Source organism: Diadema antillarum, unplaced genomic scaffold (assembly GCF_040938485.1).
Source record: "Diadema antillarum isolate AM-2024a unplaced genomic scaffold, OU_Dant_1.0 scf00000010, whole genome shotgun sequence".
Taxonomy (NCBI): domain Eukaryota; kingdom Metazoa; phylum Echinodermata; class Echinoidea; order Diadematoida; family Diadematidae; genus Diadema; species Diadema antillarum.
The window spans coordinates 2,382,820-2,526,998 of NW_027270899.1; the positions used below are offsets into that span (position 1 = coordinate 2,382,820).

Consider the following 144,179-nt stretch of genomic DNA (forward strand, 5'->3'; position numbering starts at 1 on the left):
TCCTTTCAAACATTCATCGAGATTATTAGGATATCTTATTAAGATGTGAAGCCATTTTAGATACATTTCTTGCTGATTTGACAAATTCACTCGACTGAAATGTACATGAAATACGAATTATTGTTTTATAATTCGAATCACTTTAGTGTACGATTTTTCACCAGGAAATACAGTTGTTCAGGCCTAAAGGAATTTCAGATTTTGGAAGCTATCTTGAATATCGATTACCCTAAAGGAATTCAAGAGTTGTATCATCCCTCGAAATGAAGTATAAGCCTCAATTTGTTTAAATTTTCACCAATTTTCACCAATTCAAGACATGTAGCCATTTTGGTTGCCAATCCGTTGGTCGTCTTGAGTATCTCAATTGAACATCTCAGTGAAAGAGCTGAATCGTCTAGATTCGGATTTAATACCCTGGAAACGTGGTTGAAAATCAAATTGTATTCAATAACACCATTTTCACCATGAGAAATATTCTGCGAATTTCAGTTTTTGGCAGTCATTTTGGATGCCATTTTGAGTATCTCTAAACTTAGAGATCTAAAACTATAACTCTAAGAGATGAAAACGTTGCGTTATCTAAAGTCAGATTCAGTACCGTCCAAATAGGGTAAGACCGTGCACTAGAAAATATTGAACGAAGAGTAGAAAACAAGATTCAGCCTTTGGCGTCCATTCACAGGGGATAATAATAGCCGTATCATATTACGCATGTGCACGCGTGGTTGTTGGCGATCCGGTGCTTACAGGGCACATAATCTCCCTGCTGGAACCCCACAGAGCTGCAACCCAGGAAAAGACTGCACAATCAAGGCAGAAGGGATTTGTGACATGAAAATGCGATATTCTGCTAATGTATGCCTACAGGGGCGTTGCAAGAAAATCGAGTTGTAATCAATTGCAAATTCGCATTCACTCGCAAGACCTATCGTTACGACTGATTTTAGGGATTTGCAGTTATTGCAACCTTCGTGCAACGCCTTCCTGAGTGGTATGTCAGCATGTTATAAAGTGTCCTTCTCGACTGACTTTCCCTACTGACTTTAGTATCTATCCAAAAAACAAGCCTCGGCTAACGTCTTCAACTTGACGAGTTTCCAACAACAATGTGCCTGAAAATTTCATAATCCTTGACCGTCAACATCATCACTTTTACCACCATAGTCACCATTTTTAATATCTTCATCACCATCACCACCCTCATCATTAATACAATCATTATTATGACCGTGCCATTACCATCATCACCTCCATCACCATTATCATCGCCATCGACTATCATCATCATCATCGTTGTCACCATGATCACGACCATAGTCATCACCATCATCATCACTTCCATCTGTATCACCGTCATCGAATATGATGTCTATAAACACACGCTTATTGTGAAATGTAGAAATGTCGTTGACATCGTTCGTTGACTAAATCAAAAAAAGTTTTTTTTTGAATTAATATGATGTCCACATCCAATCCTTTATTTCACAAATATATACAAATATACATATCTTGCATGTACTTCGCGGATGTAGATATGCTTGATATTACAATAAGTATGCTGGTACAGGCAAATACAGAATATGTTGCACATGTCTCGGTCGACCAATCAAACTGTGATGATAGGTCACGTAATAATGTGTATTTTTAGTGCTATGCGTGAGAACCATTTCCTAGAAGCACATTTCATAGAAGTAAATTGTATCTTCCATTCATAAAATTTTCATATCGTGTCAAGAGTAGTTAGGAGGAAAAGGGAGACGACTTTCACTGAATGAAATACGAGAAATTTTCCGCGAATATATTTTACCTTCTTGAACATTGAATGATGTAATTTACTACGCGTAACGTCGTTACAGCGCGAAGTGGTAGTTCCGTATGCGTGTCGCGCGTATTTGTCCAATTCTATTTCCTCTCGCGCGTTTGAATCGAATTGTTCCAGTGCACCCCAGGGGGGCGTTTCATCAACGAGTTCGTCGGAGTTTTCACCGACAAATTTGCTATCAGCCAATCAGACCAAGGATTTCATTAGCTTTTAACAGTTGTCAGTGTAAATCCTTGCGTCTGATTGGCTGATAGCAAATTCGTCGGTGAAAACCTCCGACGAACTCGTTGATGAAACGCCCCCCTGGTTGGCTGTTTATTGTCGTTTAATTAGATTCACACGGTTCGCCGAGTATGCACACTGAACGAGAGAATTTGATTAGTGGAGGTAGCGTTAAGATCAATAGTTTTAATTCATGGCTTGTACCTGCGTGCAAAGCTTCCTCCTGTCGAGTTTGACAATTGTGTGTACGTGCGTGTGTGTGTGTGTGTGCGTTTGTCTGTTTGTGAATGTATGTGTGTTTGAAAGATAGAGAAAGAAAGAGAGATAGAAAGGGTCTGAGTTGTGAATTGAAAATGAAGTAGAGCAGAATCGATCGCTGCAAAAATTTCCGCGGACCAAAATAACAGGCAAGTAGGCCTACAGAATATTTCTACTTTGACCCCATTGGATGTTTGGAAAATGTGGAGTAGAAAGAGGTCCAATGCAGGTGGTAACGATAGCTTACATGTAAACCAGGTTAAACCCCTCGGGACCGCTGTCTCTGAACGACATTGTAAGTGTATCATTAAGTCTCGCCTTCGGCTCTCGTGGGGTTGATAATGAAGGAAGCATTCTGGGGCAACATTTTCAGCATTTTCAAACTGTTACAACGTATAGGTTTTCAACGTGCTGTATTCATAGACGGTTATGAACGCCAATCATTTTCTTATTACAGGGAAAAGTAACACAAGACCAAAACAAATGTGGCAGTTTATAAAATACCAGCCAACGTATTGAATGTCACAATACATACATTATGTACTCGCAATGTTAAAACTCATCGTGTATAAGGTTGTTTAAGATTACGAAAGCGTGGGAGGAGACCCCGGGAGGACACGGAACAATTTGTGCGACCCAGAACAGAAGCCATATTGCGATGTCTGGGCTGAAATCGCCAAGTCAGTGTTTTCAATAATTCATGTGTTGCTATCTTCAGAAGAGTGTGGTAGCTTTTGAGAGCTGATAAAGCGAAACCTGCTCGCCAAGGGTATACACACTAAGAAAAAAAGGTTCAATAAGGGAGCTAGAAGGGTTCGAAGTCGCGAAAATGGGTGCAAACTACACGATTTGAGAAAATGGTGGAACTTTGCTTCTTATATGGTTCATTTTGGGTTCGATCTTGCCACGGTCATTGACGGTGCAATATTACGCCCCAAACTAGTCTCAAAACAAAGGCCATCCTATGGTGTTGCTCGGCACTAAAATGCAATAATACATATCCTTGTGCTGATATTATGAACATATATTTTTTGATATCAGGAAACTTAAGTTTCTTTCATATTCTATAATCATTCATCGAGAGTATATTTTCAAATTAAGTTGAGTCCATGATGAAAGGGGTCTACTAAAAAAATAAACGTAGAATACCTGATTGCTTGTCTGGTATTGACCAATCACATTGTACACATAACCTAGGAGGTTTAACAGATGAAATTCCAACTGGATGTAATTATTCAAATAGTCGTCAGATTTCTATTGCTGTACAAAACAATTCCACAGGTGCATTTGTGCCTTCGCTGATCGGGATTCGATGCCGCCGTCTCGCTGAGCAATCTGAAGATTCATTTTGGACGTTTACATAATTTTGGCTATATTTTGCTGCAAATGAAATCCTATACTTTAAGATAAAAACATATAAAACAAAAGTCAATTCTGAACAGAAATATTATTGTGCAAAAGTGTTAATCAGAGCTGTTTCATGTGAAAGTATTTAAACTGTACCCTGGATAGCCGGTTTATTTTATCACTTTTCCTCATGATTCTGACAAAGCAAACTGATATGAATCTTCAAATAGAATTCTTTATCAATAGAAACATCAGATTACTGCCCAGGCATGCCTATTAGAATAATGTTCGTTTTATTTCATTTTTTTTTTGAGCAATTTCTATTCGTGTATCCCCGTGTCTTTAACATTCACCTAACCTATCTCTTATTGGTTGGGATGTCGAAACGTAATTACCATTACAAAGACATATCTTCCTGTTTGTGGTTCATTCTTGCTAAGGTGCAATATTGAGCCCATAACAAGTCTCAAAGAAAGACCCATATGGTGTTGATCGACACTTGAATACAATATTGCATACCGTCGTGGTGCTACTATGTACATGTTTTTTTTTTAAAGACATCATAAAACTTGATGTTCTCTTATAATTTCATAATCATTCATCGGAGCATTTTTAAATGAAGTTGAGTCTTTGATGAAAGGGTCTGCGAACAAGCTAACGAAGAATACTTGACTGCCCGTCTGGTATTGACCAATCGAAATGGAATATGTCACAGCATTCCCTGCATGCTTACTGTGCGATGATGGAGTCAAACCCTACTACACGCTAAAGATTTTCGTTGCGACTCGATCTCGGGACAGAAAAAAAGTCAATATTTTTTCAAGGCCCTCAAATCTTGAATTCCATCCACTCTGATGTGAAATGTAAGAAAACGGTACAAAGTTTTAAGAAAGCTTTCAAACGTATTTTACTTGAAAGGTTTTCTGGAAGTTACCAATATCATTTTACGAATTTATAAGAGACTAGCAAGATAGGGTGTGTTTGTGAAAATGACATCTTGTGTATTGCTAATATGCGCTGGTCCATGTTTTTGTCTGTGTATGCATGTGGTGTATGTGTGAGTGTGTGTGTGTGTGTGTGTGTGTGTGTGCCAATGTTTTTCTCTGTATATACAATGTATTTACTTTTCCGGGATTAGTTTTAAATAAGGCCAATTGCCTTCTCACTCACCCCTTCACTTGATATCATTTGCTGTTTGTTTGCTTTGTTTGTTTGTTTGTCACATTGTCATTTTATTCATACCATTGTCACATTTTATGTATGCATATCTTATTAAGTGAAAGTAAAGGAAATGATAAACTAAAATCGTTAAGAGAGCAAACTCGCGGATATATAAGGGTGCAAACTACACGATTTATTTGTAAGGGTTGATTTTTCCCCCTTTTTTTCATGGATTCATGCACGGTAAAGCCTAAGGGTAAAATACATGCACATGAAAAATGTAAGCACATGTTTCCGTGTGCTTGCAAACACCACATTTTAGAATGAATAAAGACTAGCTGTGATAGTGGAATTTCTCATGAATAAATAATAAAGCATTCAAACCCTGGCCATTGTTCAACACCATTGTCAGGGTGTTAACCACATACTCCCATACACACCCATTGACCCCTGTGCAAAGTGAAAATTTTGTACAGAGGGTTGGAAATAGAGCAAAATCTGTAACCTAACTGTGAAATTGATCATGGATTTCATGAAACTGATTTGTGTTTTAAACCACCTCCAACGAAATTGTACACTATACAACTATCTCCCACATCAATGATAGTGTTATCTGATATATAGTTACTGAATTATTAAGAAACAAAAGTGGAAAATGTTTTTTTTTTTTTAAACGCCTATTAATCCATAGAATACATTCGATGCAAAATAATGACATGGATGTTTCCTAAAGCGTCAATTCACGGACCCAGTAGTTTGGTCACCTGGTGTGGGCATGTTCATTCTTTTCTTGAACATGATTTATGAATTCAGTGAATTGCTGAGTCGTGCAAACTTATGTGCACATAAGTTGACTCCCAGATGGCTCATTGTACAGCTCGTCCATGCGTGTTTGAGCTGAGCATCTAGCGCAAATTCCATTTCCACAGCAGATCAGCTCTTCTGAGGCTTTTCGTAGCGGCTTACTGCAACTCTGCCTTCAAAATTATTTTGTCCACTTCATAATATCAAGACCCCGCAGATTCCTACTACGTGGAAAATGGTGAGTTAAAACATCATCGTAAAGCATGATTTGAAATATCCACAATGTTCTCGACCAAGGCCTTACTCTCGATATTACCCTTCATCAAATTTCTTGTATCTGTTATGTTTTTGCCGGTTGTATAGCCATGTCTTATAATGTAGGCTTGCAGGCAGTAATATTAAAATGTTCATTTTAGAGTTCTGTTAAAACTGGCTAGTTTTATGCGTGCTGTTTTCTGTTCTATTTTGTTTTGTTTCGTAACCATTCTGTGGAATTATTTATTTATTTATTTATTTATTTATAAGTTTTATTTTCACAGGGTGGCTCCGTCAGTGGGTTAAACACTGTTGTTCTTGGAGGCCCTGCATGAACACATACATACAAATAAACACAAAAATGTATGATAATCATACAATACCAACAACAAAATCATATTTGCAGTATCAAATCTGTATATATCTTAATATACTGTATACTGATGTGTATTAAACTCAAAATTTAACAAATATTATGCAACACATTACATCCTCATATCCTTAAATTTCCCCTACCTCAGAAAGAAAAAAAAAACAAACAGAAGAAAAAACAAGAAGAAATGACAACAGAACTATACTTGGGCACAGTGGAGTGCCCTCCAAAATTGGGCTGAGAACGAATGTTTAGATGGAGCATGCCTTAAGTTTATTGGTAAACTGTTCCATTCGAGTGCGCCGGTGTATGAAAAAGACTGTTTCCCAGCATTCGTTCGAGCTCTAGTTACTATTAGCCCGTCAGAGACTGCTGATCTAGTCTGGTAGTTATGTGTATTACAAACTTTCTGAAACAAGAGTGACAGGTACTCTGGAGCGTCCCCATTTAGTGCCCTATAAACCAGTTTGCACCTTTGAAGCTTCCACCTATCCTCTATCGTGGTCCAGTTTAGTTGACTTAGTACGTAGTCAGTAGATGTACGTGTGTCTACCCCTAAGACTATTCTGGCCATTCGTTTGTGTTGTCTCACAATAATATCTTTCGTAGTAGAGGGACATTTTGACCAGGCGATGCTGCAGTAGTCAAACAATGGGAGAACTAAAGAGTTTGCAAGAAGTTTTAGTGAATTCAGAGGTAGGGATTTTTTCAGACGACTCATCAGACTTAATCTGGAACTTATTTTCTTACTTGTATGATATACGTGTTCCTTCCAGTTAAGAGCCGGGTCTAAGTGTACCCCGAGATATTTGTAAGACTTTACTTGGGAGAGTGTGTGGCTCTCCAGCTTTATGTTGACAGGATTTGGGATAGCAGCTAGTTTTTGAGGCGTTCCGAAAATCATAAATTGTGTCTTACTAGGGTTAAGTGTGAGGCCATTTTCTTGTACCCAGTTGTTAACAAGATCTAAATCCTTATTTAGATGAAATTCAAGTTCATCGACATGCTTAGCACTGTATATTAAAACAGAGCAGCTTTAGCGATAAAATATCTTGCTAAAGACGTTATGGCATTCCGATTTCAAATTTCAGATTCATTTATTGCTCATTTAGGAAATTCTTTTTGTTGGTACATGGGCGTGCACATAGGAATATCTACATACACATGCATAAACTCACATATATTCATGTACATGTACACATTATAAATGATACAATTTTCACTACATACACAATTATACAAGCATAATTTATACTCACAATACAGTGAACACATACATAATCACAAATTTCAAGTAATTCTTTATATTTACCGATCAACAACAAAACAAAATAGTTAAGAAAACGTGGAATCGGATATTCCTATAGGAAGTGTATCCTTAACATAACCTTTACGCCAGCTCCCCCCCCCCCACACACACATCCCCAAGGATAATTCATCGCGTCGTGCCATACCACATTTGATTAATAACGAATAAAAGGAACGGAAGTTGATGAATAATTGTTGATAAACTTATGGATAAATAGACCAGTGTACTAACTAAACTTATAATGGCAAACATTGCACGCTTATCTTTATGCTGGGATAATTCTCTGTAGTCAGGTAGTGTTAGTGGTGGACTTAAGTTCACCCTGTATGCAGCAAGGCAGTGCATAAGAATTGAACTATACATTAAGCTGCCATGGAGAGAGTTATGTAGTCATATTTACATAAGTTAGCTCTTCTGCAAAATTATTACACACGCATGAACAGTGGCCTTGAACTCATGACACTTGATTTTCCTTTTCAGGTATTCAAGCAAGATACAATATGATGAAGTTGCGCGCATTCTCCTGATCACGTTAACTTATATGCAATTCTGAAGGACGGAGTGATTCCTCAACAGAATATGTAAGTTTCATTAATGGATTAATCCGTAATACATGTATATGTATTTTCAGGTTATTGATTCATCTAGATTTTCAGCATGTGATATCCGTGAAGTATATTATATTAAAGGTTATTATTACACATGAACGCAGTTTTTTCAGTTACTAAACGTAGCCACCGTTTAGTGGGTTGCAGAAAATTTGATAAGACTATAGTGCAATTTTTGATACCATCTATAATCGAGAGATATGTTACTCAAGTGGACCATTGCGATCATTCATTCCTGCCTTTTCCGTTCTACGTCTTCTCAGTTTTTTTGGACTTTTTCCTGAAAACTCCATGATGGATTGTAACTCATACAGGCAGCATCTCTACCCCGCAAGTATCTTCATTTTTTTCTTTTTTATTTATTTATTTATTTATTAATTATTTGATTCTATTCTATTTTATTTATTTATTTATTTATTTATTTATCTATTTTTATTTATTTATTTATTTATTTATTTTTATTATTTTTTTTTTGGGGGGGGGGGGTAATCTTCTTTTCTGTAACCAGTATTATCAAAGTAAATCAAATCAATGTTATGAATAAGTAGAGGGGGCTATATTTTCACTTTTTTGTGTGTGTGGTAGCAGGATTAGAGGTGTCAACCATAATGGGCATCATTACACCCATTGCCATGGCCAGCACCCGGACCATCATCTGTGGCAAGCTCAGCAACGACTGAATGGCTGAGGTCTATAAGTCTTACTCCTTTCCTAACTGTGTAAAATATACAGCAAACTGATGTTAAATTGGCATGTAATTTGATGTTGTCTTACTTTGTTATTTTATGTTATGAAGACTTTGAGTTGGTCAGGAAAAATGTGGGAATATTTGAATATGCCCTATGTCATAAATGTATGCAGGCCTACATAAAAGGTGTGTATTTTCATCTCAGTCCAAATTCGCCACATTTTTCTTTTCAACATGACTTTACTCAGGCTATTCCACATCTATTCTTTTTTTTCAGCTCTAACTTAGTGATGTCGACATGCTGTCTCCTAATTCCCCGTCTGCCTGGAGAGGACATGCTGTATGTCTGTGACAAAGTAAGTGCTGCACTTTTATTTTTTTATGGGAGACGGGAATTCCATTCTGCTTTGTGACTAGAAATATAAGAGGAATATTTCTTTGCAACATTATCATGTTTTACTTTTATGACAAAGAGCTGAAATAAATCTATCCGACCGGATTTGTTTAGAAACCAATATCAAACCTTAAAGGGATGGTATAGTATTGGTGGAGGTGAGGATTTGGGCTTTTAACTTTTTGTGATATACCAAGAACCTACTTATGAAATAATAGCGAGTATGCCATTCTAAGAGGAATTCTAAAGATTATTTGATGAAAATTGGTTTTGAAATGGATGAGCCATCCAAAAACAAAATAAAACGCAGCGATCGTGATAAAAAGTGAGTCCTATATTATATTATTATTGCTCTGTTTTGGATATCGCAGCTATTTCAAAACCATTTCTCATTATTTCAGCAAAAGACGTTAGAAACCTGAAGTAGATCTATGTAATCAATTTAATTTTCCATTTTCTGGTCAATGGTCATAGTTGCAACCTGTTAGTTTATGTAAGCAACACAACTGCGTAGTGTAAACGACCTATTTCCTTCGAAATTTTATTCAGTCATTATTTATTCATGCCAAAATCTCTTTCAGAACCTGACAGGACTAAATCCCACAATCTTCACTGTGAATGCTGCGCACTAGTGACATCACTATTTGGCTGGATGGTTGTGAAATCTGCCCGAATTCCTGTATACAATCGTGTCTTCCTTCGCTACAATGTTTCCGGCCTTCTGTGCTCTGTGGCTTTCAGTATCCCAGACAAGGCAGAAACACCCGATGCAAACTTCAGCAGTACATTGCAAGCCTTGATGTGAACAGGCAACTATCACGAAGAAAAACCTACGGCATTTCATTAACAATATTGTTCAATAATTAGTTTACCAGCCTAAAGTTTTCATGGTGTATACTTTTACAAGGAATGTCACCAGAGAAATGATGTTGTTCAGCTTGTCCCTCCGTTCGTACATCAGTCTGTTATCGATTATGGCAACATTGTATCACGAAGGGAAATGAAACGAAAAGTACAAGTGGACAAGTTAATGCAGGGAGATTACTTTAGCAGTTGAACACATCGTCACAAATTGAGGAATATCGGAAAATCCGTTGAAGAGCTATATATACACATATATTTAGAGTTTCAGTGCCGCCATTACGAGATGAGAAAGCTACATCTTTGACGTCAACCATGGAAAATTATATAAAGAAATGTAAAGAAAATAGGCATAGTTTCACGTTTCTAGCATTACAAAAGGAGCACTTGATTTCCTTCATCCAGAAGGGGGGGGGGGGGTAATATTACCCTTAACATTATGGCAACGAAAAATAAGTGGAGGCAATTTGTGTTTGTTTGTTTGATAGATACTTTATTTTCTGCAAATCAATATACATAAGTTACATAATCATGAAAATGCAGGAAATATACAAAGTAAATTAAACGCAAAGTCGTTTGACTTGCATAAACCAAGATACATACTAAGTACATAATCATGAACACGTAGGACATATGTAAAGTAAATTTAACACAGTCTTTTGACTTGCATAAACAACGATATGAAAGAAATTTAATATACAGTATGCATGTCTATGCAGCAGTGATAAGAATAACATTTATAGTTAAGAAACGATTATGCAGAGGGCCGCCATTATAAGCATTGCTTGAAAAGATGGCCGGCCCGAGGAAAAGATAAGGACGTACTAAATTCGTAACAATATAAATTCTGCTGCGAAGGTAGCAGGGGAAAATAAACTCTGGTGTGTGATGGTGGTGGTGGTGAATGTGTGTGCAGGTGCTTGAGGGTGCACAATAGCAGATAGGCTGGAATTTAGAATAGTGAAATTGGTTTACTGAAAGAGGGGACGATATGCGCTGTTGCTATCAGGAGACCAACATTAGTTACAGGTTTATATAATTTATTTGTTTTTAGTTCATATTTGAAATATACTGTAATAAAATGTACTTCTTTAAGTTTGCTTTAAATGAAAACAAGGAATCACACTGTTTCAACTCCTCAGGAAGAGTGTTCCATGTATCCGGACCTTGATGTCTAATCGACTTTTGAGCAAGTAAAAGCTTCGGATTACTTAAGTGAAAATCATGGGAACGACGGGTAGGGTATGAGTGAATATGGTCATTGGTTACTAGGGTATTATGAAAAAATGGTAATGCATTTCGAGTGTGTTTATACATAAATATGGCAGTTAGGTATAAATGTATATCATGGGCCTTCAAAGTTTTCAGGCGATAGAATATGGGGTCAGTGTGAGCCAAAAAATGTGAATGTGTGCATATACGAAGAGCCTTTTTCTGGAGAAGAAAAATTGTGTTCAATTTTGTTTTGCTACTGTTGCCCCATACAATATTACAGTACATTACATATGGTAAAAATAAAGTGTTGTATAACATAATTAAAGTTTGATCATTAATTAAATATTTTATTCTTCTTAAAACACCAGTTACTTTAGATATTGCTGTTGTAATATTCTGAACATGAGTATTCCAAGTTAGATTGCTATCTAGGGTTACTCCTAGGAACTTGGTTGAATGTTTCTCAGCAATGTTTATATCATCAATAAAAATACTTAGAGGAAGGGTGGGTTGGGATTGCAACGTATGAAAGTGTATAAAACATGTCTTATCAATATTCAATGAAAGCTTATTACTTCTAAACCACTTCGAGATGTTGCTTAATTCCGTATTTAATGTGTCAACCAGTGTTACAATGTCCTTGTGGGAATAAAAAACATTGGTGTCGTCTGCAAATAAGATGAAATTTAAACGAGGAGAGGAGTTGATAATATCATTGATATAAATCAAAAAGAGTAGGGGCCCAAGGATAGATCCCTGAGGGACACCGCATGACACGTTTGAATATGTTGAGTGAGTGAATTTAAATACAACATATTGTTTTCGATGACTTAGATAACTTCTGAACCACGACAGAGTAATCCCTCTCACACCATAGTTATATAATTTTTCAAGTAAAATATCATGATCAATAGTGTCAAACGCTTTACTAAGGTCCATAAAAACTCCAATTATGTGCTCCTTTTTAGAAAGCGCATCAATAATATTATCAACAGATTTAATTATAGCATAATCGGTAGAAAATCCTTTCCGAAAACCAAACTGATTCGCATTTAATATTTCATTTTCAATCATGAACGAGTGGAGACGCTTGTAAACTACTTTTTCTAAAATTTTCGATATTGCAGGTAACAATGAAATGGGTCTATAATTTTTCACCATTAAGGGATCTTCTCTTTTATGAATGGGGATAACTTTGGCCGTTTTGAAGGAGTCTGGATAATTTCCGTTGAGTAGGGATAGATTGAATATATGGGTGAGAGGGGCTGCTAGGGGGTAAATTATTTTTTTCAACAAATTCACACTTAAATTATCAGACCCACAGGATTTACTACATTTCAAAAATCGAACAGTATCAATAATTTCCGATTCATTAATTGGAGTAAAAAACAAAGAATTTTGATTACTTTCAAATAAATAATCTTTATAATTCTTTGCATCATTTGCAGGAATAGATGCTGCTAAAGAAGGACCAACATTAACAAAAAAATTGTTACAAATATTTGCAATTTGGTCAGGATTGGTAATAACATTATCGTTATGAGTAATGCTGTCAGGACATTCCGTAGGTTTCTTTTTGAGTATTTCATTAACAGTCCGCCAAAGAGCACTTTTATCATCCTTATTAGATTCGAGTTTATTTGAAATATATGATTTACGTGAGACTCGAATCAAGGTAGTTAATTTATTTCTATATGTTTTATACCTTTTCACATTTTCAGGAGTAGGTTTTCTCAAAGATATTTTATAAAGACGGTTTCGAGTGAGAATGGAACGTATAAGGCCTTGAGTAATCCAGGGTTGCCGAGCTTTTTTCCTTCCTTTTCTTTTGGGAGTTAAAGGAATGTGCTTATCACAATAATCTAATAATTTTTGTAAGAAAATTTCATAAGAAGAATTAACATCTTGGAGTTCAAAGACGTCATTCCATTGTTCTTCAAATAAATCTTGATTCAATGAATCAATATTATGTGGCGTTACATTTGTACTTTTGTACTTTTGTACTTTTCATTTAGAATCAGATTTTATGGAATTCCCTTGATATTTTCTTCATATACGTTTCCATACATGAAAGTGTCACTGAAACTTTAAACAATGCATAACTTCCACTGGATCATACGATTTTCCATGTTCACTTATGTGTTCTTATGATATTGCTCCAATCCACGGGTACATTTGGGTTTCATTCCCCTTTAAGTACTGTTTGAGGTATCCAAATGAAACTTTGCATATGTATGTACGATTGGACGAAGTTACTTCTACCACCTTGTGGGTGCCAGCGTTCAAGGTCAAATATTGTAGGTCATTGTCAAATTCTACAATGTCATTTCGTGCTCTTTCTTTGCATCTCACCTTGTAAGCACTGTCGACATAGTATTGTGGCGTTCTTTTAATAACTTTCCACACTTTTGAGCTATATGACCACCAAATTCACTCCTCAGATCATCTAAAGATGGCTGTCAAGTGTTGATATTGGTGAAGTCCGACTCCGTCAACAGTCAAAAAGTCAATGAGCTTACATTTGAAAATCAGTGTAATCACAAATTCGATATGTGGGCAAGACATCACTTCGCTTTTACCTTGTTAGATGGTGAATATTTGTGAAGCTTCCGTTTCTAATTCATACAGCATCAGCATACCTTATGTCTGAGAATAGTGGTAAAGAAGATTAGATACTTTGGCAACAGCGTGTAAAATTCGCAAAATTTTATTTTGTGCCTTATTTGCTGAACAAACGTCGTAGGAGGACTACAACCTGCCAGGCAGTATGGCGGAACAATTACTCTATTATTAGCGTCATAGAATAAATGGCAATGATGTAGTTCTGAAGCATGCTATTCATTAGATACTTTTGCAATGACTCCATGTATACTTTTAATCGAACTAGGTATATAATCATCAATGTCTTGTACTTGAATAACGACAGAATGATTTCGGTGAGGAAAGTTTTCTGTCACGTCATTTAGGAATAAGGGAACGTGTCAATATTATGCTATTTGTTCCATACTTATTTCTGAAGTGGTTAAATGTATTTTCCTTAAAACAAAAATCATTTTATATATACCTACGTTGCATCCAGATGCCTATTCGTTGAAAAATATGGGCAATGTATTCAAAGGTCAAAGATCATACACTAATGGGCCTAGGGTATACAACATTTCACTAGTTGTTGTTGTTTTGTTTTGTTTTGTTTTGTGGCTTGTTTGTTTGTTTGTCTTTTTTTTGGGGGGGGGGGGGGACACGGTTCAAAGTGTCCTGAAACCTTGTATAATGCATGCATTTAGTCATGTATGATGCCAAACTGTTCCCGCTCATACAAATGCAGCCGTTTCAAGGAAATAACATAAGATTATTCTCATACTCCATGATTTGGTAATGCTTAAGTGGTTCATAAGAGTCCAGTGAAACTGTGTGCAGAACAAAAAGTGGATTTGACAATGGTATACAATATCCGCAATTTACTCTTTGACGGGGTCTATCATCCGATTAATATGTATAAGCACGGTAGTTCCCTATTCGGAAACTACAAGTTAGATAAGCTGCAATCATTTTGCACGCGACCATGGCGTGATAGCCAAAGGTGATCTGCAAATCTCTGTGTGCCTACAGAGGATTGGAAAACGTAACAACTTTCTATGTATAGAACAACGAAACAGAAACTGGTGCATGTATTATTCTCAGTCACTTTGTTAGTCATTATGATGATTTGCTCATTGCAGTCCGGAATCTCAGCTCGAGGGACTCGAATTGATCCCAAATCAGTCGGAATGCGTGTATCACCCAAAACAAAATCTGAATACATAACCATGATAACTGCGATTCTGCCTAGTCTCCATTGGTAGCCCATAAGGGCTGGTATCGAGTTCGATTTTCATATTATAATTATACCTTGTATTTAGATGTTTTCATCGAAATGCCCGTATACCTGTATATGGTATGCGTATGTCAGCTAAGTATCTAAACCATAATAAATTGTAGTCGTAATCTAAGTGCCAAGAATCTCATGATTTGAATAAGTGTGAACACCAAGACATGTCGTGATAAGGACTTTAAGACAATTGGCATCGTCATTATAAAACAAACTCCTAATTGTAAGGCATGTTTTAAATTTCAGATAAATTCATGTCTATGCTGGAAACATATCTTTTTGATGATTCATGATGACGTCACTGTTACATGAATATTGTACGCATGGAAATATGTAGGCCTATTCGTTTAAATGCATACAAACAACTTGTTAAATCCTCTTACATTTTTTTTTTAAGATATGGTGCATACTTTAGAAATGTACGTAGCATGCTCTTGTTTTTTGAGGCTTTGTGTACTGGTAAAAAGCATATCTTATTCTTATAGATTATGTGAATAAGTACGTATTCAAGTACGTTTTGAATAAAACGTATCCAGACAAATGTATATCATATTTTTACCTCTTCTTTCATGCAGATGTATACTCTTGCCTAGAGGGTTTGTTTGGTAGATAGTGATAGTGCTCACCTCATTGGAAAGGTAACTGGGTAAATATTTGGTTTTAGTATGTCATTTAAACACAAGTATAAGTTAACTTCTACATTAGCATTTCAAAACACAAATTCCACACACACATTTCATGATTCACAGGATCCAAATTACACCAATCTTATTTACTTTGCAGAGTGCAACAACAGCATAAGTTTGATATACTGAGCAAACAGGCTTGCATTAGTTCGCACTATTCAAGGTTTAAAGTAGTTAAGTAACCAAATTGTACCTTGTTATGTGATGCTAAGTATATTTACCTTATAGGTAAAATGTTGCAAATATGTGGTGCTTATTTCATCCATAACTGCTGCAAAATTGCTTCTTTAAAGGAGCCAATCAGTGTCACTGCCTGTTCCTCTAGAGACGCAATATTGCCCAGTAATCTCAAGGTGCACTTGAGGTTATACTGGGCAACATTGCGCCTCTAAAGGCATAGACAGTGACACTGACTGGCTCCTTTAAAGAAGCAATTTTGCTGCAGTCATGGATCAAATAAGCACCACATAGGTGCAACATTATACCTATATAATATGGCACAAAATCGCACCCTCAAGAGAGGCTACAATCTTGGAACTTAGGGTGCTTCTTTGCACCCTCACTAAAGGTGTAAAGTTCCACCAAAAGTAGAGGCAAGAGAGGGTGCAAAGTTGCGCCAAAAATTAAAGGGAGAAAGATCGCACCCTCGAGAAAGGTGCAACTCGGCACCAATTAGTGTGGGTGAAAAGATGCACCCTCAAGAAAAGGGTGAAACTTAGCACCGCTTAGTGTGGTAGAAATATGCACCCAAGGGAAGAACTTCGCACCCTCAATAAAGTGTGCAATGTTGCATCCTCTATGGAGGGGCAAAGGTGCACCCACAGGGTGCAAAATTATACCATTGCACCATGGTGCTACTTTTGCACCAATTTCTTGAGGGTGCAAGATAACACCCATAGGGAGCCACCAGTGTGACATCACTTTGCACCCTTAAAAGGTGCAAGAATGAATCATTTTTTCTTAGTGTGTATAAACATCATTCGTCACCCGGTCTGGTATAGTTGTAAATGCGGAAAAGACAACTTCCGTGATCCAGATCCGTCCGCGCAACGTGCGGTGGGCTGGAAGGCTGGTCTCTCGCTTTTCATCCCATGATCAAAACACATGGCTTGATTTCCTTGTTTTACTTCAGTTGGGTTTGAATGCTGTGAAAATCAGATTTCTTGTGTTCAAGCTTTTAGAGTTTAAAATTCTATATTTGCGTAGATATACGAGTCTTTGCAAATCCTTTCTGAAGCATATTTGAACACCAATGCTCTATTGTCATCGAATTGCTGAAAAAAAAAACCCTTCAGATAAATAAAAACAGAAAATATGACAGATTTGCTACGGCGTAGAGACGAATTCAAGGATGTAACAAGAACTTCCGTTATAATGATAAGTGAGAAACGGACAAAGATATCATGTGTTTATTGTTTAAATCATGAGAATGGACGAATTTTCACAATTGAGATATCAAATTGAGACTGATTAATGAACCACAATGTATATAAATGGGAATCACGGCATTGCGCATTGGAAATACTGGTCTGAGTATAGCATCATGATATATCCAGTTATTTGTTCATGGATATTTCCTGTCAAGCTATATGGATATATGATCTCACTTTTTGCTGTTCTTGTTTTCACTGCTTGGGCATATTTCCTGTTTTTTGTAGACGTTTGAGGTCCGGCGCGTCCGTTTTGAAATTATTTCACTGCACTTCCTCTATTAACAGTTCATAATGATCTGTGAATATAGCAGACACTAAGAATACGTGATAAGGATAAGGTGTTGATAACTCCATCTTTTATAAACTAGTATAATACTGTAAGTTGTGATGTTCTCAATATTCCACCACAGTTTCAACTTACAGCGACATGCACTGTGACGTCTTGTTGAGATGTCTCTACTTGTAGGAATATCTCTGATTCTGTTACTTTCAGTGGACATACAGTACTACCAATACCACCTGTGAAAGTTCTTCAAGGCCCTAAACTTATTGAACTGTATTAAAGGTTGACTTCCGTCTGCCTCCTCCGACACGATTTTACTGTAGAACGAGTGGTAAATACGCTCTGTTGAGATATCTCGACTTGTATAGAAAAACCTCAGGATCTTTTCTTCCAATGCTCCAGTATAATATACTTTGATACTGTCATATCACCAATATTACCAGTGAAAGTTAGAGACCTTAGACTTACAGGACTGTATGATTGCAGGTTGACTTCCGTCTGCCCTCCTCAGACACGATAATTGCTGAAGAATTGGTCGTTGAGGGCGTTCGTCAGTGGGGCTTATCTCAGTCGTTGTGGGTACTTAAGCTATTTCATAATTACCTCATGTGGACATTTCCGAAAATGAACTTTCTTTTTCTCAGTTTGAGTTGGTTTAGGCATGTCATTGTTTCAAAGCGACATAATGCATACAGTGTTACCCGACCTAACAATTTATGGAATTCATTTCCAAACAAAGAATGAATTTACATAGACTAGACTGGTTGCCAGAGAAGCCGCCTCTCTATGAACAATCAGGGAAGCATCATTTCAGTATGCACTGTATGCAGGGCAAACTATTTCTACTATTATTGCCAAATGCTGGGCTTTAATGAACACTTTGTTGCTATCAGCTGGATGTGCTGGCAAGCACTGTTAAGGATTACATGAGCAATCATGGCATCACAGATGCAATGCCTGTTATAAAATGGCATTTTTTTTTTGGCTCATGCGCAAAGTCGAACTATGAAATGGCTTATGACAAAAAAACAAAAAAAAAAACAAAAACAAAAACAAAACAAAACAAAACAAAACCAGGATGATTCCTTTTCGATAGCTCTTGTGTTTAAAAATATATGGTGCCCTGTAACTGTAGGCAGGAGACTGATACCATGCACGGAAGGTAGAAGTAAAAATAAAGAAACAAGACTTCCAAGACTGAAAATATCAGAAACTTTTAACCCATCGTTTCCAAGATTACTCGAAGTCCCATTGCTTCAAACAGGGGCACTCGGTCCCCGTAGACAACGAGTTAACTAGACAACTCTTCCGCCAGACATAATATCCAGAGGTCAGTCAAAAATAAAGAAAGAAAGGAAGAAACACAGAAAAATAACAAACTCACCTATTCAACAGGAACCCATTAGAAAGAGTACCCAAATTTGCTTGCTTTCAACCAAAGGCAGTCTACTCTTGAAATTAAAACTTCCATATCAAAATATACTATTATCAGTGATGAATGGTATCATTTTTTTTTTTGCATTTTTATCTCATTTCTTTTATTTCAAGTTTTGCCAGTAGGGGCCTATAATCGTCAATGTACATATTAGTTGACAATCTATAAAATGTAATAATGAATATCAATTTGTAACGAGACAACCCACTTCATCAGGTTAAAAACCATTCCTGGCAAATGAGGTGAAGTTGATGATAAAGTTACGAACATGTGGCAATTTTTGATGTTTTATTGGTGGAATGTTTTTGGTGTGTATACATGCATCAAGCTATATTGATGGAGGATCTCACTTTTTGCTGTTCTTGTTTTCACTACTTGGGCATATTTCCGGTTTTATTTTTTATTATTTTTTTTTATTGACGTTTGAGGTCCGGCGAGTCCGTTTCAAAATAATTTCACTGCACTTCTAACAGTTTGTAATGATCTGTGAATTCCAGACACTAAGAATATGTGAGAAGCATAAGGTGTTGAACTCCATCTTTTATTAACTTAATAGTTCTATAGTAATGCTCTGATGTTCTCAATATTCTACCACAGTTACAACTTACCGGCACATGCACTGTGACGTCTTGTTGAGATGTCTCTACTCGTAGGAATATCTTAGATTCTTTTACTTTCAGTGGTGTATTCACAAAACCAACAATATATGTTTTGTAAGACTTTAATTACTGAACTGGATTGCAAGTTTACTGACACGATTATACTGTATAACGAGAAGTTAACACGACCTGTTGAAATATCTCGACTTATAGGAATACCTAAGTTTACTTGCAACACTTTACTGCACTCTAATACCAGTACGAATACCTTCAGTTAAAGTTCTTAAAGATCTTAAACTTATTGGAGGTCGCAGGTTGACTTCCGTCTGCCTCCTCCGACACTATTTTGCTGAAGAACGAGTGGCTTATTATGTCCTGTTGAGATATCTAGACTTGTAGGAGAACTTCAGACTCTTTTCATTTCGATACTGCATTATATTCCACTACTACTGGTATACTACAAATACCATCACTGACATTTCTGTGAGACCTGAATCTTAATGATGGTTAGGTTGACTTCCGTCTGCCTCCTCCGATACAATTTTGCTCTAGAACAGGTCTTTGAGGGCGTTTGTTATAATATTTTTTTTTGTTCATTTTTAGAAGCCACCCCACCAAAATCAACAACAACAGCAACAACAAAACGATACCTTAAAAAAAAAAAGAAATCTCCGTCCTGTAGATAGGTGGATAATGAGAGATAGAAGTAAATGATATGAAGAAATAAGACTGCGAAAATTGTTTAAATTATTGCAGAAGCTTTTATGTTTTTCGTTTTTTTGTTTTTGTTTTACAGAATAGTGTGATTAGATGTGTCTGAAGAGTCCCCTTTCATTTCTTTAAAAAAACCCTTTACAAACACTTCAATTCCAATTCTTAATAACTTTTGGAAGGATGCTGCTATAACACTGTTTCGAGAGTTCGTATTAGACATTCACAACATGTGTTAACCATGTTAACCAGAGCATGATCAATTTCAGGTTGATCTGATAATCCCTTCATTGTTGTTACTATACAGTTTTTCATCATGTTTTTGCCCACTGCGGTATTCATTTTACAAAGCACGACTCACAGTAAGATTAAACGCTTGAATATACGATACTTCAGAACCTCTTTTCTCAGAACACACTTTTCCAGAGTGTGTGCTTTCTTTCCAATATTTAGATAGCTTAGGAGAGTATATTAAGTTGAATTGAGTTATGCATCATTTTAAAGTTTCAAGTCTTGACACTCTTTCTGAATATGATCGCGCTAAAAAAATCCACTCTGGTGACTTTTGTATTGGTTTTCTGATGTATAGGGTCATTTATGCATACCCCCCCCCCCCCCCCACACACACACATACACACACACACACACATACACACACAAACACACACACAGTCTTACATGCACTCAAATACTTTAAAGGCATCGTATAGTTTTGGTTGAGTCCTAACTTAAGGTTTCTAACATTCTTCGGTGAGATAACAAGAAAACTCTTATAAAATATGAAAGATATCATGATTCCAAAAGAAATCTAGTGTTTATTGATGAAAAATATGTTTGGAAATGGCTGAGATATCCAAAACAGGGTGATCCTAATAAAAGGTGGGATCCCCTTTACTACGGACTGTTTGTTTTATCTTATCTTTATAAGTCTCAGCCATTCCAAAACCGATTTATATCAAATAAACTTTGAATTCCTCTTAGAATGAGATGCTCTGTACAATTTTATGAGTGATTCTTGATATCTAGCAAAATGATTAAAGTCCAATCCTCATCTCCACCGATACTATACCATCCCTTTAAAACATACAATCATTATTTATCCACTTATTAAATTCGTCTGAACTTTACGTAAAGTTTCATAATTATTGTATTTTTTCTTGTTCTTACAAACTTGATTTCTAAACCACTATGTCATTCTCTACCGTCAGACTACAAGGTCATGGTCATCACCGATACACTCAGATCCAAAGAACAGCAAGCGGCAGTTTGCCTTACACAGTCATGAGTAGTCTGTGTTCACCATTCTATACCTATGCACAATAAGCACGCCATTCCACGCTTACACACGTGAATACGATGCATACACAAACATACATGTGTCTCAATCTTACTTTTGCCACTTTCTCGACAGCGTACTTCTCCCTCTCATCCGCCACGTGACTTTAATAGAAACATCCTTACCTATTAAAATCATGTTTTACGTTACGTCACTGACTGTGATTTTGATTTTAGATTCTCTTTTCTTTTCAGAAAGAGGGAGAAAAAATACAATGACATATATGCAATCACGAAATCAGACAAACAAAAGAAATGTTGAGAAGACGTGATTTTTGGTCTTCAAAAGAAGTCTTTACTGAGTGATATGCTTTTACAATTTAATGACAATCCTATACTACCGGATAAATACTGAATAATATGTAATCCTCATATCAATCAAGCCTAAACCGAATATGATTTCATCAAATGCTTTGAACACATAGAAGCAAAGAAATGTCCAGGGGGTGTTTCATAAAGCTGTTTCGACTTATTAACGACTGGTGATGAGTTCTTGTGCTGAATTATTGATATTCTGATAAGTATAGCACATCTGAACTGAAAACCAGTTTTTGTTCGTTACTTTACGAACATCTTTATGAAACAGGGTCCTGCTTTAAAAGCAGTAAATCATATCTATGAAGGATTCACGTAAGTCTTCTTGTGTCAGAGACTATTCTGTCAGCAATGATTTAGGTACTGAGAACACGGTCTATAGGAAGATGGGAAGATCTTTACTCATGAATACAATTATTATAATACCTTATTCAGTACACACGCAGTTAACATCGCATACGTCTTTACGGACAGATAGTCTTGTCATACTAAACCCAGTGATGGTGTAATCAGGGATGACTAGATCACAAGTCACAAGGTTTGTGTCTGTGCGTGGGAACGTGGATACACGTTACATATCCAAGCCACGATAGTCTTGTTTTCATGTCCATCAGCTCGAGAATTTTACTTTAATTTTGAGTGCGTTGAGACTTTGGTTTATTATATGGTTAGACTGAATATGATTTGATCCTATATTTCGACGTACAATGGACATAGGATGCAACGAAAAGTGTTTGTTTCAAAAGTAAAGACCAGTAATTCACATCTATGAAAGTTTCACGTAATTGTCCTCGAGTCGGAGACTAAACTTCTCTTCCTTCACCAATTATTTAGGTACTGAGACGAGGGTCTGAGCAAAGAAAAAAAAAGCGGTTTTCCGCTTATATAAGATAATACTTGTTCTTACTTATTTCCGTGCACATACCATTCAATCAACATATACGTATTAGAATTAGAAGTAATATTATACATATTTTTTTATTTTATTTCCATCTTCAAAACTACGTTGTCTTATTCATATTTGGCACTTTAAGATGACAGTCTCATCGCTAAGTTTTGCAGATTTTCAAAGCTTGGTCTCCAACTACTTTCAAAGCAGTTAATCCTGGGTTATTTTTCGGGTCAAGTTGAATAAGAAGAAATACATATGAGGCATACATGTACAAGTAAACGCATGTCACAATAGTTTAACTCGCGTGTGTGGTCACTGCAATATCATCCGCTGCATGAGTTCACCTCATTGCACATTATGGCTACATATTTACTCACGGTTAATGCTTGACTAGATTTGAATTTCACCAGTGGGGTGAGTGAGCTTGTCGAATAAAGCGACGAGATGAATTAGAGAACATGATTCCAGTTAATATGCTCCATTTACAGGAGAGTTAACAAAAGAAAAAAATCCGTCATAAGATTCTTAGGAAGAAGATAAATGTGTACAAAAAACAAACAAACAAACAAACAAACAAAAAAGTTAACGCACGACAGACGACGCATGACGGACGCCAGACCATGAATAATCGCAATCACTCACTGCTGCCTTTTATCAATTACAGTTTGTTCACAATAAAAAAAAAATCCTACTTGTTAGACACAATAGTTAAAATCATATGGATTTTAACTTGTACTTGCAGCATGATTTCCACTTCTGTGTACATTATGGCTACGTTTTCGATCCTGTGTAGTGTTTAAATTAAATCGTGGTTCTCATCTGCTCAATGACAGAGGTAAATTATCTATGTACGGCCTGTACACTCATACACTGTCACATTCGCCAGGTTGGTGGTTGTCTTTGTCGAACAAAATGACAAAGTTGATTATGAGGCCGAGATTCCAGTTTATGCTGTCCATCTATGAGAAGAGTAACAAAAGACAAAACATAAACAATTTGACTGTTAAAAGAGTATACAGACATATTTGACGACAAGAGAAGAATCTCCATCATGTACACAGTATAAATTCCTAAAGAGCTGAGACATACAGGTCACATGTTATTTACAATTATAAGATTATTGGTTTCAAAATTGGCTTGTCATCAGAACCTTATCAGCAAAACACACAAATTGTACATTTGAAAATAAATGAAGGTGAATGTTCTTTTTTGTTTCTGTTATTGATATGCCATTCTTCAAAACTCACAAGACATGCATTGTTTCAAAATGCTGTTGTTACTCTACATGATAGAAACCGTGCAGGCAGACTCTAATCTACCCGGGGACACAGTTACATTGCTCTATCCAGTTATAAAATGTTCAAACCAGAAATTTGCCACCCTTAGCTCTCCGTTGTATTATTTTCATTGAAGTACTGATCGACTCATGTACCAAATTAAAACAAGGTTGACAGTCTAACGGCCGCAGGATAAGAAGAAAGCGAAGATGTCAACAACGAATAAAAATGAACAGAAGAAGCAAGGGAAGAGTGGGAAGAACAAGATGGAGACAAAGAAGTTAAAAGGTGAACAGAATTTTGAGCACTTGAAGGCGTGTAGAAAGTAGGATAAAAAGAGAGAGAGAGAAAATAAAAAACAAAAAGGTAGAAAAGGGCATAGGCAATGAGAAAAAAAAAAGAATGAGAAATCTAATACCTTTTCAGAAGATGATTATTTCTCTTCTTTTCATCACCACGATCGCACAATTAGCCATCAAAATGAGGAACGCCGTAAAAAACAGGGCACAAGTGGTCGATGACTTCTGAAGAAATCCTAGATGGAGACAAGTAACAGGACCTGTATGGTCAGACCATCATATGACCGTTCTATTTTGACTGAGCACCAGAGAGAATATCGGAGGTAACCGACCAAAGTCTGCAGTATAATTAAACACATCATTTCATTTCCTTTATCTACGTCATACATTGTCATTCAAAAACAGTTTAATACATATGCCTATATTTTCAATACGACTCGAGAAAAGATAAGTGGTATGAACATCAAGTATTTTAAGAGGAAATATGTTTGGTCAAATTCTTAGAGTATTAACTTGAATTTGATAGGAATGAAGAATAAAATGATGGCGTCATCTAACAAGCAGTGATAAAGGTCATATTCAAACGTTATAGAAAAATATTGCAGCTGTCATGCTTTTTACGTGGAATCTCACATTAAACATGTCTGTTTCGATTTGTTCTGTTTTTTTTTGTTTTTTTTATGCCTCCGCCACGAAGTGGTGCCGGTGGCATTATGTTTTCGGGTTGTCCGTCTGTCCGTACGTACGTCCGTACGTACGTCCGTCCGCTTCGTTTACGCGATAACTTGAGTAATATTTACTGGAATTTTACCAAACTTGGTCCAAGTATGAAGTATGATAGGGCAATGATTTGATTAGATTTTGGGTGAAATCGGCTAAAGGTCAAAGGTCAAGGTCAAATCATGAAATTGTATCCTTTTACGCGATAACTCAAAACTGAATGGAGCAAATTTCACCAAACTTTGTTGGAGGATGGTGTATGATGGGACAATTACTTGATTAGTGTTTCAGTGAAATTGGCAAGAGGTCAAAGGTTAAAAGGTCAAGGTCAAATGCTAAATATGTTGCTATTTTCCCCATATCTATGCAATGCCCGCAGTTATTTTGAAACTTAGTGTAGACATGTTCTACTGCGTAAAGATTCTCTAGAGAGAGTTTCATGTCATAAGGTCAAAGGTCAAAAGGTCAAAAGTTAGGTGAAAATGTTGCAATATCACTCAATGTATCTTTATGGAACTTGGTACATATGCATGTACTGACTGGCAGGGATTATCTAGGGAATTTAGGGGTCATGGGTCAATAGTCAGGGGTCAAAGGTCAAGGTCAACTCCTCAAAATGTTACTTTTCCCTCATATACTAGTATATGCAATGATTACATTATTAGTTTTGAAATTTAATATATGTACATGTATTACTTAATGGAGATTCTCTTGGAAATTTCCGGCCAGAAGGTCAAAGATCAAAGGTTAAGGGTCAAAGGTCAGGTTTAAATGCAAAAAGAAAATATATATTTTGTACTGTAATTACACTCTTTCTTCATACTTTGAAAAGTATACTCAGTGCATAAACTTATAATAAGGTCGGTCAGAAGTCAAGTAAAAATTTTCAATTTCCCAAATATGTGTACCTGCACTCTTTAAAGATAATATAAAGTTTTGGTACCTCAAAAGTTTCCCTGAATTTTTGTGTTTCAGGTTAAAGTACCTTTCATATAACTGACACTGTGAGACTTACTCGCCTCAAAGTGCTCTCATGTCTCAGTAATCATGCAATTAACTGCGACCAGCAGCCCCATACGCATAGCGACCAGTAGCCCCATACGCATAGCGTAATGGGACTTCGCATTGTAGCATTCAGGATCATGACAGATTTAGTATCGCGGGTAAATATCAACTTAAACTCCAAAAATGTCTTCAATTTGAAGACTTACCATTTAAGTTGAAGTATTGAAAACAGGCTTCGGGCAACGTTTGATTCTGCCAATGGTCCCTTTCTGTTCGAATTGATGACTGAATGTGACTCGGTCGAGAGGACCTTGGAAGAGCTACATACACTGAATACGACGGCCAGCACATGCGCACACAAACATCTTATCCGTTCCTGGATTTGAAATTTGTGAGCATGTGATGAGTGCGCATGCGCTGGCCGTGGTATTCAGTGTATGTAGCTCTTCCAAGGTCCTCTTGACCGAGTCACATTCAGTCATCAATTTGAACAGAAAGGGACTATCGGCAGAACCAAACGTTACTCGAAGCCTGTTCTCAATACTTCAACTTAATTGGTAAGTCATCAAATTGAAGAATTTTTTTTTTCGATTTTAAGTTGATATTTACCCGCGATACTAAATCTGTCATGATCCTAGATGCTACAATGCCAAGCCCCATTACGCTATGCGTATGGGGCTGCTGGTCGCAGTTAGCTATGCGTACACGTGTTTTGTATGGGGCTGCACGTTGCTGGTCGCAGTTATCATGCAATAATGGTTTCGTACAATACGTGTACTACCTCGCCGCCGTACGGCGGCGTCTCTGGTACGAAACCATTATTGCATGATTACTACGACATGAGAGCACTTTGGGGCGAGTAAGTCTCACAGTGTTAGTTATATGAAAGGTACTTTAACCTGATATGACAAGGACATTCAGGGAAACTTTTAAGGTACCAAAACATTATATTATATTTAATAGACAATTACATAGCAAACCCAGTTCATGGAAAGTGAACATTCAAGATATTTCTGACAAACCTGTCATTTCGATATTTTGCCAGTTATGTGAAACTGTCATCACACATTGTGAAGACATTGTACTATACACATATTGGGAGAATCATGCATTATGGCGGAAGCATCAGTCGCCATACCGACATTTCTAGTTTTCTTTTGTATTATAGACCAGCGGCACATAAAATCATAATATTAACAGTACATCAACCTTTTTCGGAGTTGAAAGTCGAGCAGTACTCAAAACTGGTGTAGGTCCAACCAATCCCGTTCGTGCCTGAGCACGTGATATTGATGCACCTGCTGTGTGGGCGTGGTCTGAAGAGAGCCGAGGTACTGCTGGACGAGGAGAGAGTGGTGTTGTCGACTCCGATGGTGTATGTGTGAAGGTGTGGGGAGGGCTGGTCCTCGGGACTAATGTGACACGTGATAACGAGAATGACCTGGCTTCCTTCCCCATTGATCTCCTGAGTCTCGATGGAGAGGATGTTACTCGGTGGGGGCGCTTGACCGAAGAATGAAGAAAAAAGAAAACAGTTGTATTTTTTTTTTTTGGGGGGGGGGGGGGGGGTGGGGGGATTAGGGGGGCTGTTTCAGGTACTTACCATTCTTCCTAAATCCTGAATATCGTTGATAAACAATATTAAGACCTCTACTTAAAATTCGAAGGATCAGAATTTAACAAGTAAACAACTTCAGAAGAATGGTAAATGAAAATGTAAAAGCGTTAGTCCTTCATAATCATCATTATAGTTTGCTCCTGGCTTTAAGACCTGAGTATGACTTCTTGAATATTCGTTATCAACACATTCAATATCTTAGACTTTTTGCTTGTTAGATTCAGTGAGAGGCAAAGAGTAGATTGATTGTTTGTTTGTTTGTTTTTTTTCTGGGGAGGGGGGAATAAGATTACTAGTCTTGCAACGTGAAGATGAAAGTCCTTAACTCCAAACCGACTACTAATCAAATTTTCAATAGATTTGCATCTATTTTAAATTAACCAACACATAAAGAAGTGGATGTCCGTCATTGATAATTAAACAGCCCCCATAAATCATATTGTTCTCTTAGTCATTGTTCTTACACACACTTTTCTCTTTAGGCAGTTATTCCTAAAGCGCTTTGCCGCATCGTTTGGTACCACCATACACTGCAAAAAGTCCGGTGTTAAATAGTGAACACTGAGCTGGTGTTAAATTTTCGGTGCTCATTTATGGTGTTAAATTAACACCTACGGGTGTCATTTCCAAATTTTAAACTGTTTTTTGAAGAGTTTCTTAGTAACTGCACTTCTTGTTGATTTTTAATTTAAACAAGACGATCAAGAATTTTACATTAAAATACTAGATTTTTGAAAAAATGTGAAAATAAATTTACACCAAAGTAACACCAGCTGGTGTGGTCCCTTATTGAAGCTGGTCGGGTGTTAAACCATTGATATTAACACCAGCAAATATCAAATCAACACCATGTGGTGTCATTTTTGAATTAACACCAGTACAGTGTCAAAATAACACCAGGTACAGTGTCAAATTAACACCACGAAATGTCAGGTGAACACTTTTCAACACCATCACAGTGCATTTTTAACACCTGTGGGTGTGGTCCTTTATTGAAGTTTGATCGGTGTTAGATTTAACACCCGTGGTGTTAAATCTAACACCGATGTTTTTACAGTGTACGATTTGATTTATTGATGAATAAACTAATTCTCAAGAGAATACCCTCCAGACTACAACATCTAGAATCAGTCGTAAGTGTTCGAGTAGACCGAGTAGACAAGGCTTGGATATAATAGTGAATTCAAGCGGGTAGATCTATATTTGGTTCAAAATAAAACCTAACTCTGTAATAATATATAATGTTGCTAATTCTATTGTTGTTTTGTTTGTTTCCTTTTGTCAAGAAATCACATATAGTATTCCTTATGAGAAACATCCCCATCCAATCCTCGGTAATCACAGAAAGATTTTTAACCAGACACTGTTGAGTTTGGATGACATTGCGCAATCTCGACAAATAAGATTATAGAATTTGCGTTGTCTATCAAAAAACAAAACAAGACAAAACACCTAACACTTTAAAACTCATGTAGAAACGAATGTTAACATTAAAACTTTACTATTTTGTTAAACAAAAACAAACAAACAAACCCTACTCAACTACGGCAGTATCGTGTTTGTTCACGTGAACATATTTGCAACTAGAAATAAAAAAAGAAAAACAAATAAGTATATGAACTGAAATTGATTTGCCTTATACTGATCACAAGCGCTTTGGTATAGCAATGATATGAAAAATTTTATCATCTTACCGTCGCTTCTTGGACAGTAAGTCTTTGTAGAGTTCGTCCTTCCAATGTCGTTGATACCGGTGCAGGAGATTTCAACGCATTCACTGGGAATGGACTCAAGGATCAAGGAAGGGGAGCTTGAAGCTGACTCGATGACGTCATTCACTGTAATCTCGTAAGTTTCTATTGGTGGAAATGGCTGGTCACGTGGGTCGACGTGACACGTGATCCTGAGGACAGTAGTTTCTTGGCCGTCCTCGTAGTCAGTGATCTTGATCAAGATGATATTGTCTGCTGGAGGGTCTGTCGAGAAGAAGAGAGTTAAAGGTAGACGGATGATAGAACACATTCTACTGATAATAATTCTACATTTTACAAAAATGTTAATAGAATACAGTACATTATGTACGATCAAAAAGTGGGAATCAATATTAATTGTTTTTCAAAGTTAATCGTGCTATCATCTTTTTATTGTCATCGGCTAGTGTTGATATAATTTCAAAAGCATTAAGTAAAATCTTGCTCATCATGGTAATGAACAAAAAGAGATGTATATTAAGTATGTATGTATCATTCCAAATCAACAAAGCTTCCATATCAGCTCACGAACAACCATTATCTTGGCGCTTCGAGTGTCTTGCGTTAATTTGCTGCGAGCTCGATTCTCACATCAAAACTGCTTTATTTTCTACTTCATGAAAATAACCACGTATGCCTTTTTTTTCTGGAATACCTTGCCATGTGAATCAAGGATCCTTATTAATTGCATCATATGCATTATTAATATCTTGTCTGAAAAGTTATGTCGTGTCGTAATCATCGTATGCCTGGCAACCAGCACAGCTTTTAACAATATTTTGAGAGAACTTTACATAAGGGGAAGGCGTTAATTTTTGACTTCACGCAGGTGCAGATAGATCAGATATAAAACGAAACTGTACTCACGCTGAACTACCAAGGTTCGGGACCGTTCACTGCCGATCAGATGACATTGAAGTACGCCTCCATTGTCAGCTGCGGTCGGAGTGAACGTCAGCTCGCTACGAACGTTGTAATATGTAAAACGATTGATACGGTAGTCAAGACCCGAAGTAACAGACTCGTTGACAGAATTATCGCTTCCTACATGAGAAACAACAGCACACAGAAACCAATGGTCTGGAATTAGTTTGAATATCATCAAAACATTTATCTTGTACATGATAAGTAAACCATGCGATTGCTATGGCGCGATCGATCATCACATAGGACCCTAAAGTTCACATAAAGTTCTTCCTTGCTTCAAGGATGAACGAAGATGTCCCTTCTGGAATGATAATAATCAATACCTCCGTCAGAGCCGGAATGCCATTGGAATGAAAATTCTTCCTGCATTCCTGCATATTCGAAATGCATTCTAAAAATTCGGACGACATTCTGAGTGCAGTCCAAACATTTAGGTCCTTTCTTGTGGTCAGCCCGAACGTTTTGCCCATGCTTAATAACATTCGAGGAGCATTCGAAGTGGAGAAATATCGATCTGCACTCGAAGGGGATTTTGATTTGACTCTGATTACATTGTAAATATTTTTACGGCATTCAAACAGCACTTGAAAAATTCTGACCTCATTGAGGGAGAATCGGAACGGTGTTGCTCCTCAAATTCTGCCGAAATATCTCAAATGTTCCAATGTTCATACAATTACCCCCAATTAAATACAATACTGGTTAGCGAAAAGGTAACTGGTTAGAGTAAAGATTACAGTTAGGGTTAGGTTTGGAGTCACAGTTTGGGTTAGGGTTAGGATTAGGTTCAGAATTAGGAGCAGGATTAGGGTCATGGGAAGGATGTGGGGTAATTTCCCAGCGGGTAACTGGCCTAGAGACTCTCTTTCAAAAAGGTCTTGCTGGAGGACAGTAATCTGTAGCAAAGCAACATGGTCCAAGGATGATCGGGTTGACACTAGACTGGCAGATGAAAATCACCATCTTATACGCTATCGGAGACCATTTCGCCGGCATTCTTGACACACACGGAACATTCGCATTGCATTCTAAGTACATTCTTAGTGTATTCTAATTTTTCCATAAGTATGTTTGTCATTTCGGCTAAATGAATTTAAGGCCTAGTATTAAAAGAAAGTTAGGTTTTTTCTTTTTTTTTTGTTAACGGGGGCATTTCATTACGTCAACACCATTCGCATTTTTTTTTCTACAACTGACGAAAACGTCTAAAATCTGTGCTGATGATCCCTGTCTGCAACCTACCGTTACTTGTTTCTGGGCAAGAATGATTTACAAATCTGAGGGTGTTTCACAAAGAATTTAAGGTGAACTTTAAAGTCAAGATTGACTAAAATCTATGGTATGCTGTGTGCGCTGTGATCAATGTTGCTCAACTTTTTAAATAAAAGATGAAGATTTTGGAGACGTTTTTCATGTAGCCATTAAAAATACAAGATGAAATAAGTAACAATTAAATCATTCTGTAAAAAAAAAAAAGATAAACGCAAGCAGGTGGTGATTGGGCTCAAGAAATTGAGCAGGGAAACCAGTGGCATACTTTAAATTGGTTAATTCCAAATCAAGTTCGACTTCGTGAACACCACCCCCAGTCACTGTAGGCCCTACCATGTGGGTCTGGACGCCGACGGCATATCAACACACTTGTACGTCTTGCATGGACGAGTTGTCTTCACACACTCGTATGAGCCAGGCTGGCTTGGTTTCAAAACATTTTTGCTTTGTTTGTTTTGTTTGCTTGTTTGTTTGTTTCATTTCCATCGGAGGAGATGGCTGGATAGCCCATATCCAGCTGCAATAGCTGGGGCCCGTTGCATAAAAGTTACAATTATGGTAACTTTGTCATCCAATGGCAACTTCCATGGAATTCTTGATTTTGATTGGCTATTGAGTATTGTTGCCATGGTAGTTACCATTGAATGGCAAAGTTACCATAGTTGTAACTGTTAAGCAATGGGCCCCTGGTCTTCCATTGGGTCCAGTTGGATAGAAGGCGGGACCACTTCTCCGGGCTAAGCACCCTACTCTTTGCGATGAATGAATGAAGTGGGATCTTTTACGTGGATGAGTTGTGACTCTCTCACACACGGGACCTCCATTTTATGTCCTATCCAAGGGACAGAGTGTTTTGTCTCTTAACAAGGGGACGGTATGGTTACACACCAAATGTCATGTAGGCCTTCATGCGGATGATATTCTGACAACCTTCCTAATAAGATTTGTCTTCCTAAGGTCAGGATTTTTTCTCAAGTGGTATTGTGAAAGCCTTCATATTTATTTTTTTAATTAAGAAAGAAAATTAGGAAAACAAACCTATCCCTATACCCCCCCCCCCAAAAAAAAGAAAGAAAAAGAAAAAAGATGCTGTATTATTCTAAGAGGAAATATGCACATTTCTGAATTAGGAAGAATTTGAAGTGCTACAATGCATAATGAATTTAAATTAATTCACAGAGGAAGACTATTATGAAACGCTTACCGGTAACTCCATACCCCAAGCACTCTATCATGACAATTAAAACATAAAAAAATAAGATTAGACATCTAGCTTCGTGTTAAATAACTTTATTTACTTCCCATTACATAACTTGATAGCTAAAACAGGGCTAAACACTAACTTCTTTTTTTTTTTTTGGTGGCCCGATGGGGCCATCAAAATCTACATTTCTAATTTTTGGTGGCCCGAGAGAAAAATTCGTTGCTCCGAAAAAAACAATAAAAGCATTAGAAATCTTTGTTTTATAATGAGTTAAATATCCAAGTTCTATCATAGAAAGAATTAGGAGCTGGACATATCTACTCATATGTACTTCATAGCGTTAGTGTAAATAAACCTCAACAAACTCGCAACACTCGATCTCTGGCACTCTTTCAGTCCTTTTTATCCATCCTTTAAAAAAATTTAACTGCTGAATGGTAAGACTAAGTATGGATAGCCTATTCATTGACAGGTACATGGGGTTGCAACATCTAAAGATAAATAAATTACACTTTTCAACAAAAAAGAACAAAAAATGGGCCATCAAATTTGCCCTTTTTTGAAATTTCGTGGCCCGACTTTCATTTTTGGTGGCCCCTGGCCACCGGGCCACTCAGAAAGAATCCACGTACATACATTGTAGGACCTACGTTCAGTAGCGCTCGCTTGTTATGTTACATGCCCATTGGGAACATACGCTATTAGTGCTGGCCGCCGCGCTCCGATGGAGAGCCGCGCCGACCCGCTGGTCGATCGTGTAGCTAGCTGGTTGTATCCAGCCGGTCAGCCCGGCCAAGCGTGTACATAGCTGTTTACACTAGACTCAGATTGCCTTGTTTATTTTTGTTAAAACACTAGATAAGACCCCCACAAAGATAAACACACACACACACACACACACACACACACAAACACACACTCACACACACACACACAAAAAGAAGTTGAATATTTAAAAACCAGTTAAGACTCTTTTACCCATTTCGAAATAACTCGATGGTTTGAATTTAAACTCTGCGCTGCACTCAAACAGTTGGCCGCCGTATGGTAGTGTACACGTACACGGGAGCAGAGTACAGCCATTTCTAAATGAGTCTAAAAGTGTTCAACTTAATAGCAAATATTCAACTTTTACCAGACTTTGTAGACTCAGGTGTAGGGACTTTTGGTTGTAAAATATTTAGGGAGAGTTTGTGCATATTTGAAATTTGCTTGGCGATGCAAAACTATCAACACTACACACGCACTGTGCCTCCCGCTAGATTGTGCATTGATTTTGACGTACAACACTGTGTGAAGTGGTAGTGGCAAAGAGAGAGAGAGAGAGGGAGAGAGAGAGGGAGAGAGATGAAGAAAGAAGCAAAACTCGAGCGAGAGACTTCTTTAATTCAATTTTAAATCATTTTTTTTTCATTATTTCATCTTAGATTTTTATTTAAATATTATTTTTATTTCTGTAACTTGGCCTGAGTTACTCAGTACATTATGAAATGCGTGAATAAATGAATCAAACTTACGGTCTCCTTCACACCTCACTCCGGCGTCTAGACTGTGAGTACAGCTATGACATCCCCATGGCCTACGAAGGCAATAAACCAGAGAGTTTTCCGTTCCATCACAGTAAGCCCAGTCAACCCAGATTGGTCCAGATCCCTGCCCAAAGTGCGCTGACCCATAAATAGCTGAGGCCGATGAGTAGCCGAGATCTCTGCACACCACGTGCGCGTCTCTCATATCCCAGCCAACGTCACACACCGTGCCCCACTGCCCGTTACACGATATCTCAACTCGGCCTTCATTTGGGGTTGATCCACCAACCAGCCTCACTGTAATAACATGAGATAAAATATAAATAGGTAGATAAATGGCATTTATCAAAATCACATGAATTGCAACCTAATATTGCATTGTACGTTAGGTAGATAAGTCAACACATGGCGTAGTTTATAAACATTCGTAAATAAAACTTTTGATAACCGCAAATGCACAACATTCGAAACCAAGAAACAAATCCACCCTGAAGTCCCTAGGCTTCAGCCACAATGTATACATGTACGATGTTGTTTTTGTCTGTTTTTTTTTTTTTTTTTTTTGCAGGCTTACCGTACGTATTCATTCATTTTTTTAGTATCTTCATATTCACGGACACAAATCTGAGGGTTGGTGCTTTCTTAGGTCGGTGTTTAGTAGTGAAATCTCACCAGATCAGGACAAGAACGACATCAGAAACCAAACCAAGCACAAACATTTCTAAATCTGAGACAACCAAACGACGCCTCTTACACAAACTAGTAGTTAGAGAAGTCTGTTCAACACTTTCCAAAACCGCATAATGTTAATCTTCAATATTCCAACATCTCTAACTCCTGAAAAGAGAATAAATATAGCATAATAACAAATCAAATTTATAATCTCTTATCTGCTATAGCAAACTCCAATGGCAACTTCTACAGGAACGCAGGACACAGTGCAATAATGTAGTATGTTGACGATACACCGTGTAATCAGCCAGAGTATGTGGGCATCCTTCAAACATTCCTAATGAATGCCGAGTACCAACATCACTCCATGGACACTCCAGGCATTTGAAAGAAAACTTTTGCATGGACAAAGATCCTTCTTCCCAGATGCTATCAGATTATGGAAACACTCTGTCTGAAGAAGTAGTCACCACCACCTCTGCAAACCTCTTCAAGAACATGTACAAAATCCTGTTTCGTCGATAAAGGAGCATTGTTTTTAGTTGCACAAAGTACGAATACGATGTAAAACTGTTTTTAAAATCACTGTTTACATCCACCACACCTGCCAATAGTACACCTACAATAGGCTTATTATACATGTACACCCGATGGTGGACTGTACTTTCCAAGAAGAAGGGCAGAAAAAGGAGAAGAAGAAGAAGAAGAAGAAGGAGAAGAAGAAGCTGTTTACAAAGTAAACCTTATGAAAGAATGATTAACCTAACCGGTATTCGGCCTATGCCGTACTGCTAATCAAAAGACTATTTATGATAATCAAACTATCAGTATACCAGCAACTATCACAGCACTACAGTACAAGAAATGATTTTAGTATTTTTTATATTGATTTAGACCAAATCAAAGCGACTGAAACTTAAGAATTTTACAATGTCTTGCGTCTCTTAACAGGCACACAAACTGGAACAGCAAACGGTATGGTCTGGTACAGTAGGCCTAGTGGTGGTCTAACGTTACGTCTGTTAGATAAACTGTAACGTTATAAGTCTGATATCATCATTTCTAGGTCATTCTAGGGTTACTTCTAGTTTATACCTCTTACATTGGTCCTAAATCTACGTGTTAATTACACCTTACCCTCATGATCACGATAGCATTTCCAGCAACCTTCAATCCCAATAATAGTTGACACGTTTACGGGCTGTCGTAACCTTACACTTTCTCCAAACTTGTCATCAACTTTGGTGTAGATACAAGTTTATCCAACCCAATTTCTTTTGCCAAAGCTTTCAGCCAACACAACACTACGCGCACAAGACTATGCAACATGCACACACTATGCGCGTGATTTCACACCTTAGTATTTTGTGATAGTGGAATGCGATGCAATCCCGCACACATTAGCAGCTGCCAGGAGCCGGCAAATGCAAGCCAACTAAAATGTTACCCTTAGAATAAAGATTGTTTAGCGTTAGCATTATAAAATGAACATGCACTAGTATTTAAAAGCAATGAAATACAGCTTCAAATAATCACTTTAACATACTGTACTGTAGACTCGACTCACCATCCAACAGCCATGAACAAACAGCAAGTGATGCCGAATTTATGCAATGGATGATATGAGCCCTCTATAGTTTGATCAATGCACAGCATGCACACCGTCCCCCCCCCCCCCCACACACACACATTCCCCTATCATAATAATTGAAGTTTTGAGAATGTCATTATTTACAAGAAAGAAAATTGAGAAAAAAAATTAAAGGACAGGTTACATCTTATATTCCTGTTATATTTCAATAATGAGAATGTCACTCCAACAAATTAAAAATTAAACTTTGAGTGATTATCTATATTAACAATACGGGCTATATACTTTGTTGCAGGTGCATGATTTTCATGACAAAACGATCTGCAACCAAATTGGAACTTGGGCCGTTCTTATAGGCCTTATAGAGAGACTCTTATAAAGCGTACATAATTTCTACCCCATAACGATGCTCATGGCTCTATATGGAACAGAGTATAGGCCCTGCAAAATAATGCATCACGCAGAGACTCAAAGCACCTTCTGATCTGGAGATTCTCCCGCCCGAAACCCCTAGCAAACGGGAGACTCCAAGTTGATGTGAGCGAAGCGCGAAATCCCTTGCGGCCGGTAGGTTCTAGATGCTCTCTCGTGCTATGTAAGGCTTATTTTTCAACATACGATATGACAATAAGTAAGAAATCCTTTCCAACGGGAGACACAGAGTCAGGGCGGGAGAAATCAAATCTCAAGCGGGAGAACGGGAGATTTTGCAAAAATGTGCTTTCGGCGGGATATCTCCCGTCGAAAGCGGGAGAGTTGGAGTCTCTGCTTCACGTTACAACAGAGTATCACAGAAGATATAAGAACAATAAACAAACAAACTATACTCATGTGCCTATACAAGTAAACATTCAACAAGGCATAGGTCTTGAGGTTCTTTTTGAAAGCATCAATAGAAGGTGCTGGTCGAAGAGATATTGGAAGGCTGTTCCAAAGTTTTTGGCCCATGTATGAGAAAGCACAATCCCCTCAACTAATTAATTCGAGGTAAAGCTGTAATCTTTGTGAGTTCGATGAACGAAGATTTCGTGGTGATTGGTAAAGAAGAAGAATGTTTTTAAGATAGGCAGTGGACATTAATTTCTACAATGTTGGATTATACGATAGACATGGAAGAAGAAGAATCTTGAAGTTAATACCTTTCGCTACCCCTGTCATGAGCCAGCAGCCCCCCCCCCCCCTCTACTTTTCTGCACACGTTTTTTTTTTTTTTTTCTTGTGTTTTTTTTTGTTACCTCATGAAACCCCGATTTGCCCTCCCCCATCCCCCGCACATACACACACTTTTGAAAACGTGGCTCCGGCGCGCCGGAGCCACGGCGGTGCTGGTGGCACAATGTGAAAACGGTGCACTTTACTGAGTTATATTTGTGACAGGCTGGAATACATTGCCGAAATCTCAAGTCTGCAGGTTTATGGTATTGTTGATAACCACAAATTGCCTTAAAATATAACTGTTGGCATCTTGACATGTAATTTACGTGAATACATGAAATTATGATGAAAACGTACAAAACTAACAAGAAAATTCCTATTATAGAGACGTTGTTAATTTATTGTAATTAATGCAGTTGTTTTGGAGGACGACCGCGTAGTTCCAAAATACAGGAATGATATTCAAATTATGATCATAATGTATAAGGGCGTAAGGGATATTCATGGCTCTCATACAAACGAAACAAAATAAATCATTATTATTGTAATCCATATTTTCAAGCATTCTCAAAAATACCGTATTTTGGCCATGACAAGAAATAACCATGACCGAAGATCAAGCAGCTGTCAAGTGGGTACACCGAGCTTCATTTAGTTCTTGCTATACTTGCTATATCTTGCTATACAAATTTCATGCCCATTTTTTTTTTCAGAAAAACAAGTATTTGCTTTCTGCCCTATACCAATAGGGCCTGGCCACAGTGGGAAAGGAGGTAAAAACTTCATCATGTATTTGGCATTGAACAGGGATTAACAGGACATTGGTACTTTGGCTTTTTGATATGAGGAAAGTCATTACCATGGACGGGACTTAAGAAGTAGGGAAAGACAAAGCAAAGTAAAGTATAAGGCGAAACAAGATTTGCTTTAAAAGTTGAATCCAGCCGTGATTGTATGTCAGCTGTATGTAGTAACTATAGGCCTATCCATTGGTACCGCCTCTCATCATACTCATTTTGCTTTGATATACGCGCACAAAGCTTAGTGTACCGTATTTTGTAATACTAGTACAATGTGCCTGTTCCACTGTGTATTTTGGAACGTAGTCAAATTATCAAGTGGCGTGCACCCGTCCCAGTGGCGGATCCAGAGGGGGCGCAACTGGCGCACGCCCCCCCCCCCCCTTTATTTTTCGTAGAAAAAAAAATAAAAAATGAATAGAAAAAAAATGAAATGAAACCCGGAAGTGGCACCAGAAATATCAGTTGCCCCCTCCCCCCCCCCCCCCCCCCCCGCTTTACAGAATTCTTGGATCCGCCCCTGCGTCCGGTACTCACCCGCATAACCGGGACATGTGTTTCCACATTTATCGCCGCATCCAGTGGATAGAGTGGACGTTATGTTATGAATTTCATTCGTCACACAGCACACACTGCCTCTAGGTGTTAAAAAGTTAGTAATCGACAGAAAACCCTACCTCAAGAGTTATTTCAACCCGGTTAAGATAAATGAAGGGATCAAGCACCGTGCCTTCTTTATAATTTTAGTAGAATACTTATCTCACATGGTGTTAAAATCCTACCCTTCCTGATTTTCAGCACTGGTGGGTAAAAGTTGACATCCGATTTCAAACTCCATTGTTTTCCGTTTCGTCATTCTGTGTGCTAAATGTCTATGTCACCAAGCATATTTCCCTGTGCTAGGACCATATTGTCTTCTAAATGATTTGTATATAAAGCTTCTCGACATGTGTCACACATTCTATCCTGCTGTTGTAAAGTAGGAATTTTTTTCGCTTGTACAGAGATCATTTCAGACCTAGAAACTATACTCGTTTTATCAGGGACAAAAATCCTTATTATAAGCCTTACATGAATATGGCAGAAATCGTCTGTCTTTTAACGTAAGTAATTTCAATTTAATGAACCATTCGGTCACATTTTCAAGGCTAAATATAATATCCAATAATCACATGCATTCAGATTATGTCCGTCACAGACTCATAAGTACTTCAAATTCATTTTCACAATTTTTACCGGTCAGTCTAACCCAAAGAAGGTACAGTAATCATCGCTTCGGATGATTTCGCTGGTAGTGGTGAAGCCGTCTGTGATTTGGACGCCGTTCAAATACCAGGTCAGAGCAGCCGAGCCGTGGATGTCATTTCCTGAGCACACTGCTGTGACTTCAAGGCCAGCCCGGAGAGTCAAGGGTACCTCGAGGTTCACTGTCATTGCAACTGAAAGAACAAAAAGAAAATCTATAAGGGGATTGATACTGAGTCATGACTTAATGAATTTAACACAGATAGAAAGACTCGTATACATGCACACATTAGGTTCTACATGATATCCTAAATACAAAGTACACATGTAAGCGAAGTGAGCAATTGCATTGAGTAATTAAATAAGATATAAAGGAATGATAAATACAGACTCCTGATGATACACAACATTAATAGATGAAAATTTACCCAAACATGGCCATTTTCAGTCTTTCATAACATTTTATAACATTCCATTTGCATCACGACTTCCCACATATCTCTTCGCCGCTTCACACGTTGTAGCTGCCTGCAATGTAAAATTCATGTCAGTGTATATAAATTACTCGAAAAGAGTAATAATGCCATGGTGCAAAATAATAACCATACTATTTAACGTTTTTTATACTCCTTACCGTTATGGTAAATATTCATGAGAAGAGTCCCGACCTGAACCAACACTCCGCTGCCGATCATTCTGATGTGAGTCTTGGATAACATGAGAATCCTGCTGGATGAAATAAAGATGAAAATAATTAACTATACTATAGTGAGTACATACTATTAAAAATCAAGTACATTGCATTCAAAAATACAAACAGATATGAAATATCAATAAAATGACGAATGAAAACAAAAGAAATGAATAACTTATAATCAGTATAAGATATTGATACAAAGTAATTCTTCTTAATTTAGTTTACTTCTAAAAGAGGAATGAATATTTCGCATAGCAAATACCAGAATAAACATGTTTGAGGAAGATAAAATTCAGCATTCGTTAGTCTTCTGTACTCGCTTCTACTCACAATATCACTCCTGGAGAATGTGAAGGAGAGAGTGTTGTACATTTCAAGAAATACTTGACTATAAACATCATTCGTCACCCGGTCTGGTATAGTTGTAAATGCGGAAAAGACAACTTCCGTGATCCAGATCCGTCCGCGCAACGTGCGGTGGGCTGGCTGGTCTCTCGCTTTACATCCCATGATCAATACGTGTCTCGATTTCCTTGTTTTAGTTCAGTTGGGTTTGAATGCTGTGAAAATCAGATTTCTTGTGTTCAAGCTTTTAGAGTTTAAAATTCTATTTGCGTAGATATACGAGTCTTTGCAAATCCTTTCTGAAGCATATTTGAACACCAATGCTCTATTGTCATCGAACTGCTGAAAAAAAAAAAACCTTCACATAAACAAAACAGAAAATATGACAGATTTGCTACGGCGTAGAGACAAACTCAAGGATGTACCAAGAACTTCCGTTATAATGATAAGTAAGAAAACGGACAAAGATATTATGTGTTTAATGTTTAAATCAGGAGAATGGACGAATTTTCACAATTGAGATATCAATTCAATTCAATTTTTCAATTCAATTCAAAGTTTATTTCATTTTCCGACATAACATATGTTTCACTTCTTTTGATAACAGAGAACAAGGTAAATAGAACATAGTGAAATGAAAAGACTGTACAATAATTGAGGACCTTTAGTAATCATACATTGTATAGTAAAAAAGAAACAGAAGTGATCGAAATGAAGTACATGTATACCGTGTATACATGTACTTCATGTCAAACGGAGACTGATTAATGAACTACAATGTATATAAATGGGAATCACGGCATTGCGCTTTGGAAATACTGGTCTGAGTATAGCATCATGATAATATCCAGTTATTTGTTAATGGATATTTCCTGTCAAGCTATATGGATATAAATATTACCTCACTTTTTGCTGTTCTTGTTTTCACTGCTTGGGCATATTTCCGGTTTTTTGTTGACGTTTGAGGTCCTGCGAGTCCGTTTTGAAATTATTTCACTGCACTTCCTCTATTAACAGTTCGTAATGATCTGTGAATATAGCAGACACTAAGAATATGTGAGAAGCATTTAGGTGTTGATAACTCCATTTTTTATTAACTAGTATAATACTATGTTCTGATGTTCTCAATATTCTACCACAGTTACAACTAGCAGGCACATGCACTGTGACGTCTTGTTGAGATGTCTCTACTTGTAGGAATATCTCAGATTCTTTTACTTTCAGTGGACATACAGTACTACCAATACCGACTGTGAAAGTTCTTCAAGGCCCTAAACTTATTGAACTGTATTAAAGGTTGACTTCCGTCTGCCTCCTCCGACGCGATTTTACTGTAGAACGAGTGGTAAATACGCTCTGTTGAGATATCTCGACTTGTAGAAAAACCTCAGGATTTTTCTTTTAATGCTCCATTACATTTTACTTCTATAGGCCCTTCGACTGTTATACTTCTAATATGTCTGTGAAAGTTCTTCAAGGCCCTAAACTTATTGAACTGTATTGCAGGTTGATTTCCGTCTGTTTCCTCCGACACGATTTTACTGTAGAACGAGTGGTAAATACGCTCTGTTGAGATATCTCGACTTGTATAGAAAAACCTCAGGATCTTTTCTTCCAATGCTCCAGTATAATATACTTTGATACTGTTATATCACCAATACTACCAGTGAAAGTTATAGACCTTAGACTTACAGGACTGCATGCATGATTGCAGGTTGACTTCCGTCTGCCCTCCTCAGACACGATTTTGCTGAAGAACTGGTCGTTGAGGGCGTTCATCAGTGTGGCTTATCAGATTCGGCACTGGGGCTTATCTCAGTTGTTGTTGGTACATGTATCAGCAATTTCGTAATTAGCTCACGTGAACCTTTCCGAAAATGACCTTTCTTTTTGCTCATTTGGTTGAGGCATGCAATTTTTGTTTCAAAGCGTCATGAGGCATACGGTTGCCCGACGTAGCAATTTATGTAATTCATGTTCAAACAAAGAATTAATTTGCATAGACCATAATGGTTACCAGAGAAGCCGCCTCTCTATAAACAATCAGGGAAGCATCATATCCTATAGTATGCACTGTATGCAGCAGGGCAAACTATTTCTACTATTATTGCCAAATGCTGGGCTTTAATGAACACTTTGTTGCTCTCTGGTGGATGTGCTGGCAAGCACTGTAAGGGATTACTGAGCAATCATGGCATCACAGAATATCTCAATCAATTTTTTAGGAGTAAAAACCCAATATATGCCTGTTATGAAATGACCTTTTTTCTGCTCATAAATGCGCAAAGACGAACTACGAAATAGCTTGTTGTGCGGTTCTTAAGAATAGGGAAAAAAAATAGGACGATTCCTTTTAATTAGATAGCTCTTGTGTTTGGAAATCTACTGCCCCCGTACTGTAGATAGGAGACTGATATCCTGCACGGAAGGTAGAAGTAAAAATGAAGAAACAATAATATTGAGTATCTGAATAAGAAAGAACGACCCAAGTCCATGGAAGGTCATTTCGAGTAAACTTGAAAAAAAAAATTATATCTTTTTTATTTGTCGAATAATATTCTATTTAACTGTAATGGGAAGGCAACATTGTATATACAAATTAGTACATTTTATTATCATAATTAACATTTACATTAATTGCGGAGAGGTCATTTTGTGTGATAGACTTGGGTCGTTTTTTTTGATCACATGGACTTGGGTCGTCCTTTAAATCATAATCTGCTATATTAATGGTATGGTAAAAGCAAAGATAAGAGAGTGTTGTTGCTTTTTTCAGCTTTTAGTCCGTATGGCCTACAAAAATGTAGTTTTCTATCATAGTATAATGTCCCTCATCACTATACTAATTCATCATATGTGTGTGTATCTGTGTGAGTGCACGTCTGTGTGTATACATAGAGCTATATTATATAATGTGCATAATTATTGTGTAAATGCGTGGAAATGTCTTCCATCTGTCTCTTATAAGCAATAATATGTGGACGATATAACTAAGGAACTGCCAGAGGTAAACCCAGCTGAACTTTGCACATGCATAAATAAGTGGATAAAGCTGTCCCCATCAACTCATGGTTGCACATTCCTAAGGTCAAGGGTCAAAGGTCATGGGTCAAGTTTCAATTGCAAAATGTCACAATTTTCCACGTGTCTCTGCAGTGCGGGAAAGTATCTTCATAAAGTGATAATGCACACGTATTAATTACTAGACATCAATTCTCTGAATCTGTTGGGCCATTTGTTCAAAGGTTAAGGTAAAAATGCTGTCATTTCACTAGTTTCTCCATCTTCTAAAATGGCTTGATAGCTACATTTCTAGTTATCGGTACTCCTAAATTCAGACCATACATACAATGTAGGCATATTACTAACATGCGCACGGAAAACATGGATTTCTCCACAAGATTCCGCAATTTGTGTTATTCAAATGGCAGGAACTTGGTTCTTTTCGAATTTTTGTACCTTTCCCCCACTGCTTTAAGGCCTTTTGCTCTTATTTTGCTTCCATTCTAACTACATGTAATTCCTTTGTTTTTTCAACCTAACTCCTTACACACACGACCATCACTGTCAGGAAATTAATGTTCATTTTGTGTATACATGAATTGGCCTGGACAAGGAGTGATGAGAGAGGGCGCTATAATATGAACGTAAAAATGACCCAAGTCCTGGGGGGGGGGGGGGGGGGGGGGGTGTTTCATCAACGTTTGTCAGCGCTGCTGACAAGTTGTCAGCGCTGACAATCACCATAGTAACAGTCAGTGACCAGAGCATAATCGTTATCATCCTATCAAAATCAAGGATTTTGCTGTAATTGTCAGCGCTGACAACTAGTTAGCGCTAACAAACGTTTGATGACACACCCCCCTCGGCTCCATTTCATACAAACTTGATATGATATCATCTCTTGCTGGAACGACAATTGTAATGGTAACGACACGAATCCAGCTTCCTGATTGGCTGTTGCTATGGAAAATTGCCATTCCAGCAAGAGTTGCTATCATATCAACTTTTATGAAATGGGGCCCAGGATTTGGGTCATTCTTACATTCATATAAGATTTCACTCATTCATTTCAGGCACTTCCGGGGGTAATTAGGGTTGATCATTACCCATACACAAGATGAGTCCATGCATAAGCTACATTTCCCATGTCAAACTGAATTTGGCCAAAACTTGGACTTGGGTCGTTCTTTTATTCAGGTCTAAAATTAAGACTTCGAAGACTGCAAATTTCAGAAACTTTTAACTAGACAACTCTTCCACCAGTCATAATTTCCAGACGTCAGGCAAAAGAAAGAAAAAAAAAACAAACAAAATAAAACAAACTCACCAATACAAAATTAACCCATTAGAAAGAGTACCAAAATTTACTTGCCTCAACCAAAGGAAGTCTGCTCTTGAAATGAAACTTCCATATCAGAATTATTATTATTATTATTATTATTATTATTATTATTATTATTATTATTATTATTACTATTACTATTACTATCATTTTTATTAGTATTATTTTTATTATTATTATTATTATTATTATTATTATCATTATCATTATTATTATTATCATTTATTCTGCATTTGCAAAACTATACAAGTGATAACAGAGAAAAAAAATAAACAAGAATTGAATGGTATTAAGAATTTTTGCCAGTAGGGGCTTTTCGTCAATGTATATTATTATATCAGCTGACAATCCAATTATGATAATGCATTTGCAACAAGACAATCCACTTTAATAGGTGAAAACCATAGCAAAGGAAGTGAAGTTGATGATAAAGTTAAGAACATGTGGCATTTTTGGCTGTTTTACTGGTAGAATGTTTTTGGTGTGTATACTGTACATGCATTAAGAGCAGTCATTTACGTATAAGGCAAGCTTTAAAAAGACAGACATTAGATTATGAACTAACATTTAGTTGCCGTCGTGTCAAGTTGATGCTGCCCTCTATCTACGAAAACATTAATCGTGGTATTCAGAGATCATATTATGTTACCTTTGATCTATGTAACCACGGATGTGTTACATTCATAGATAAAGTGGCAACTCTAGTAGGCAAACATACTGTTTGGTTTCAAAGCGTTATCATTGTGAAGTCATACATTCCGATACACCTTGAAGTCATGCTCGACATCGCTCAAGTTACTGGACGAAGTTTGGAGACGAAGAACGCATTTCACTTTTCACTGAATTACGAGCTATATATTTCACCGCAAGATTTTAAATGAAATTCTCGAATTGATTCAGAACAATTAGGAAAGAATCATTATCATAAAGATGCATTTCTAGTTTGTTTTCGTAACGGGCAAATCGAAATGAAATGAAAATGAGGTCCTCTTAAAAACCCAATATTTTTCAATGATGCGCACACGGTTTGCTCATCTTAGTTTTCTATCTTTTAATCTGGGATATTGTAATCTCTCAAAGAAAATACTCAGCTAAAGCGTGTTCCAGCTGTTGCTGTAAAAAAAAAAAAAAACTGTTTTTTTTATTGGCTGCTCCATGTCAAGGCACGTAAACACAAAAATTGTCATCACACTGAAAAACAGGGCAAACTACAGTAAAGGGAAGGGATGCTCTCTTTGATTTGTCAAAGCATTAGTTAACACCTGTAGTTGAAAGCATAACTTCTCGGCGGCACCGAGCATGACTTCAAAGGAGAGCAGTAGTTGTCTCTCATTCTCTTACATCTCCCTGCATAGTTACATAGCATACAGATCTCTTTTAGTGCATGTTATGACTGGTTTAGAGTTCAGTCCATCAAATCAGTTCACAAAGGGCAGTCTCTCAAGAGGGCGCTATAACCATCTAACTTCAAAAAGACTTTCATCTCGGATACACGTTAGTTATACTCACGTAGGCTATCAAACACGATATATTCGCGGCATGAAAATTTCGCGAATTGGAGCATATGGCCTTCCTCGCAGCATGAAATTTTCGCGAATTGCAACTGACATCCAATGCATATTTTGTAGGCAAGAACTTTCGCGTGCATCTTAAATTCGCGAATGTCGGCGCTCGCGAAATTCGCGAAATTAAAATGCACGCGATTATTCCTCATTTTTTTTTCTTTTTTTTTAAACGGTGACTCGGGCCCTTGATGAGCCTTTGCGGATATGGCTCGAGATCTTTCGTCCTGATCGTATCCTCGTGGTCGATGGCTACCAGCTCAAAAGAAACCTTCCTCCTATCCATCAAGATGGTGAAGAATTTTCATTTGTATAATGCAATTATGAAATGAGAAATTTCCTCTCTCGGCTCATCCTTCTTCTCTTTATACCTCTTCATTCTTTACGCTCAATTCCCACTTTCCTCCCTCCACTCAGCTCTTCTTATTAATCTTCTTCCTCCTCCTCAAACTCTCTCTCTCTCTCTATTATACCTTATCCTCTATCTCTAGAGTTATCTCATTTTGTTACGTCAACATGCCGAAGACCATGCCATATCAAGTCGTTAGATGGCGAAAGTTTTTGTGTTCTGCCCTCTTTTTAAACATGTTTTTGTTCATTTGTAAAGTGCACCTATTATGTATATAATTATATATATAAAGTAAAGTGGTTTCTGTTGGTAAACATTGCAATAAGATTTTGCTTTATTAATGCATGTATACTTTCCTCTTCCTTTGATATCAATACTTGTTTTGTAACCATCTTTCAAAGTTCCCTTTTATACTTCCACACCGCCTTCCTTTATGATGTAATCACTTGTGCAATTCAGTCTTTTGACTGAAAGACACCGATATCTCAATAAATGTGCTTTTATTACGCATGTAGGCCCAAGGTGTAAAAAAAAAAACCCCCAAAACAAGAGACCTGGGGGTCTCGAGCTCACCTACGTATCACAAGTTCATCTTCCACGCATTTTTGCAGACTACTACTTCAGAATATCGCAAACTTGGGGAGGGCAGTTTTGAGGATTTCTATGGGGGCATGGTTTCCATATGCATAATACATCACACGGGTACAGTAAAAATACCTGTCAAGTACACTGTTTTTAGGAAAACAAAAAACAAAAACCTTCACTGTGGAAATTGCTCCCACTCCCCCCCCCCCCAAAAAAAAAAAAATAATAATAAATAAATAAATAAATACATAAAATTGATCCCCGCCCAACCCCTGGATCCACTTTAAGAAACTGATCAGTGGGAATCAGTGGAAATGCTGGGGGATGATTGTTCCAATTCTTGTGTGAAAATTGAGGATATGAATATAAGAACGACCCAAGTCCATGGAAGACCATTTCGAGTAAACTAAAAAAAAACTTCATATCTTTTTTGTTTGTCCAATAATATTCTATTTAACTGTGATGGGATGGCAACATTGTATATACAAATTAGAACATATATTATTATGACAATTAACATTAACATTAATTGTGGAGAGGACATTTTGTGTGATGGACTTGGGTCGTTCTTTGATTCATATGGACTTGGGTCGTTCTTTGATTCATATACATGATATTCTGCTATAGAGATGAGAGGACGAGAGAGGGCGCTATAATATGAATGTAAGAATGACCCAAGTCCTTCATTCTTACATTCATATAAGATTGAACTCATTTATTTCAGGCACTTCCGGGGGTAATTAGGATTTATCATTTATACACAAGATGAGTCCATGCATAAGCTACAATTTCCCATGTCAAACTGAATTTGGCCAAAAATTGGACTTGGGTCGTTCTTATATTCATATACTCAATTGTTTGCTTCAGAATGGTCTCATATTCAAGTAATGTGCAGTTTAATGTTTCCAGGCTAGCATGCCTGTACAGCGACGGGGTATTAAACGGCACATTACTTGAATATTTGAAGAAAAAAAATTAGATGGCTTCTTCACTCCAAATTCCACCGTTCATTCATATCCAACACGTCAGTCGTCCGATTACCATCTCGAAAACCCCAGAATCATTTTAGCTCAAAATCATTACAATAATATAATGGACTAGATATTTGGAATTCTTTACCCCCTAATTTAAAACAATGTACGTCGTTGAACATTTTCAAACGAGACCTAAAAAACATCCTAATAATCCAGTATACTTCTGACACATAAATATTCATACCACCTGGTTAACAAACACCCTAAACAATGAGTTCACTGCCATAACTGAAGTAACATTCACCTCATCACACTGATACACAAAATAACACTCAACGTACAAACCAAGATTCATCCCAACACAATGCACACCGCACTGCACCCGACGTCCTTCGCACAATTAATTCCCACTCAGTGAGTGGCAAGATTTTCTTTATATATCTCTTTATTGTGCCCTTCGCACAATTCCCCCCCCCCCCCCCCACTCAGTGAGTGGTAAGATTTTCTTTATGTATCTCTTTACCTGGGGCCATCTTCCTCGTCAAGCTTAGCTTACGATGATGGTCCCCTGCATTTCATTTCTAACATTTCCAACTGCTTCCTTTTATATATGATATTCGTTCTTGAAAAAAGAAATGATCCAAACGTTATGAATATTAGCTCTGTAAATGACTATGTAAGTATTTTGTTGATTTGTTGATTTGTTGATTTGTATTGATTTTGAAATGCAGAAATAAAAACTGAACTGAACTGCATATGAGACCATTCTGAAGCAAATAATTTTCACACAGCAATGTATATAATGTACTCTTAAATGAATCCCAGAAGAATTAGAACAATCATCCCCCAGCATTCCCACTGATTCCCACTGATCAGTTACTAGCCATCCCTTTTAAATAACCCTGAAAGCGGAATGCATTCTCTAATGCATTTTTACTCAGAGTATTTCCAGTTTTGATTTATTTTTCTTTCTTTTTTTGAATACGTGGTTCTGTGGTACTGGTATTGATGAATTGTCATCCTTGTGATAATGCACTTGGTTTGGTAGCAAATTTTACCACATGAAGAAGAAGAAAACGTGTTGGTTCCCTTCCCACCCCTGGACCTGCCTTGAACAAAGTAGAAACTCCAGTCACTAATGTACTTATATTCATAGCACTAACTTAGCATATCTTTTCTGATTCTAGAGAAGATTTTAAAGAGTCATTAATGGGGAAGGTGGGGGGGGGGGGGGGGGGGGGGGAGGGTGGCCCCCTTGGGATCCCCAAGGGTAGACATGGTGCCCATTTGAACACATTGAGACTCTATCGCCCTAGGGATGCTACCTGCCAAGTTGGGTGAAAATCCGTCATGGGGTTTTTAAGAAGAAGATGAAATGTACAATTCAGACCCCCCCCCCCCCCCCCCCCCCCCCCCCCTTTGGACCCCGCCCCACACCGAGCTCCAATGGGGCACCTCTTGATCCGGTATGTACAAACTTGAAACTACATTCATCAATGTAATTAACTTGGCTCTATCACTTGTGGTTTCAGAGAAGAACATTTTTAAAGATTCCTTAATTTTGGAGGTTTGGGTTCTTCAGGGGGCCCCAATTAAGGGAGGCATGGTGCCCATTTGAACACACTTAGATCTCCCTAGGGATGCTACCTGCTAAGTTGGGTAAAAATCCGTCATGGGGCTCTCAAGAAGAAGATGAAAATATAAAAAAAGTTTACGCATGATGCAATATATAGGCGACGCATGCCGGACGTCTGACGGTGAGCAACCGCAATGGCTCACTTGAGCCTTCGACTCAGGTGAGCTAAAAACAAAAACAAAAACAAAAGCAAAAACAAAAACAATTTTCCCATCCGAATATCATACACAAACAGCACACACATACACACATTTGCGTATAATATTATTCAAATAAATCAACAAAATGCGGGGCCATTCATTTCTGTCTTTTTGAGATTATATTTTCTGGTCTTTTTTTAACCTCTGTTTTTATTTTCCCAGTCTCCAAATACCTCGTTCTCATAAACAGAATACATAGTTGTTTAAATCGTTACTCATATCTCGTCTTTGTTCTGCTCTCCATACATAAAACACCCAGATCACATTAGCATATCTTTTAATGTGTCAGACATATTCAGACATTCCACAGTATCTGTCAAATGCTTGTCAAACATCTTTTTCAGTGTAAGTCTCTAGCAGTTCAACGGCAATGCTTGTCAGCACCCGTCCAGCTATCCACAGCCAGAAGATAACAGATGCCTACACATTCTCAATTTTAGAATACCTATTTTAGGATAAATATAACTTATTGTTATAGCATAATTCTTCTCAATCACCTATCAAAAGAAAGTAGAAATAAGAATGAGAACAGTCCACATTTTTTTTTTAATCAAAACAAAATTGGTACCTGTTGTCCTACCAATAAAATGATTTTGAAATTTTTGAACTGCAGGTCATACACACATGCTCTCCAAAGCTAAATAATGATAATTTTGGGAAATCCAGGTCGGAAAAAAAAAGAAAAATATCCAAGACAACACAGCAGAAAGATATCGTGCAAAGTGTTTGATGTAAACCAACAGCTTGCTTCATAAAGCACCATCTATAGATAGCCACATTTGACAATTGCTCTTTAAGAGGATGACTGATTACGTAGAATAGTGATGTAAGTAGCCCTATACTATTGGGATCATTACAACTTCAGTGAACTATAACCCTTAAAAACGGAGAAACATGTCGCCATAAACGATATGGAAGGGAGCTAACATATTGTATATAATCACTTGCCATCCATGGTTTTTCCAGTGTGAAATGTATGATTTTTGACATTCCTAAGTTTTCCCTTTTTATTAACTTCCATTTTTCATATGAACATCGGCTTTCCTCTATGCAACATTTGCTTTGCTTCATGCCTTCAGAAGATTGTAATTTTGCAGCTTGCAACAAGAACAGCACTAAATCAATAAGGTAGATTTTTGAGAGTGTACTCGAGTGCCTTTCTGGCTCCCAACAAACCAATGAAAGAACAGAAGAACAAGCATTAGGATGGCTTGGCAGCCTTATACCATGCATGGCTGATGATTCTGGTACAAGTCTTATGAGGTCATTCATCAGATTGTCACCAATCAGCATCAAGAGATGATGACCTATGACCTTTGACCTTTGACATGTCATCATCATTTTGTTCTCGGTTCTCATCTGAAGTAGTCATTTTCTCATTTCATTTCTTCTTCTGTTGCATTCTTCATTAATTGAACGAGAGCTTAACGTCGACGCCAAGACCATCTTAGCAAAGGTCCAGGAAAATAAATCTGTCAATTGTACCCACGCTTGCATAATGACGATGTTTTGATATTATGAGAATTTTGTATAATAATAAATGACATTCATTATACTGTCTCACACAAACTTCATCCTTCTGGGAAATCACAAATCAAAATTAATAATACATCATGACATTTTCAGATGAGATGACCACACAGAATGTCAGATCCTCTCACCATTTTATGACAATTATAAACGGACTTCACCTGAAGGTTTAAATACAAGTTTATTCCGTCAGAATTGTCCGTCACGGAAGAGAGAAATGTTCTGAGAAACTGTTAAAAACAAAGTCGGCTGGACATCATTCTCTTTCCCCTCATTATCACTCAATACTGGTACCTCAATTAACCCATGATAAAAAGAGACCAGTCAAATACAGTAATGGGGAATCGGGATTGGCTAATTAACCTCAGTAAAAGCAGGATCACATTGTATCAAAGCGAACTCATTATAATGGAGGTCCCTTGAATTCATTAGTAGAGCCTAGCAAAGGCAGCAGCAGGATCAAACACCAGCTATCCTATTGAAAGCAGCGGCCAGTTTGGGCCAGGTTTACCCCCGCTGGACAATGACCAAATTTTCTCTTTTGAAACCCCAGCAGTGTCTTTAGTTAGACTATCAATGTCTTCAGACAGATGAATGGCTCACACTGGTGTACCGTTTGCATTTAGTCAGTCCTGTATATACCAACCACCCAAGGGAGGCAAACAGCGTGGCCTCTATGATCAGGTGGCCTCTAAGGCAGGTTAACTTTATCCATGGTTCCATCCAATCTTTCTCCATCATACGATAAGCAGTCAAATGCAGAGTGGACAATTTAATGAAGAAAGAATGATAATTTTGGCAGCAAATTCACCAGGGCTTGATGGGTTAGTCGGTCATCAAGGGAGCAGTTTATGTCATTACCCGTTAACACTCTCACTTTCAGCGCAGGTTTTTCATTATTTTCACCACTTTGTTTGGCATCTAAGAAATACTTGTAAAATTTCGGATCAAACAGCCTTTTAAAGAGTCAGGATTGGTTTGGTGACAACAAGTATGTGCTTCACAATTCTGAGCAAACCATTGATTCATCATCTTTGCACATTGAGTTTTACTCTCGAGTGTAGTCATGTGATTGGTAATATGACTGGTCACATGACAATAGTCACATGACCCCATTATGGGCACATCCAACGGCAGCCATGATTTGACTCATAAAAGGCCACTGCCTGAAGAGTCTTAAGAAGAGCACCACTGAAACTTGCTCTACTCTTCTACACATCTGTGAACACATGCAGACTTTCGTAAAGGAATAAACATGTTTGATGAATAAAGATTAAAAACGAGATCCTTCACAGAAACATTTCAAGGAAACCACTACCAAATCATCCTTTCATCCAAGCCAAACAATCAAAAACTGAAAATTCATCGTCCTATTGATGACTAGTAGAATATCTAGCTGACATATAATGCTTTACACATTGTATTCTGTATCATCTCGGGGAGGAAAGATGCATCGTAAGATTCAGAGCTAAAGGAAGATCACTGCCCAAAATAGAATTATCAAGAGTTACCAAAACAGACCCTAACAGGACCCCACCCACCCCTCCAGGAAGGTGAACCCAGATACTGATGCATTGTGGGAGATTTCATTCATCACTTTTCTGACAGCAATCAATGTGTAGAAGTCGAACTCCTTTGAATTATTGTCAGGAGTCATGAAACGTTCAAACCATTATCCCTATATGATTTGTAGAAAATAGAAATCCCAGGAAATGAAATGAAAATGAATTGAACTGGAGTGTTGCTAACACTGAAACATTGACATTTTATAAATCAGAGTTGGTTGGGTGGATAGGATGGTTGGTACATGATGGCGTGAGGGTCACAGTTCAAAGGTCAATGTCGTGTCAGCATGCTGGTTCTGGTTGTGGGCGTCTGAACTGCTACAAGTCTGCAGAGAAGTAAAATAAAGAGAAAAAAAAATAAATAAATGAGAAGAAAAGCAGCAAACAACCCAATATTTTTGACCCTGTATCACAAAACAAAACAAAAGGTCGCCAACATATATTTCTGGTTAAGAACAGATTCGGAAAGAGCAGACTTTAAGCTTTAAGGTTATGTATAACTCAATTCAAATTGACTCTCCTAACCTACCTAAATACTGGAAAGAAAGCTCACACTCTGGAGAAGTGTGTAATGAGAAAGGAAGCTCTGAAGTTTAAGTCTATTCAAGCGCTTTATCTTAATGAACTGTGCTCTGTGTATAAATGGGACTAAAAACAGGATGTTAAACTTCTGTACAACAATGAAGAGGTTATCAGATTTAGTTAAAATTGATCAGGCTCTCTGAACACATTCTACACATGACTAATACCGACTTTCAAAGCAGTAGCATAATCATTTCAAAAGTTAGAGTTGAAAGGTAAGAGTTTGGAAAGGTTTTTTTTTTTTTTTTCTAGGTAATTAAGAAGGGACTCTAGGACACAACTAATCACACTATACTACAAAAAAGTGTTCAAGTAAAAAAAAAACAATAATAAATGCAATTTCCTGTCCATTCTATGATCTGAACTTCTTGAATAATGTATAATAAGAACTGCTTTTTCAGAAAACAGGAGAAACTCAAAATTATTGCCTACGTTAACCCGTTTCACATATTTTGAGTCCTCATACAAAATCCCTGTGCGTGACTTTTTCTGGTTTTGTGATGTATGGTCATATATAATGTAGCTGACTCAACAATGGCAGTATCTAGTTCATGTGTATCTTTCTATCGACAAGTTTATCACTCATCATCTATCTATTTATCAATCTATATCGCATAATTTCAATCACACATTATACAGTCCTACATCATTCATTGTGACTTAAAGATTTAATTAACTCACAACTTCTTGTGCACACATATTGAACAATTCAACTCGGTAAATATCTGTGTTATAAAGCCTACCACAAAAACTTAAGAAAACAAAACAAATAGAACGGCACAACAATTCTGTCTATGAATTGACTAACATGCATGTCTAGACGGCGGCATATCATGTATCATCGCTGGGGCGACAAGTCCTCATATCTACAAAATGTCAAATGTTCAGGAGAGCCAAAAAAACATGGTGGGATATCCTTTCCTTTGACATGTTATGGTGGCTGCATTTTTGGAGTAAGACAGTTGGGATTTGGACAGGAAATCACTTAACCCACTATTTTACCATGAATCCAAAAAAGTCATTTTCACCAAAAATGCAGATACAAGGTCTTGTCACCCAAGTGACGATATGCAAATTAGGGGTTTGGACCCATCCATTCAGATCCAGAAGCGGGGGTGACTTACTCTCAATCTTGTGTGGTTCTGTGGTTTGGGAGTGAGGTCTGACGGGGGGATTGAACCCTGGGGGTGGTAGATGGTTGGACCATGAAGACCCTAAGGGGCATACCAAGAACAGGCAAGGCAAAGCAGACCAAACAAAAACAAAAACAGTGATGTGAATACAAGGCTGGGACACCATACGATCAAACCAAATCAAAGGAATATTCACATGCATGATAAACACATGCCTCAAAACACAAATAAATTCCAGAAATACAGTGAAAACTCAATATACGTACAAGATCCTTTGGAGAAAGACAATTTGTTCTCTGTATCATTTTTTTTTTCTAGTAGTCAATAAACAATACAAAAAAAAAAGGAAATAAATTCATTGGGGCTGGAGACATTAGTTTGCTATATCAAATATTTTGTTATATCAGATCTCTTTATATCAAGATTCCACTGTGATTCAAAAAAGAAAAAAGAGAGAACATTGACAAGCACAGCAATGAAAGTTCCATCAAACTTGGTTTTAAATACAAAAAGAACTAGAAATGTCGCTAAGGCGACTGATGCCTCCGCCATAATGCATGATTCTCCCAATAGGTGTATAGTACGATGTCTTCACAATGTGTGATGACAGTTTCACATAACTGGCAAAATATCGAAATAACAGGTTTGTCAAAAATATCTTGAATGTTCACTTTCCACGAACTGGGTTTGCTATAATTGTCTATTAAAGAGTGCAGGTACACATATTTGGGGAATTGAAAATTTTTACTTGACTTCTGACCGACCTTATTATAAGTTTATGCATTGAGTATAATTTTCAAGGTATGAAGAAAGAGTGTAATTACAGTACAAAATATATATATTTTTTATTCAAACCTGACCTTTGACCCTTAACCTTTGACCTTTGACCTTCTGGCTGGAAATTTCCAAGAGAATCTCCATCAAGTAATACATGTACATACATTAAATTTTAAAACTAATAATGCAATTGTTGCATATACTAGTATATGAGGGAAATAGTAACATTTTGAGGAGTTGACCTTGACCTTTGAACCCCCTGACTATTGACCCATGACCCTTAAATTCCCTAGATAATCCCTGCCAGTCAGTACATGCATATGTACCAAGTTCCATGAAGATATACATTGAACCATTTGCGAGAAAAGTGATATTGCAACATTTTCACCTAACCTTTGACCTTTTGACCTTTGACCTTATGACATGAAACTCCCTCTGGAGAATCCTTATGCAGTAGTACATGTCTACACTAAGTTTCAAGAAAATAACTGCGGGCATTGCATAGATAAGGGGGAAATAGCAACATTTTTAGCATTTGACCTTGACCTTTTGACCTTTGACCTCTTGTCAATGTCAATAGAATCTACTCAACTAATTATCCCATCATACATCATCCTTGGACCAAGTTTGGTGAAAGCTGCTTCATCCAGTTTTGAGTTATCACATAAACAGATAAATTTTAGGATTTGACCTTGATCTTTGACCTTTGACGTCTGTCCGATTTCACTGAAAAACTAATCAAGTAATTGTCCCATCAACAGGGATGCCAGTGGCAAATTGCTCTTGGGCCGGAAATTTTTTTTGTGAACGAAATGGATGTGCGCGAAGCGCACATCACGAGCGCGAAGTCCCTTCGGCCGGGGTCCAGGGCCCGCTCAAGGGCCCTGGAAGCTCTGGGGTTCTTAGATGCTCTCTGGTGCAATCTGAGCATTTCTGAGGGCTCTTCTTCCCTCAAATCTAATCCAGAGAAATGAATTTGTAGCAAAAATAAAGAAGTCCTAGTGCCGTAAACTCTGTAGTTTTGCGTCGTTCAGCTGACTCTATCGACTCACCATACTCTCTCAGCGCTGTAGCTATAGCGAGAGCGCAGCATGATCCATGCACCGCACAGTACATCGCCTAGAAACACCACACGTTGTTCGATCGCGATCGCACGTGCTGGTATAACGCTTTCCAGACAATAATGTGGTCGTATTCTAGAAAAAAAAAAAGGAATTTGTAGCAAAAATAAAGAAGGCCTAGTGCCGTAAAATTCGTATCTCCGTAGTTTTGCTTCGTTCAGCTGACTCAATCGCCTCACCACACCGTCTCAGCGCTGTAGCTGGCTATAGCGAGAGCGCAGTATGATTCATGCACCGCGACCGCACATTATGATGTAGCACATCGCATGGAAACACCACACACTGTTCGATCGCTATCATCGCACGTGTTGCATGTCCGCCAGCTAGCAGCAGCAACATCGCGCTAGTTTTGCATGACAGTCGTTTTGTGATATTCTCATGCCCAAGTATATGCGAAACATACTACAGAAATCGTGAAAGTGAATGTCCCGTAAGTTTAGATGATCATATTTTTTCGTTTTTCTTTCTTTCTTTCTTTCTTTCTTTCTCGTGTTTTCCGGCTTTCCCACACAGACGGATATAATACTAGTATCACGAAGCCGGAAATTGGACACCAAAATATGAAAAAGCCGGAATTCCGGCTATTGCAGGAAAACTGGCATCCCTGCATCAAATATCATCCTCCAACAAAGTTTGGTGAAATTTGCTCCATACAGTCTTGAGTTATCGCGTAAACGGATACAATTTCATGATTTGACCTTGACCTTTGACCTTTGACCTTTAGCCGATTTCACCCAAAATCTTATCAAATCGTTGCCCCATCATACTTCATACTTGGACCAAGTTTGGTAAAATTCCAGTAAATATTACTCAAGTTATCGCGTAAACGAAAGCGGACGGACGTACGGACGTACGGACGGACGGACGTACGGACGGACGGACAACCCGAAAACATAATGCCTCCGGCACCACTTCGTGGCGGAGGCATAAAAAGTTATGCAAATTGAAAAGATTCACTAAATATTGCATAACAATTTGAAAACAGTTTTTAAATGCATAAAAATTATGCAAATAAATGAGCAGATGATATCATCACCTCACAATTTTCCATCAATCAATAAATATGACAGTCCAAGATCTTCAAAAGCTACACACAGGAAAAGAATATGTATGATAACACAAAACACTCTGGCCACAGTTATAAATCACAAGGTCTGATTGCCTAAGTCTAAATTGGGTTTACACTTCTTCAGTCCAATCTTATAAATGTTAACTTTGTCAGTCCCCTTGGTTCAGATTTTCAAAAATTTATATGGATGTACATGTACATTTATAATTACTTTTAGGTCACTGTTAGTCATTTTAGTGCTACAATTTGTCTCTGGGTAAGCTTCATATCAGGAATTCATATCTTCTGTTTGCCGGAGCAACGCTACTTTTTAATTCATTTTTTCCATACTTCCACATATCTGTGACCGTCTGTGTATCGTCTTAAGAATTTCCATTGTTCTTATATGATTTTAGAATAGATGAGAAGATTTGAAATGTATATGAAAATTGTACAACTGTCACTGAGAACACCACAAGTAAATTCTGACATCGCTCTAACAATTAAAAAAACAAAATGTGAGAACTAGTAACACTGTGTCTGTGAAGCCAAAGTACATCTCCAATGTGCAAGCAATCAGCAAAAGATGATTCAACAGGCAAAGCATGCAAGGTAATAATCACAAAAAGGTGGCATGCCTTCACAAAGAATCACGACATACCAGAACAGAAATATTCAAAGACAATACAAAGTCTCTGTGTAAGTAGAGGTACGGGCGTAGGAAAGTAAATATCAAGGAGAGACTGCCTAAGGCACCACAAAGAGTAGTGGGGGGGGGGGGGGAGGTGAGTAGTTAGACCCTGCTGGGGAAAGCAGGTGATATGAGTTACCCCTGTTAAGAGTAGTGAAGTGGGGAGTAGATGGACTTTGGAACACAGGTGGTAGGACTTACCCCCTGTTAGGAGTGGTGAAGTGGGGAGTAGATAACTTTGGAAGGAACACAGGTGGTAGGACTTATCCATAATGAGAGTGGTGGAAGGGGGAGTAGATGTACCCTGGTAGGGAAAGCAGGCTACCCAGTGAAAGAGTGGTGGAGGGGGGAGTAAATGGACACAGTAGGGAAAGCATGTGGCAGGATTTACCCCTATTAAGAGTGGTGGATTTGGAACTTTAAAATGTATGTACCCCAGTAAGAAAATCAGGTGGTGTAACTCACTCCTATTAACCCGTCGAGGACGGACTGATTTTGCTATTACACGCATTTCCCATAGACACCTGCCCAAGTATTCTCAAGACTCATCCTCAATGGGTTAAAAAGTGGTGGAGTTGGGACTGACTATATGTACCGCAGTAGGAAAAGCAGGTGGTGAGACTCACTCCTGCTATAAGTGGTGGAGTTAGGATCAGATGTACCACCGTTAAGGAAAACGGGTGGTGTTACTTACCCCTGTTGTGTATGTGTTCTGCGGGGAAGAAATGATTTGTTTGCTGTGACTGGATCTGTGTGGGTGAGTCTGTCTCTGTAAGATTCTGGAGAGATTCCAACCAGTGTGGCTTCTCTTCACCTGCTAGACAAATCACAACAATCAAAGTTATCAAATTATCATGATACTGGCTCCACTACCTCTACAACAGCAACACAACCAACTACAACTACTACTACTACTACTACTACTACTACTACTACGTACATGTATTGCTACTCTACTACTACCACTATTATTACTGGGTCAATCCACGTCAAATCAACCAATGGTGTAGCCCGACCCTCTTCGATTTTCTTTAAACTCACACCAAATGTTCCCCCAAGAATCTGATGGAAGATTCTGAAATATTTCGCCCCAAGGTCAAACGGTTGCTAAAGATGTAGTATCAAAAGTCATATCACGGTCTTTGCCAATAAGACTAAAAAATTTCTGATGTATACCCTTTTGGTACTAATTACAGACTATCATCCCAGAAGATACCATTTTGTCTTGGTACTTCATCTCTAATCTATCACAATTTGAAATGTGCTCAAAATCTCACATGTCATTTTACATGAATTTTTAGATGTTTATGACCATTTTCGAATGCATAAACCAGCTATAAAACATTTTGGTAACAAAAATGTTTTTGTAACCCATGAAAATATAGGTAAATTTCTATCAATACACAAAAATTGGTGTTGCTTGATGGGACTAGTGGTGATTTGTGACCTTGAACTTGGCAACTTTTTGAAAAAATCTAACTGTGAGGGCGCCCTACGAGAAAACGACGCATACTTTTTGGCCGATTTTTGGTAGGTCTGTAGAGCAAGTAAGAGTCTTTAAAAATGGATAATATTGAGTTCTAAGCTAATTGAATGTTGAAGTTATCAGCTTCAAAACATGCACCCAAAAACAGTAGCTTTGACGCTTAACCACCATTTTTGGTGAACTCGTGCGCAATAATATTATGTGCATGTTAGGATCATAAAGTTCTTCCATTTTACAGAAAATGAGTAATGTAACTCATCTAACTTGGCTGCAGCAGTCAATCAAAAATAGCAAATTTTATTAGAACTCGATTGTTCGACCACGCATCAGTTGCTAAGGGAGGCTGTATCTTAGCAACCGTTAGACCTTTGGGCACAATATTTCAGAATCTTCCGTCAGACACTTGGGGGAACATTTGGTGCGAGTTTAAAGAAAATTGAAGAGGGTCGGATTACAAATTGTCTGAAAATTGGTTGATTTGACATGGATTGACCCTACTCCTATAATTATGATTACTTCTTTTACCTCTACTCTGCTATCACTGCTACTTCATTTTCTGATCGTAAATTCACAAAATTGCTGGAAAGATATCATTATATCACTACAGATGGTATCAGTGGAATATAGTAGTAGTAGTGGAAGCAGTATAAAAAGTAGCATCAAGTAGTAGTAGTAGTAGTAGTAGTAGTAGTAGTAGTAGCAGTAGTAGTAGTAGTAGTACTAGTAGTAGGGGAAGTAGTAGTAGTAGTAGTACTAGTAGTAGTAGTAGTAGTAGTAGTAGCAGTAGTAGTAGTAGTAGTAGTACTAGTAGTAGTAGTAGTAGTAGTAGTAGTAGCAGTAGTAGTACTAGTAGTAGTAGTAGTAGTAGTAGTAGTAGTAGTAGTAGTAGTAGTACTAGTAGTAGTAGTAGTAGTAGTAGTAGTAGTAGTACTAGTAGTAGTAGCAGTAGTAGTACTAGTAGTAGTAGTAGCAGTAGTAGTAGTAGTAGTAGTAGCAGCAGTAGTAGTAGTACTAGTAGTAGTAGTAGTAGCAGTACTAGTAGTAGTAGTAGTAGTAGTAGCAGTACTAGTAGTAGTAGTAGTAGTAGTAGTAGTACTAGTAGTAGTAGTAGTAGTAGCAGCAGCAGCAGTAGTACTGGCAGCACTAGAAGGAGTAATCAAAATAGCACATTTGCTTATAAAATAAATCACCACTCACTCACACAGACTATCACAACTGAAGCAAAAAACATATCAAGACAAGCTCCACAATCTTTATTTGCCTGCCATTTAAAGTGAAGTAAAGATATTAATTCACTGTACTGTAAAAGTTTTAAAACTGATATCAAGTCATCTGTTAACAATCCTACCTTCTGTGCTACTGGCTTCTCTTGAGTTGGACGCTGAGGGCGCTGTTCGTATGCTGATGATGGCTGGGTCTTGCACTGCCCACGATGACCCCGTTGGTGACCCGACCCACGAGTCACCTGTAGCAAGTGACACAGAATCCTTGGGTGACTCAAGGAACATTGTACCTTCTCCAAGCTATGACCTCTTTATTATTTTCATGCAGTTTGCCATTTATACATGTATTTCTTGTCACTTTAGGCTATGTTAGGGGATGATCTTACAACATAATAAACAAGAGATGAGGGGTCCATTTGTGACCCTGCACCACAAAACAAACAAAAAGTAGCCAGACATGAAATATTAGTTAAGAGCATATTCTGAAAGAGCAGACTTTAAGCTTTAAAATGATGTATACGTAACTCAAATCAAATGGACTCTCCTAACCTATCTAAATATTGGAAAGAAAGCACACACTCAGAAAAAGTGTGAACTTAGAAAAGAGGCTCTAAAGTACAGTGTCTATTCAAACGCTTAATCTTTACAAAGCCATGCTGACTGTGCGATGAATGGGACAAAAAAATAGGATGTAAACCACTCAAGTAACAACAATGAAGGGATTATCAAATTAAACTGAAATTGAGCATGCCTTATTAACACACTTTGTCCTTCATTAATGCTAACTTTCAAAGCAGTAGCACTATCCTTTCAAAAGTCATAGGAGTTGAAAGTGGAGAGTGAGTACAAGGCTTTTATAAGAAATGAGAAAGGGATTCTAAAGACACACTCAATCACACTATTCTGCCAAAAAATGTTTCAGATAAACTGCTAGAAAAAACACTTTCCTGCCTGTTTTGTGATCTCAAATTTTAGCATAGTGTAGAAGAAGACTTGCTCTTCCTGAAAATATAAAAATTTAAGATCAGCTCGTTTGACCTATTTCATCTATTTTCAGTCCTCACACAAAATCAGAGTGTGCCACTTTTTGTTTGTTTTGTGATGCACGGTCACATTTTATTAAAGTCCTATGAGGGACCTGTGCCTATTGACCTGTGACCTTTGACCTTCAAGTACTGGACTCCTACCTGAGTTCTGGAGGGCACTGACTCGAGACATTTCCGACATGAATGACTGGTGTTGCTGAGAGGGGCCAAAGCTGATGTTGATGTTGGGTAAGAGAGCTCGCAGTCCGTCCTGCCAGTTCTTGAGATGAACGTTGTCATTCTGGTATAGAAGAAAAAAGATAAAGTGAAAACATAGTTCTGGTAAGGGTTTGAGATCCTGTCTTGCACCATTTCATATATCGAACGAGTATATCTAGAAACATACCTGGCTGACGCGATTTGCCAGAATGATGAGTTGTTTTGGAATATCTTGACATCAAACGTGAATGATAGTAAAAGTAGGCACATCACCTTTTATGCCACAAGGATCCAGACTAACTCAGTCTCAGGGATAACTCAGCCCTATTTCAGACAATTTATACGCAGTTCGTGATTGCCATATTCTATACTTAGACGCACATTCATTAAGCCATTCTGGTATGGAAGGAAAAAAAAATATCTCATGGAGCAAGAAATCATGGAAAATCTGTTCGCTGAACACCACAATATTTTACAAAACAGCATCTACTGCCTATGTGAATAAAAAACAAAAACAAAGGTATGAGTCAGCAAAAAGAATACAAGAGCATACACTTCATTTTGAGTGAATTCACATGCACATCAGAGATGTCCAGTCCTACAAATGCGTTCAACATTATTCTAGTTAGACTAAGGGAAATTGTCAGTATTAACATAAACCAGGCCCCCCCCCCCCCAAAAAAAAAAAAAAATATAAAGAGTCTTACATACTACCATGTCTTCAAGCCATGTACAGTATTGCTGGTGTAGTTAGTTCTTGTGTTCTAGTGTCCTGGACTAGAAACACTTTTACTAAAATGAGTACAAAAATATTTATATTTTGATTAAAAGGGAAGAAAATAATAAAGATCAACAAGGTTAAGTGAACATAAATCTTGAGAATGAAGCTGGTGTGTAAATAGTAAAACACTGGCAGCTTACTGCACATCTCATTTCAAAAGATATCACTTAACCTCAAAACAGACATTTTCGCTAATTTTGCAATGGAAGTAAAATGTAAGCAAAAGTTTTGTCTACACAATGCATTCAATGCAAGAGCCACTTTGGAAAGAGAAAGGCGGACACCTTCAATTGGCAAAAGTTTCTTGCCACAAATGCTTCCTTCCGCGAATGCTTCTGGTTTTACAGCACATAGTGTAGACACTACAGTTAGTCAAGAATTGAGTCAGTAAAGTTTCACTAGAAACTGCTCCCACTATCAATTCTCACTCTCCCTAAAAGCACTCATAGTTAACCCTAACTAGGCCGGGCTATTTGGGTAGGGGGGGCCTCCCAGGCCCCCCTCCAGATCTCGGTCGTCGACCGCGCGATCGCAATGAAAATTGGCACACACATTGCCTATGATGTAATCTAAAACACCATGAAGTTATTTTTTCAAAAAATCATCATTTATGCTAAATTATGCTAATTTATGCATGATGATGCGTAAAATCAGACTATTTGGTATAAATCACAAAATAAAGCTCAAAACAGGCACATTTTTTGTGTAAATATTCTTTTTAGTGTCCTTTAAAGCAAATGTAATGAAAAAAATTGTGATATCAGAAAAAATTCTTAAGTATTTCATTGTTTTTTGGAATTTCTTATGTATTTCTTTGTTTTTTCGACTTTATGTTTTTCATTGTTTTTTCGATGAAATTCGTCCGCGACATCGCTCCGAACAAGAAAATATGTTATTCATGGATTTTAATCAATAAAACACCAAAATAATCATGCTTTTATGAAATTTGCCTGTAAGCACAGTTTGCATTGAAATTGTACACGAATTAACGTTTTTGAGCAATTTTTGGTCTGACATGCATGTACATATTTATGCGTAACTTCGGAACCGCGCGCCCCGGCGTCGCAAATTTGGTGTCAAAAGATGCGGGAGACTCGAAAGAAAAAAGTCATGAAACGTCGCAGTGATAGCTTCTTGCGATTGCGATACATCGCGCGGAACGTCGAGGGGGGGGGGGGCCTTTGAGCCCCCCCCCCCCCCCCCCCCGGCCTAGTTAGGGTTAATCGACTGAACTATTCTTTTTCCCCTACTGATAGTTTGTTAAATCAGTATTACAGGTTTTTTGTCTAGTTTCTTAAAACCTGAGGAAAGTTATTGTAAACATAAACTTTCCATATTTTATTAAAGCAATACTTGTAAGAACAGACTGAATAGCTTTCTGTAAAGGTAAATTCCACCCTACCATGGGATGTGTTGCTTGGGGAGAGTGGCCTGACACTGGATGAAACCTCGGTACATGATTGGCTGTAGGATGGCGTGGGAGGGGCTGAGTGGGTGGGGCTTCTGACGTGGGCGGGCCCCGGGGCGGAGCCTGGCTCTGCATCCAGGGAAGAATTTTACTGCCACTGGCATCTGGAAGAAATGAGGAAAAATCTTTAACAATTGACAGAATATATCACTTTAATACAAACTCTTCACTTAAAATTTGACATTTTGAACACTGAATTTTGCAAGTATGCAAGAAGAGGTTTAACCACCATAAGCAAATAGAGAAGAAACATCAACTGAGGTGCGACAGAAGTCAGGTGACTCCATGATCCCATTTCATAAAAGATGTCAATAGAATAAAAACTCTTGCTGAAATGGCAACTTCCCATGGCAACAGCCAATCAGGAAGCTGGATTCTTGTTGTTACCATGACAATTATCATTCCAGCGAGAGTTGCTATCATATTAACTTTCATATGAAATGGGGCCCTGCGGTAATTTTGCTTTAAATCCTGACTTAACTGACAAATACTTTTCAAAAGGACAATTGCCACAAGCTTTTAATTACAAATTTGATATTTACAGAGAGGACTGCATGACTGGGGTTTTCATTACATAAGGAATTTCTTCTCATTATCTACAACCTACACTCCATGGCTCAGTTGCTTGAATACATTTTGAGTGCAGGAGTATTATCAGTAGTCACAGTCAGAGGCCTGTTTCAGACTCTATGCTTCAGCTCTATGACATATTAAAAATAGTCCCATTTCACATTCGGCTTGCCAATAAATCAAAACTTATTCTTTCGCAACTGTTATTCTATGAAGGGAGGTTGAATATTACATGATATATGAATATTGAAAATACATTTATTTGTATCTCTGTTGATAGTTTACCTGTGTCTCTACTACATGTTATTATGTTCATTGCATTGTTGCACTGATTTCCTGATAACTGTATATGTGACCCGCTACAACAAAATGATCCTAAAGTCGGGCGAGGTTGATTATTTGAAAATTGCATGACAAAATTCCCTAATCTTTCTGCTTTAAATTGATATATAACTCATGTTATAAAAATAATCGGCTGCGGAGATATCGATGTTTAAAAGAGAGCATGTCGAGACGTCTGGGAAATCACTGTTTCAAAAAAAGCGCCCTGAAAGTTTTCCTTGCGACGCAATCGCGATCAAGGGACATGCAAGTTAGTTTTCACCTACGGACAATAGAAGGTAAATCCTAGCAACCCCGGAAATGCTCATTCAAGCACAGCGTCGGCGGTCTCCTCACCGACCAATCAGTGACCAGGATGCCAGGAGAAGCGGCTGGGCATAGCGCACCCCGCCCGCACGCTCCAGTCGAGTTGGCAGTGTGCGAGCTTCACGCTTCGGTTAGCGGCAAGCAGCAAACTGACCAATGAGATCACTCCGGTCGTTGTTAGGGGCGGAGCCTATCTGTGGCGCTCAATCCAAATTTTCAAACCAGTTTCTGCTTCATTGAAACGCCAAAAAACATGGCCCAGAAAAACGCTATTTTTTGGTCTTTCCTTTCATCATTTTGCTTCAAAATTTCGACAGATGATAGAAGACATGTCAGACTCCAATAATATGTCAAAATCAAAAAATCGTAAGTTTTGACCAATTTTGATGCTCTGACTTCAAACTCGATTTTCACAGCTTCGACCGTGCGCGACTTTAGGACCTTTTTGTTGTAGCGGGTCACATATACAAACATTTTATTGTATTCCTAATGATTTGTATGTTGGAAATGAAATAAATCAACTTGAACTTGAATATTGTTCGGTTTCATCAAGCAAAAAACAATAATAAAAGACAGGTGAAGATGACATATTCATGGACGTGAATATTCTGTTGTTAGGAGAGTCCTTAGTCCCAACTATATACATAAAGTGAGGTGGTTAACAAATACTGTAAAAGTGGATATTTTCGCGTGACTAATTTTTCGCGCTTGGCCGGGTCGGAAGAGTTTCGCGTGTTTTTAATTCCGCGCAATCAAGACATCACGCACAGGCACATATGGCAAGCAAAAATATCCACGCGCTTTTATTTTCGCGCCAGTTTCTGGTTGCGCGAAATGCGCGGAAATTTGAACACCGCGAGAATTTCCACTTTTACAGTACTTGACAATGGGATGGGATCTGGTTGTCTGGAGGTTGGTGGTCAATTTGTCTTGATGGTCAGCTGGTCCGAAAACAGGAACGGTCTGTACGTACCTGGTCTGACGAGCCTAGGGGCGGAGCTAAATGGCAGACAGTGATTGGGCATTCCAAAACCGGGCGGTGGCTGTGTGAGCTTGGTGGGCGGGGTAAGGGCTGTGGGTGGGGTCAGCTGAAGCTCCTTCTCCAAGAGGTCAGCCAGACCCTGACTGGACTCCTTCCAAGGGTCAAAGCCTGCAGGACAGAGTGACCACAGGGAAAACACGTTACATACATTACATTAAATGGTCCTGGAGCGTGACAATGGGTCACAGAAACTCAACTGCCGAACTAAAACGGCTGTTCGCACTGATGAAAATCAGTACAAAACCATGATGATATACAATGAAATTGAAGATTTTTTTCCATGCAGAAAAAGTGCCCTTGAGACACGATATGGCTACAAACAAATTGTTGTGAAGTGCATGCCGGAATGGGCTCTCATATATTCTCAACCGAAAATTGTGTGATAAAATAATATTCGACTGCCCATCACCAGTAAACACAGCACAACCTGTACAACTTTTGCAGTCAATCGCTCTGCCGTTATGTAAGAAATTCAAAAGCCCACGCTGCCTATTGGAGTGGAGGGAAACTCGGTTTCCATGAAAATGCAACCTGTCAGGCGCAGCCTAAGCAGTATAAACAGACAAGGGATCGCTTTTCCACGTGGGCTTGCAAATCTCTGCCAGGAGGTTCCAAAAATTCGCCTGCGATAAAAGCGCAGTATAACATAGCAAAGTTACATGATCAAGCAAAAGTAGAAGAGCCGAGAAAAACAACTGGTTGCGGTTGAAACATGTATACACTGCGTATCACGGCTCAACTTGAGAAGTTGACTGGTTGCTCGGGGCCACTAAAAATAGATGTCGGGCCACCACTTTCATTTTGGTTATCTTTTAGTGGCTAACTCGGGCAACCTAAAATCTAAAATTTATGGATTGTAATGTTGAAGAGTTAAAGTTACTAGTGGTATGAATGAGTCACCTAAGAAAAATGTTAACCCGATGAGGACGAGTCCCGAGTATAGTCCCGAGTATACTCGGGCAGGTGTCTACGGGAAATGTGTGTTGCAGTGAAATCAGTCCATCCTCAATGGGTTAAGTTATGTGAATTCTTGGTATCGCTAATACCTAGGTGCCATGCTCAGAGCAGCATTTTAGATGCATTATGGGACAGCTCAGGGGATAAACTTGCCCCAGTTTTGACTGCTTATGCACTCAGGTCATGTTCTGTCTTTATTGAGGGGTATTTTTTTGTTGAAGATTTCTTCGCTTCCCATCATGTGACCAGCACATTGAAGCCTTGCAATAGTAAACCATGACTCTAGTGACCGCAAATCAGTAAGATTTAGAAACATTCAACTCTTTTAGGCTGAATTATCGCCAAGAAAAATGGAGTAACAATGTAAAAGCAGACATAAGTCTCCATTGAATCGTATGGGAACTGAGACGCACGCGAGACAACCGGAAGCGACAATGGCACCATGGAATCCACAATGCATCTGTGACAGAGCTTTTCAGAAGTTTCTTTGCACTGGCGATACTAAGAATTGGATATTTGTTGAGGTCTACGTACCAAGATCATCATCATTGTGCTTGTCGTTAAGTATCTCCACACTGGCGATACTGAAAATTGGATATTTTTTTAGGTATACGTACCAAGATCATCATCATTGTGCTTGTCCTTGGCCTCAGAAGCAAAGCCGAAAGCTGCCTGCCAGTCTGTCTGGCTCTCCACTGGTAGGAGCTCCTGGGCCATGGTCCATCCACCTCCTTCACTCCACTCTGATATACACAACATATCAAAACAGTGATTATATACAGTCTAAGTCTGGAGTAAAGGCCATTAATGTCACATGGATATTCTACTCTGATACATCACACACACAATAGAACATCGACATACGGACTAAGTCTGGATAAAAAGCTATTAATGTCACATGGTCACTCCACTCTGATATACAGCATATACAAAAAATATACAAAGCAGTGATTATATACAGTCTAAGTCTGGATTAAAGGCTATCAATGTCATATGGTTATTCCACTCTGATAGAGCACATACACAATAGAACATCGATATACTACATGCGAAGAACTTACGTAATTACTTTCTTAGATCAAGAAAAATGCGTGTGCAGTTGTAGCGTACATTGGGAAATTATCGCTCAAGTAAATTCATTTTCGAAATGTGCGTACTTTACACAAGAAAGCAATTATTTTGGCAGGTTAGTTTTGATTTGTAATATGATTTTTCCCAATTTTCGCACATTGTTCCAGGGTAGACATGGACAGTAACCGTATATGACACATATTTCCTATCATTTAGCCATGTTACACGCTTGTCCACAAGTGTCCACTTCAGTAATGTTCAATTTTGGGATAGGAAAACCTTTGTGCTTTCGGGTTTGCTGCTCCCTTTCATTGCTGTTTATTCAAAATCAGTTGAGTCTAAAAAGGCACCTAAGCAAAATAAGACCGCAATGAGGGAGAAATGGTTCTTTTGTCAGTGTCGATGCACAATTGCACAATCGTCATTATCCAAGCACCTGAATATACTAATTAAGATGCCCATAATCAGGTGGCGGTGGTGATGATGGGATCAAAAAAGACCTTCCTTACAACTAGTCCATGTGTGTAGTAGGTCCATGGATAAATGAAGAGGAAATCTACCCACCACTGCGTGGCTGCATTCCCACTGGTACAGACGGCACATGTCTGGCAAGGCTCGGGGGTGGGAAGAACCCGTTCCCACCAAACAGATTCGCTAGGTCGCCGGAAAACGGTTGCCTTGGAGGGGGCAGGTTGGGCGGGGCCCCGAGAGGGGGCGGAGCTGCTGGTTGCCTGGTGTCGGTCACCGGGGGAGGAAGAAGGTCTGGGAGAGATTGCACCTGTTGATGGGAAGTCAGGACAGACACAAACCTTGCATTAATTCCTACCATGCCAACAGAATTACACCCCATACACTCTGTGTATATCATGCGGTGCATATGGCTAATTTTGGCATGTTTAGACTTCAACAATCACTTTTGGCCAATTACATGAATGATTGGTCAGATGGCTGACCTGTAAAGTCCAAATTTGAATAACACGTCTACAGGCATTAATGGTTGCGAATCATATTCCGTCCACTGAATAGAGCTGAACAGTACAAGAATACAGGTAACAGACACAAACAGTAAAGATATCTGAATTGTGGGTAAAAAGATCATGAAATCGCCATAGAATAGACCTGGTTGGTTTGGGTGCAATTCCTCATGCGAATGACTATTTCAACAACTACTAAGGGACTCCAAGTATGTATAGCAATACACAAGTCGATTTATGCACTGACATAGCAATGCACCTGACTCAGATTGAATAACCCATTGAATCATCTTTAGGCAGATACAACAAATTGTCAGCTGAGAACCCAAAGGACTTTATCACAATTTTCAGGGGTATCAAGTTATTGGTATCACGTTGTACAGCTTGATCACCTCTATATTATGGTGTCAATTCTAAGTTATATCATCGCTGGGGCGACAAGACCTCGTATCTACAAAATGTCAAATGTTCAGCAGAGCCAGAAAACATGGCGGCCAAAGCACTATAGTGAATGGGAAAGCCTTTCCTTTGACATGTCATGGTGGCTTCATTTTTGGAGTAAGACAGGTGGGATTTGGACAGGAAATCACTTAACCCATTATTTGACTATTAATCAAAAAAACTCATTTTCACCAAAATTGCAGATACAAGGTCTTGTCACCCCAGCGACGATATCCATCTGCAATAGAATGCTAGAAATTGAAACCACAAAAGTGCTTTTTCACCCTATATTAGGAACAATTCTTATAAATCTACTCACATTTGATTAAATAAACTTTTTATTTCACAAAAATTGATCGTTTCGCTTTTATTTAAGTTAAAATCTAAGAACCTGTGGCGCCCTTCCTGTTTTTAGCTGACAAAATGTTTTCATAACCAAGGCTGAGAGAGAGAGAGAGAGATGGCCTCTACCTGTGGGGACGAATCCTGGGGAGTGGTGGCCAAGGCTGTGCCGTTACCTAACACTCTTCTCTGGGGGATGTCAATAGGGGGCGCTGCACTGCCGCGAGAATGGAGTGCCGTGTCCGCTATATGTGGCACGGGTCCATTTGTGGTGTGCGTCGCTGGGGGTATCGGCTGACGTGGGGGATCTCTTTGTTCGTTGTTCTCTGTTGGCGGTGTGTGTTGTGTGGTATGACTGCACAAAGTAATCACAGATCGAAAAGAAAACCAAGTAAATTCATGCAGCCAAGGTTTATACACACATTCTTCGTGGCGCAGGTAAAATACATTCATATCATTACAGTCTGAGATGAGAAATCACAAGACTACAGTGCTAGTCAGTGGAGTATATCAATCATCTAACTTAGATATCTAAATTATTTGATTAAAATATCAAATTTGACAAAATTATTAATTAAATGCACATTGTGTACATGATATCAATCACTTAATAGAAACACACCCAAAACAATTTTCATTCAAACATGCTTTCATCATGCTTTTAATCTGTCGAAGGCACTAGACTGTGTCTGTCCTAACAAATGACTAGAGAACTTTGCATTGTGTGTTATCACAGGATAGTTCCAAGGAGGTGCTGAAAGGGATTAATACCTCAAGGTTCAAGGATCGCTGAACTTACCCCTATAGACCATGCTGTATACACTCCACATGTACTGTACAAGCTGTTATTTTCGCAAGGGTTCAATTTTCGCTAATTTCGCGAAGCACCATTGGACCTCGAATGTAACAACACGCGAAAATGTCGTCATGTGCTAGGGTAATAGTACACATATGATAGCCTCGATTTCAATTCCCTCCAGATCTCGGCCGTCGACCGCGCGATCGCGACGAAAATTGTCATACACATTGCCTATGATGTAATCTAAAATACATGACGTTAATTTTTCAAAAAATTATCATTTACACTAAATTATGCTAATTTATGCATAATGATGCATAAAATCAGACTATTTGGTATAAATCACAAAATAAAGCTCAAAACAGGCACATTTTTTGTGTAAATATTCTTTTTAGTGTCCTTAGCAAATGTAATGAAAAAAAATTGTGATATCAGAAAAAATTCTTAGGTATTTTATTGTTTTGTTGAATTTCTTATGTATTTCTCTGTTTTTCGACTTTATGTTTTTCATTGTTTTTTCGATGAAATTTGTTCGCGACATCGCTCCAAACAAGAAAATGTGTTATTCATTGATTTTAATCAATAAAACACCAAAATAATTATGCTTTTATGAAATTTGCCTGCAAGCACAGTTTGCATTGAAATTGTACACGAATTCACGTTTTTGAGCAATTTTTGGTCTGACATGCATGTACATATTTATGCGTAACTTCGTAACCGCGCGCCCGGGCGTCGCAAATTTGGTGTCAAAAGATGCGCGAGACTCGAAAGAAAAAAGTCATGAAACGTCGCGGCGATAGCTTTTTGCGATTGCGATACATCGCGCGGAACGTCAAGGGGGGGGCCTCGGAGGCCCCCCCCCCCCCCCCCCCCCCCCGGCCTAGTTAGGGTTAACTATGATTTTTTCAAAAAATCCAAAACTCACAATCATACTGGCGTATCACATCGTAAATGAACAAAATGTTGAGAAATGTTAGGTACCCATTTTGTCTTTACTTACACCGAAATACATTCTCAATTGAATTTTGACCTTTCTCTTGAATCAATGATATGTTAGAATTTGTTTTACTCTCTTCTATTTAACTTAGCCGGTAAAAATCTGTGCATTGACTATCATGACAATCCAAACATAAAAGTTATTTCTGAGCTACCATAATTGATGAAAATTTCTGATCGACCACCAAAATCACAACCTCTGGACCAAGTGGAGCTGAGTTAAAAAAGGAAGAACCAAAGCTAACACAAACCGCAAAGGCTTTCTAGGGAAATATGAAATATTACCTGTTTTGTGTGGTTGTGTCCTCCGGGGGTTTTGTCTCGCCTCCCACCGTTCCATTTGTTTTACTGAGTGACGGCCACGTTTCTGGCGCTGGGTTGGGGCTAGCACGATTGCTGGACTGTGTCGTAAGAGGGGAGGACTGCTTTTTTCTGTCAATAAACAACGCCAGACATAATAGCAGTCACTCAGTGAGTCCCAGAAGACATTTTCATTTGGTCTTAGAATTTACTTAAAATGAAAACTAAACTGTTATGGATTGAAAGCTTGGTAGAAAAAAAAAAACATAAAATAAACAAACATAAAATAAAATCAGTAAGTAAAACCAGATCATAAAACTTTAAGCATATATTCAAAATCATAATGAAGAAAGCTGTGATGCTAAGTTTGTCAACAAGCCAGTCAAGAGATCAGATATTCTCATGTCTTCATAAAATGCTAAGCTAGAGAAATTAATTACAATTTCTGTTTGAAAATGGACTTTATTTCCTCCAATAAATTCAAATATCATTGTAATTTTTATTGCAACTGATTGACAAATTGCCCTATCATGATGTAAATCTAGCACGAAATTAATCAGTTTTTAGTAGTAGCCATAACAAAAGAATACTGATTTCAAACCTACAGTACATTGTACAATCTCGCGATTACCAGACAGGTGTCTCATCCACTAGACCACCGAGCTTCCGCCCGACAGCAAGTGTTGGTTCTAATCCTTACAGCATGTAGTCGGTAGTGTGTAATTATTCAAATTCATGGAATTCTTGTGTCGAGTTGTTTTTATTGCAACTGATTGACAAATTCCTCTATATTAGTGTATGTCAGCACTGCACTAATCAGTGTATTAGTAGTAACCATGACAAAAGAAATCATGGACACACATATTCCAGCAGGATTCTTATTTGTAATTCATATTTTTTTTCATTGTAATTCTGATATATCTGTTGCTTTTATTATACACTCGTACATGATTAATAATTCCCAAAGGTGGTACCTTTTCCTTTAAAAGGGGAAATCTCTAATCAGGCCAATGTCAGAATATAAATATCTTTGAAGTGACACGATTTCCAGTCCTGAGTATCAGCCGTACCAGCATGTGTGTGCCAAGTGTGGCCTGACCTTGTCACTAGACTACCCCCAAAAGAGGCCACCCACTCAGATAACCAGTCAAATGGCTACATCAGGCTTCTACAATCACATCAAGCAATGCACAAAATCTTTAATTTCCTCTCCGTTTACTCTTCCTTTTTTCCAATGCCCGTAAACAAATCACACACACCATAGAAGATATGGTATCTCTGATATAAAGCTAAACCTGTCATAGTGGCCACCTGTCATACCAGTCACTCAACTCACTGTCTGTTCGAGCAGCCACAGAATCCTTGCTATCAGAATTTTCTGTACGCTTACAAAGTATTTGCTGTTCTTTTTACCAAAGTTTCTGCATTAACCATGCAGTAATAATTTGCTTTGGGTAATCTGCATTGTGTTCTGAGCGAAAAGGAAATGAAAAAGATCTAAAAACAGTGCCAGCTTTCATACAAATACTGTAAGACTCCAAGACCTGGTAGCTTGTATAGACTTTTGTAGATATGATTACCTCTTGACATAAAAAAAAAAAAATGACGGAGTATCCTAAAAACATTAGATTTTGGAGAGGAAAATCAGATTTTCATGAAATCTTGACAGCACCACTCTCGCATTGTCCCTGGGCCAGTGAATTTTTTGTTGTGGCTACTACCAAAACACTTTTAATTGGTGCTTATTTTCATTGTTCAAGGGCAGTTTATCAGTCAGTTGAAACAATCTTTATGGAGAGGTAGCCTCCTAATGCAAGCTTCCTTCTAAGTCTACTGCCTCCTGTAAGATGATTACACAGTACAGTATTCTCCGCGTAATCGGGTATCGCTTAAACAGGTTCTCCGTTTAATTGGGTAGTAATGTCAAAAACAGTTCCAATGCACATTAAAATTACCTGATAATCGGGTTGCCTCTCCGCATAAACGGGTAAATAATTTTCTTCTTATCTAATTTCTACCCACATTTTATCACAGATATAACCCTTCAGAAATCATGAATGTCCAATTTTACACGGCTAATCGCATTCTCTGCTTAATTTGCAGAGAAGACCGATCATTTTGACTATAGTAGTCTATAGTCAAAAGACAAAGTTTTCTGAAGACATATGATTTATCCAAAAAAAGAGTGCAAATTATTGCTTGTGACTGAGCAAATGTAAGGTATGTATAATGTGCCGTGGAAGCACGCATGTTACCGTAAGCATACAGTGTAGGTGTTTGGTGCAGTGTACAATGCATGTACAAACACATTGTGTGTGTCAATTGTGAATGAGACGCGTTCTTCTGTTAATCGGGTACTCCGCTTTATCGGGTAAGAAACGCTCTGCTCGAGCCAACCCGATTATGTGGAGAGTACTGTATCATCTAACAGGAGGCAGCAGACTTAGGCCAAAAAAAAAAAATTGTTGCATTGGCGTAACCCGCCCGACCCTAAAAATTCCGCCGACCCCATGTTTTTTTATTATTTTTTTTGCTATCGATATCAAATATCTTGTTGATTGCGATCGCGATCGCACAAACCCGGAAGTGGAAACGGCTCTGGGGATATCGGATGTACGAGGGAGAGATCTAGCGCCTCGCATAAGCCTTCCTTGATCAGTACGTCATCTGTTTCCAACACAGACACGTACTCTAACAAGATTTAGTCAGTGTATACGTAGCATTCAGACTGCGATGTATTGTGCACAGTTTTGCCATAGGTTTCTTGTGTGGAGAACTTACACGAATCTGTATATGTGGGACTGTCGAGATCGCCGTGTGCGATGAAAAGATCGTACATATGGGTCAATTTGCATCTATCTTATCTAAGTCAAAATAGTAAAATATGAAGTGAAAACATTCAGGATAGGGATTTCAACATCTTTAAATTCTGTGAAGGGGTATAATTCCAGTAATATCGGCCTCATAAATGATTTGTAGAATAGATGAACACAGCACATTCGGTACAGCAGTTGTAACTGTTTACTGAGCTGAGCACGAGTTTTACACGTAAAATGCAGGTAGCAAAAAAAAAAAAAAAAAAAAAAAAAAAAATCCGCCCGACCGACCCTATTTGAAAATCTCATGTTACGCCAATGCAACAATTTTTTTGGGGGGGCCTTAGAAGAAACTTTGCACTAGGAGGCTACCTCTCCATAAAGGCTATCTGTATTTCTCCTATGGTTGTTCAGCACCAGGCATGCTGCCCATCGTCCCATAGACCATCCTACCTTGAGTGTGACTTTATTTTCTCCGTCGTCCCGCCCGCACCCGACGTTGCAGCATTCGTCGCAGCACTTGATGAGTTTGTGGTGGCCGATGTTGCAGCCGTGGCGGTGTGGTTGTGGTTGTGAGTGGCGGCCCCTGGACTGTGGGCCTGACTGCTGCCACCACCCAGCAAGTCATGCAACAATTTCTCCTCGTACTCCTGGTGTTTCCTAGACAGACAGACAGACAGACAGACAAGACTCTTACAACAATGACAACACATGTCTCCATACTATTAATAATAAGTAGAAAAGCACTTGAAGAGTGCAAACCTAAACCAAGCAGCTCATTTCTACCCATACACCCATGCTAAAAATTGCTACAAAGTAGTGTACATTTCTCTATAGGGGTCTAGGGCAATTACCCCCTGGGCAATTACCCGGACCCTTCCACTGGCCCTAATCCTAATCCTATTCCTGAACCTAATCCTAACCCTAACTCAAACTCCTAACCCTAAACCTAATCTTTACTCAAGCCTTACCAATAACCAGTATTTTGCCAGAGGGTAATTGCCCTCTGGGGGTAATTGCCCGGATACACTCAATAGAAGCCTTTTGTCTATGTCACACAGGTTCCTGCATGCTGGACGGCGCCTTGAGCAGAGCATGCGCTTTAATGCGCATGGGGAAACGTCAAATACGTGCAGCTTGAACTCTCAAGTTCATTGACCCTATCTGCCAAAAGAACAAAATTCCTTCAAAAATTAATAACAATTCTTGGATCACTACCAAAACGTAATAATAATCTGTTCCTTGTGTCATTATCAACCTTTCCTGCAAGTTTCATTGAAATCCGTTCACAGCTTTTTGAATTATTTTGCAAACAGACAAATAAACAAACAAATTCGTACACATCGATGAAAACATCACCTCCTCCTTCCTTGGCGGAGGTAATAGGGAGCTTTAGATTTTCGTGACGGGGATGCTCAGAGGAAAAAAAAAAACAATGTAAACCAGAGACTAACTTAAAACTGATCTTGTCAATGTAGTTCAGTCCCACAGGTACAATTTGATGTATGGCACACTTTCCTCCATTAAAAGTGGCACAGACTAAACACTACATCATCTTACCCCATCTGCATATCTTCCTTTGTGAAGCTGGCCGCCTCATCACCAAGCTCATGTAGGTACATACAGTCCTGTTCATGAGGAAGGTGGGTAAAAAAAGGACTTGATGTTGAAGATTTCTTGTACGCCATGTATGAGATGAAATATACATCATAGGGGACAGAACTAATCGTTAACAGCCCATTAACGATCGCCCCGTCACTGCTAACCTGGAAACATGAAAATGCACATTACTTGAATATGAGACCATTCTGAAGCAAATAATTTTCACACAACAATAGACATATAATGTACTATTAAATGAATCCCACAAGGATTGGAACAATCATCCCCCGGAATTCCCACTGATTCCCACTGGTCAGTTACTAGCCATCCCCTTTAAATAAAGTCATGTAGCACCCTGCTCTGCCTACCATTAAACTTCGCATGTCAGCCTAATCATACCCATTATCTCATGCAAGGGAAATGTGAATTACTGGTCTTTGATATCTGTAGTATCAGGAAAATTGGTTTGGAATTGGCTGAGATATCCAAAACACAGCATTCATGATAAAAGTTGGGACCCACATATTATTATGATTGCTTTGTTTTACTTTGTTCTATCTCTGAGCCATTCCAAAAATCAATTTTTGTTAAATAAATTTTGAATTCCTCTCAGAATGGCATGCTCTGTACTATTTCATAAGTGGTTTCTTGGTATCTCACAAAAAGTTAAAAACCGAATCCTAATCTCCACCCTTATTTTTGTAGTCCTCTTAAGCAAGCCTTTAATGTTTCAACAAATTACTAGTAATAAATGAGCAGATATTGTATCAAAATTAATAAAAATAACAAACAAACTTGAAAGAACACAACTCTTCGTTACTGCTTCATCTAACTCACTAGTTTTGGACACGGTGAATTTCGCAAGAAATGACTGCAATACTTGGTCGTCCCTAGCGATGCTTTTAACGTCCTCCCATCCACGTGGACATTGTTGACAGCTTGAATGGCTCGTAACGAATCCTCCGCCTTCTGGTATGTGACATACGCACTTGCACTGGGACCCTGTTAACATACAGGTCATGGAGTGAATATATGTCTGTGCATATAATACATACACACATACACCAGTCGTGTACAACATACATCATTCATGCATTGTATTAGAAGTACCTCCCCCCCCCCCCCCCCCATATAGATATACAGCTGTATTTCATTTACAATGTAATATATTCATGGCAGCCATATTCTGCAGATCTGAAAGCATACTAATGCACTGAAAGAAAAAAATGACAGCAAAACTGCACATGCTAAGCATGATAAATCCAATTAAAGATTAGGAGAATGTTACATACTTGACTACTCTTTTCACCCTTTTAAAGACATTTAATTACGCATCTCATGAACCTGCTACAGATTTATGATAGAAATGAACTTTCAGAACATCTCTCATTTAAATGAAAAGTGAGCATAGAGTATGTGATTCCATAGGGACACCAACCAGAGACCTCCAGATTTCTAGACTATTGCTCTTACCGACTGAGCTGTAGAGAACCCTGGGACAGTTCTCATCCCATAAACCCCTTTAATCCTCAATGCTCAGAATATGGTATGAAGCTTACACGAACCTGACATTTACCCAAGGATTAGAAAACAAATTGGGGATGAATGCGAGGTATCACTAAAGTGATGCAGCTTTTGTTAATACATAATAAATGCAAAGGCAACCTGACCAGAAGTTCGTAATAAAAACGAAATATGAGCAAAGTACACTCGTTAATGGACTTTTATTTGTGATGCAGTATTCCCTTTATCAAAGAAATTAATACCTCTATGTGGTCAACTTACATGTGACTGGTTTCCTGCATATGACGTATTCTGGTTGATGACTACCTTCAGGATCTTCCCAAATTTCCCAAAATATTCCTGCTTCTTCAGAATCTGTGGAAGAGATAGAAAACAAATGATGACATGAATGATTAAATAGGTTCTTTGAAAGGCAAAACAATCGTAATATTTATAATACACAATATTCTTATTTAGTGCATATCATTTTTCACAATAGTACCTTTGTGCTTGAAAAGGGGAATAAAAAGGACAAAGATAAAACATAAGAAAAGAATTGAAACTAAAGGCTGATCTGGGGCTATGAAATCATATAAACAAAAAATAAAATTAACAGTATATCAAAAGAGTCTGGCAAAATCGGTTTTTGGCTTAAGAGTTTTCAAGCTTGCAATTTGTCAATAGCTGGTATTGTGACCTTTGTGCAGCCATGTCGTTTCCGAAGAGAGCGCATTCGCAGTGCCGGTCATTTACTTAGCTCTGCTATAGCTTACTTTGATTATGATGTCTGAGCGTAGACGCTAACCCTATAACACATAATATAATGAGTAACGACATGGCACCCACTGTCAGCAGTTTCCCAGGCTATCTTTATATATTGTATAGCACGGACACAAATCAGTGCTGTATATAGAGAGAGTCTGGCCAACTCGTAAAGTGGACTCCATGTCGTTGCCCAGCGTAGTACACGGTACAGGGAGAGCATGTACGCTCAGACGTTATAGTGAAAACCTACCAAATAAGGCTTAGCGAACAATGGGCACTGCGTATGAGCACACTTTGGTTAAGACACGGCTGCGCAAAGATCACTGCACCACTTTTGACCAATCACAGGCTTCAAAGCTCATAGGCTGAAAACCGGGTTGTCCGGACTCCCTTTATATATGGCTATGACACAAATACGCACAGAGCGCCCTCACTAGTCCAATGATTTATAATCTCCCAATGTCCTCAAATACTACCTACCTCTGTGTCAGCCAGTCGTTGTGAGAGACCAACCACAAAGACCAGGTTCTTCTGCACCACCCTGTCACACAATACACAAAGCAAGTCAATCAATGAGCAACCAAATTTAATAATGATAATAACAATGATAATAACAATGATAATAACAATGATGATAATAATAATAATAATAATAATAATAATAATAATAATAATAATAATAATAATAATAATAATAATAAATAATAATAATAATAATAATAACAATTATAATAATAATAATAATAATAATAATAATAACAATAATAATAACAATTATAATAATAGTAATACAAATTTGTGTACAGCACAAACAACATTCAAGTCAAATGAAAGAAAGATATAATTTAGAGGGGTGAAGGATCAGGTGAGAGTTTCTTCAATTTGTCTCCCTCTACAAATTAAATTTGTTAAGATCGCAACTGCTGATCTGTAAATTAACAAACATGTCGGAAAAAAGGAACCAGTGGGACTTCAAATCTGTAGGCACTTTACAGAAACGAGAAAAGACAGATACATGTATAAGAACACACAAAAACAGAGAAGCATAATTACCTTTCAAATACATCATTAGTTTACATAACAATGGAAATTACTTGACAAACAAATGAAATTTCAATGAAGAGTTGAACTGATCTAGTGATGAACATTCTTTGATATCATCAGGGAGCTGATTCCAAAGATAAGGTGTTGAATGTTGACAAGATCATTAACCATATGATTGAATTACTACATTATACGGTGTTACTAATTGTTTAGAACACAATCTACAGCCAGTCAGGAGGGGGCAAAGTTGTCAGAAACTCCTACATGGAATTGTGACAGAATTCTTTGTTCTCTATTAGATTTAAAAGTGACTTCTGATAGAATTCCCAGTTCTCCATTGGATTAAAAAGTCACTTGTCACACAATTCAGTATTCTTCATCAAATTAATTGATACGTCAAATTTTGAGATCCATCTGCCCTACATGGCATGTGGAGAAAAAAACCATTCTTGTCGCAGTATTTAGAGGCCTTTGATAGTTGTGATAAAACTGATGAGAAAACCACTAATGTCTAGACAGACTGCTTACAGTCTAGACAGGGTCTGTTCTTATTAACCCCTGTCTAGATCTCAGGGTGTGTTCTGACTACTCACAGTTTTGACAGAGTGAGTTCTTACTATTGGCAGTCTAGATAGGGTGTGTTATTACTACTCAAGTCTCAACAGGAAATGATTTTACTACTCAATCTAGATACATAAGGCATGTTCTCACTACTCAGTCTAGACAGGGTGTGTTCTCACTGCTCAGTCTACACAGGGAATGATCCACAACTCAGTCTAGATAAGGTATGTTCTCACTACTAAGTCTAGATAGGGTGTGTTCTACTACTCAGTCTAGATAGGGTGTGTTCTCACTACTCAGTCAAAATAGGGTGTGTTCTCACTACTCAGTCTAGATAGGGTGTGTTCTCACTACTTGGTCTAGATAGGGTGTGTTCTCACTACTCAGTCCAGATAAGGTGTGTTCTAACTGCTCAGTCTAAATAGGGTGTGTTCTTACTGCCCACAGTAACTGAACTCACCTTACACTTGCTAAGTGTTTCCTGTTTTCTGTGATCTTCTGTTTGCGCTGGATGTCTTTCTGCCTCTTTTCATTCTTTATCCGATGCAACCTTGATAGGACAGGAAAAAAAAGAATCCATTGCTCTTTCTTTACCCTTTTCTTCCATCCGAGTACAATATTTATTAAATAAACAAACTCTAAAATAAAATACATGAACATCTTACGAACCTTTGTGGTGTTCATATCACAGATCTAATGTGGAGTCCACTGTTAAATGATCATAATAGATGGTACAATCTCATAAATACATAATGTCATAGCATCTACTTGTGAATTTACCAAGGCACTGCTATTTGATACTCTGACAAATGTCCTCCAACTGGGATGCCAACCTTGTAAAATACATTGCAAAATATTATTGGCGGAAAAACAAAAGTATATTTTCCTTTCATGCAATTCACATGTGTGCTAATACTTTTTCTTTTCTTCCTTTTTTTTTTGGGGGGGGGGGGGCAAAAAATAGGAAAACAAACAAACAGTACAAAATACAGCATTAAGTGTTAGTGTTACAATGGACTCTCTGTACAACAAATGTGAAAAGGCATACAAAGTATGGGACTGCAGTAAAAGCTACTGCAATGGCCTCACTGCACAACAGACATGAAAAGGCATGTATGGGACTGCAGTAAAAGCTCTTACAATGGACTCACTGTTCAACATACATGAAAAAGTATGTATGGGACTACAGTATAAAGAGCTATCAAAATAGACTCACTGTTCCTCTGAGAGAGGCTTGAAGTCTGCAGGGCATTCTGGGTAAGCCTTCCTGCACGCTGGACACAAACCGTTCTCATCTGTTCTGATTCTATGCCAGCAAAAGCGACATATCTGCAGGAGGATCGGAGGGAAAGTGGATTTTTAGACGGAGCTATAGATTCTCGGGCCTGACTTCACAAAAGTAGTTCAAGTTTTAATAGCTTGTGGATTTTGCCTATATCATCTGCGTGAATGTGTTCAACACATCGCGAGTGCAGTAAAACATAGTAATACACACCGAAACACTTGGGTGAAAGGTGTGCCTATTTTGCACTTATAATAATCAATGGACTAAACTTAAACCATGGATATGGTTTAACCTATGTTTATGATTTATGAATTTGGGCTTTGATGTTTCCAAACTCATTCAAATCGACTCAATTTGCAAGCACTTGATTAAACTGCCTACAGTTACAGGTTACTGAGAAAAACAGTGATATCTCCTGATATTTTAGGCTTTATTGCGAGAATTTTATATGGTAGGATGTTTTGTGATACAAATGTGATATCTTGAACATTTTTAAAGGGGAAGGCTAGTAACTGATCAGTGGGAATCAGTGGAAATGCTGGGAGATGATTGTTCCAATCCTTATGGGATTCATTCAAGAGTTCATTGTATATCTATTGTTGTGTGAAAATGATTTGCTTCAGAACGGTCTCATATTCAAGTAATGTGCAGATTAATGCTCCGTCACTGACCAGGGACGCTAACCTAGAAGCATTAAACTGCACATTACTTGAATATGAGACCATTCTGAAGCAAATCATTTTCACACAACAATAGATATACAATGAACTCTTGAATGAATCCCATAAGGATTGGAACAATCATCTCCCAGCATTTCCACTGATTCCCACTGATCAGTTACTAGCCTTCCCCTTTAAATCACTTCTCCAAAAGGCAAACAGGACCTTTAATCAAATGCTAAGTCGTAAGATTACACTGGACTGCTTTAATCCTTTTAGCGCCAGAGTCTTTGAACAAAGCATGTACTGTTTTCAGGTGTTAATCAGCACTAAAAGCACAGAGTAGAAGAAACAAACATTTCCTATGTCAGCTAGAAATCCATAGGATTATACAGACAGGGCCTAACACTTCTAAATAATTTGATGGTAAGTCTCCCACACAGACTACACTGGAGTATCCACACTACAATATGTACATACTACAGAAAGTACACCCTGGGTGAAATACAAAATTAACACTTCAGAGTACACACTGACAAGCTGACAGTCTCATCAATGAATCCAGAAAATAAGAAATATTAAATTGCAGATATCTTATCAAGATTAAACATTTGTGGTTTAAACCGAGCAGCATTTCAAAGAAGAGATTGCAAGATGTTCTAGTGATATCTATTCTCTTACAAACATAGTGTAGATGACTATCAACACTGTCTTGTTAAGTAAAGCCTGTTTGGTTTACAACTGTAATAGCTGCCATCTCTCACAGAAATACTGTAAGGGACAAACAGATTTTGTTCTACAAATGCAGGTATCCTAACCCTGTAAACAGAATCTCAGCATTTCTACCTTTTCTGAAATAGTATGTTTAATGATACAACTTAATAGAAAAAAACAGTACTTTCCAGCAACGTTGCAGTAATTTTTTTTTTTTTGTGTAAAAAAAAAAAGAAAAAGAAAAAAAAACGAAATATGGCACAAAAAAAGCAAGAGCTGGCGTGTCTGCAAATGGTTAATCTGGGCCCCGTTGCAAGAAATTGCAATCAATTGCAAATAATTGCTAATTTTGAAACAACCATTCTGATTGGCTTAGGGTCTGCCCTATTAAGAAGTCATGCATGCAACAATGATTTTGATTGGCCAGTCACAAACCTGATAGCCACATGTGCATGGAAAGAAATTGATGTCATCCATTTCCAGTGGCTCCATACACAGTGGGCACTGGAGGGAGAAATGGGGAAGAAACAACCAAAAATATAAATAAAGAACTTACAGCTTTCTGCAATTCCAATACCTCTAAGAAACATATGAAGAGTTTGTTTGCAAAAACCGATAAGTCCATTTTTGAAGATTTTGAAGTATGGTCTCTGTCATAAAGTGCAAAATAATACATTTTAAATGATATATTGGTCACTACCTATAAAGGTACATTTTTGAAGTTATGGTCAAGAGAAGCAATAATTTTCTTATTATTCTCTTCATTTTTCTTAACTTTTAATCGCAAATATCTCCATTTGGCAAATATGGACTTATCAGTTTTTGAGAACAAACTCTTCATATTATGAATATACAGTACTATTAAAGAGGGCTAAGAGTCAATGTCTTGCCACCAGAAAGATTTCTGTATAGTGCACAAGTTTTGAAACAAGCTGTTTCTGTTTAATCAGCCAGGGGAGGATTCGACCCATTAGCATTACATACTGTAATATGGTGGAAGCTAAAATGTAACATTGGCTCCTCAATACACATAACAAAGATTCAAAATAGACAGCTATGTTTCAATTTACATCAGCCCACTACATTTCTTCTTTGGACCACCAACATTTCAGATTTACAGATTTTAAAGGTAGTGTATAGTTTTGATTAAGACCTACAGTATCTCGCTAAATATATGGCGTATACAGAATACTTTGAATTCCTCTGGGAAAAGTATATTCTGTGTTCACGAATAATTTCTTGGTATCTCACAAAAAGTTAAAAGGCCAATCCTCATCCCCACATACTATACTATCCCTTTAATGGCCCAAACGAGCCACCAGAGAAAACAAGCCCTGGAGATACTTGTTGTCATGCCGACCATACTCACTTCCGCTTGATCGTCAATGTTCAGCATGATGAGCGTGGCTTGGCTGGTCACCCAGAGGGACAGTAGCACGGGTAAAGAGAAGAAAGATGGTGATCGGGAAAACTGACTGCTGAGCACTCTCTAGACGCAGGATAAATTCCTGTCAAAACTGGAAACAGAATACAATGTGTATCAGAAAGAGCGGAGCAAATGTTAGGATGGAGAAAGGTAAATTAAATGTCATCTTACTGAGACGATTGATTCATAGACAACAAGTATTCTTGAGCAAATCTCACACTGAGTATGACTCTAGACTAGATTACTTCACTCAATGCTTGAATATTCCGAACTGAAAATAAAGTTTAATGATACGGTACTGCTATATGTTGTATACATCATGAAAAATGATTATAATACTCAATGGTGAACTCACTGGTATGCCAAAAAACTGTGTGATGAATTAGAATTTCACACTGTGCAAGCCTATGACACCACATGTCATTTTTACAATTTCAGACTTTGAAGAAAAACACATTGTCACCTGTTTACAAAATCATGTTGTGCTATTTTAGCCATAGAGAGGAGGCTTGGAGTACATCACTAAAGCTACCAGGATGACATACCTGTCAATAACGCAGGCGAAGCAATCTCAACAGAGTCAACCGTTACCGATGCCTACCACATAAATGTACAAATGTATACCTTGACCATGGAACATTGCTACTGAAAGTTGTAGTTTTCATATCATCTATCCTGGTGGGTTGCAAGCGAATTGGAAAAACCCATGAATCGCCACTCTACCAGGTGTTTTAAAGACTGTAGGCAACAAGAAGCCTCTGCTTTAGATTAATCCAATGAAATGCAATTTGACATCAGCAAAAATGTATCGACTACAAATCCATTTTTTACTGGTTTCTGATGCAAATTCCATGTACCGTTCGCTTGCCATTAAAATCTATACCAAGCTTAACATAAATGAACTCCAAGAAAAATAAAACAAATCACATTCATAGGTTGACAAGGAGGAGAAAGTGAAGTGGTTATAAGATACTAACTACCATCTGTAAATATTTGGCAGATTCATCCATCAGTCATCACATAGGCCCTAGATCTAATGGTTAGCTACCATTCACCTGGTCTGACATTGTAAAACTTTAAAAGACAAAAGAAATGACCATAATAAACATAAATGTACACTTTATTACACACAAATGAAACCCACAGCTAAAAGTATGGAATGGGTACAAGACCTACAGACACCTTTTAATGTTAGAGTCTAATCCTGGGGGGTGTTTCATAAAGCTGTTCGCAAAGTTACGAACAGCTTACGAGCGACTGGTGATCAGTTCTGATGTGTTATACCTGTATCAGAATTTCCATAATTCAGCACAAGAACTGATCACCAGTCGCTCGTAAGTCGTTTGTTACTTTACAAACAGTTTTATAAAAACAGCCCCCAGTACGTTAGGTTTACTTTTTTAAGCCCAAGGGCAGTATCAGCATTCCCACTGCACTGGCACTGGCTGGTCAGCCGGCTGGAGTGCAACTTACGCCGACGGTTATTGACGGATGATACCTATTGATATGTGTGTGTGCCATCATTTTAGGCGAAGGCAAGTCATTGCTGCAATGTACATTGTACTGCTGAATATGACTGGTGTCTTTATTTAAGCCTCGTTGTCCATTGATTAGAAGAACTTTTGATTTACAACATCAACGGACAGCGAACACGAACGCGGCACACACGAATGTTTACCATGCAAAGTCAATAGATAACAACACAGTTCCTGTCATTATCGTGATTATACGAACTTTTCATCAACAGTACGATGGAAAAGTTTGCACCATTGTCGATGATTTACAATAAAGCTTGCCAGTCAAACCTTGGAAACCTGTAAATTCTGGTCACTTTCGTGCGTCAAGGTAACTGATTGATAATGATAGTCCATAGACTCGTGACATCCATAGAAATCTACCGTAGGCCTACGTATCGCGTACATTGGCCTACCCCATACAAGCGTGTGATGTTCTGCTGATGTGTGATATGACACGGAACAGGCGAATCGCAACACACGTAAAGTCAATGGCGAGCCGCCCAAAACACACCGTTATCCGAACAATAACTCGGCTTAGTAGTTTGAAGGTTTGACTAAATCTTCCCTTCTAGAAACAATTAACTTACAGTTATGAACTACAGGACTAAGGCTTCGGTGCCATTCTATTGACTACACTTTTAAAGACTACATTTACGAGAAAAATGTTTCCATTACTTACGATGATGTTGTTCCACAATACTTGGAGGGAAGTCCGGACTTCTCGACAGTCTTTCGGACGATTGCAATAAATGCCCGTGTGATTGCTGCGCATGCGTAGATGAGAAAAGTTCCCGGATGAAGAACTCGCGTATTGTATTGTGGGAATGTTTGGTGATTCATACTCCGATTCAGTTGAATTCTCGATTTGTGTACGGGTACGTAACACTGTCAGTGCAGCGCAGTGAACTGTAATTTGTAAACCCTTTTTTAGCAGTATGTGATCGTGAGACATTACAATTAGATCAAATCTATGAATGAATCTAACTTTTGATCCCTCTTTTGATGCCTAGCAAACTTGTACTGGAAAGATATATGACTGATGGTTGACTATTATGATGATTGAGTAGCCACGGTAAAAATATTCATGTCATTCAAGTGATGTGTTGCAAGTGAAATAATGAAATATAATAGACCTACACTATTTTCGATCTTAGCTTTAGCCTCGCGTTTTGGGTGAGTATAATATTATTGGCAGTACATTTTCATTGATTTATAAATGGGCATCCTATAGAAATAAAAAGTAAGCAAACAGCCATAATATGTGACCGTGCATCACAAAACCAACAAAAAGTCGAACCCCTTGATTTTAGATGAGGACTCAAAAATGAGTAAAATGGGTCAACCGAGACGATCTTAAGTGTTTCATTTTTTTTTTGAAAGAGTTATCCTTCTCCTACGTTATTCTTAGTTTGGGATCATAACATGAATGGGAAAGTGGGTTTTCAACAGTTTTTCTACAACCTTTTTTTTGGAGGGGGAGGGGGCGAGTAGAATGATCAGGTATTTCTCTTAGAGGCCTACTTTCACTTCTTGAAATCGTTTGCACTCTTCATTTTAAGTTCAATAACTTTTGAAAGGATAACACTACTGCTTTGAAAGTTGGCATTACTTATGAAGAAAATGTGTTACTAGAGCATTCTCAATTTTAGCTTAATCTGATAATATCTCCATTGTTGTTGCTCCGGTGGTTTACACTCTGTGTTTGTCCCTTATCGCACAGCTAGCACGGATTAGTAAAGAAAAGCGCTTGTTTATAGACCCTGTACTTCAGAGGCTCTTTTCTCAGTTTACACTTTTCCAGCGTGTGCGCATTCTTTCCATCTACGTAGGTTAGGGGAATCGATTTCGATTGAGAAATATATCATTTTAAAGCTTAGGGAGTGCTCTTTGAAGAATCTGTCCCTAACTAAAAATTCATGTCTGGCAACTTCTTGTTGGTTTTGTGATGCTGAGTCATACGCAAAACATAATAATACAACATTTAATTAGAAACTAATAGAACTTATAGATTTAAAGAAAATCATTGATAGCAATTGTAAGGCCTGCTAACTATGAACATTAGGATTTATCTCCATTTGAAGAGTTTGTTTGCAAAAACCGATAAGTCCATTTTTGAAGATTTTGAAGTAATACGGTATCTGTCATAGAATACAAAATGATACATTTTAAATGATATATTGGTCACTACACATAAAGGTACATTTTTGAAGTTATGGTCAAAAGAAGCAGAAATTTTCTTATTATTCTCTTTATTTTTATTGACCTTTAATCGCAAATATCTCCTGATTTGACAAATATGGACTTATCGGTTTTTGCAAACAAACTCTTCATTTCTTCAGCACATTCCGAGATTTAAGAAAATAAATAATTTCATTTTTTTGTTTTACCAATTTTGTTTTTTCTTCTCTTTCAAGTAGGCTGTCGGATCTTTAAGTTATAATAATGCTTATTTGTCGACAGTCTTCTTTTTTTCTTTTTGAGAACATTTCTTGACCAGTTCTTATGAATAGGGCCTACTTAAAAAGAAATACAAATAAAAAAAAAGAATGAGCGAGTCGATCCGCACTGCACTTAATTTTTTTTTCATGTATAGGGCCTATGTTTTGTATGAAATTTGGGGGAATAATGTTATTTTTAGCTAACACAAATAATTCATAGTCCTGTACCAAAGTATGCCGTCGTTAAAATTGTGTTCTTATTCATTTCGAGTGGTTTAGAGGCAACTTGTGTACCAATAAAACTGAATTGAGATTTGTGTATTTTCTGTACAATTATGAAATGACAAAGAAATTGTTGTGATGGCGTGACATCGTCAACTTGCTGATTTGAAGAAAAAAAAATTAATGTAGGCCTAACGACTGATCAAGAAGTAGTATTTTCCGAAAAGCTTTGATATTTCAGAATTTGATAACTTCCGACTTTGATCATTTTTGCACCGTTCTGAGGGGATTTTTTTCTCTCTCTCTCTTTTTCTTATGAAATTAAAAAAAAAATTGCAATGGATTTCTTCCTTACAGCAACAACAACGACAACAACAACAACAACAACAACAACGATTGATTGTAGAGTTCTCTCAAACAGTATGACGTAAGGGTCACATCACTGAGCATTATTTTGACAGCCCCGATCTGTGCTGAGGATGTCAGTTTGTTTACTTTGAAAGACATACGGTGACTGTAGAAAATGAAAGCGGCTCAAAAAGGTTAGCACGTGAGTTGACAGATCGGAAGCCCCAGGCCTGAACACGAATTCGCCGTAGGAGGCAGTGTTTCCCAGAACCGCGCGGCGACGCAGTGCATAAGACCTACGACGTCAATATACTAATATTTTTCATATCTATGTTTTCACAGAAACATGAACGGAGGAGTTTATCGTTATAGGCCTATATAACTGTGTTGAATTCATCAAATCAACTCATACTGAACGAACTTTCCTCTCAATTCAAATTAGCCTGTTGGAATTAATAATGGTAGTAGGTTTACTCGTCGCTTGAATATTCACTTAGAATACTATGACATACATGCCCACTATAGCTATGAACTGTAATAATATAGGTTTTCCCGCCCAATTTCATCAGATTTGCATTCGAATTAATGACAAGGCGTTCAAATTCAAGGGATTTTTGTCACTGCTCTACTCTCACGGTTCATTTTCATTATTTGAGTATTCAATTTCATTTCATGTCATTTCTTTTAGATTTTATTTCATTCATTTTAGAGAGAAATTCATTCAATTTAAAGGCTCAAAGTTGGCATTCAATTTCGCGCCAGCTGGATAGACGGTGAAATTCGCACCGAATACCAGTTTCAATTTCATTTATAGGCACACAACTTAGACCTTCGAGCGTTCAAATTCAGTGAGCATATTACCAAGTCCTGTAATTCTATGCAATTCTCACGTTGATGAATGGCAAATTCATCGACGTTCAGTGTTATCATTTCAATCTCAACATCTCTTTTTCACGTTTTCTTTTTCAATTCGGTTAGTTTCACTTTATTTCCAAATCAAAATGGATTATCACATTATTTTACAGAATAGTTAAACTCCGACTTTGCTAACATAATGAGAGATCACATGAGAACATCGATATGTCAAGTGTGATTGTAGTTGTACATGTATTACAGATTTTGTTTTCGGTCATGTTTGAGGTTTGAAATGAGTGTGGGATACATTGCATTGGGATATTCTTTCTGTTACGTAATTATTCATAATTTCGATGTTCAGTCTCTCAGTCTCATTATTCAAACATATGGAGAATATACAAAGAACATGAGCAGCAACGAAAAACACTGCCCAGATGCTGTAAATGTTTGCCTATTCGTTAATTTGAATTCCTTAATGTTCATCGCAGATGTGCTGGTGCGAATTTGAATGCGTTTCATTTGCATTTTTAATTTGAACGCGCTGTTTACACGTTTATGTGACAAAATCAGGAATTCGAATGCTGATGAAATTAAATTGAATAAACTATTTAGTGTTTTGAATGTTGATCTCGGTGATCATTCAAATTCGCTCGAAAAGGAATGCTCGCATCATTAAATCGAGTACAAATCTGATGAAATTGGGCGGAAAAAACCTATAAATTGCTTAAACATTATTGCAAGATATCAAAGAAGTTTACCATTGTAACAAAGCGATGTTTGCAGTAATTTGTACTCACATCTTTCTTTCTTTTTTTGTTCATAGGACTACTTGGAATTCTTTGAGAAAAATTCATTAAGAAAACAATTGGCATTACTTTAATTCAATATTATATAAGTTATTATAATAATCGTCACTTTTACAAAGAAATTAAGTTTTCGTACAAGGTCTGAAACTGTCATACAATGATTGAGATCCAGTCTGGAAAAATTCTAAAACAGCAAGACCTGAATTCAATATTATCGGGTGCATGTTGAAGGCTTCTTTTACTTCTTTTTTTAAACATAATGCTCATTAGATGTGAATGTGCTGAACAGAAAATTATATTTTGAGGTGATGAAAAACGTGCATGTGACTGTGCCATGGACGTGTAACACATACCCTTACCTTCAATGAAAGCCAAGCAACAAATCGAACATCACCAAATTAGGCAGGCAATGGAGTTGTGTAAGCACAATTCATACTTAGGCTATTGAAGTAAATTAGCTATTATGAATTAAAGTAAAATAATTAATATGTGACCGTGCAACACAAAACGAACAAAAAGTAGCACCCCTTGATTTTACGTGAGGACTCAAAAAAAAAAAAAAGGTGAAATAGGTCAACCAAGTCAATCTTGAGTTTTACATATCTGAAAAAGATATCCTTCTTCTACGTTATCCTTAAGTTTGGGATCATAACATGAATGGGATAGTGTGTTTTAAGCAGTTTTTTGTACAACCTTTTTTTTTGGGGGGGGGAGTAGAATGATCAGGTAGGTCCCTTTTCCTTTCTTGAAATCCTTTCTATACTCTTCACTTGTAAGTCTAATAACTTTTGAAAGGATAAAGCTACTGCACTTTAAAAGTTCGCGTTAATCATGGACAGAATGTGTTAATAAATCATGCTCAATTTCATTGTTATTTCATTGTTGATAATCCCTTCATTGCTGCTCCAGTTGTTTACATCCTGTGTTTTGTCCCATTCATCACACAGCTAGCAAGGTTTGGTAAAGACTAAGAGCTTGAATAGACCCTATACTTCAGAGCCTCTTTTCTCAGATCACGCGTTTCATGAGTGTGTGTTTTCTTTCCAGTATTTAGATAGGTTAGGCCCGGGGAGTCCATTTGAGTTGAGTTATACATCATTTTAAAGCTTAGAGCCTGCTCTTTCAGAATCTACCCTTTATAAAAATCCATGTCTGGCGACTTTTTGTTGGTCTTGTGGTGCAGGGTCACATAATGGAAATTATACTTTATCAATTTGCGCACTCATTCAATAGCACGGTTTGATTTTCAAAACAATTAAGGGTAATACAAAATGATTTAGAGCAGAGTAGTGATGTCGTCATAATCAATTGACTGCAGTGAATATTTCAGGAGCTGGTCGACTCAGCGCAAAACAGTATAATGGAAAGAAGGACAATGGGATGTGTGATTCGTTATCGAAATCTGAAATTATGTTTTGGATCAAAAGTATGTTCTCTATTGTTTATTGAAAGAACTGTTACAAGTTAGATACACTGTAAAAACATCGGTGTTAGATTTAACACCATGGGTGTTAAATATAACACCGATCAAACTTCAACAGAGGACCACACCCACAGGTGTTGAAAATGTATTGTGACGGTGTTAAAAAGTGTTCACCTGGCACTTCGTGGTGTTAATTTGACACTGTGGCTGGTGATATTTTTGACACTGCGCTAGAGTTAATTCAATAATGGCACCGCATGGAGTTGATTTGATACTGGTGGTGTTAATTTCAGTGGTATAACACCCGTCCAGCTTCAATAGGGGACCAAACCAACTGGTGTTACTGTGGTGTAAATGTGTTTACACATTTTTTTCAAAAATCAAGTACTTTATCGGAAAATTCTTTATCGTCTTGTTGAAGTTCAAAATTAACAAGAAGTGCAGTAACTAAGAAACTATTCAAAAAACAATTTTAAATTTTGAAATGACACCCGGAGGTGTTAATCTAACACCATGAATGAGCACCGGAAATTTAACACCAGCTCGGTGTTTCATATTTAACACCGGACTTTTTGCAGTGTAATGCATTTCAGAATGTTGGCATGCTTGACGCTCCATATACTATTTGTGAAAGGATGTATGATATTGTGCTATAGGTGTTTTGATTGAACAATGTTTAGCTCCGTGATTTTTTTTTTTTCTATCCATTCCATGTTACATGAATCTAATGTGTTGTTTTTTTCAAGTCGTTGTCAAGCTATGTCCATGGTAAAATGTGTGACAGATCCAAACTTCCATACCATATACAAATAAAAAAGATGAATTAATGATTATCTATTAATGTTTCTTTATTTTTGTTATACTTATCATTATCGTTATCATTTTACTCGGAATTAATAATGCGATGATATTCTGATGAAAAATATGATTATCATTCTTTCTCTCAGAATATCTTCAGCATTATCAATAGTTATTTTCGTATCATCACTATCGGCAGTTCTTACTAAGTGGCGCATGCTACCAGGAATCGCCTTGAATATTATCAGGGGTAATGCAAATTAGTTCATGCATGAGTGAAAAAATGCATTAAAAGTGAAGAAAAAAAAAACTTTAACAAAACACAAATGCTATATCCATCAGAATTTCTACATAATATAACTTTATTTTCTTGTTTATTCAAACACGTGAATCATTTGCTCCTATTTACAATATGAAGGAAACCCAACCATTATGTATATCATTCGCCCAACATGTATTTCCGGATCTCATTGTATACAGACGTCGTCCATAGCCCACAAAGCAGCCACTTACAAGCCCCTGGATATAAAGTTCAACAAACTCTTAGTCAAGTCGCTACGCTTGAACGTAGAATTTCAACAACAGCATTAATCTATACAAGCATGCAGACTTTTTCCAGCGGTCAATCATAGACTCCCGGCCTGATGCACAAACAAGCATATTAAGGATACACAAACGGTATGAAATTAATGACAGACATTAACGCCTGTATCAGAAGAATAACAAGAAAGGATTATTCTAGTTTTAAAGGTAACGTAATCGTGCAAGACTTAAAAGCGAATACTCTGTTACATTAACGATGTAAAACAATGGATACTTTAACACGTTAGTTTACGTCAATACTGAGCTAGCCATGCAGCGATAATCAAGCCAATATCTCACACATAATACAAGTAATATTCCTGTTCATGGCCTTTGTACAGTAACAGTGCATAGATCTTGAAGGTTTTTTTCTTAATATTGGCATCTTTCGTCTACAATATGCCCTATACGTGATTGTGTTAGGAATTGTGAGACTTTGCAGCAAGACCCTTTATTAAACACAGTAGACCCTATGTATTGCACATTAAACATTTCATCATACTTAGGATATCTACAATCATTCTGCTTGACTGAGTGTAATTCAGATTCACACATCCATTGGTTTACTAACGACCAAAGGAGGCGTACTAAGGGTGTATCATAAATCTGTTCGTAAAGTTACGAACAACTTACGAGCGACTGGTATCTGTTCTTGTGCTGAATTATTGAATTTCTGATAAGTATAGCACATCAGAACTGATCACCAGTCATTCGTAAGTCGTTCGTAACTTTACGAACAGCTTTATGAAACAGGGCCCTGGTTTCATAAACACAGCACCATGGAGACATGAGGTTTACTGCCGCCGTAAAAAGAAAGAAAAAGAAAACAGTAATATGCGCGATATGTTTACGGTTTAGATCAATGTGGGAGTTTTTGAATAGGCACTGTCAGGACCACTCTGCAAACAAAGTCTTCAAGATTTCTGTTTTTGCCTTCATAATCAGCTTTGTGTCAAAGTCGAGTCCCCTCGAAAACAGGGTGTTTGTGAAGAGATGAAGTGAATACATGTCATACTTTGCGATTACTGTTTGTTTCCGTCCTAGCCATACCATCAATTTGCACAGCGCCCTCTGCGAAAGTGAAAAATAATGTCGAGAAATGCGTATTTAAAGGATTGTGAGGATGAAGGCAAACATTTACGCGTTTGATTTTACGTTGATAGATAGTTTGTTTTATATCTGAGAGAGAACAAGGCAGCAGTTATCTCGAAATACCGCGAAGTACAGCTGTATACTGATGCATTATAAGCCTGCGCAATATGTCGTGGCATTCCACACCATTCCTCGATCTGCAACACCTCACTTTAACTTGAAATACCATAATCTACCATGCAATATCACTATGAATCCATGACCAGGATCTATTGTGACGTGTCACAACATAACTCCTTGATGTGATCCCATCAGTTCGGTGGTCATTATTATCCGTTTTATATTAAACACGCACGCGCGTGCATGCAGTGTCGGCAAATTCAAAACGCAGAACCTCGCTACGACTTATGAATAGCTGCAGGTTTTGGGTTGGACCCCTGGGAGTTGTGTCGATGTCATAAACGGAGGTGCATTACGTCATACAGGGAAACGAAGATGAGGCAGCCATGCGGTGTATCGCGGGGAAAACCCCGAACTGTGGTCGTGTTGCACCTGTAGCAGTGAATCAACAAAGGACGGAACGAGAAGATGAAAGGCAGTGAGTCAAAAACAGTAAAGATGACTTCTTTAAGTAAAGGGTATAATGGAATAAGATAACAGATGTGTTTCTTTTCACATTAACTACAATTCCACCATTAATCCTTCAATATGTTTGTCTGGTCTGGTATATATGAAGAATTTGTTTGCAAAAACCGATAAGTCCATTTTTGAAGATTTTGAAGTACAGTCTCTGTCATAAAGTACAAAATAATACCTTTTAAATGATATATTGGTCATTACATATAAAGGTACATTCTGAAGATAGGGTCAAAAGAAGCAAAATTTTTCTTACTATTCTCTTTATTTTTCAAGACCTCTATTCGCAAATATCTCCATTTGGCAAATATCTGTTGCCTGCTCTCTTAGGCTCGAATTCACGAAGGTGGTACAATCTTTTCCATGGTTTAAACCATGCACAAAGACCGATTTTTTTATTTATTATTTTTTTATGGAGGGCCAAGTGTCGCATGGCCTATTCAGAAAATGATTATTCGTCGACGAAATGACTGATTTCGTAGCGAAATAGGACGTACGACACTTAATTGGCGCCCATTAAAAAACAACGGTCTTTGTCCATGGTTTAAACCATGGACAAGATTGTACCACCTTCGTGAATTCGGGCCCTGCAGTAGGTACGAGAACGTTTACACGAGCCTGGAACATCATGTATGACCTTACGTACAAGGTGAGGCGTAAAGTTAAACACTTGGACAACTTTCTTATTTCGTAGAAAACAGATTTCAGCTCACGGCTGTGTAGTCACCTGACCAGTGCCTTTGTCTATTAGTTACTGTGGCGAATGTTCTCAATTTGAAGATGAATATTGATGGCAAAAATCATATTCAAAGCTGATTCATTTGACTGTAAATTTCTAGAGCCTGATTAATACTCGCATCTCATTGACATTCATTTGCTTTGATATTCGCTAATATAACTACTGTGGTAAATAGGATTTATGTGTATACTACGGTGCACGTGTCTTAAAGTCCTAAGTTTACGCAGGTCCCCTGGATTCATTTTCGTTTTCTTTTTCAAGAATGTTAGTTTTTGCCATTTTTTTTAATGAAAGGAAAATACTAATTTTCTTTTTTTTTTCAGGAATTAGTTTTTACCAATTTCTATGAACACAAGTTTTGAAAATGAAAATACTAATTTTCTTTTTTTTTTCATGAATTAGTTTTTGCCAATTTTTAGGAACACAAGTTTTAAAGATGAAAATACATATTCAGGGATATGAAAGTATTGAGGGTGAACTTTGATTTGTTATGCAGTATAAATTCGGCTCCGCTTGTCAAGATCAATGAACATTATAATTATCGATTGTGTTTTCCAATGTTTTCTTATGTTTGTGGGGTTGATACACATCGCAGAGCTGACAGAAAACGCGGCAACCCTGAAAGGAATCTATAATCTCTATTCATTTGTAAGCTAATATCAAATATAGGAGCGGTAAGTGTATTGCGGGGAGGGGGGGGGGGGGGTGGCAATTCGTACATTATTACGGCATTCTGTCCCCGTGGTGGGATGGCCTGTGCTCCTTCACACGCATTGGTTCCCGGCTACCATGGTGACGGTCTGGATGAGGCCCGGGGCCACGTTCCCTCATGGGACCTCCTTCTTTGTGTTTCCTCCCGTACGGTCCGTAGGGGCCCGGGGGCCCCTGTGGCCTCTCGTGTAACTCCTTTCTCGGGGAACCCCCCTTCACCACCGGTGGCTCTATGGCGTCGTGGACAAAGGGTGGTTCGATGGCGTCATGACCAAAGGGTGGCTCTATGGCGTCATGAGCGAAAGCGCCCTCATTGGGTGGAGGCGCTGGGGGTCCAGGAGCGTATGGAGGGGGGTGATTGCCGGGGAAATGGGGGCGGTGATCGGGTACAGGTGGTGGTGGGGGTGCATCTACACCGATTCGGATGTTGGGATATCTACCAGGGAAGGGTGGTCGTGGGCGAAATCGTTCAAACAAATGATTCCTAGAGCCGTGGTGAAAGTCAGGCATCTCTTTTTCAAAGTAGCCACCGACTCGAACCGGAGGCCTGTAGAAATCTGGCGGATAGAGGGCGTCATTGCCATACTGCAAAAGAAGGGCAAATGAAAAGTTGTTTTCAGCACAGGATTATTTATGACTACAAAGTTGAATTTTTTTCCCTCATTTACTGATCTGATGTGGCGGTTATTCAATTATAAAAGTTAAATACAATATCATAATTTGCAAGAATAGTAGTAGTCAGTTATTGTTCTCTCTTTTTTCGTAGGTCCTGTCCTTTAATCAATAGGATTGACGAGCACAATTTATTTTTCCATTGTCAAAAGTATAAAGCGTGCTATTACTATCGAGTGATGGATCCATTACATACAATTGCAATGAATTCCGCTTGGCAGGTAACAGACCATTTACGATTATCACTGCAATTTCGAATATACAAGTAGACATTTTAAAATTAGATGTAGGTCCTAACGTAAGCGAACATGCATTAGTCCGCCAAAAACTAAAACCCGGTTTTTGTTTCATCTGCAAATGGCAATTATCCCTTTAATAGATTTGGCAACACAATAACGACAACAGCGACAAAAAGAGAACTATTAAACAGAGCAGTAATACGGCTCTGCTGCTGCTACAGTATGTTCAATGCCGCCCCCTAGTGTTAGCATCACTCACAGGGTGTCCACCTTCTGCCACGATAAGTGTTGGTTCGTTTCGCTCGCTGAGATGAAGGTAGAGCCCAATTCCTGCTCCGATTACACAGGCTAAGCCGACCAGGATGATGATCAGTGCGCAGGCGCACCTCTGCAAAGTGCACACCTGCGAATTGGCTGCGATGAGTGGTTCTTCGTCATCAAAGCCGGTCTTATAGGGCGCCACCTGTTGGAGAAAGAGCGACACACAAAACGAAACAAACAATAAATTACAAGTGAAAGCAAAATACATTGTATGTCCCTTTCCAACTATACATGGTAGCTGGACCAAACCACATACACATACATACACATTATCGGAGTGTTGATTCACTGATATGCATCGAACATTATTATGGATTTAATACTAGATATGCTGCTCTTTAAATTTCTCTTATCTCGCTTTGATTATTTTGTTTGTTGTTCTATGAGCTCGTGAAGGAGTCAGTGAAATTTGCCATTAAATCCAGAAAGTAGTATGTGTGTGTGTGTGTGTGTGTGTGAGAGAAAGAGAGAGAGAGAGAGAGAGAGAGAGAGAGTGTGTGTGTGTGTGTGTGTGTGTATGTGTGTGCGTTTGCTTGTGAAGTTGAATCATAATCCTTGATATTTTGTCATCAACTCGAAATTGTGTCTGCTGCCCTCCCATAGCATGACAACGTGAACCGATGGAGCTTTCGCGGATTCACTTGACTGACTTGAGGCGACTCAAAAGGAAGTCGGTGTCGCTCGGTCCTTCTCCATAATAATTTTGTCTATTACACAGGCAAGAATTGTGTCTGTATTGGTAAATTCAATGAGTTTCTCTCAAGAACTCGCTACAGTAAGCTAGATGGGATCCTTGAAGAGAGAACGAAAATTCACTTCTATGTTTATGTTGACTTTGTGAGAGAGTCACAACCGTAAAAAGAAGAAAAAAAAGAAAAGAAAATGAATGATCCCGCTTCATTCATGTATCGTGATAGAGCAGTGTAGAGAGTAAAGTGCATAACCCGGTGACGTTGTCCGCCAAAACACTCAGAACTAGACAACAGGCCGGGGAGACCAGGGGGCATTTCATGAAGGAACTTGTCAGATAAAATGTCCGACAAGTCAATTATATCCGACAAGTTCAGAGAAATCAGCCAATCAGACTAAAGAATTTCTCAAAACTTGTCGGATATAATTGACTTGTCAGATATTTTATCCGACAAGTTCCTTCATGAAATGCCCCCCCCCCCCCGGGGGGGGGGGGGGGGTGTTTCATAAAGCTGTTCGTAAAGTTATGAACAACTTACGAGCGACTGGTGATCAGTTGCGATGTGCTATACTTACTAGAATTTCAATAATTCACCACAAGAACTGATCACCAGTCGCTCGTAAGTCGTTCGTAACTTTAATAGTGCAGCTTAATATGAAGTATCCAGTCATCTTATCCGACAGAAAAATGAAACCATACAAAAAATAAACAAACTTGAGTAAAAATCAGTGGTATCAAACGCGCAAAATTATTGCGAAAGTTTTGTTGTTTTGTTTTTGTTTTTTTCAAGTCGAACAGAAAAGAAAAGAATGTCTTGGAATCTGAAAGCTTTGTATGCTCACCTCATTTATCATTTCATTAACCCTTTCTCTGCCAATGAGCCAGATAAGCACAAATTTCACACAGTCACGAGCCAATGGACAGGAAAAAAAAAACCCGTTGGACACAAAGTGTTAATAACCTCATAAGTCTTCAAATATGCCTTACAGATAGGCATACTCCTTCACAAAAAAGTTGGATTCAGACAAAATAAATTTGAATAAAATCTTCCACATATAATTCTTCTAGACTGTCAAAACTTTCCTGTGTTGGTTGTTCCTAAGGAGATACGAGGTACTAAGTTTTCGATAGTTGCCAACTTGAATATGCCATTTGGTATTTTTTGGTTTTTATACGTTAAAAACAGTTGGAGAATCGAAATTTGGTATTAGCGTCATTATGCTTATCAAATTTCCACGAAATGATTATGGTGAATGGTGTACGCTTGTATATTATGGGAGATTGTTTCTGTCACTTTCTTAGTGCATGATGATAATAATCATTGACTGTTTGGGCTGTTCGATATTATTCTACTCACGAAAGTCACTTTCAACCTTAAATGATTCTCCTATTAACTTGTACTCGGTTTGACCTATCCCTGCATGCGACTGTCACAGACACAAGGCCTGTCATTCTATCCCAGAGACAGATTGTTAGCCTCTATGCAGACAGGAGACGCTACGAGGGTCTCCACGTGGTGCCAGTGGGGCTCGAATTAGGAATCTCTTGTCTTTGCCATGCGATAACCCTTGTTATCAAAAGCAAGACAACCAATAAGTAAATAAATAACTATATAAATACATGAATAAATAAATAAATTAATAAATAACAAATAAATGCATAAACATGTAAGTATTGATAAATTCATAAATAAATAAATAGATAAATACTTGAATGAGTAAATTGGTAAACAAATAAATAAAAACATAAATAAAATCGTTTCTTCCTCTTCTCCCCCTCCGTTTCTTTTTTGTTTTTCTCTTTCTGTATTGCACGATTTTTTTTTTTCAGGCAGTCCAGCGTTCTCCATTCCGAAGGCAATCGTGTTGTTCTCGCCTCTTCCCTTTTCTTCTTGTTCTTCTCCTTCCCCCTTTCCCCTTGTTCTTTGCCTGCTCCATATTTGTCTTCTTCTCCGCTTCGCTTTCTCCTGCTCCTTCTCCCTCTCCTTCTTCCATCCTCCTGTTAATCTTTTTCCCCTCTTTCCTCTACTCCTTCTTCTTCCTCTTCTTCACTTCGTTCCGCGTCTTTAAAGGCTGACGATTATCAAAGGTGAAGATTACGATGTGCGTATTGTTAGCTATGGACACTTCACATTCTGCACAATGCACCGTTGCACTCTTTTCTTTCTTCTTCTTTTTGTTTTTCCTCATTCTTCCCCCCCCCCTCTCTCTCTCTCTTTATCGCCAGTAAGTGAGTGGTGACTTGAATATTACATTCTAACTATGTCGTATTGTTTAGACAATAATTTCCGAGGCCATTGTCCTCGTCAAGCATTTGCTTGAATGATGACGGTCTCCTGTATTTCTGTTACATCCAGAGTTGGTCGCTCTTGTCTTTGGACGACAGATATTATACGGGATCCTATGTTTGCATAAATATGTGCATAAAATCTTGCCTGTTTGTTTTCATATTGCATTGTGTTAGAAAGAAATATTGGATATTTGTATTAGTCATTTGAAGAGTTTGTTCGCAAAAACCGGTAAGTCCATATTTGCCAAAATGGAGATATTTGCGATTAAAGGTCAAGAAAAATAAAGAGAATAATAAGAAAATTTTTGCTTCTGTAGACCACAACTCCAAAAATGTACCTTTATATGTAGTGACCGATTTATCATTTAAGAGGTATTATTTTGTACTTTATGACAAAGACCGTACTTTATAAAATCTTCATAAATGGACTTATCGGTTTTTGCGAATAAACTCTTCATTTATTTTTTGTAACTGTCAGATTTAAAAAAGATGGTTCGTTCAATTGACATTGTTTTCATTTTGCATTGTGTTAGAAAGAAATATTGGATATTTGAATTAACAATTTATTTGTTTTAACTGTCAGATTCAAATTATACTGTGATCATAGTTCGTTCAATTGACTTTGAATTTGACTTATATAGTATGAAAAAAAAATCAGAAATCAAATCAAATCAAATCAAATCAAAATGGGCTGTGATGGACTTTGAACAAAACCAACTCATCTTATACGGAAACCGGCCGAACTGTGCAGAAATAAAGTTTATGCGAATTATCATATCCAGAAGACAAAAATTAAAGATCAGGGTGCCAATAAAAAAGCAAAAATAAAAGCAAAAGCGCAGATTTATGGTGTTTAACATGTTGGCGTCATTAACAACTCTGTCCAAAGTCATGTCGTCTTGCGACAGATGCAATCCACTTTTAAAATTCAATTGTCCAAATTTTGGTTCAAATTCTAAATTGTACTACCATTGTACATTTTTCACAGTAGCACAAACTACTTAAGATCGGAATCATGACAATAACAATTGCTGATACTTGTACCAATAATGCCAGTATTCGTTATACGATAATTGATAATGATTTGTTCAAAATAATGACTGAAATAATGATTACGACAGTAACATAATGAATGATGAAGAGCTAAAAAAGTAAAACCAAAAAAAAAAAATAAAATGAAATTGCAAAAAAATTGTATTAGGTCCTAATAATAACAATAATTCCAACTGTGATAAAAAAAATAATTACCGGTAATCAGAATTATGACAATAGTGGGGAGAAGAAGCTGCTTAGTGAAAAGAAGAAGAAGACGAAGAAGAGGAAGAAGAAGAAGTTCTGGACTGGTAGAAGAAACATAAATCTTACAATAGTTTTCCTTTTTTCCTTGCAATTCATTGATTTACTTTAGGCGCGACTCTATCATCACAAGATAGAGGATTTGCTTTATTGACTTCAGTGACAGATATAACGGCTCTTTGGCGGATATTTTGTGAAAGCTTGCCAATGTGAATTGTCCTTATGGGCTTAGTATAAGCGTGCCTCCCTGCTACTCGCCCATATAATGAGTAAATTAGGACTGCTAACCGCGTGAAATGTGACGGTGACAGCTATGGTGGGAGGTAGTGGGGGGGGGGAGGGGTGTCAGAAGAGGGGGAAACAGGGCAGTGCGAAGGAAAGAGAGGCTAATTGGCCAAATCCCGACTTGCTGACTCAACGAGTACCTCGATCAAGATTATTGTTTTGGTTGCCATGGTAACATTGTCAAGAAGACCTCGGTTAGACACCGAGGGGGAACGGTGTGCACGAGCCTGACTCATTCACGGTGTAGGGTGTACGTATAACGGGATCTGGCAAGTTTTACAGTGAGTCCCTGTCAAAATGGGGGCTAGTCCGGGATTAATTTTGAGAATGTGCCTACTGAGAAATCTTTCTCTATCTGATGAAGACTTCATAATGATGAGCTCTTATCAAACATTTCGATGTTGTTTGCAAAGCTTGTTCTTCTGCATAAAGTGCCTTTATCACTTTATGACATCACCCATTATAGTTCAGTATAACCAGAGAGGCCATAGAGTTTATCCCGATATCTTGATAAAGAAGTGTGCAATTAAAGTCTGCCTAAACACTGAATATGATCAATACTATTTAATTTAATTTGACATACATTCAGACATTTTCATGTCGGGCAGGCCTGGGACAAGTATTCTCGTCTCGTCGTTAATGGCAAAGTTTGTTGTAAACGTATACATTTTCAATTTATGTAATTAAAGCAGGTTACGTACGCTACTGAGCTACTCGCATGTTTGTGAATTGTAGGGCATGCAAACAGGATTTGTGTTTGTGTGTGTGTGTGTGTGTGTGCGTGTGTTTGTCTGTGTGTATGTTTGTGTGTGTGTGTGAGTGTGTGTTTGTGTGTGTGTGTGTGTGTGTGATCTGTGTGTACGTCTTTCACTTCAAATTTGAATCGTTAACAAGCCGTAGACCATCAAAGGTTAAGAGAATTCGGGGCAATGCTCTTTAAATCGAGTGCAAACGCATTCGATGAAAGTAAGAACACGAGAAATGAAACTAACCAACAAGGACGAAAGGACGTTCTTATGTCTTTCAGCTGGTCATGTGGTTATCTTTGATCTGTAAATCGTGATCTTCTGAACAACTGCGTCGCTCTTAACCTAATTCTCCTGCTGTAGACAGTAATGTATAGAGCAGGGAAATAACACTTGAAGAGTTTGTTCGCAAAAACCGATAAGTCCATTTTTGAAGATTTTGAAGTGCGGTCTCTGTCATAAAGTACAAAATAGTACCTTTTAAATGATATATTGGTCACTACGTATAAAGGTATATTTTTGAAGTTATGGTCAAAAGAAGCAAAAATTTTCTTATTATTCTCTTTATTTTTCTTGACCTTTAATCGCAAATATCTCCATTTGGGAAATATGGACTTATCGGTTTTTGCAAACAAACTTTTCACTTTGTTTCTCTTGGTGGTTTCCATGCGTACTATGACATTATTACAATGACGAAATCTTTATTTTCCCCCTTTTTTCTTGCGTTGTATCCCAGGATATCGTGTGTAATGAGCATTTGCTTTGCGAGTCGTCTGAAATAGCACCACTTCGGTTGTAAGATATCGTAATCTTTTTGTAGGAGTTCTCCTAATATTCATTATCACTATCCCAATATTGAAAATATGCGTGGTTAAAAACAAAGTATGAGAAAAAGATACAAGATGATACGATGGAAATGAAAGCGTGATTGAGCGCATGAAGCCAAGACTTTTTTTTTCTTTTTGACCCAAAGATAGAAAAAAAAGATTAACTAAACACATGAAAAGGAATACATACTAGATTCTGATTATGATTTCGGGGTTGTTTTCACACAACATTGAAGCATTTAGCGAGATACACAAAAAATGCGTCATAGCGCAAATGACGAGAACATCAGGTTAAAGTACTATAAATAATGTTGCATAATCAGGTTGCTAGTAGCAACGGAAAAATAACAACCAAACTGCTTCCTGTATAGTCTTATATGGGTTATGTATTCAGCAGTGTTGAGTCTTGCCACCAGGTCGTTTGTCAGGATACACCACGCTCGGTTTGCAGTATACTGCCGTCGTCATATCATATTCTTCGTGTGTTTTTTTTTTCTTTTTTGCTCTTGGCATGATCGTAATCACTTGATTTTTTGAAGTAATATAGTCATTGTTACTATGTTACAATGTTGCAAAAATACACCATTATTTTGACGCTTATGTTATCCCTTGATATCGTTTGTAGAAAACAAAAATAGAAAAAGAAATTGAAAACGACATTGTTATAACCATTATTACCATTACTTTCGTTTTGTTCCCGATCATCAGAGTAGCTAGTAATCAGTCGGCAACTACAAACAGAAAGCTAAATACTAACGCTGGCATTCAGGAATCTGAATGATTAGATACGTATTATACCTCACACAAAGACTTTGTTTTTCCACCTGTCTGTCTGTTTCTTTTCAGGCATCAGGTAAATAAGTAGGGCCTAACGTCTTTGCAGAAAGTTTAAGGGAAACAATAAAAGAACGTAATGAAAATGAAAGTTATAGTATATTGTCAGCTTAGAATCATCATGATGATCATATCTATGGCAGTATTCTCTTACAATGGTGTCCAGTCCAACGCCAATGTCATGAACTCAAGGTAAATAAGTAAACTGCAACGGATTTGGCGTTTATCTGAAAATCAATTTTTGGGGGGTTGGGGTGGGGCGGGACAGATAAAACAATGTAAAACCATACCTTTCTTACCTGACATGACCGAAAGAAAACATTATGTTTTATTAACAGTAAAATGTAATGACAATATTCAAGGATTCGATCTATAACTCGGCACTAGCCAACCTGTGGACAGTTTGGGGTAAATTTTTAAACTTTTCCCATCTTGACTTGCAGTGAATTCATCTCTTCTATACTCGAGAACCAAGTGTGATTTTGACTTTGTAAACTCTTTGCTGATTTGTGAAATTTAGAGGCAGTGAGTCGAATGAGAATTTAAACATGAAAAACAAATTGTTGGAGACTGCCATTACACCCTCTGTCCACACTTGCCCATTATTTATCGATAACGAATCAAATGTGCACACGAATAGGAGGTCTATACCAAAAGAGTATTTTGTGTTCATCCATTTGTGTCTTTAGTTTTAGACTTCTCGTCAATCGTAAACAAAGTACTTAAAATCAATGTTGACAATTTGCACTGCAACTAAGAGGCTTGTAGAAACAAGTAACGAATGCTCTAGTAGAACGTCACCTTTCAATACAAGTGTGTAGATGCACAGTATCGTACTATTGTATTGTATTGTATTGTATTGAATTGAATTGTACTGTATTGTAATGTATTTTAATGTATTTATCTATGTCAAACGCTGTGTATCCTTGCCTAATCCATTATACAATAGAGCCGACAGCCTTGCAGTCATCGCATTGTGACGACACAGAGCAGACAACAGGTGGTGGACACACGATATCATGACAATAGGTCTCTGTGATCGGACTGCCCTGGATCGAATTGACCCGGACGGGAGGCCCGAACACAACAGCACTCGCCTTGTGAAGTCAACTCGACACATACTCATTTTGCAAAAACGTAAATGAATCAATCTACGACACGGTCGAAAAGAAAACATGGTATAAATATATCATGAAAGATGAAGAGATAACGAATAATTTTCATTGAAAAACAAACAACAAAAAACAATTGTTGAGAACTGGAGCTTTGCTTTGGCATCGATGCAGGTATGAAAAGACACGCATTTTTTTTTTTTCAATTGGTGAAAAGAGAAACCTGCCCCAAGACATGAAATATGTAATACGTCCGTGCAATCACTTCACAGATGACATTTCCGGATTCTTCTCATCTGTGTAGGCTATGTAGGTTTTCATTTTTTTTAAATTCCCTGAGAGCAGCGAGTTTCTTTCAGACTCTTACACCCCCCTTCCCTCCCCCCCCCTCTCTCTCTCTCTTTCTATCTTGTGGTAGAGATGAATAGACCCTCTACAACGCATGCCATGCACTGCATCTATCTCTCGTCTGATACAACGCAATTTTCTATTCCCTGCTTTCCCGGATAACTCTGCCTTCTTTTCCGACCTACCCCTCCCCTACCCCACCCCACCCCACCCCGTCAGTACTCTCCCTTACCCTCTCTCGTCCATAATACATGTAACCCCATGCCCTCTCCTTCTCTCTACTCAAAGCCAACTTCTCTATCCCTTATTTCCTGACCTGATCTTTCTTTCTCTGAAGATCTCCTCTTTCTAAGACTCAGTCCCCGCATCAGCTTTCTCCTTTACCCATGAGCCTCCCGAATTCTCTCCTCCGTACAATCCCACAGGATTCAGCAAACCTAGTCGATTTATTAGATATGCCCGCAAACAAATTTGTGTGGTAGAAAGTGGCTCAGAATGATCCTGTGGACCCTTAGCAATGCCTAGACAAGAGGTCACGGGTTCGATTCTCCGTCCGCTTCGCTGATCTGCCTCGATGTCCTCCTTGATCAAGAGGTAAGAGAATGCGTGTCTTCGTCCATGCTGGAAGTATGAATGTCTGATACAGAGGCAGTGGGTCACTGTGATTAGATTCACTTAGTACATGGATACAAAAATGGCTGTACTAATGATAATAGATCGCGGGTGATAACATTGGTTACCGTTATACAATGATGATGCCAATGAATTGTTATCGTCATCATTTCAATCATGTTTTGCATTACATTTTGTTTTGCATTAATGTTTTGCAAAAATGTTTTGCATTACATTCAATCCAGCTTGTATTTTATCACTTATTTTACATTATGGAATCTAGATTGCTTGCGTCCACGATGGCACGTGCTGTAGTTTTTCCCCTTTTTCTCCTTTTTTTCTCTTTTTTTCTCTCTTTTTTTTCCTTTTCTTTCTTTTTCTCTTCCCAATCATCTTGATGTCAGTTGACATCGGTTCGTTTATTTTGTTTTATATTGCTGTCTTGTGTATTTTCTGAGGGTCCCATATCGTACAAGCTCTGTCTCTTAGTGGGACCCTCCACTTCCATCCTCATCCTTAGTTGACTTGTATTATACGCTTTATTAACAAAGATGTAATCGCATCTACTTCTCATTTTCATGTGTACTTTGTCAAATTATGTTCTGTAAGCTTTACAATTATCCTGTACATATGCAATGTATATAATTTCTTTGTTTATTTGATGGAAGTGGAAATAAAGTTGAATCTTGAATCTTGAATCAATACATTGAACGCCCTTATTGTCATCACTGTAACATCTATATAATTGTTATTAGGACGAAAAAAAAAGTAAGTACCAAAGCTTCCTAATAGCCCTAGCTCCTTACCCGATTCACTATCCGTAAAATATTCTGTTTCTTCCAAATCAAAACGATGCTTTTTCATTACACAAAGAATTTTGTATCTGATAACAAACATACAAGTTGTTCGTGCGAAAGATTTCCTCTCTTTGTAAAGAATGGATATAGCAAACCCTCGCACCTCGCTGGAGAAAAACAAAACTAAATTGATTATGAACGAAGACTCTACACATATCCTCTCTTTTTCTCTTCCCCCCCCCCCCCCAACAACAGCCCCCTCTCTTTAGCTGACTTAAGTCAAACTTGGTAACATTTCAAGGTTTTGTGTCTTATCTACCTCAAGCAGCCGACCAAAAGTGGACCCAACGGTAGCCACCTGCAAGGCACGACCGACTGGGTGTATTCTGGCCGGAAATTCCGACACTTTCCACCTATCCGTGCACAGTGACAGTGACAGTGCCCCGATGGTCTAAGATTAAGTTCAAGGACGACATAGAGCTTCTTGTGTACCCATTCAGCAGCCTATCTACCCCTATCCACTCCCTTTGCTTGTTATGGTATGTCAATCCGGCATCCTCAGGGGCGGATCCAGGAATTCTGTGAAGGGGGAGGGGGGCGTGACTAATATTTCTGGTGCCACTTCCGGGTTTCATTTCATTTTTTTTCTTTTTATTTCTTTTGTTTTTAGCGAAAAATAAAGGGGGGCGTGCGCCGGTTGCGCCCCCTTCTGGATCCGCCACTGATCCTGGTAATAAGAATCACAAGAGCCCCCACCAAACACCTGTTAACATTGGTATCATTATCATATCATTATTCATTATTATGATCATTATCAATAACACCTTTAAAGAAAGGCTCAAATTTCTTTTGGTTGTTAATGGCATATTATTTCCTTTAAACACGTTGATGATAGTGAAGATGATAAGAACAGTAAAAACGATAATAATAGTACTCATTATCATCATGATCATAATGGTAATGCAGTGCTATATCCACAGAAGTGCTGAAATCGCTAAAAAGAAGTAAGAATGGAAGATAAAACAAGTAAGGAACAATTCATAATAAACAAATTATATAGAAGAAAACAAACTAGTTGTATGTGTGTAGTGAAAAAGATGTGATAAAGGGATGCTCCTACGTAAGATGAATGGAAATTTTCAGATAAGAGAAACCGGTACAGAAACTTCCATTTGTTTTCGCTATTATTATCATAATTATTTTCATTTTAGATTATGATCATTATCTTGTCTTTCTCCTTGTATTTCTAAAGATTGTACCTGTAGGAAAGCTTGAAAAATCATTTCATGTTTCATATCTTCAAGCAGTGCTTACAACCCGTTGAGGACGGTTTGATTTCGTATCACGCATTTCCCATAGACGCTTGCCCGAGTATACATGTGACTTGTAATGTAACATGTTAAGTCTCTACTGTACTCGAGTAAACAGCCTTTGGTTCGTCGTCATATTACATGAACAGTGTAATATGCACATCAGAATGAGGGCGACTATGTGTTACGTGACTTTGATAGTGACGATATTGCTCTCTTTATTCACGCATTATCGATATCTTACACTCTGAGACATTAGACGAGAGACGCAGTCTGCGATCGATACCAAGTATCGTTTGTCTTTTTGCAGGCGCCTATCACAATCAAATTTTGAAACGCACCCTAGCAGAGAGCTCTTAAAGGGGCATACCAGACGATTTTCATAATTTCACAATACTGTAGTACATAAATCAACAGCCCCATGTAAAGATTTGTGGAATTTACTGTGGTCCTTGAGCAGAGAAATCAATGCTCTGAAAACCCCAAAACAAATTACACTGAACAAAAATGATGACATAGGAGCCTCACACATTTCAGAAATGTAGCAATGTAATACCACGTGCTTAACAAGTTCACCGGTGTAGAATTTATGTATGCCTTCTTCTTTTGTTCTGCTTCCTTGAGCCCCTACTTCTGCATTCTTGTTGTGAGGCTGCTATGTTATCGTCTTTGTTCATTGTGATTTGTTATAAATTGCTAAAACACTCCTATTCCTCATCCCAATCACTACAAATTCTGAAACTCTGCACCCATACATGTATTTATAGTTGATCATAATTACGTAAAAGTCTGAAAATGATATCCAGAGGTCTCCTTTAATTTTCGTGAACTGTACAATGAACTCGTACTAATACTCAACACTTTCAGGCATATCATATTTACACTGCATATTATAGCTCACGCATTGTATTGAAATACACATGTATGAGTGTGTTTGTGTATGTGTGTCTGTGTGTCTGTCTGTTGCATGCGATGAGAGCAACTAGCATTGTGCACTGTTGTATCCAGCAAGTCTTAACACTGATCGACCGCAGTTGACCTATACATTGTGAATTATGGACGGTCTGTAGTGATAAGGGGAAACAGCTTAGACTATGGAAAAGAAATAATCATATAATCCCGGGAAGCGACAGTAAAGCCACGGACATCTAGAATGATTCCGCATACGCTATATGCTCAGTAGCACAGCAACTACAGAAAATAATGAGGTAGCCTATAGGATCTTTGGTTACTTTTCCGAGCTGTGCTCAACATCTGACAGACACGTTTTCGGACATGTGAGCTCGTAGCAAGTAGATATTGAATTATTTGCTGAAAATATATTTTTTTAAGTATCCTAGCCTAAAAATAATCTGTACATCTTGACAAGACAGAGTGTCAAGAATTCCAAAATGCCTTCGCTCGCTTTTCATACGCAAACATCTAGTCTGGAAGAGTGAATGGTTATAGGAAGACAACAATCAATGTGTCTATCGTATCTGTCCATATTCCATTAAACATATCGTCCAGAATGAAAGGAAATTCACATCGTGATGAATTCCTCGATCTTTCGGAACCTCTGATAAGTGGTAAAACACAAATACAGAAACATGCAGTTGTATACAAGACAGCGGATATACCTAATGAAAAGGGACGGAAAGATGTCAATACGTCAGAAACCCACAATGAGTTATTAGTTTTTTAGATCCGTCTGAACGGCTAAATAAAGGCATTATTTACCATTTGCAAATTTAACAAAAACCCAGCTTCAGTGATTCAAAATAATTCGAAAATGGGGATTAGCGATAGAAACAACCAATGCAAAAAAATTTGAATCAATATAGTTTATGTTACGTATCGTTAATGTACAAAATGAACGATAGTTATAATAAAATTAAGAGTTTGTTCGCAAAAACCGATAAGTCCATTTTTGAAGATTTTGAAGTACGGTCTCTGTCAAAAAGTACAAAATGATACCTTTTAAATGATATATTGGTCACTACATATAAAGGTACATTTTTGAAGTTATGGTCAAAAGAAGCAAAAATTTTCTTATTATTGTCTTTATTTTTCTTGACCTTTAATCGCAAATACCTCCATTTGGCAAATATGGACTTATCGTGCTGGTTTTGCGAACAAACTCTTCAAATGTTTCTGAGAAAACGCCGTCTACAGTGAGAAAAATAGTGATATCCCCTTATATTTTAGGCTTTATAGCAAAATCTTTACATGGTAGGATGTTTAGGGATACAACAGACCTACACATATGCATCAAATGTGATATCTTGAACATTTCTTTTTGCTTTTTAAATCACTGCTCCCAATGGTAAACAATACATTCAAATAAATGCCTAAGGGCTTGCTAATATTTCATTGTCGACGATCCTAAATTTTTTATCATATTGTACTTGAATTTTTGATGAATTTTATTTAAGACCTGCTCAGATTAGCAGATATATATATATATATATATATAAGAAAGTGTAAAAGAAGAAGAAGAAGCAATTCAATAACACAATGTCGGGCAAAAAGCATGCAAGCTTTCCTTTTTCATTTTGGTCATGTAAAGAGCTTTTGTGAGCAAGCAATTTGCTTTGTAGAATTTATTTTGTTATCAAACACATCTGATATATTCCAAATCCAGTCAAAGCCATTCTTAAATCCTACCTTTTCCGTCTTACTTGCATAAAATAAACATTAATTACCCTTTTTGTTAATTAATGTATCTATTCTGTTGACTGTTACACTGGTTAGTCATTAGTTTGTTTGTGTATAGTTTGTGTTTTAATTGTACAGCGTACAGAGAAGCAGGTGCTTATTATGCGCTTTATGAATGTATCATCATTACTATCAAATGAGTGTACACGCAATTTACTATTATGGACCTTTTATAAATTATTTTGTTTATAAGTGCAGTACTAATGTAAAGTGCATTGATAGTTGATAGTTTTAATAGTATAGTAGTATAGTAATAGTAGTAAAAACAAACTTAATATCAATACCATATGCCATTGTTATCATTACCATTATCACTGTTATCATAATTGTCATGCTAATAATGATTGTTACCATTATCACCAATCTGTGTTTGTGAATTCTTTGCTTCCACTGTATATATTTTCACCACGTAGAAGCATGCAGATTACGGAGTTTTTCTTTTGTCACTATAGCCTTCTTTATTCTAGCTCTCAAAATGTCCTCATCAGAAGTTTGCCCAAAATGTGATATTCGTCTCTAAGATCAACCGGATGTAGATGGGATTGTGGGATTGTAGGGACACCCTGAAGTAGTTGAACCAGCTGTCAAACCGAGTTTTGCCACGTGATTTCGGGAAGTATTTAAATGTTATAATAGAGTGAAAGGGCAAAAGTTTATATACGCTTGAACTCTCCATGGCGGGACTACATACAGGCAGTTTATTATAGCATAAAGATTTGTGTTTTCTCTATTTTGTTGGTAATAAAAAAGTAAAAGGGAATCATGTAGGCCTATGATGCAATAGTTCACCGAAAAAATAATAGAATTATAATCTGTAGAACTGTATTTATGGCAATGAATTCTCACATGGAAATATCATACTACGAGAAATAATTTTGACATTGATTAGTGACCTATTGCATACAGTCAATAACTCAGTAATATCTTAGAAATTTCAACACAAATCATCAAATTTGGATATTGTGTATTTAAAGAGGAATCGTCAAGAAACCAATCATGACAAAACTTGTAGCATAATATGCTACGTCTGGCCTTAAGATTTTATAGTTGTACAGGCATAATTAATACATACCTGTTTCTACTTATGTAAGCACATTTTATGCTTAATGATCATTGAATAAGATTAAGGTTTTACTAAATGAATGCTAGAAAAGTTGACTGCCACGTTGCTTTATTTGTACTTTACTCATTCCAATGTTGTCGAAAGATCATATAGGGCTTAGTTGCATTTGATTACACAAAGGATGACTTGCAATCTCCCTCGGCAAATTCGTGAGACAGAAATAAACAAAGTCTGCATGGTAAATTATTTCAAGTAATAATGATTTAAAAATGTATGCATATTTGATTGGTTACAAACATTAGGTACGATTAGATATTGTTGGATGGTAACAATGCAATCTTTTCCTTCATTGTTTGTGTTTACAAGCACACACACACTATCTACAACATATACATTAGATATATATATATATATATATATATATATATATATATATATATATTAGAGAGAGAGAGAGAGAGAGAGGAGAGGGGAGAGGGATAGAGAACAATGAGAAAGATAGAGGGAGGGGAAAGAGAGAGAGAGAAAGAAAGAAGAAAAAGGAGTATACACTCTTATAATTATTCAAGTCTATGAATTGGACGAACATGCAGATTATTTATTTGAGTTGATTCATTGAACTCCGTCCGATGAATACTTGCCCCCTTTGCAATCATTATACCTCGTCACCCGGAAGTGATACATAAGCCAACTTCCTCTCCGTGAACATTGTTACTATGAATCATCTATTATGACGTAAATGACAGGGTCATCTGCCGAGTGGTAAGGAGGATAAACACAATGCCGTCAGACCGAAGCCTTCCACTGAAATGAATTGAATACTTGAGTGCAGACGTCTTTCTTACGAACATGATATAAAACCAGTTACCTCTATTTTTACAAATATTTGAATAGGTTGAGATTTAATCTGCTAAAAAGAAACTAATTAAAACATGTGATCATTTAAATAGAATGTAAAAACAGATATTTCTTGTTATGCAAGAGTGCAATCGTGAGTACAATATCATTAAAAGATTTATTTCTCTATTTTGATAATGACCTTATACTTTAAATTTCATTGATTTGTCATATACATACTTTAACAAAGTATTTCATTGCATGAACTTCATTGTTTTTACCCTGTTTAGCAAAGGTTCAAATCTCTTGCAAACCTGTAAAGCTTACAATTAGGACAGTAGGAGAAAAGGTAATCATTATTCAGAGCTAAGATTGTGGGAATTCTGCTGAGAATGTCTGCTATAAGAAAGTCAATTTGAGCACGCTCAGTAAAAGATTAAAAAAAGATGCGAAACTATGAGACGTTTTTGTTTTTGTTTTTGTTTTTGTCTTAATTGACTACATTGGCCTATTTTTTTCTCCTGTTTGTTGTATTCTTCGTTTTCCCAGGTTCGTGTTCCTACCGCAGAATGCTACCACAGACCCTTTACTGTAGAGAATAAGAACGAACAAAAGGCGGGACGTGTTTGACTCATTCTCCAACCCACATCATTACATTAACCCGTTTCGTACTGATTTCTGAAATTCCCATAGACTTAATACACAGCCCAACAGGTTCCCGTATGGAACGGATTGACCTGCTGTATACACTGTACTTTTAATGGTGTAATTTCATTCATATTCTTTTTCCCCCATCGCTGCCAAAGTTAAATCCGCAATACTCAATTGGCAGAGTGCTTTGGAACAGGTCCTTACATGAAGTTTAACTTCTGAGTGCAGATTGGCACTGGAAACCGGCCGCTTATATAGGAATCTATTAGTAACGTCGTGAATACACTGTCTAATGTCCCTGGCACAGAAATGTTTAAACAGTAATTTCCTCACATGAATTCTCTTAGATCGAAGCCTATTATAGTGCTAACATTAATCTCTCCTTTTTTTTTCCTCCTCTCTTGGCCCTCTTGTATGTCCTTATCTCCAATGTTCCATCCACACTCGACTGAAATCTTAATTAATGTTTCCCGTCCTCTTCACGTTATAACGAACTGTAGCGTGATAGCACCTGATCGGAAGCCATTCTAACTTGTTTTGATTGTCGAATCGTGCACGTTAGCTCATGCAATCCTTATAATTACATTTACCTTCGTTCCTTCATTCTTACGTGGTTCAAAAGACCTGATTTGACGATACTAATTGGTTACATAACACAGTCGTAGTGCACCACAATCTAAAATTGACTATATTCACATAAGCTGCAGAAAAATAACCCAAAATAAATGTCAAACAAGATAACACAAAGCACAGATAACCATTTAAGCTAAACCAAATCGAGCAAAACCAAACCAAAAACCAAACCAAACCAAACCAAATCAAACCATACTAAAGCAAACCATACCAAACCAAACAAAACCAAACCAAACTAAATCAAGTCAAACCCAACCATACCAATCCAAACCAAAGCAAAGCCACATCAAAAATAATGCTTACCAAACCATACCAAACTAAATCAAACCAAACCGAAACAGATAAAACTTCTTGTATACCAATCCAAATCAAACCAAAGCCAAACCCAAACCCAACGGAATCAAAGCAAAACAAATAACAGCATCAAATGCTTGTAATTTTCAAGTCCTTTCAAGTGTTGCTGGGTCTTTGACGTCATAACATTCGATATTACTTTTTTCTTACTGTCTTAATTTAATTCAATGAAGTTGCCATTGCTCTTTCGGGGAGGGGGGGGGGGCCTTCTTCCATACAGACTGAGGGGAAAATAGACAATAAGTCTATCTCGTCTTACATATCGACTTCAAAATACATGTTTACAAATATTTTCCTCAAAAGTAAGCAGTGAGAGCTGTCTAAACCTCAAGCAATTTTCTGACTCTCCTTCCCATGATGCTCTGCCAGGGACTGGAGGGAGCTCACGAACGATCCTTCAAACAATCGATATTATCATGCCTTATCATGTCGATCGACGGATTACGTAAACAACAATAACACCAACAATCAAAGACTTAACTGATGAGCCGTAACAGGTGTTCGCATTAGGTAAACATACATCAGTTTGTATGTTTGTTGTTGTTGTTTGTTTTTTTTTCATGCAAGAAGTATGGGTTTGTGTATGTATCTATTTTTCAGAGACAGGCTTAAATATGAGGCTGTGCCTTCTACCTGCTGGTCTTCTAACACTATCCATTTTTTTTTTGTTTTGCTTTCTCGCATATCTCATAAATGTTGCTGTAATACTATAATGCTTTTACATAGCCTTTTATGTTTGTAATGTTGTTTGTTTCTGTTATATGCTGATTTTTTTAAGGAAGTGTGAATAAACCTGAGCCTGAACCTGCTGTGGGTGTATAATATGTATATTGGGTAATTGATGTTTAGCCTGCTTTCAACTCTCATCTCAACGTATTAGATTCAGTTTCTTAAGTACAGTGTAAGATGCCCGCAGCAAAAAAACAGAAAACAAACGACAACGCCTTCCGAACCTTGAGACAAGATTATATATCTCATGTTTGCTGGAGATCCCTGTAAAGGCCACAAAATCCTTTAAAATTGTCGCTTTCCCAAACAGTTGCCCCAAGCAAAGAAGGGGATAAGAAAGTCACAAGTGACCATACACAATGAATAACATGTTATGGTACACTCACAGGACACAGACACCGTTATGGCATTTTGAAAACACTTCTCTCGAGGTTTAAAGGCTTTGCTTGCCTTCGTTCTACGCATTGCAAGTCCTTGTAATGATACCACGCTGACTTTGTACAACCAACCACAATGGCGATGTGCGAATGTTATCCTTTTATGACTTAATCTATAGGACATTCAACAACGACTTAGAATATATTTCTTTTTTTTTTCTGAAACGTTTTAATACATTGTTCATTTCCTCCATTCAACGCCAAGACAAAAGTTCTCTGAATGTCGTGAACAAGTTAATGAAGAAGAGCTAGTACTGTTAGAATTATTAATCTGTCACCTGTCAAAGGCATTAAGTCTTGACGTAATGTAATCTCCAGTAATCCCTTGGTATTAGCAGTGATCAAGCTTTCATTAACTACCCAGTCCTTTCAAGTATTGTTTTTTCTTTAATGATTATGATTAGTATGACAAGGACTGTTATTGTTTGTGTAAATCCTTTAGTTTCTTAATGGTCGTCATTATTGCTACTGTCATTATTTTCATAGTAAGATTCATTGGGTTTAGTGGAATTTCTTTAAAAATGATTACCTTGTTAGCAGTTTAACACTGCATAGTTGTGCTTTGACTTAATTCGAATGGCATTAAAAGCAATAACATTTTTAAGTTCTGCTGTTCCTGTTATGTTAGCACTTATAGTCCCCAATATCTTTTTTCTTTTTAAATTTGGATTTTATACACTCTGAAAATCATTGACGGCCGTCTGGTAAGGGGGCCAAATCTCCAAAGTGAACATGGAAGGTCGAAAAGGGCGTGGTTTATCCAGATGAAGCTTTCTTCAGACGATCCTAATCGTAGGTTCGAATGTCCCAGAAAACCGCATTAGATCAGATTTTATGTTATAGCACGAAATGAATATATCAATGGTGGCACAAGCATACATGTGCATGGCTTTGATAAGTACCATGTAGGTCTCTCTCTCTCTCTCTCTCCGTCTCTGTCTGTCTGTCTGTCTGTCTGTCTGTCTGTCTCTATCATATATATATATATATATATATATATATATATGATAGATAGATATATAAAAGCAAAACATCAAGGTGTATAATCCATGAGATGAGATAATCGTTAGTTCTTCATAATAATATTATGAAGAACTAACGATTATCTTATCTCATGGTGGTATATTAAGCATTGTATCATTATAGTGATATGACTAATACCAATACTGCATTTAATTATGGAACCTAGGGCAATGAGTTAAAGTGCTCACCTTCCGAAGTCAACACAATCTCAAGGAAAATATTTGATTTGAAATCTTATAACACAAACTATCACTATATAAACAACTGCACGTATATCACATGCGAAAAAAGTTAAACAAGAATAACCAATAAATTACTTAAAAACTTTAAAGCGTTTCACTGGATTAGTGCAACCCCCCCCCCCCAAAAAAAAAAAAAAAAAGTTGATCTTGTGGACTTTTTGTACACCCTCATGAATGTTGAGTATTCAATAACATTTTATAGTACAATTGTCAAATTATGTCAGATGACATTTCTGAAGGTTTTTTTTTGTGATATGTTTCTTTTATACTTGTTTGATGTAAAACTAGTCTTATTGGTGCCGAAGAAGGCTCGCTTTTGTAATGTCAATGACAAGATTTCGGTGATTCTTTAAAGGAATTGTTTACCATTGGGAGCGGTGATTTAAGAAAGTGTTCGAGTTATTATATACATTTGATGCACATGTGTAGGTCAGTTGTATCACTAAACATTCTACCATATAAAGATTTCAGAATAAAGCCTAAAAAATAAGGAAATATCACTATTGTTCTTACTAAATCATAACTGTAGACGGTAACTAGTCTAGAAACAAATTCATTATAACTATTTCACATATGTATATTTAACAAAACTTAACATTGCTTGACATAATTAAGATTAGTATACATTGTTTGTTTCTATCCCTAACCCACATTTCAGAACTATTTTGAAGCACTAAAGCTGGGTTTTTGTTTCATCTGCCAATGGTAAATAATGCTTTAAAGATCACAATCTGCTGATCTGCAGATGCTGCGCTCCCTGTATTACGCTTAATCGCAGTCATTCTTAATTGGTAAGAAAAATCATTAAAGCTTATCCTCTCAGCCTTTTACATCATGGCAGAATGCGCATGACATGACAGTATTATGACGCATACACACACACATTCGCACGCAGCCATAAACGCACACACACATACACACACACACACACACACACACACACACACACACATCATATCAAGCAGTGATATATTAACGATGTAAATGTCAGACATAGGAAGTATCGATTGTTAAACACAAAAAGTTGATTAGATTCAATAAATTATGAACCCTTGATCTTACCTCTTTCACAGTTATCAGATGCACGTCAGTTTGTTTGTTCTTTTTCGGATCCTGGTCAACGGAGAATACCGTTGGCTTCACCATTTTGCCTACTTCTTCTTGAACAAAACTCTTTCCACTCGCTTAGATGATTGAATGTCAACTCAGAAAATGAATCCGGGGAGTCGGAACGAGTGCGCGGTAAGTCTTCATCGGATATAGTGCTATCGAATCACACACACAGAGTAACGCACACACGCAGACGCACGCACATCAAGATTCACACCACAGCTGAGTAGCATAAAGTAACTTGAAACTAGTGATTCTGCGCCATCTTTCGACACAAGGCTTGTAAGCGAGGTGAGTAGTCGTCATATCTAGACTTACTTTACACCGTCCTTATTCACAACATTACATTCGCTCAGTCTAAAAATGCGTGTAAGTCTTGTATTAGAGCTCACTGTCTACTAGTATCCGATTACTTCAGCAAATGATTAGTCGACAAGAAATCACTTCATTTAAATGTTTACCAGAACCTACACTTAGAAAAAAGATTGTCCACAGAGAATTTTAGCAAGGAATGATGGCATCTTGGCTTTGCTCAAGACGAAACAGCAAATGTCGATTTTGAGTTGATACTGTATTGAAGGTCACATGACTCATATTACAATCGTGCATGCAAACCTCTTTATCTAACTTGTGCGTTTGGTAGCATATTAATGTATGTATATTATGACTACGTTGTACTGGACTGACTCTCCATGTTCCCACTACCCGTCTAAAAATATATGGGGATAGAGCCTTCTCTTCTGTTGCGCCACGTCTGTGGAACTCTCTACCAGTCCCCCTTCGGAATTGCAACAATCTCAATATCTTCAAGTCTGAACTGAAGATTTTATCTTTTTTCAGCAACTTTGTGAATGATGTGTGACACTTTGTGGGAGCCGAGCGCCTTTGAATGTTTCTAAGGATAAACGACTTGGACGCTATACACTCTTAAAACATCCGAGTCAGAACTGACCCGGAACTGGGTCCGTTGGGGTCACACACTGTTCCGGGTCAGAATTGACAAGGAATGGGGTCACATATGACCGATGCAGAGTCATGAATTGGGTCAGGGTGACCCCATTTGGGGTCTTTATGACCAAATTCCAAGTCATTTTTGAACCGGAAAGGTGTGTGATCCCAACGGACCCAGTTCCGGGTCAGATCTGACTCGGATGTTTTAAGAGTGTATAAATACTGTTTAATCATATAATGATGTGTATGTATGTATGTGTGTGTGTGGGGGGGGGGGGGGAGGGGTGCGTGGTTTCTAGTAGACATGCACATTTATAAGTGATTATGATTATATAGAGAGATTTATTTATTCATGTAAGTGTTCATGGTGTTTGTCTTCGTGTCAAGTAGGTACTAAGTAGCAGTTCTGTTATTGATTCCCTAAACATGTTGAAAACAATACTCTGACATACGGCCACTTCTTGTTCTTGTATGGAAATTGTAAAGTGTCTTGAATGTCAGGTCGTATTTTATATCTTATTTGGAAAAATCAGTGTAGGTTCTCATTTCTTGGGCACACAAAATACTTTATGATTTAATTATCGTTTAATTTTCCGTACACCCAAGCAGACGCGTCGACTCATGATTGTTTGATAACCGTATAACGAAATTCTAAAAGAAAGAGCATTTATGAGCTTATATATCAAAGTAACCAGTCTAGCAAATTGTACGCGTTTGCCTCTTCACATTGCACACACACACACACACACACACACACACACACACACACGTGCATGTATTTTATACAAGGAGCAGGTGGGATGTGACGGAAAAAATGGACTAGATAAACTAAACCCATTAGGAATCTCATGAAATCACAACCTTTTTTGTACATGTCAATCGTATAGGCCTTACCTGCGTTACTGCTTACATTAATAATCACATTTATTATCATCCGATGCTACTCTGTAATATACTATTTGTCATCGGTTTGATTATTAGCTTAGATGAAGACATTACCATCACTCCTTTCAGTTTTCTTATAAATTAAATTAAGAAATGCAAAAATGCTATGCATGGTTATAGAGAGCATCCCGTACATATTATTACAGAGTGTTTTGACTTTTGATCCTAAAATGACGATTCCAAGTCGTTATCAGACAGCCACTTTCAGATTAAAATGTGAAATGTAATGGACTGTAGACATTAAACTATTGATCCTGCTGAAGGCAGAAAAAACAACAACATGTGCATGACGTTGATATCTTAGTTGATCCTCTCTAGGTTTGATTTCAACTTCAATTTCAATTTAAATATATTTTCATATTTCTCACAAATATCACAAAAAGTGTATTTATACAATACGAAAATGATACAAAAAATGACATTAGATCTAATTTCACCAGAATGTACAAAAGTTTGTCTTGGTATAAACACAAGGTCTGTATACATGAGAGTTGAGCTATGGTCATAATGCGAGAAATATGATGGGGCCTGCGTAAAAGCAAGCCTGTAAGCAGCAGGTCCCGTGATAGATCAGATTAGGGGAACTATGAAATACAGAAATTTTTTAGACCATATATAACTGGGGGAACCGATTAAAACAAACAAAAAGGTCATATATTATTGTTACTAAATAAAATACAGAAATAATACTAGATAAAATGCAGAAGTTAATTATGTTTTAAATCAAGCCATAACGAGCATAATGTAGCTGAAACTGAGGAGAGCGAATCATTAGCTGGTAGATGGAATCATAATGTAAAAGATATGAATACTTTAAATTAAGTATGTATTTCATGACATACCTGTACTCACAAAGTGAACAAGTTCGGTTTTGTGATTGAAATAAAAAGAAGCTTCTTGCAATATCAAACCACGAGGAATTAATCGATGAATGTAATTCTGTACTAAGGTAAAGTCATTCGTGTTGGGCAAGGTGTTATCCAAATTATCCGTCGATGTTTAGTAACTAATAGTAATAATCCTAACTTTATTATTGCATAATGAATTATTATCTGAGACAGGATTATATATCGTGTTTTAGTAAATTATTCTTGCTGTCTTGAATCGCGTCTAAACTCCTCTCGCTTCGAAGGTGAGTGATATCCGTCCATGCCGAGCCCGACTCACCAAGCCGGACGTGTGAGTCAGTCGGGCCACGAGCGGGGTTACTCGCTGCAGCCCTCTGGCCAACACCCCCTGGCCGAGGACGGGGCGAAGTTGAAGGGGGGAACGGAGATGCGAAAGGCGCCTCATCCATGCAGTGTGCGTGCGTCGAATTTAAGGAAGCAAGCTAATTCGTCGCGTATGTGGTAAACGCCATACTTAAAATAAGAGTTGGCCCCTTCGCTAACATAGTACGGTCGACGATATAAAAGTGCACTTTAATGTGACGTTACCGTTGCCAATTTTGTTGAATCAAACTGACTTTTGAAGAGAAATCAACTAGAAATCACTTTAAAAAAAGAAAGAAAAAATAGAAACACCAATGATGATCATGTGCAAACAAGTAAAACTAATACCGGGTAATATCATATTAGGGATTTTGTATCCTTTTCTTGTGTTTATAGGGATATATATTTCTTTGCTTCATTGGTATTTCATACATAATCCGCGACAAGCATCAGACGATGTAATAAGACCTGAATATAAGAAAGACCCAAGTCCAATTTTTGGCCAAATTCAGTTTGACATGGGAAATTGTAGCTTATGCATGGACTCATCTTGTGTATAAATGATAAATCGTAATTACCCCCGGAAGTGCCTGAAATGAATGAATTAATTCTTATATAAATGTAAATTTGAAGGACTTGGGTCATTCTTACATTCATATTATAGCGCCCTCTCCCATCCTTCTCTCATCTCTATGGCAGAATATCATGTATATGATTCAAAGAGCGACCCAAGTCCATCACACAAAATGGCCTCTCCACAATTAATGTAAATGTTAATTGTCATAATAATATAATATGTTCTAATTTGTATATACAATGTTGCCTTCCCATCACAGTTAAATAAAATGTTATTGCACAAATAAAAAAGATAGGAAGTTTTTTTAAGTTTACTCGAAATGGTCTTCCATGGACTTGGGTCGTTCTTATATTCAGATACTCAATTGATGGTGACAATTGAACCCTCTGCCTATGTGATTTCTGACCAGTTCATATATTCAAAGCTTTTTGATGGTAGACTCATCAGACAAGAAATATGTATTGTGATACTTTACATTGATTTGTCATAAATCTTCATTGTTTTGTTTTAGCAGCTTTAGCTTTGCCATCCAACTTTATCATAGAGTGATAGTCACGCTCTTGTTGAGTCTTAAATATTAAGGGAATCTCGATGATAATTATGAAGTCACATAAGTAATTATTATACTTTCTGAAATTCTAAGAAGCATTTTGATAATGAGTGTCATTACGACGAATCCAGACAGTGCTGTCTTGACCACTTAAAAGTAAAGTCAGTGCATTTACAATATTCACATAACATAAAAGTATGTTTTTTGTTTGTATGTTTTTGAATAACCTTTAACAATAAAATGATTACTGAAAACGATACGTTTAACATACTATTTCCTCTATCTGCTATCAGTCACATAATTTTATAGATATACTCATTACAATGAGTACAATTATTTCGGGTAGATAGACTCATTACAATGCTTACTCATTCATTTTTAGTGATCATGGTTATCTCTCCCAATTTGTCTGTATGAAGAGCGCCATCATGCGGCTCGTCGCATCGGTTATTAGACGCCTGTCAAGGCACGTCCAATTTCTTCAATGGGTTGAATCTATTTTACAGTTACTATTACAGTTTACTAGTGTTACAGTAGTTTTTTCTGAAGATTCGTTATTCAGGAGGTTCGTTAATCCAAACAAAAAATATAATGTATATTTCAAAGAATCGCTTTTCCTAACCTCATTTCATTTTCGAACTACATGGAACCTTCGGAACAATGAACCTTATACGGAACATCACCCAAGATGTCTGGTACGATTTCAGGTCGTGTTGGCTGTATTGAGAGTGTCGAACCAATAACGATTTCTACATGTTTAGCAGACTGCAGTAACATCATCATTTCATTACTGGCATTAAAGTTCATTGAAAATTTTTATGCAATGAGCCTATATATATAACACAACGAGGTTATAACCTGACGACACCTTACATGGCTGACTCACACCAAAAAAAAAAAAATAAATAAATAAATAAAAAAAAAAAACCATGGAGTATAAAACGTTAGTCTTTGACATAGTTGAGATTTGATTAAATGTCAGTTGGGACAATTTGAATACCAGCCTTTCACTCAATTTAACCTTAAGAATGAAATCAACAAAAAGTAAAGAATAATAAAAAAAATTGTCCACACTGTATTCGCACTAGACGTGATTACTTGTCAAATTTATTGATTTGCCTTTTGAATGGATTGACGTTTCCTGTTCTGATGACATTGTGATTTGAATCGAATTATTCTGCCGAGGTGACGATTATTGTCATAATTACAGATGGGTGTGCATGTGTGTTCCTGTGAATATACATCACGGTGCAAACATTGCACAAAACAGCCAGGAAAAAAATATGTATGGACTGATTTGCCTTTAGATTAAGAAATATGATGCTTGGTAAACACAAAAAGTTTGATATGCTTGATACCTGCTGTCCAAAATTAAACGTCAAAGAAAATTTTCACATTTTAAACATGTATCTTCAAGAGGCATAATGTAATCATAACATGATGATTGTGTTTAAACCAAACTATTGCATGGTAATTAAGTCTCTCTCTCTCACTCTCTCTCTCTCTCTCTCTGTCACTTTATAATGTAGGACCTACGTTTCATACATCTTTGCAATGTATAATACATTCATCTCACATCAAATGACCATTTTACTAGATTTGTTAAGGATTTTCCGTCCACTTTATTACTGCAATATTAATCAATTTCTTCAATATTAATTGATTTATCATATCCTTTGATAATATTCTCTGGTAAATGTCATCAAAGTATCTTTTAAATTCAAAATGTAAGCATTAAATTTGAATTCAATTCAATTCAACTTTATTTTCACCTCCATCAAAATGAACAAAGAAATTATGTACATTGCATATGCACGGGATATTTGTGATACAGAACAAAATTTGAAAAGGTACATAAAAAAATATGAAAATGAGAAGTAGATGCGATTACATCTTTGTTAAGTACATAAAGCGTATAATACAAGTCAACTAAGGATGAGGATGGAAGTGGAGGGTCCCACTAAGAAGCAAAGCTTGTACGATATGGGACCCTCAATTCAATTCAATTCGAAGTCTATTTCATTTTCGACAAAAACATATCATATTTCACTTTCTTGGTAACTGGAAATAAGGTAAATAAAACATTGTAGAATGAAAAGAATTTGCAATGATATTGTGCAAACTTATGGTAATTTTACAGTGTTATGACACCTACTTGGTCGAAATGAATAATAACAATACACAAAGTGCGAACAATGGAGGAACAATTTGTCAGTCGTCACTGATATTCGTGTCCACCTATTAGCAAGCGAGGAGTACTACGAGAAAATTCGTCAAAAAACATAAACATTATGCATAATTTTGTTATTCCTTCTCGATAAACAATGTACAACCCTACGTATGGAGGGTACAGCATATCGCATACGAACTATTAATGCGTGGAGATACATTTTGATTATAATAATAATGATATATGAACAATTCTTCTTTATGTCAATCAAGTAGATGGGTTCGATTAAAGAAGTGTTTTTTTTAAGTTCTTTTCCCAACTGATTTATAAAGTGGCCTACATCAACGTAAGTTTATTCAGCAATATGCCCAAGAACAATCCTACCCAAAAATTGATTTATTTGGATAATATAGGTTTTCCCGGTCAATTTCATACTTTTGTCTCTCAAATTCATTAATGTGCATTCAAATTCACGCAGCGTACGCACGCAAAAATATTCGGGCATTCAAATTCAGAATCCGAGCGATCAATTTCATTTATGGGCGTTCTATTTCGTTTTCGTGAAATCAAATTCACGATTGGCATTCAATTTCAAAATGGGAGCACCGACTTTCCTGCTCGTGCATTCAAATTCATGCGATAGTCACGTGATAGTCCCAATGAGTTTATTTGGAGCATTCAAATTCATTTTCAGGCGATCAAGTTCCTACTTCGTGCAATCAATTTAACGAGGAAAATGGAGTAGACTTTTAAGAAAGGGAAAAGGGCCAACACAACCAATAAAGGCTTGCATATAGTGTAATTATGGTTGTTTACAGGTTCTACATTGTTCTCTGTTCATGTATTCTTTGTTTTTCATCTCAATAAATTTCAAATTGCAATGTCCAATCAGCAGTGCATCCAAACAACACAACGACTAGTAATCATATTTCTTGGTGATACTGCATGCTGACAACGCCCCAACACTAACCACATAATCATGATAATGACAATTCATCAATTTAAAGACAAACTGACACACAATGATCCCACATAGCCCCGCAAAAGTAAATCAATAAGACAGCAATACACAGCAAACAACACGTATAAAATGTTCATGTATCAGTTTCAATATAGTCGAAATTTGTGGGGTTTTTTTCCTCGAAAGTGTCAACCAACCCTCCATATTATGCTTGTCTGTAGGCCTATACAGTGCCTAATTTTGTTTGTTTGTTTCGTTTTCCATCAAACGGGATGGCTGGATAACCCATATTCAGCTGCAAAAGCTGGTCTTCCATAATATGGGGTCCAGTTTGATGTTCTGCTCTTTGCGATGAATAAATGAAGTGGGATCTTTTACGTTGTGAGTTGTGACTCTCTTACACATGGGACCTCCATTTTATATATGTCCAATCCGAGGGACATGTGCCTGTATATTCCTACATATTTGCTAAGCGCGAGTTCAAAATTGTCAATGAACAGGTGGAAATCTACTGTAAAATAAATAATCATCGTCAATCCCAATATATTCAAAGCCAAATGAGAAACACATGCATACACGACCCCAAACTAAGTAAATTCAGGACTTCTTTTAAATTGAATGCAGTTATTTGGAACATGGTTGCCTATTCACGAATTTGAATGACCGACGAGATTCCGTCGCCAGCTTGACATGAATTTGACTGCTCATTGATGAAATGCGTGCTCCTCTCTTAAATTTGAATGCTCCGATAGTGAATTTGAATGTTCCGATAGTGAATTTGAATGCTCCGATAGTGAATTTAAATGCTCCGACAGTGAATTTGAATGCTCGGATAGTGAATTCGAATGACCGGATTTTGAATTTGATTGCTGATTCAGTGCTGCGAGCGTGGAATGCGTGAAATCGAATGCTAGGAATACGAACTTGAATGACAAAAGTATGAAATTGACCGAGAAAACCTATATTATGTGACCCTGCATCACAAAACCAACAAAAGGTGGCCAGACAATGATTTTTAGTGAAGAGGAAGATTCGGAAAGAGCAGAATTTAAGATTGAAATGACGTATAACTCATTTAAATGAACTCTCCTGGCCTATCTAATTATTGGAAAGAAAGCTCACACTCCGGAAAAATGTGAACTGAGAAAAGACTAGCTATGTACACCACGGGAGCAACAATAATGAAGGCATTATCTAATTAAACTGAAGTTGAGCATGCTTTATTAACACATTCTGTCCAAAGCAGTAGCATCATTCTTTCTAAACTCATTAGATGTCAAAGTGAGAAATGTGTACGGGGTTTTTAAGAAATGAAAAGGGGGCTCTTCAGGACACATCTAATCACAATACTCGTCAAAAGAGTGTTCGTTTATAATCCCCAACTTTAGCATAATGTAGAAGAAGACTCGCGTCTTCAAAAAAATTAGAAAAAAATCAAGATTAGCCAGGTTGACCCAAATCATCTGCTTGGAGTTTTTGTCACATTCATCGCGCAACTAGCATGACCAACGGCGTAGCCAGGATTTCATCTTAGGGGGGGCGGTTAGTCTGCGAGGGAGCGAAGCTACCGAGCCCGAGCGAGCGGAGCGAGCGAGGGGGGGGGGGGGGAGGGTTTGGGGGGGGGGGGGGGGTGTCCCCCCTCCCACGGTAAGAACTTTTTGCATTTGGATGTTGTAAATGGTGCAATTTGATGCATGTTTTTGCGCGTTTTATCGACGTCGAACAGTCCCACTTGTTTGTGGTAGCAGTTTATTTTGATGTAGATTATTATTGAACAATTTGCTTATAAAATGGTGTAATTTAGATACACTTCTTGTATTAATTCTGTTCACTGAATATCATGAACGCGACTGAACCCGAGCGAGTGGAGCGAGCGAGGGGGTAGGGGAGGGTGTGGGAGGGGGGTGTCCCCCCTCCCACAGAAAGAACTTTTTGCATTTTGATGTTGCAAATGGTGCAATTTGATGCATGTTTTTGCGCGTTTTATCGACGTGAAACAGTCCCACTTGTTTAAGGTAGCAGTATATTTTAGTGTAGATTAAATTGTTATTGAACAATTTGCCTATAAAATGGTATAATTTAGATACACTTCTTGTATTAATTCTTTTTACTGAATATTATGAACGCGACTGAACCCGAGCGAGCGGAGCGAGCGTGGGGGATCTAGGGGAGGGCGTGGTATGGGAGGGGGGTGTCCCCCCTCCCACAGTAAGAACTTTTGATGTTGCAAATGGTGCAGTTTGATGCATGTTTTTGCGCGTTTTATCGACGTGAAACAGTCCCACTTGTTTAAGGTAGCATTATATTTTAGTGTAGATTATTATTGAACAATTTGCCTATAAAATGGTATAATTTAAATACACTTCTTGTATTAATTCTGTTCACTGAATATCATGAACGCGACTGAACCCGAGCGAGCGGAGCGAGCGAGGGGGGAGGGGAGGGTGTGGGAGGGGGGTGGCCCCCCTCCCACGGTAAGAACTTTTTGCATTTTGATGTTGCAAATGGTGCAATTTGATGCATGTTTTTGCGCGTTTTATCGACGTGAAACAGTCCCACTTGTTTAAGGTAGCAGTATATTTTAGTGTAGATTAAATTGTTATTGAACAATTTGCCTATAAAATGGTATAATTTTAAATACACTTCTTGTATTAATTCTGTTCACTGAATATCATGGACGCGACTGAACCCGAGCGGAGCAAGCGAGCGAGGGGCGAGGGGAGGGGGTGGGAGGGGGTGTCCCCCTCCCACGGTAAGAATTTTTTTTTTTTTTGCATTTTGATGTTGCAAATGGTGCAATTTGATGCATGTTTTTGCGCGTTTTATCGACGTGAAACAGTCCCACTTGTTTAAGGTAGCAGGATATTTTAGTGTAGATTATTATTGAACAATTTGCCTATAAAATGGTATCATTTAAATACACTAGTCTTCTTGTGTTAATTCTTGCACTGAATATCATGAACACTGTCTGTTCAGCAATAAAACAGAAAAAAGCACGAGGGTGTAGATAGGGGCATATCCCCTCCCACACGAAGGTGATTTTGCGTTTTCAGACCTGAAATTCAGCGATCTGGTGCACATTTTTGGTGCAATGCTTTTTCATCGAAGTGTTAAAAGTGTGAATTTAGCTCTTATTCCCAATGTGCACCATCTGTGCGTATATATAAAGTCTAGAGCTTAGGGGAAGGGGGATTCCCCCTCCCTCTCGCGGAGCTTTTGCGTTTGTAGAATTGAAATAAAGCGATCTGGGTATAGCCACAGTCTACTTCTTTGCATGGCGGGGGGGGGGGGGAGCAGGGAGAAGGCGTGGGCGAGTGTTATCTCCACCCTTCCCTTCCGATGGAGCTTTTATCTTTTTAAGGTTGAAATTGAGATATCTCGTATACGCATATTTGATGGAATCAACATTTGGAAAATCACTAAAAAAAAACAAAAAAACTGATGGTGGGGGGGGGGGACTGAGGGAGGAAAGGGTCGATTAAAAGGGGAAATTCTCCTTATGAGGGAACCTTCAGTTTTCGGAATATAAGTCTTGTGGACTCAGAATTATTCACAATTTTTTGTAAATCTAAAAAGTGTACTTAGCTAGGGAAAGAGGCACAGAGGGGGAGGGTTTGGGAGAGGGATACCCCCTCCCAAGCACGAGAAATTGTGCATATTTTGAACTGAAATTCAACGATCTGGTGCACACTTTGAGTGAACTATTCAAAAAAATATCTTATTTGATGAAAGGTTGCAAAGGAGACCCGCTTCATGTGCATGCATACAGTATACACGCGACCGCCCCCATCGCCCCCCCCCCCTGGCTACGCCAGTGAGCATGACTTGGTAAAGATTAATCGCTTGAATAGACACTGTACTTCAGAGCCTCTTGTCTCAGTTCACACTTTTCCAGAGTGTGTGCTTTCTTTCAGATATTTGAATAGGCTAGGAGTGTCTATTTGAGCTGAATTATACATTATTTTAAAGCTTAGAGTCTGCCCTTTCAAAATCTGCCCTTCACTAAAAATCCATGTCTGGCTACTTTCTGTTTGTTTTGTGATGCAGGGTCACATTTCATTACGTTAGTTACTTACATTGCGTTAATTGAATAGTCAGGCTCACTTACCATGCTTACTAACTACAGCAAAAATAATAGCAGCTTTTGCAACAACATTTTCCATGATGAAACCCCTCGAATCATTGGACTTAAACACGAATCAACACGTTCCGGAAAAGTTTATGATTGAATTGTAACTACTTGGCGAGGTCCAGTCTTAAGAAGGCAAGCAATATTATCGAGTCGTCTAATCATTGAGTGAAAAACTCGCCGAAAATCTGGATGCATCCAGCCGAAAAGAAAAGGATTAATGCAGTCAGAACAGCTGACGAAAGCATAGCAGTAGGCCCCAGCTATTTCGCTGCCTGTGATGAATACACAAAGAGCCATAGGAAGAAGACAAAGCACAAATACACCTGCAACAACCACCATATTCCTTGTGATCTTGGCCTCCACAGCAAGATTCCTCTCCATAAAACACACTTTAGGCCGAATTTGAACGGATGGGCTGCCGGTGGTCTCACTGTGGTCCACTGCGCTGCTTTGATGCTGATCGACTGTGCCGCCATCATTGTGACGTATCCGCTTGAAGTGGCGCTTGAGGAAAAGAAGGATCTTGCCATAGCACACGCAAACGATTATCAGGAGCATCAGAATGATCACAGCGCAGGTGTAGTTATAGCAATCACTGTGGCGGAAAAAGCAAATACTGGCGCTATTTAGGCCAATTTCAGCTAAATGGAGGACAATGAAGATCAGCGTGACTCCAGGAGGAAAGAGAAAACAGAAGCCAATCATCATGACTATTTTCCAGGGTGAAAAGATGGTTTGAAATGTCTCCGAACGTTTTGTTATCTTCGCGAATCGACAGAGAGCAATGAATGTGATAAGGAATGCGTTGATTTCGACGAATGTGACCGAAGTCGCACCGACTATCGTACACGCTGTCATGAAAGCTTTAGTTCGAACTCCAACAAAGGCTGGAACTTGAATGATGGACGTCCCTGAAGCAATACAGCTGTTTACTGCCATGGCAGCAACAAAGATATTCGTGGTAGTTCGATGTTTCTTAGAGACGAACAAAGACACGAGAATAAAGCCATTGCCAACAAACCCTACCACAGCGAGGATAACGAAGATCGTGCACAGAATAATAGCGTGAGTGTTCATATTTCGAAGAGTAAACAATTCGATAGACCGCAATGAGAAGATCTCGAAAAGCTAAACGGTGGTTTTGTCGACCTTTCAGTCAGTCTTTACAAAGATTGGAGCTAAGAAACATTCTTTCTCTATCTCAGAGGTATGGACTACAGAGAAGATGATTTTGGAATTGCTTAAACCATCTAAAAAGTTCACCAAGACAACCTACAAATTGAGGGTAATAAATCATCGTTTTTAAGTGTTACAGAGGCAGAAACCTTTAATCCGACATATCCACAATAGTTTCTGAAAGAGAGATGTTTGATTAGTCTAATAAAATCTGCTTCATAAGAAAGGAAATTCAGAACTTGCAGTATTGAAACGAATGTTCACCCATGACAGGAGAGGAATTTCATATAAAATAGACACGTAAATCAACATGCATGTGGATTGGCACGTGAGATTTCGTAGAGGGCGGTATTTGGATCGTAAAAGCATCATCATTAACCTGCAAGTATTACATACCTGACAGCTCGTTCAACTCAATATGATTTATGAGAACACCGTTTAATACTGTTATTGACGTTGCAACATTTTGAGCTACTGGGGTATTTTGCCGCGAATTCCTTTATACCTCTTGAAATAACTACCAGAAAAAAAGTTTTTGAAATTAAATTCCGAACTCGAACTGGGATCCTCACTGCCAAGACCAAATCTGGAAGCTTGAAATGGATCAAAGGCGTGCCGCTCGGTTCTCTCTTGGAGACTTTTACCCTCGACACAGTGTCAATGAAAAGCTTCACTCCTTAAAATGGCAATCTCTTGCAGAAAGAAGGGTCCAGCTGAAAGTCATCATGGTGTACCCGGAGGTTCCGCATCTTGCATCAATTGATTGCTATTCCACCTGAACCACCTTACATTTACCCGGTAACACGATCATCTGGACGAAGACATACTCAATATCGACAGCAACTCTGCAGGACCTCTTGGTTTCAAAACTCCCTTTTCCCCAAGTGTCTGCTTCTGGAACCAGCTCCCTACCAGTGTGACAGCCGCTTCTTCCCTAGGAAAGTTTAGGAGGCAGCTGGTTGGGGTGACACTGCGTCAAATCTACTTGGAAGAGGAGCTAATTTTACTTGCACAAAGAGCACTTTTTACTTTTTATAGTGTATATAGATGAATTGCAACAAAACAGCATCAAACAATGCAGTATGGCACACTACTTTCAGCACTGTACAAAGTATGAAAATACTCTTCCCAGATGCCAGTACTTCATCTAGAAGAAGAAGAAGAAGAAGAAGAAGAAGAAGAAGGAGAAGAAGAAGGAGGAGAAGAAGAAGAAGAAGTAATTCGAAAACTTTGACACTAACAGGTGTGATATTAGCATTATTCTGTATATATGAAAATAATTTCTGTGAAGACTTCAGGTTAGATTTCTTGTTCTTATTTGATAGCAGACATGCATGATGTTTGTCATCTATTTTAATGCACCCATACTCGTGTCTATGATATTGTTTCATCAGACGACGTGTTAGAATGAAAGGGTGCTACTAAACTTTGCTTCAAGCTGCTGATTGCAAGATGGCGTGCAATATTCTTTGTTACGACCATACCTAACGAAGCGCCTTGTTGTATACCGACTGCAACAAAGTTGGCTATACCGCATAATATACAGATGGCGCGGGATAAAACCACGACAACACAATTGCCTACTAGGTCATAACTCAGTGATGGCGTCGGGCCAATTTGCAGCCTGCTCGGTTGCCGATGGAATTCAGGCATCGCTCGAAAGACTTTCGGAGAAGTCCCAGCGAGCCCCGAGTGATAACGCGGGCCTCTTTCTTCCATTCACTTTCAGAAATGTAATCTGTTTAGATAATGATTATATTTGGTACAATGTTGACTCATTGACTTTCAGCGTTCATAGGAATACCTCTCTTTCTCTCTATCTCATTCTGTCCGTATGCATAGCGCCATCACGTGGCTAGTCGTATCTCGTAGATATAAGTAAACATTCGGTGACAGTTCATTGTTATCCGTAAGTTGGTTATGTAGGGTTTTAATTAACCCAAAACAAAATAAACTGTATTTCAAAAGATCTAGGCTATAGTATGAACCTAATTTCATTTCTTTTCTTCTTTTTTTTTTTGACGGCAGCTGTATAATGTTATCGAAACTTTGGAATAATGACTCTTCTGATTACCGAACATCACCTATAAGGATGCCGGATTGGCTTTCAGGTCGGGTGGGATGACGTATAAAGATGGCCAACCTAATATGTAGCTACTAATTTCTCACTTTAGATGTACATATTTAGCATATCGCAGTGACATCATTTATCAAAAATTTTCTTTCATCAAGTTTTGTAGCAAAGAGTTCTGGAAATGAACGTACAACACAACAGTATGTCTTGATGACACGTTATTATTCTAAGTTACTCATACATAATGGAGTAAAAGACTATGGCGTAGTGGGGCACTGTTGTAAGAATATTTGAACGTAACTTGGCATCATAGCCACATCTGCACTTAATTTAGATCTAGGATGGCTGTCAGAAAGAGTGAAAAGGAATTACAAAAAGAAGAGATATTATCCAAACCGTATTCGCACACGAAATTACTACTACTTGTCAAAACCACTGATTTGCCTGTAACCTTAGTTAAGTAAAGTTCCCTGTTTATATGACATTGTAATTTGAATCAAATCTGCAGAGTTTGCAGTATATCAATATCATGGGTATGTGTGCCTGTCGATTAATATGCATTACCATGTAGCTACTGCACAAACAACCAATAAAAAGAAGATTATACTGAGATGGACTGATTTCACTATAACTGAAGAACTTTAATGTTTGTTAGGCACACACTGCTCTGTTCAAGTTCAAGTTCAAGTGTACTGACATAAAACAACAAACAAGTCATACACTGAAAACAACTAAAATGAAAACAACAACAAGGACAAAACCGGTACATAATTCCAGGTGAACAAGGATCAACAGAGAAGAACAGTGAGCCTTGTAAGTCGCTGACGCCTAGAAAACATAAGTATAATGTGCATAAATTATCCGGATTACAGAACAGTAGAGAGGTAAGAGGAGAGAAAAGAACAAAATAAAGAAAAAATCGAAAGACATATTTAAATGCAATTAAAGTGATTATTCCATTTGAGAATGTGTATTCAAAAGTAAGAGTTTATAATTCTTTGTAAACCAATTCAATGACGGTTTCATTTTCAAATCAAACGGTACTTCGTCCATATTGATGGACCTTTACAAAACTGTAATTTCTAGAGATATTTGTTCTAACATAACGTAAATATAATATAATCATTGACATGAAGGTTGTTATAACTGTTAACGTTACAATTCAATAAATGTTTTGAAGAAAGTTGCTATTCTTGCTACCTTCTGTCCAAAAGTAAACGTCGATGATAATTTTTAAATTCCAAATATCCGTCTTCACGAGGTTATGATTGTTGTGTTCAGGGAGGTGTCACCTCCCTGTTGTGTTTAATCCAAACTAAGGCATGTGAATGAATCATCCCCTACACGTTTCACTGCACCGTCTTGTACCTAGAACAGATAACCCAAAACGCGCGTTTGCCTGAAAAATTTATAAGAGAAATCAAAATTAAATGCTTAGGGACCAAACAGTCAAAGATTGAGGGCACAAACTTTATTCGGGGGCATCTTTTTTCCCATCCTGTTTCAATATATATTTTTTTCTCTCTTTCTCTACGTTAGTGTTCGTGTTTGTATATATTTCGGTCTTATAATGTACGACGTAAATGGATCTCAAAGAATAACAAGACAGGTATAGTATTCACAACGTACAACACACATAATACGAATAAATCTGCGATTTTATTGATCATCAAAGCAATTGTCTGAATGGAGGATAATGAAACTGGGTGTCAGGTGAGATTTTGGTGTTTTTTTATAAATTGTAGAATTTACTGGATATAAAGACAAACATTATATACTTTCATGTTGTACAAATGTGACAGAAACTTCCGCAACTTTGACATTTTACTGGAGACAAAAGCAGTCAGTATAAACCTCATTGTTGCAGATATATCACTGAAACGTTTGTGTCTTTTTGATAGATCCAAGCATTCGCTTCATTTTTACACGACACCCATTAGGTCACAAAGGGGCGTGGAAGGAGTCATGGAAAACCACTTTGAGAATCATTTCCCAACCCAACTCACTTGGTAGAAAGTAAACTTCTAAAAACAGTTTTGCTATTCTAAGCCTTAATGGAATGAATCGGTCCATTACACTAGTTTCTCCTTAAAAAAATCAAAGCTGCTTTAAGTGAATATTCAAGCTTACTGAGTACTTAAAACAACAATGATAAAAAAGAAAACATTTTCCATTACGAAATTCCTCTAGCAGTGGGAGTTGAATACGAAATCTCCGCCTTCCTGAGAAGTTTATGCTTGAACTGTAATTACTTGAAGAGGTGTTGACTTAAGAAAACAAGTGATATCACCGACTCGTCTGATCAGGGAGTGAAAGACTCGCCGAAAATCCGGATGCATCCAGCCGAAGAGAAAAGGATTAATGCAGTCAGAACAGCTGACGAAAGCGTAGCAGTAGGCCCCAGCTATTTCGTTGGCTATGGTGAATACACTAACAACCATCGGGAGAAGACAGAGAACGAAGACACCTGCAACAACCACCATGTTCCTTGTGATCCTGGCCTCCACAGCAAGACTTCGCTCCTTAAAACAGACTTTAGGCCGAGATTGAGATGGAGGGATGCCCGTGCTGGTCTCACTCTTATCCCGTTCGGTGCTCTCATGCTGATCCACTGTGCCGCCATTGTGACGAATCCGCTTGAAGTGGCGCTTGAGGAAAAGAAGGATCTTGCCATAGCACACGCAAACGATTATCAAGAGAAGCAGGATGATAACAGCGCTAAAAATGTTAAAGAAATAACTGTGGTGGAAAAAACAAATACTGGCGCTATTTAGGCCAATTTCAGCTAAATGGAGGACAATGAAGATCAGCGTGACTCCAGGAGGAAAGAGGAAACAGAAACCGATCATCATGGCTATTTTCCAGGGTGAAAAGATGGTTTGAAATGTCTCCGAATGTTTTGTAATCTTCACGAATCGACAAAAAGCAATGAATGTGATAAGTAATCCGTTGATTTGGACGAATGTGACCGACGTCGCACCGACAATCGTACACGCTGTCATGAAAACTTTAGTGCGAACCCCAACAAAGGCTGGGACTTGAATGATGGACGTCCCTGAAGCAATACAGCTGTTTGCCGCCATGGCAGCAACAAAGACATTCGTGGTAGTTCGAAGTTTCTTAGAGACGAACAAAGACACGAGAATAAAGCTATTGCCAACAAACCCTACCACAGCGAGTAAAACGTAGATCGTGCACAGAATAATAGCGTGAGTGTTCATATTTCAAAGAGAAGGTAATTTGAGAGACCACTTTGAGAAGGTCTTGAAAAGATAAACGGTGGTTTTATCGACCTTTCAGTTAGTCGTCACAACGATTGGAGCTAAGAAACGTTCTTTCTCTATCTCAAAGGCATGGACTACAGAGAAGGTGATTTCGGAATTGCTTAAAACCATCTGAAAACATTAACAATACAATCTAGAAAGTGATTGTAATAAATCATCGTTTTTAAGTGTAACAGAGGCAGAAACCATCAATCCGAGATATCCACAATATCATTGTTTCTAAAAGAGAGATGTTTGATTGATCTTATAAAATCTGCTTCATGATAAAGGAATCTCAGAGTTTAATGAATTGAAACGAATGTTCACCCATGACACGAGAGGAATTCCATACGAACAAGCACGTAAATCAACATGCACGTGCATTCAGCACGTGAGATTTATAGAAGAGGGCGGGTTTGGATCGTAAAAGCATCATTAACCTGCACGTATTACATACCTGACGACTGGCTCCTCTTAATGCGATTCATCATTTCATCTTTCAATATCTGAGTGACGCTGCAACATTATGAACAACTGGGATATTTTGTTCCCAGTTTGATTTACTCCATGCCTCTTAACTCTTTATGTGCCACGTTCGCACGCCCAACTCAGTCGACGGCGTCCCAAGACGACGTGCCAATTTCGCATATTCTGCTCAAATACACAAACCCGCCCAAACCGATCGATAAATCACCAAATGCCAGAGCACAATGAAAATGTCTCTCGCAATTCCTTTCCCGTCATATTTAACTTGCATTCTATGAGGCAATTTACCAGCCATCTGGGGTGCTGTTCGTTATTACGAAGGTTCGATATTCCGAAGTTTCGTTATTCCGAAGGTTCGTTTATCCGAAACACACAAATTCCCTATACCTAGAGGTTCGTTAATCCGAAAATGAAAAAGGGTTCGTTAATCCGAACATTTCTGGCGTTATTCTGAAGGTTCGTTATTCCGAAGATTTGTTCATTCGAAAATGAAATTCGGAAAAACGAACCTTCAGAATGATGAATCTTCGGACTGAAGAGCCTTCGGAATAACGAACCTTCGAAATAACGAGCTGTAACAGCAATCTGTGTTCCCTACTGGATATGTGTATAAACTCTAAGTTTCCGCCACCGTTTTGTCTGAAAAGTCATGCTTTTACAGAAATGTAGCTAGTGGTTATTTGAAAGAAAAAACGATTATGATTTACCAAGCGGTTTATCACTGTTGCCTGGCTGACATGTCTTCATCTAAACACGGACTCAATATGATACACCACACAACTAATCTGTCCGGATACTCCGCAATGTTGGATTAGCTCATTAACCTGGAAATACACAATTTTATGTGCATCATATTTGCCTGCAACGAACACGTGACGAACATAATTTATAGAGCCCTTTATCACCTATGTTTACTTGCTATCTCTTCGATTGGTAAAGATGGCTCCTTAGAGACCTAGTCCCCTTACGTCTCCTCTTCATTTGTCTTCCTCCTCTTTATGATAGGAGTAAACACTAAATCAATCTCTTTGACAATGCCTCATAAAATCGATGGAGATGTTTGGTTTCTCCCCTTCGCTTCAGAAAGTGATATATGTGAATGTTATACCATCAGGGGATATGCCAGGATAAGAACTCTCACGCTTGCACAATCGTGTACCTCATTGCTACAGGAACGCATAGAGTTTCATAATTACACTGGACTTCCGAGTTTGCCTAGAGATATCTTGGAATGAAAATTTCGTTATTGTTTGATAGCCAGTCTAAACTCCATCAGAAGGTGGATGAAATAGAGTCCATGTAATATGTAAGACTATATCCTTGGCTCGGAACATGAGATCTTTACTTGAGAGAAGAGCAAATCTTTCTGACGGTTGTTCTCTTGAAAGTACTCTCATAGTCGTGTGCCTCAAACAGTGATCATGGACGTCCATGCCGTCATCCTCATGGTCATCTTCTGTATCCTCGCCATTGTCGGACTCACAGGGAACTGTCTTCTTGTTGCGTCATTCTCTGTGTCGAAGAAGTTACGAACGACTACGAATGTCCTCGTGGCCATCATCGGCCTGAACAGTTTCATAGCTTCTCTAACCTGCCTCGTCCAGTTGCCTGCTCTCGTTAATGTCCAAACAGAAGCATTCAACACAACGTGCATGATAGTGGGAGCGACGGCAACAGTCTTGGTAGAAATCAATGGTTTTCTGTTCGCAGCTATTGCCGTTTGCAGGTTCGTGAAGATTGTCAGATCACCAGCAACGTGTGTGTGGGTCTTGTCTCAAAGAGCGGTCTTAGCCATGACATTCTTCTCTTTCATCCTTCCGAGTGTTTCAACAGCTATTTTCATGATACTAGGCATAGCGATAGCGGGACAGAATGGACCGTACGTTTGTACGTTTCAAGAGAGCGGTTCGTACAAGTATGTGTGTGCTGCAGGGATCCTTGTGGTATTACTCATTTCCAGTTACTGTTACGGAAAAATTTGCATATTCTTGCGACGTCACTTTCGTCGGGTAGATGATCAGAAACTTCAGAGATTAGAAGTTCTAAGCAATCAAAGTGAAATACGTGCGGCACCGGGTGAAGATGCTCAATCGAAGTCACATGACTATCAAGTTCCGGCTCATAACCTTGCAGTAGAATTCCAGATCACCAAGAACTTGATGGTAACTTTTTGTGTATTTTTGACTTGTTTGCTGCCCATTGTGCTGTGCATATTGTTGGACGGAAACTCCACGATCGTTGCTTACTGCTTCGCCCTGCTGAACTCCTCAAACAGTTTAAATCCTGTCTTCTTCGGTTGGATGCACAAGGGTTTTCGTCACGTGATCAAACGCATGCTCAGACTGTGAGCCGTAGTGAGTCAACCCACGGCAAAGACAACACGTAGATCCAATGTGATCAAAAGAGACCGACTGGGTATTTTGCTGCGCGGACGTTTGAGACGACGCTTGAGCTGGACGTTCTCCTCGCTCCCTGTGTCGTGTTGAAAAGGAGCTTTAGATTACGCCAGACGCAACCTATAACAAATAAAATGGCGCCCCCAAATGATCGGTGCATGAAGTAGTTCTCTACGTCGTGTGAATTGAGAGGACGTAAAAATAGCACATAACACGTATATGTGGGAACTCAGGCGACGCAATCTATCCGAAATAGATCGACTGTGATACGCGATTCTGTGCACGAATGTATTTTTTTCCCTTCTGACAATGTCTGAACGTCCAAACTCGTGAAAAAAAATTAAAGCTCCCTATCAGTGTCACTAAATAAGGGAACGGAAGTAACATGCACCATCGCGCAAGCACACGCATGCGCATACACGCAGAGATAACTCAAGGCAGATTGACAGATGTACACACGCACATGCACGCACAAACACACATTACAAACCACATCGGAAATGACGTAACGCAGACACAAGGAGCACAACACAGGGGCGGATCCAGAATTCTGTAAAGGGGGGGGGGCGTGACTAATATTTCTAGTGCCACTTCCGGGTTTCATTTCATTGTTTTTCTTCTTATTTCTTTTGTTTTTTACAAAAGATAAAGGAAGGGGGCGTGCGCCGGTTGCGCCCCCCTCTGGATCCGCCACTGCAACATGAAGTTGCACGTTATGGAGAGTTCAGTGGCAATTACCTCTGCCAAAGAAGGAGGGTATGTTTTCATCGACGTTGTGTGTTGTTTGCTTGTTCGACTGCAAATAACTCAAAATGCTGTGAGCTGATTTGATTGAAACCTGCGGGAAATGGTGATAATGACACAAGGAACAGATGACAACAATTTTGGAAGTGATCCTGGATTTTTTTGGGGGGGATTTTTTTTTTTTTTTTTTTTTTTGCAGATGGGGTCAATGAACTTCGGAGTTCAAGATGCGTGTATTTGAGGTTTGCATACAAGCTCTAAACCACGTGCTCTACTCGGCTGAGGAGCCGCGTAGCTGGAATCTGATGACGTAACAAAAAGGCTTCAATGATTGGGAAATTTGGCGATTTTCAGCATGAATGTATGACGGAGGAAATCACTGACCTCTATGGAAGAACAAGATCAAGTGGAGGAAGTTAGCCGATTGGTGGAGGTCTGAGCTCTGAGAGTGCTTTTCCAGTTTTTGTTTATATTTTCCCATTTTTTGAGGGTGATACACAGACCTTAGAAGGGTAGCAAACTGAGACCGAAGAGCTCGTGGTCTTAAACATATTCCGCTCAGCTTTGTTTAGCAATGAATTACAATCAAGGGCGTCGATCCTGGGGGGGGGGGGCAAACATATCATTTTGCTTTCCCCATAATTCCCGATATGATAATATTTTCTTGCTTTTTTGATAGAAAACTGCCCAAATATCATTTCATCCAAAGGGTGCAACAAATTGCTGCATTTCAATTCTAAAAATGCAAAATCTCTTTCGCGTGGGAGGGGGTTACCACAGATTATCCAACTCCAAGTTTTGCCTTCCACCCCCCCCCCCCCCCATCGTGAAAATAGATCGACGCCGCGATTGCAATATGTTCATTATACATGTACATAAACATATTTATATATGTTTATAAGAAGTGACGAAACAAGTTCACGCGGTTGACTGCAGGTTCATCCGTATTTATTGCAACTCTGAGTTTCATGCAACCTCCATGAGGTGCAATCGTCAGGCAAATCAGGAGGTTGCATGAAACTCAGAGTTGCATTAGATACGGATGAACCTGCAGTCAACCGCGTGAACTTGTTTCATTACTTCTGTCTAAAGCTCTTCCTTTGAGGACATTGAGCACTCTCCATAGTTGGATATAGAATCACCAAGTGTGTATATGTATATCTATATTTCATCTCAACGCTGTGTGAAAAGCAATGACATAAAGAAAACATGAACGGGAAATGGAAACATATTCATTTTCTAGCTTAATGAAAAAGCAATTCACTTACTTCTTTTAGAAAGTGGGAGGGGAATCCATATTTTTCATAAGAAAATAATTTTGTGGAGATCTCCAATAGTTTCTTTATATCGTTGCACATACGTGACGTCACCAAATGCCAGTCTTCTCACTCTGTGATAAATGCATCGAAAATTGAAAAAAAAAAATCATAACTTTTCAGAGAATTACCCGATTGTCCTCAAACTCCGTTGATGTGTTCTACTAAATATTGCAGCATGCACTTAATCTCCAAGTATACTGGGGTTTCATTCGACTTTTAAAGAAAACATAAGGAATGTCAGTTTAACACGGTTGTCTACAGAAGCCCGTTCAGGTCTGTAAGAAGTCTGTTTCAACTTGTTACCACTCTTATACAGTATGGGATGATATCAAGAATACCTTTTAAATCTCGACTTGCGCATCACCAAGATGGGTTGCAGTGTACATGGTGTATAAATGAAGAGTTTTATTGCAAAATGAGCTAAACGCCATTTTTAACAATGCCTCACTCCTAACCTTACAAGCAATATTCCAGAATTAATTCATTAAAATTATCCTGTATTTTCTTATTATTTTCATTTTCAGCAACTTTGATCACAAATATATGTACATAACAAAAATAAATTTAGCTCGTTTTGCGATAAAATTCTTCAAATATTTAAAAAACATGGCACCCGAGCAATGCTTTCCAGCAGTCTAGCAACCGCAAAAATCGCGTACCAGGGGCTACCAGTCCACGTCATATCAACGTCACTCGAGAGTCTGAGCTTAAACTTGCTGTAATCATTCAAACTACTGTCATTTTCTACGGATGCATTGCAAATAATTCTGTCGGTGCGTTTGTGCCTTTAAAGATCGGTGTTAGATGTCGACATCTTTCTGAACAATATGAAGATTCATTTTTAATTTGCATACAACGTTATGTAGGATATACTTTAAGGTTTTTTTTAACCAAACGAAAGAAATTTTGCCTGATGATAAAACAAATGAAAAGTCAAACCCGTCCAGAAATGCGTACACAAGTGTTAATAAGAACTGTATGTTGTGAAAGTGTTGGAAAGTGTAGCTTCTGTTCATGGAAAGCTGATTTTACCGCTTATCCGACTACTTCCGACAAATTAAAGTGGCATTGTAACCAGGTAACAATCATGGTAATAATCATTA

At 37.9% G+C, this 144,179-nt stretch overlaps 2 protein-coding genes across 4 annotated transcripts; both read right to left on the reverse strand.

Moving 5' to 3' along the window:
* Positions 1 to 50,746: 50,746 nt before the first annotated feature.
* LOC139720307 (CCR4-NOT transcription complex subunit 4-like) lies at positions 50,747 to 88,052 on the reverse strand. Of its 3 annotated transcripts, none has more exons than XM_071631679.1 (21): positions 87,996 to 88,052; positions 85,743 to 85,890; positions 84,809 to 84,877; positions 82,932 to 83,044; positions 82,176 to 82,265; positions 80,591 to 80,651; positions 79,628 to 79,720; positions 78,680 to 78,844; positions 77,801 to 77,868; positions 76,694 to 76,900; positions 73,410 to 73,556; positions 71,459 to 71,684; positions 70,137 to 70,350; positions 69,119 to 69,244; positions 67,476 to 67,652; positions 65,219 to 65,388; positions 62,979 to 63,117; positions 61,917 to 62,033; positions 59,777 to 59,896; positions 55,437 to 55,526; positions 50,747 to 54,056 (listed from the first exon to the last, which is right to left on the reverse strand). In XM_071631679.1, exons 2-21 carry the CDS (start codon positions 85,767 to 85,769, stop codon positions 54,049 to 54,051), a joined length of 2,427 nt encoding a protein of 808 aa, XP_071487780.1. In that variant the 5' UTR covers positions 85,770 to 85,890; positions 87,996 to 88,052; the 3' UTR covers positions 50,747 to 54,048. The 3 variants fall into 3 exon arrangements, with proteins under 3 accessions (XP_071487780.1, XP_071487774.1, XP_071487787.1); XM_071631673.1 differs by having other exon boundaries at positions 59,777 to 59,899; XM_071631686.1 differs by lacking the exon at positions 55,437 to 55,526 and having other exon boundaries at positions 59,777 to 59,899.
* Positions 88,053 to 97,978: 9,926 nt separating this feature from the next.
* Positions 97,979 to 120,157, reverse strand: LOC139720215 (uncharacterized). The gene is made up of 3 exons (XM_071631580.1): positions 120,074 to 120,157; positions 99,137 to 99,340; positions 97,979 to 98,551 (listed from the first exon to the last, which is right to left on the reverse strand). The coding sequence occupies exons 1-3, from the start codon at positions 120,155 to 120,157 to the stop codon at positions 97,979 to 97,981; spliced, it is 861 nt and encodes a 286-aa protein (XP_071487681.1).
* Between the last annotated feature and the right edge of the window lie 24,022 nt (positions 120,158 to 144,179).

Coding starts and splice junctions, on each gene's coding strand:
- LOC139720307 (XM_071631673.1), bottom strand. CDS start 85,769: ATGCTGAACATTGACGATCAAGCGGAA. Junction 84,878..85,742: donor ACATTGACGATCAAGCGGAA/GTGAGTATGGTC, acceptor TTCTCCCTCCAG/TGCCCACTGTGTATGGAGCC. Junction 79,721..80,590: donor AACGACTGGCTGACACAGAG/GTAGGTAGTATT, acceptor TCTCTTCCACAG/ATTCTGAAGAAGCAGGAATA.
- LOC139720215 (XM_071631580.1), bottom strand. CDS start 120,157: ATGGTGAAGCCAACGGTATTCTCCGTTGACCAGGATCCGAAAAAGAAC. Junction 99,341..120,073: donor ATCTGATAACTGTGAAAGAG/GTAAGATCAAGG, acceptor TTTCTCCAACAG/GTGGCGCCCTATAAGACCGG. Junction 98,552..99,136: donor TGGCAGAAGGTGGACACCCT/GTGAGTGATGCT, acceptor CTTCTTTTGCAG/TATGGCAATGACGCCCTCTA.